The sequence below is a fragment of the Petromyzon marinus genome, chromosome 60, assembly GCF_048934315.1.
Source record: "Petromyzon marinus isolate PM22_M1 ecotype Great Lakes invasive population chromosome 60, UKy_Petmar_22M1.pri1.0, whole genome shotgun sequence".
Classification (NCBI taxonomy): domain Eukaryota; kingdom Metazoa; phylum Chordata; class Hyperoartia; order Petromyzontiformes; family Petromyzontidae; genus Petromyzon; species Petromyzon marinus.
In genome coordinates, this window is record NC_133726.1 from 8,051,365 (window position 1) to 8,166,223 (window position 114,859).

General features: G+C 43.3%; 4 protein-coding genes across 4 annotated transcripts in view; all 4 read right to left on the minus strand.

Annotated features, from left to right (window-relative positions):
- Window positions 1–3,993, minus strand: part of LOC116955503 (intelectin-1-like) — a 26,380-nt gene extending 22,387 nt beyond the window's left edge. Inside the window, exons 1-4 of the mRNA XM_032976633.2 lie at window positions 3,758–3,993; window positions 3,286–3,414; window positions 1,862–2,115; window positions 1–57 (exon numbers count right to left, since the gene is read on the minus strand). The exon at window positions 1–57 is cut by the window's left edge and continues 102 nt beyond it. Coding sequence (XP_032832524.1) covers window positions 1–57; window positions 1,862–2,115; window positions 3,286–3,414; window positions 3,758–3,809 — 492 coding nt within the window. The 5' untranslated portion in view covers window positions 3,810–3,993. The remainder of the gene's footprint in view (window positions 58–1,861; window positions 2,116–3,285; window positions 3,415–3,757) is intronic.
- Window positions 3,994–21,066: 17,073 nt separating this feature from the next.
- LOC142905990 (intelectin-1b-like) lies at window positions 21,067–42,232 on the minus strand. Its single transcript, XM_076053329.1, has 7 exons — window positions 41,884–42,232; window positions 38,002–38,130; window positions 36,514–36,767; window positions 34,544–34,702; window positions 33,835–33,958; window positions 27,417–27,523; window positions 21,067–21,838 (listed from the first exon to the last, which is right to left on the minus strand). The coding sequence occupies exons 1-7, from the start codon at window positions 41,933–41,935 to the stop codon at window positions 21,686–21,688; spliced, it is 978 nt and encodes a 325-aa protein (XP_075909444.1). The 5' UTR covers window positions 41,936–42,232; the 3' UTR covers window positions 21,067–21,685.
- Window positions 42,233–56,310: 14,078 nt separating this feature from the next.
- Window positions 56,311–76,028, minus strand: LOC142905991 (intelectin-1b-like). The gene is made up of 7 exons (XM_076053330.1): window positions 75,693–76,028; window positions 75,220–75,348; window positions 73,701–73,954; window positions 71,736–71,894; window positions 71,027–71,150; window positions 65,094–65,200; window positions 56,311–59,592 (listed from the first exon to the last, which is right to left on the minus strand). The coding sequence occupies exons 1-7, from the start codon at window positions 75,742–75,744 to the stop codon at window positions 59,440–59,442; spliced, it is 978 nt and encodes a 325-aa protein (XP_075909445.1). The 5' UTR covers window positions 75,745–76,028; the 3' UTR covers window positions 56,311–59,439.
- A 13,582-nt stretch (window positions 76,029–89,610) lies between these two features.
- Window positions 89,611–110,859, minus strand: LOC142905992 (intelectin-1b-like). Its single transcript, XM_076053331.1, has 7 exons — window positions 110,574–110,859; window positions 110,102–110,230; window positions 108,656–108,909; window positions 106,695–106,853; window positions 105,986–106,109; window positions 98,990–99,096; window positions 89,611–93,394 (listed from the first exon to the last, which is right to left on the minus strand). The coding sequence occupies exons 1-7, from the start codon at window positions 110,623–110,625 to the stop codon at window positions 93,242–93,244; spliced, it is 978 nt and encodes a 325-aa protein (XP_075909446.1). The 5' UTR covers window positions 110,626–110,859; the 3' UTR covers window positions 89,611–93,241.
- Window positions 110,860–114,859: the final 4,000 nt, after the last annotated feature.

A 114,859-nucleotide genomic window follows, 5' to 3' on the forward strand; every position in this document is an offset into this window, starting at 1 on the left:
GTTAGGAACATGCCACACTGCTATGTCATTTGCCTCCAGATCGTAATATCCCGGGTTCTGAATAAATAAAACACACACGCAGCACAACTACAATAAACAACTTAACAAAGCGGACATGCGTATTTACGAATGAACATTTTCTTCGCCTGTTTCAGCACCTTCACTTAAAATAATCAAGCAATATCATATATATATGTGTCTATGTTGGCATACCTTCAAAGCAATTGTTTTATCTTTTGTATGATTTCCTCCTACATATCATTTGGGAGATCCACAGCGTGATGGATGGACACAAATTTTATGTACGTATAAGCTACCTGCTTCTACATTTGTCTCTGGTTCCTTCCTAAAAGTTGTTGGGTTCAAAGTTTCGCTTCTACAAAGTAATTGCAGCACCACATCTATTACCATCCTTAAGGGAAAGAACACTGATCCGACCTCTAACCCCCAAGAACGGGTTTGCAGGTTTGAGCATTTCTGTCAGGTCTTGGAGGGAAACCCCTTCAACTCAAATAACATCATGGGACAAGGTGGGGTTGACACTGCTAGGGCCACAGTGCCTCAACTATTGGAGGAAGTAGCTGCTCCCCATGAGTCGTTGGGTGTCGTGCCATCTATTAAGGAAGTGCAAAGGATGATCTGGAGCTTGAGACCAGGTAAAGCACCAGGTAGAGATTGCTTCTCAAGCGAACTGCTGAGGGAGGACGGTGATTGTGTGCAGACATACCCTATGTTACATCATTACAACCATCTGGTCCACATGACAGGTTTCGCAGGATTGTAAGGATTCCATGGTGGTGCTCATTTTTAAAAGGGGGACCACACTGATTGCAACTACCAGGGCATCTTCCTCCTCGGTGTGCCGGAAAAGATCCTGGCAAGTATTGTCAAACACCGCCTTGCCAGACATGCTGAGGAGAGGCTTCTCGATAGGAGCAGTCGTGCACAGACACCATTTTCTCCGTCCGTTTGCTACAGCAGAGGTGTATGGAATTTCAACACGACCTACATATCTGTTTTATTGACCTAGTCAAGACCTATGGCACCATCAATAGGCCGGGCTCTTCATGCTTTCTGAGTCCAAGACCCTCTGCTCACAATCATCACGGACCTTTATGATGGTGAGCTGGCCCCTGGTAAAGCTGTGTGACAATGAGTTGGAGCCAATTTCTGTTTCACTTTGGCGTGGGACAGGGATACTCTTTAGCCCCTACACGATTTAACATCTTTTGACCACGTAGCTCAATAAACTTTCGATGGATGTACAACTTGAGTTTCCATCTGGGATAGATAACAGGGGAGGTGGAGTCAAGGGATGGCTCCCTATTGGTCAACTGTGTTACATATGCAGATGATTTACTAAATTCTGCCCACTCTGAGAAGGATTTGAAAACAATCCCTCCTGCTGAACTAAGCGATGGGGCCTTATTATCAGCCCCACAAAAACAAAGCCACCTGCCTGGCAGCAAGGTCTTGGTCAAAATTAGTTAGGCGGCATTATATTTACATTGGTTGCATAACGTTTCATGGAAGCTACCTAGTTTGTCACTCAACACAAAATTTCAGTTCTTGACCGGTCATGCCCTCCCTTCTCTATGCTTGCGAAACATGAACCCCCCCTAATCTAACATCTATGCTGGTTAGAAACATTTAAAACTGGCCTGCAAATGATCCATCCTGGGTTTAACCAGGCTGGATTGTGTGAGTAGCTAACAAATCCTTGAAAGATCTGGACACAGTCCCTATCTGAGCTTCTCCGGTGGGCAAGGATGCGTTGGCTGGGTCAAGTAGCCCGCATGCTCATGCCGCTGCATTTGTACGAATACAAATGGTCGAAGTGCCATTTGAGTAAACGACAAACCTTGTAGTCGTCATCAGTCGCCGACTCGGGCACACCAAATGTGTTGAGGTTGGCCCAGTTTTTATCTCCATCTACGAATGGAACTGCAGAATTGCTGCCCTGCTGACTGGTCCAGCGGTCTCCCGTGGTACACTTGGCCGCGATGTTGTTCTCGTGGACGCTGGCGACCAGGGTCCAGCCTCCTCCGTTGGTGTTCATATCGCAGAACGCCTGGTAGGGCTGCCCGCTCTTCGTTTGCAGTGAGTATAGCCCATCTTTCTTGAGCAAAGGGAACAGATTCAACAAATGAGTTGTGTGGATGTGGACCAAACGTGGGTTTCTACGTGTGCTATATTTCCATTGAAAGAACACGTGTGATACCCAAACCAATTATGTAGGTAAATATATATTTTGGTACAGTGTGCAGTGCTGTGAGGTTGAAAGAGGGGCCAACTGCAGTGGCATGGGTCAATTTAGTTATTCGGAGATGGTGGCTGGGTCACGTGGCATGCATGTGTTTTGTTACTGGGTAAAAGGGGGTGCATCACGTGGTAGGAATCATGGGCATGGTTTGGTGGTACCAAAGCTATGAACAGACCCCACCGACATCCCCTAGCGTGCCCTGCCATCCACCAACATCCCAGATGAGGGATCGGGGATCCAAGGGAGGGCTGAGGAGGTAGGGGACGAGCGGCAGGAAGTGGGAGGACGTGCAAATGACAAATTATTACTATGAATAAACTTTTAGAACTAAATCTTTTTGTATTTTACCAGGAAAGGCCTACTGAGCTATACAAGCAGTCCTCCAATTACGAATGCCCGACGTATGAATACCCATACTTACTAACCAGTTTCCATTAAATATTTAAAAACATTGACTTAAAACGCAAACTCGCAATTGCAAACTAAGCCACGGCACTATTTTGTTCAGAGAAGCCTCGGCAAGATTCGGGCAGTCAAAGAGTCGCAAGGGGGCAGCCAAAGAGTCGCAAGGGGGGTAGCCAAAGAGTCTCAAGGGGGGCAGCCAAAGAGTCTCAAGGGGGGCAGCAAAAGAGTCTCAAGGGGGGCAGCCAAAGAGTCGCAAGGGGGGAAGCCAAAGAGTCGCAAGGGGGCAGCCAAAGTGTCGCAAGGGGTAAGCCAAAGAGCCTCAAGGGGGCAGCCAAAGTGTCGCAAGGGGGCAGCCAAAGTGTCGCAAGGGGGCAGCCAAAGAGTATCAAGGGGGCAGCCAAAGAGTCGCAAAGGGGGAAGCCAAGAGTCTCAAGCGGGCAGCCAAAGAGTCGCAAGGGGGCAGCCAAAGAGTCGCAAGGGGGCAGCCAAAGAGTTGCAGGTTGCCGACCCCTGGGCTAAAATGTGAGAGTCGGATCCCCGATATCGGTGTCAGCTGAATTAGGGGGTAGATCTCATTTAAATTAGAAGACAGCTTTGTGTGAAGCATCTAGCCTCACCTCTCTCTGTTTTTGTCTTCTCTTTGATTTCAAGGCATGAGTGTGGCGGCTCCTCGGACCATTTTTTTGGTGGAATCCCACTGCAATCCTCTGCTGAGAAGCACACTGCTGTCCTCACAACACCGGCACCTGGAAGCACAAGGCATTAGCATCACCCAGATTAAAACCCCACAAGCAAAGCGCAGCATGATTCTTTTGGCGATCCCAACTCGGTGGTTTAACTCTCAGACTTCATTGTTGTTTCATATCTGATTATATTAGGGGTTGAACAAATTGAACTTCATTCAACTTTGTTGTCCTTTCCCCACACCTCTGATTCGCACGGTTGCATACGCACGTTTCAAAATAATTTTAACATTCATGTGCATGTTACTGTGTAACCGGGTAAAAAGAGTCTCAAGGGAGTCAAATTACGTACTTGCAAATTGTATCGATTATATAAATTAGTAAACTTTTATAAAAAGGAACTCACATAAAAGTGTCGTGGAAATGCTCAGAAACAGCGGCAATTTGAAGAGCCCCATGGATAAGCAGCGATACCACGCAACTCTCTCTAACTCTACAGCGATCAGAAGCCTGTAAATACAATAAAAACAAACCGCTGCAGGTAACAAAAGCCCCAACGCAACTTGTGAAGATTTACTGTGAGCACTAGAGTGAGAACAGAATCCGTTATTAGTTTAAGACACCAGCCTTGCAGACTACAGCAGGAGTGGTCAGCTCTGTGAGCGTTGGACAGACACTTATAGTTTAATGCCTGCTTAGAGCAACCAATCAGGGAAGTGTATTGTGGCAGGAAATAGGGGATATGGAAATATTTTCAGGGTCAGCCAAGTTGAATATCCCATGCTAGTCATAACAATGTCCTCATCTACAAATAATAAATTAACATAAAAACACACAAAGCTGACATCTATATTATGCAAATCCACTTTAAAATGATCATTGACTCTTAGAATGCTTATGTTTTAAGTACAGCTTTACCATTATTTAACGGTTGATTACATACATATTTATAATCAATTCAATTTCGTCGAACCCCCAAACAAAACACAAGTGGAATATACGTTGGGAGAATTGACGACAGTGAGAGGAACAAAATGAACTGTTGAGTGGGGATCGAGGGAAGGCACATGATGATGAAGACGCGGGGTGAGGAAAATGGCGAGACAAATCAGATAAATCAGAGACCACCTACTCGGGAAGGAAGGAAATGTGAGACAATCGGCTTGTTTTTGTCCAACAGTGGAAAGTTACAGCTTTTTAATGCGAGTGGAAATTTTAACCCAATATGTTACCGCCTCACTCGGCACAAACGACGCCCGCCTGTAAAGTAGAACTGAAATAAAACCCTGTTAAAATGTTAAGTCTATTCCACTGTTTGTGCCTAACATGAACGTTGTTCCAATGGTAAAATTGTGCACGCATTATTGCAGTAATATTTACAGTGTGATGAGTTAAAAACGCAACTTCATGCTTAGAAATCCCAAAAAACACGTTTTTGCGTTAATCATTAAAAATAGAAACGAATTGGAATTTATTTAACATGTTCAGGTTCAATCTTGATTTGAAGCTTTCGTGACTGCAGGAATCCATACTCTTTGGTTCTTTCGGTAAAGTCACGTAGGTATAAAATAAAATAAATCTCGACGTTTTGGGCGCAACACAAGCGTCCATCATCAGGTGGGAAAGAACGGTCTGCTGCTGAGACAGACTGTTTTTGAAAGGTTTGAAATGGGAGTAGCCCAAGGATCATAAAGAAATGGGCGGGGCTAGTGATGTTAATGTGAGAAAGTAGCATGTAACTGTAAGATAGGAGAGTGGCCTCCTCCATGAAGGCATGGAAGTGGCTATGTTAATGTGAGAGATTAGGATGTTAATGCAAAATCGAAAAGTGGTGCAATTCAAAGGCATGAGTGCAACCCAAAGGGTGCAATCCAAAGGGCATGTGAATATGAGTGCAATCCAAAGGCATTAGAGTGCAATGCAAAGGACATGTGAGCATGAGAGATCTAAGAGAGAGGCATAGAGAGAGAGAAAGACACACACACCGAGAGTCGGAAATAAGAGCTAACATAGGCAGGTAGGATGGAAACATCACAGTCAGTTAAGATTTCGATTTGAAGCTTTCGTGACTGCAGGGATTCATATTCTTGGTTCTTTAGGTAAAGTCACGTAGAAGGGAAATAATAAAAATGAAACGTAATAAAATTCTCACGACTTTTCGGCCACAACGCAAGCAGCCGTCCTCAGGTGAAGAACACAGCTGTCGGAAAGACAGCGTCCTAATGAACACCGCTAAGCTTGGCAGCGTATTTTAAGCTGGGTGGGAGGAGGAGAACGCCTTGACAAAGGAGTTTACATATCAACAGAGGAACTTAGCATGTTGATGATAAATGCAGATATGGGGTTAGTCACTCCTTGTGGAATGTGTAGGCGGGGTCTCAAAGTCATATTTTGTATGTAGGATTAGCAGCAGTAAAGGAAGGGAAATTTTAATAATAAAGAACTGCAACAGCCAACCCACCACGTATCAAGCTAGTGCATTATGTGGAAAACAAAAAATGAGTTTCTAAAGAACTGCAAATACCCTACTACCATACAATAAACCGATGTAAAAAAAGTAAATATAAACTACATCAATATAATCAATGTACTCAGTACACTCTCCAATAAGTTGAGCTATTAACATTAATTAAGTGGGTATACACTACACTATATAATGACTACCATATAGTAAGCCCATAATAAAGGTTTTTGGGTTAGATCGCGTTATTTATAAATGCGTCGTAACCCTCCACCACCCGACATGGCCAATCAGCAAAAAAAGTGTAACGTTGACAAAAGACAAATAGTTCACTACTTTAGCCCACCGGTGTGTTGAAGAGTGAATCCACAACATTTACAGTTTGAATAAGACGCTTCGCTGGTAATTACATCCAGCATCATCGGGTAATTCGCCAGAATGGTAAAGCCCTCACCTGCTCCCGGTCTTAAATAGAGCAGCAGGGTGATGTCATAAATTTAACTCATTCTGGTGCAGTAATTATATAATTGATTGGTAATCAGTCAATGATTATGATTAGTAATGAGTTGTTATGTGTGTTATTGTGAATATATGCTACGATAGTAATCCGTTAATTAGTATGTGTTTCCCATATAAGGAATTGTAATATGTATTATTTAATAATACGCTTCCAAGCCGCACTAAGCCTATAGCTATCAGAGCGATTAAAGTTATTTTAATTCTCTCAGTTTTCATGGATTCTCTAATTAGTCTTTGCCAGTAATAATTAGTTTTACACAACACTTCAATGTTATCAAAATCAATTGAGTGTCCTTGTTGACAAGCATGTTCTGCCACTGCCGACAGTTGTGTTTGAGATAATTTAAAATTTCTTTGGTGTTCTTTTAGTCTTATGCTGATGTTACGTCCCGTCTGTCCAATATAGCATCGTCCACATAAACAATTAATCCGAAATACACCGTCTGTTGATAATTTAGGTAATTCCTCTTTAGTGCAAGATACTAGTTTTTGAATTTTGTGTACTGTACCAAATCTTACTGTAATGTTTTGCTGTTGCAAAACACGGGCTAATTTGTCAGTTACTCCTGAGATATATGGAATTTTAATTGTTTTAACAATCTGATAATGCGATCTAACCCAAAAACCTTTATTATGAATAATATTGGTCGCGAAAGCCTTCGTATATAGTAAACCGATAAAAAAAACTAAAATATAAACTACATCAATATAGATTTGAAGTTTTCGTGACTGCAATGATCCATTACTGTAATTTTTCTGTGCTAGTTACACCTGATGATGGAAGCTTGTGTTGCCTCCAAAACGTCGTGATTTGATTAACTTTATTTTTTATTTTTGCCTACGTGACTTTACCGAAAGAAGCAAAGAGTATACATCAATATAATCAATATCACCAATATAAGCTCTAACATTATGCATTATATTGATATGCCTCCAACTAAACTTTTTTATACATCACACGACTATAGATCGTACTATACACTGCCATAGACAAACTCAAACATTGAATTATACACTGCGTTACAATACACTACCATTTCCCTTGGACTAAATATTGTAATATTACACTATTATTCTACAAACCCTTCTGTATACCATACTGCTGTATATTCACTATACAATTACGATACTATAAATTACCTTAAACATCATATTCAACATTACACTATTATACTATTTGTTATACGATCTACTATACACCATACCATTAACCGTCGCGTGAATGGTACTAAGAGGAAGCAAATACATTTCAATGGGAGAGTGGTAGCAGGAAACTTGCAGCGGAGCAAAGAGAATACAAAAGCTATATAGTCAATGCCAGTGAATGGAATGCGGTCTGAAAGTCACCGTAAACGGGAACAGAATCAATCAAGACCCGAAATAGTTTTTCACGTTCTTCCGATGATTGCTGAGGCAAAATCCATCTTCTCGGTTGAAATTGTCTCTGTCTTTGTATATATGGATGGCCTCATGAACGAATCTCTCATGGTAGCCAGATGGCTTGCAGAGAACCTCCGTCTTGGAGAAGTCAACGTGATGTGAGCCCACTGAATTTTAATAATGGTCTGCCACGGCTGAGGTGTTGGTCCTACCGTGTTTCCCGTCTGCTTTGTGTTCACGGATGCGGTCCGAGAATTGTCGTTTGGTTTCTCCAATGTAACTGCTGCCACAGAGGCAACTTAGTTTGTAGACGTCAGGGTACTGTATGTCTGGAATCACATCTTTTAAGACGGGACCAGATCACGGATTTTATGTACTGTGTTGAATGATCTTGTGTTTATTCAGGATTTTGGAGATGTTTTGTGACCCCTGCAATGTAGGGTAAGGTGATAGTTTTGAATGGCTCCTCAAGAGGATCCTTCTTCATGGTTGGAGTGATGGCTTTGTGGATTGTGTAGTCGGAGTAACCATTAGCCTTGAGAGCTTGGTGTACGTGCTTGAGTTCACTGGCAATGTGTTCCTGGTTGGAGATGCATTGGGTTCTATCGTGTAGAGTCTTGATGAGGGAATTCTTCTGGGATGGATGGTCGTGGGAATCCGATTTTAGGTAAGCATCCGTATGGGTAGCTCTCCTGTAGACAGAGTGGCTCATTGAACCATCAGGTATCTATTTTATTAGGACATAAATAAAAGGTAGCTTGCCATCTTTTTCGACTTCCATGGTAAATCTGATGGCTGGGTGTATGGAATTAATGTGGTCGAGGAATTGATCTAAAGCAGGCTGGCCATGTGGCCAAATGACAAAAGTGTCATCCACGTACCTCTTCCATAAGGTCGGGCGTAGAGTGGCAGTCTGGATGGCGTCAGTCTCAAATTTCTCCATGAAAACGTTGGCTGCAACCGGAGATAGGGGGGAGCCCATTGAGGTGCCCTCAGTTTGTTTGTAGAAAGTTCAATTCCAGGTGAAGTATGTATTGGTTAAGCAGTGTCTCACCATGGGGGGTACCCCCATGGTGTCAGGTACAGGCACTTTGGTGAATAAGGAAACCACATCAAAACTGTCAAGCAGGTCGTCTGGGGACAGGGAAATACCCTTGATTTTCGATACCAGGTGAGTAGAGTATAGTAACGCAGAGGTGGTTTTTCCAGTGAAAGGCTGCAGGATTTCAGACAATAAACGAGCCAGTTTGTAGGTTGGGGAGGTGATAGTAGAGACGATGGGACGAATGGGTGTATCCTCTTTATGCATCTTTGGTAAACCATATAATCTTGGTGGCCTGGCTGCAGAAGGTTTAAACGAGAGCTGTTTGGTTTGATCAATTAATGTGGTTGAATCAGAAATGATTTTGTTGGTTTTTATGATGAGGCTGTTGGTGGGGTATAGCTGCCATCGTTGAGTAGTTCTGGAATTTTGTTGTTATATTCTATATTATCCATGATGACAGTGGCATTGCTCTTGCTGGCTGAGAGGATGACAATGTCATCCCTCTTTTTTTAATTTAGATAATTCAAAACGCTCATATTTGCTAATGTTGCTAGCTTAGATGCCAGTTAAGATGCCAGCTAGCAACATTAGCAATAATATATAGTCAGTTAAGACTGTACCTGGTTAATAACGTCCTTCCAATGATTACTCAGTTTGTACCCATCCTCTTGGTTGAAGTTGTGTCTGTGTTTATATATCTGGATGGCTTCATGAACAAATCTCTGAAGGTAGCCAGTAGGTTTGCAGAGTACCTCAGTCTTGAAAAATAAATTTCCTGTGAGCCCAGAGCATTAAATCAATAATCGGCAACGGCAGAGGTATTGTTCCTACCGTGTTTCAAATCTGCCTTGTGTTCAGGAACACGGTCCGAGACATGTCGTGTTGTTTCCCCAATGTCACTGCTTTCTTTAGTAGTTACATTGGGGAAACGAAAGTGGCTATGTTAATGTGAGACATGTCGTTTCGTTTCCCCAATGTAACGACTCAAAGCAGTTACATGTTAATTTCTCACATTAATATCACTATCCCCACCCATTTCTTTATGACCCTTGGGCTACTCCCATTTCAAACCTTTTAAAACAGTCTGTCTCAGCAGCAGACCATGCTTTCCCACCTAATGACGGACACTTGTGTTGCGCCCAAAACGTCGTGATTTATTTTATTTTATACCTACGTGACTAAACCGAAAGAACCAAAGAGTATGTTCAGGTTGTTTAAAAACCCACTAAAAAATAGATTTTTAAAAATCTTCGCCATTACAGTATTGTACATTTTAAGTAGACATCCCCAGCGAGCACCAGCGATGATGTTTACGCCAAGTCGTGAGGGCTCAATACAATATCACAGAGAAGTAAGTTCACCAGGGTTGGCCTTCGGGGGGAATGGCGCCCGTGCGAACTTTGCATTGGTTACCTCCAATTCCACTCGTGTTATGTTCTGTGAGAGAGGGAATTGGAGCATGCCTGTGCATGTTTGGAAATGTGATAAGAATTCCAGATTTGAAACTTTCGTGACTGCAAGGATTCATACTCTTTGGTTTTTTCGGTAAAGTCACGTAGGTAAAATAAAATAAATGAAAACAACTAAATTATATCACGACGTTTCGGAGGCAACACAAGCTTCCGTCTTCAGGTGGAACAGTCACAGCAAAATAACTGTATCAAGTGAAGAGCTCTGAGATACTCGAGATTATATACAGGTTAAGGGGGGGGAGGAGCCAGGAAGGGACGTGGGTGGGGGGGGAGGGCTAAGTTAAGGGGGGGGGGAGGAGCCAGGAAGGGGCGTGGGTGGGGGAGAGGGCTAAGTTAAGGGGGGGGGAGGAGCCAGGAAGGGACGTGGGTGGGGAGGGGGAGGGGCTAAGTTAAGCCGCCTTTTGTTATACTGCAGGGGGTTCGGGGGAAGCGATGGCGCGCTGAAAGCAAGCGAGTACAACCCACTGGAAGAAATGGAAATGGCTGTACAATTATAAGGCAGCTAAAGTTTGACTTGGTTGATGTCATCTTTACAATTGTTGCTCAATTTAAAGTACATTTCCTTCCTGGGCCAGGCCACCTACTACGGACGCTTTTGTAGGAAAAGTTTAGAGAGGTCGCCCCCCCCTATGGCCACTGACCCTTACGCGTCTAAAAAAACCTGAGTTTTCAACGAACAACAGAATGCCGGTCTGCCTCCAGAGGGGTTCAAAAGCTGAATGACTAAAGCACCGATCTTGGCCCACCCGGACTTCAACCGGGAGTTCTCCCTCGACACAGGGAGCCAAGAGCGGGTCATCACCTAAGCCAGGCACACCTCAAGGGGGCAATGCTGAACTACTCCATGACCCGATGAGAGTTAGTCACCATCGGGTTTGGCTGCCGACAGTTGCGGTCGTACATCGATGGTAGGACACGTCACATATGAAACTGATCGTCAAGTGCTGTGGCTCTTATTCTGCTTCAACGAGCCCAGGGAGAGGCATTGCCTAGCTGGGAAGTGGGCTTGGACTAAACCAGAAGTGGGAAGACATGCACATTGGCGTTTACATGGCGCGAGGTGACTACGCATTTAATAAAGGAGGCATGGCTTTTATTTTTCGGTTTTGTTGCATTATATCGTCCCCCCCCCCCATGCTACACACAATCGTTGCCTCCGCAGTGGCGAGGTGACGGACCCAACCTTCCCCTATGGGTCCCCCTGAATGAAAACGTGATAACCCTGGTTCGATGTGCATTTTGTTCCTCTTGTATACCTGGCACCGCACATGTCCGAACCACTTCACAAGGATGGATGCATGTCAGTGGTTGCTAGGAGTGACATCATCACTCCCGCTACCACCAGCCAATCAGCTGCCAGAAATAAGACCCCAATGTAACGTGGCTGCCGTTGTTGCATCAAGTTCCCGAGCAACGCCCTGGCTGTGGTTGAGGTATTCTGTACGTTCTAGCTATTTATGTTTTTTTTTAAGTCACGCGTGATTTGCGTTTGCATTTATTCGCGTGAGTGCGTGAATGTAATTGTTCAATTGTGTAATTTTGCGTAGGAATTCTGTGCCTGTGTTTTTGTGCGAGTGTAGTTTCGTTTGTTTGGGTGTGTCTATCTCGTGCCATGTCGGCCTTAATAGGTGCTGGCACAATAACATCATTGAAATCAAGTTTGATAACATATTTTCCTTGGGAATGCTTATTTTTTATCTGTATTTAATGGACAATGGCTTTTTGAGGTTTTGAGATTTTATTGAGTTTACTTTTATCGTAAAATCACGATGGAATGCTCTGCACAAAGAACGGTACTTGTTCGAAAATTATCCATAAAAGGTATGGAGACACATTGAGGCCTGGGTAAATACTCGGAAGACGAGTTGGCTTTATTGTTTAAACGGACTACAAGTCCACAGAAGGCACTCGCAGCAAGACAGCCGGGCATGCAAAACTGCGATATTTAATGTAAAAATTGATTATCATGAAGAAATTAATTAGCCTAAAGTTGAAAATAATACCGCACAATAACAGAAACATGTATATCTATTTATTGACACCAACCTCATGGCTGAGTGTGTGTGAGTTGGTGTGTCCGTGCGATTTCCCAGTGCGCAAATTTCGGCTACTAAAAACGCCGAGGCCTGCATAGCTCTGAGGCGACGCCTGAGGGCTCCACTTCCATCCCACCCGTGCGCCAGCACCATGATACGAATTGACACCAACGATGCATAGTGTTCACTAATTAAGGGTGAGCCTTGCGCTCACAACGCACACATCCAGGTTGTGACTTTGAATGTCAATCACTTGCGATTCGTGCAAATTGTACGCACGTGATATTTAAACAAAACATAAAAAAATACTTTCCCAGGTAAGGCCCCACTGAGATTATACAGATTTTTTTTCAGAAGCGACCTGCCCACAAATGATAGCTCATAGAAATGGCTTATCATGTGGAACATTTATAACAACCAAATGTTTCTAAATGTAGTGGGAAAACCCAGAGCACCTGGCGAAAAAGCCACATCACCATGGGGAGAACATGCAAGGTCCAAATATACAGTAGGCATCAGGATCGGGACCGAACTTACGACCTCCTGTATACCAGGCGAGGTAGTAAACATCTCGCCACTGTGGCTAATTTGACAAACAGTGTGGAGACGACTTCAACGCATTTGTCCTGGGAAGATTTTCTTTAGTAAGGAGCCCGTTGCTCAAACTCGGACAGTCAGAGACCCCCACTGCAACAGCTCCGAGTCTCCGACGCATCTCCCTTTTATACGGTCCGAGGCCACGCCCCCTTTCCCGCACCTTCTCGCTGCTATTAGACCGCTCGCTCTACCAGCAGACTCCACTGTCCTCTTCCATCCCCTAGCCACGCTCCTATTCTCGATCATTCCCGTAGCCAACAGTCCAATCGTACTGCAGGCTGACTCCCCTGTCATTACCTCTCGTGGCCACTAGTCCATTTGTACTGCAGGCTGACTCCCCTGTCATTACCTCCCTTGGCCACTAGTCCATTCACACCGTAGGTTGACTCTCTTGTCATTACAAAAGTACAAACAAGGTTGAACAAAGAAGAAATGCAAACGAAACAAAAAGTAATCAATTATTGAATCGAATTTTGACCCCGAGTCGTGAAAATTCATAAAATCGCTGAGAGAAGGACGATGGTGAGGTGTTGAATGCAGGAGCCGTGTGATAGACCACCCCCCCCCCCCCAAAAAAAATAAACCCACCACGACCCCTCTCCTCCATCTCCCCTCACGATGGTGGGGAGGAGGCCACGATGGCGTGGAGGAGGCCACGATGGCGTGGAGGAGGCCGTGATGGCATGGAGGAGGCCGTGATGGCGTGGAGGAGGCCACAATGGCGGGAAGGAGGCCACGATGGCGTGGAGGAGGCCACGATGGCAGGGAGGAGGCCACGATGGCGTGGAGGAGGCTCACTCATCTTACACTGACTCACTCACACATCATACACTGACTCACTCATAATACGCTGACTCACTCACACATTATACACTCACTCACACTACCACTGACTCACACATCATACACTGACTCACTTATCATACGTTGACTCACACATCATACACTTACTACCATTGACTCACTCACACATCATACACGGGGAGTGTCATGCTGACAGATATGCCTGCAAGTTTGTTCGTACATGTTATGTATATCGGTTATTGTTAAATTTGAATCAAAGTTCCAATGATTACTGTTGTTACATTGTATTTTATAGCTTTATTTTGGTGATTTCTAAAACATATGGTTAAGCCATGTTTCTTGCAGAAGTGCGAAGTTGGCCTGATAACTTTAATCTAAATTGTCTGATGGTTGTTATTGTTTGACTTGCATCACACTGGGATTTTTGCACACAGTTTTGAAATACGGTGGGTTTTTTTCTGGAAGATTTGCTGGTTTATCCAGGATGTCTATGTTGTGTGTCGTCGCTTTAAGATGTTCTCTGTTCATATTTTGTTTGTTGCGGTTGCACCCGACTCAAGAGCCGCATGGCTCACAGGGCTATACCTAATGAATGAAACTTGAAACTTGACTCATGATATGCCTCCTGGCTTTTGCGAGGTTTCAAAAGACCAAGTGGATCCGACCGCAACGCCTCACTCACTTGATACGGTTTCATTTCCCTAGGGGCGCCCTTACATGGTGATGATGTCAATCAGGCCCAAGTGCCATCACTAGTGTGTGCCATGATATCATTTTTTTATCATACAATACGAGAACAAATGTTACGTGACAGTTATCGCGATATCAATTTGCCGTCATTTTGTCATTGTATTCAGATGTTTAGTTTATTGTTTTTGCTCTTCGCTGCTCCAATCATTACAACCTTATAATCTATATTGCTTATAACGCACAGCACACTACGAATAATTATGTATGTTGAACTTCTTTCGCACCATACGTAGCCAACCGCTCTAATCAGAGGTGCAGAGGAAAGACAAGAAAGTAAACACAAAGAGCAGTTCTAATGAAATTAGTTTTCAATTTAGTATCGTGGTGTAGTGTATAGTAGTGTATTGTAGTATAGTATATTTTGTAATAATAGTGTAGTGTGTCATAGTGTAGTGTATAGTATTGTAGTGTGTACTGTAGTCTATAGTGTACTTTGTAGTGTATACTGTAGTGTATAGTGTCATGTATGTTAAACGTCTTTCAACTGAGAAGATGGATTCAAATTGAGCAATCATTGGAAGGATGTTATTAACCAGGTAAAATCTTAATGGCGTTATATTTTATTTTCATATCCGCATCTCCATTTTCTTCAGCCTTCTACCCCCCAGGCCCGCTCATTGCCCAGCTCCGGCATTGTGTCGCTCTAGCAGCGTCAATTGCTCAGTCGGCAGATCGCCACTCCCCCCCACCTTCTCCATCTCTCCTCCCTGGCTCGTCCCCCCCTCTCACCTTATATAATCTCTTGTCACAAGCAGCTCTTTTGCCCACTACAGCAATTTGTTTCTTGCTGTGGCTGTCCCACCTGATGACGGACGCTTGTGTTGCTTCCGAAACGTCGTGATTTAATTTATTTTTTTATTTTATTTTATACCTACGTGACTTTACCGAAAAAAACAAAGATTATACTACGCTACTATACACTCCACTACTATACACTCCACATTGGGCTGTATGGAGGCCTGTCGTTAAGTGATTAGTCATTAACAGGGGTGGTCGTTGAGGGGTATTTCCTCAGTGGATTACCCCTCGTTCATCCCAAGACCCCCTAATCTCTCCCCATTCTAACCACTACCGTTACTGTTCTTCCTTCATATTATCTCTCCATGGCGACCACTCATTCCCCGTCCATCCAATAGATTCATCGTCATTTGCTCTCGTGTAAAAAAGATTTGACCTAATTCACGCGTCACCGGTCCGCCCATCGCTTCCTCTCGTCTTATTATATCCACCTCGTCTTCACCATTACGTTCATACATACCGTTGTTGATGCTCCGTAGATGCGCCTTACTCAAGGCGCTATGTAAATTACGACAAGACGAGATGGCTGTTACTCTGTCTTCATTCGTGACAATCTGCCAACGTCCCTTCTATTGAAATGTTCTGCCTAGGCTCATTAAACGTCGCAACCACCCGACACGGCCACCTAGTAAGGTTTGTCACGTCAACAAAACGTGTCCAATTAGTTACTAGTTGAGCAGTCACCGGTTGTGTGTTGGGAGAGTAAACCCACCACAACATTTACATATCGAGTACCGTGACGTCTCGCCGGTAATTACAACAACAACAACCAGCATCATCAGGTGATGGCCACAGAGTCGCGGATAAATCCTCCTCCTGTTTCGGTCTTCAGTGGAGCGGTAAAATGTGATGTCGTCACCTGTGAGCCAATCAGGTGCGAGGACCAGAGGCATGGGGGGGGGGGGGGGGGGTGTTAATGTGTTCATATACCTTACAATGGGCATCTGTTATTGGGTTGGGTTATTTACACGGTTATTAGATAAAGGCGCAGCATTGCTATTTCTTTGTCACGCCACTGCTAAGCGGAAGGGCCTCCACCACAGGGAGCTCTCTATAGAGCCGCTATAGGGGGTTCTTGGCCTACTCTTCCACGCGGGCCAGATGTATTAAATGCAGGTGAGAGTACCCGCACTTTAGCCCCCCACCACATGGAACCCAGTCGATCGACTAACTGCGGTGTGCCCATTTCATACCCCTTGGGTGGATGGAGGCACCGGAGGATTCAAGAAACTCGCTTCACCTGAGATCAAATCGGCGACCTCTGGGTCAGTCGCAAGTCCGGCGCGGTAACCGATTCGACCGCGGCAGCGTTCCATGCAGTTAGTGAAGGTGCCATTGCGTAACCAGGCATCAAAAGTGCGTGAATTCAATGCATTTTGTTATTGTCAAGCATCTACTCTTTTGTTAATGCACCACTCTACGTTGTATGGTTTCGACATAGTTGCAACAGTGATTTGTAATAAGAAGTGGCGAGCGGGTGACTTTGATGTCAGCGTGGAGCTGGCTCGATCTGAGATCTGGAGTTCACATACAGGCTGGTGGCATGTACTTGAGGTTAAACCAGGTTCTCAAGGGCAGGGAGTTTATGGTCTCAGTCTATCTGCACACAAAAACAAACAAATCGCATTCACTTTAACTATTCTCTTAATTTGGCTAAACTCCAGCTAGCAAATTAAATGTCAGTGTTACTGTCACGCACCGAGCATCACATGGTACTCTTGAGTGACTGCACAGGAGGGATAGAGCTGCCCCCTACTGAGTGAAACAGAGGTCACTTTCAGGGATCTCAGAGGTGGCTCTGTGATATATGCTTCCACGAGCCATTCTTTAACACGCAACATATACGAATGGGCACTTCCTATCGTGAAAATATACCGACGACAACTTTGAAAATCGGTGATTAGCATTGTAATCTCTCTATGACATGGTACTTTAAGAAGACTTTAGCGGTAGCTGGCTGTGCATTCCATGTTACTAACACCACAACCCTCAAATCTATGTTTGTTGAACTTCTTTTGCACCGTACGTAGCCAACCGTGGTAATCAGAGGGGTGCGGTGGAATGCCAACAAAACTGAACACAAAAATCCGTTCCAAATAAATGAGTTTTCAATGTAGATTTCAATGAACATATGCAATTATTGGTTTCAACCGGAGGTTAGAAAGTGTTGAAAATGTCGTTCCGACGGCAATAAAAGTCAGTACACGTACATAAATTGGCATACGTTTTATTAGCACGGGTTGTATTTTGTATAAGAGTAGAAATGATCAGCAAATAGCTAAAGCCACAAACTCCACGCAATCAAAAGGAGATGAATTGTCTAAAAATGCAGCATCGTTAATTAGTTGTTCGCTTATGAAGCCGCCTATTAATATCGCCTGGCACAAATAAAAGCGCGTTGTTTATATATCCCTCGAATTAAGAGATTCAGACATTCCACGTTGGGATCCAACGTCGGTTGATGTTGGCCCAACGTTGAATGTCCACAGTTATACTCCTAGGTAGATTGTTGACTTGCATTAGGCAAAGGGTGAACATTTATTAAAAAAAGAAATGGTTTCACATTTCCACACAGCTCTCTAATTGACATGATAATTACTCTACGCCAGCGGACCCACCTCTCTCTCTGCACCCCCCCCCCCCCCTCTCTCTCTATTTAAGGCCTCGACACAGGCGTTGGGTCTCTGTGTGTCTATGTTGTGTGTCTCTTTCTGTGTGTCTCTGTGTTGTCTCTCTCTGCTTGTGTGTCTGTCTGTGTGTCTCCGTGTCTGTGTTTTGTCTCTCTATAAGTTCACTAGGTTTGTTCTATACCTGATGACGATTGCTTGTGTTGCAATCGAACCGGCGTATTCTATTATTTAATTTATTTTCTTTCTACGTGACTTTACCAAAAGAACCAAAGAGTAAGTCCTGCAGTCACGAAAGCTTCAAATCAAGTTTGGTTTCACATATTTCCTCATCTCGCTCGCTGAGAGACATTTAACAGGGAGCATGTGTAGTGTTGTAAGGACGTGCAGACTTCTTTCGGAGGCACACTCTGTTTATTGTATTATTTCCTTATACAACGCTTAACACACACAGAGGGATATTCGGTCCCCTCACCCGATACCCTAGGGAGGTACAGCCTCCGGACCTGGCGGGACTCACACGTCTACCGCTAACCTCCTTGATACCTAAGGAGGTACAACCTCCGGACTTGGCGGGACTCACACGTCTACCGCTATCCTAGTCCTCCGGCTAGGACCTAGGGGAGGCTATCTGACCCACCGCTGGCCCGGTGGGTCCTGACCACTGGGTATGCCGAGCCTTAGCCCTTAGAAGGGCTGAAAGGCTGGTCCAGGGTCCTAGCTAGGCTTCAGCCCAGTCTTCTGTCTTCGTGCAGGGAGAGAACTTCTCGAGGTCCGTTGGGTCACCCGTCTTATACCCCTTCGTGGCCAGGTAGAACCAATCATACATTCCCACGTGGAACCGTCTGATTGGTTCGCACCAAACCCTGGCCACGATCCGTTTCACCTCGACTGACCCCAACCGTTGTACCCAGAGGTAATGCTGCACTGCCCTGGTGGCAACGCAGGTTACGCAACAGCGCATAGTTAACACCTCTACACATGCTAGACACGGTGGGGTTTTCCCATGACCGTACCGTGTCAACCCACGCGGTTTTACCCCAAATTCTTTTGATCAGGAAAATTGAGTTTTCAGGTCCATACGGCGTATAGTCGCTTCAAAACGGGCGAAAAAATCCATTTTTTTTTACTTTGTGTTTCTCCCTTGTGATGGGACTTTGTAGGATGAACTTTGAGAATTATAAGGGCACGGGGTGACCAAAAAGGTCTGAATTGGTCTGTAATAAGCTGGGCGCTGATAAAGGGTTGACAGGTATGCATTACGCAGTTTGGCAGAATACGGTGCAGGTTTAGCTAAAGGGGGTTTTCAATCTTCCACGTGGATTGTTGAGCTGATTAAAAGCAAAGTGCGGATGAGGATTCAACAGTTAAGGGGACGTATCTCCCTCTTCTGACAGAAAGCGGTAACTGTTTTTTTTTCTATCATTGAACAAAAAATTTTCATCAAGTTTTGTCTGTCTTCAAAGCAAAAATAAACGTGGATTTTCGATGAACTTTGAAGTGAGGAAGCACGTGGCCATTAACAGAAACGGTGCTGGATTTCGATTGGCTAACTAACCACGAGGTCAATTGCCAAGGCTTGTCAGGCCTATTTACCTGGAGAGGATTAGTTCGACTCTTTTGAGGCAGAGTAGCACCTCCTCAATCTAACCACAGGAGGACGTCTGCTGCCTCTCTCTGTCGGCAAGTGGCTCTTCATTGCAAGGCCCACGCGGGGCCAACCGGTGGCCCCTGGTGGCCTTTAGTGCGGCCCCTGACGTGCGGCCCCCACCACAGTACAAGAATGTGAACCCCCCCTTCCCCATCATCATGATCGTGCTGCTGTCAAACCCCCCAATGGTTTCAAATGTGTGGCGGCACCCTTACACTGACGATGTCTTATCAGCGAAAGTGATACCCCCCCACCACCCTCCTGAAAATTCGTCAAGAGCAGTGACCTTAAGGGATTCACAGATACTGGGCTAAGGCCAGGAATAAGTTGACCAATGCTGTACGGGGCATACTATTGAGGCATTCAAATATGTAGACATGGCAAATTAATTAAAGAAATAGTGCAGCATGTATAATGTAACGAATATATCAGTTGGACTGTAACGTGAGATAAAAGTGTTACTTGAGATTTAAGGGTATTGTAGGAATATGCAAGGATCTCTGCTCTTAAGTACAACATGTGAATATAGAGTAGAACAAGTGAATGTAGAGTAATTGTAGGATTAATTTGTTTTTGTTTATAATAGCGCCCTCCTTTCACGTCACATCTCATCTCAACACATTCGACAGGGCAGCCCCAGTAGCAGCTGGCCCTGTTGGCACAAGCTGACCCGGTACCTGGCCTGCAAACGGGCATTAGTCTGCCAGTTTGGGGCCGATTGCTTACGTTTAATCCCAATGGAGTAAGTTGCAGATTAGTTTCATGATAAGAAAATGTGGATCTTAAAACTGGCACCCAATGGCCTAGTCTTGTGAATGATGATGTAAGGGGATCTGGAACGTCCACTCCAAAGCTGATGGCGCATATGATGATTCTTATAATTATCTCACCCTCAGTATTAATCAGGGGTGGCCGCTGCATTCGAACCGTGGACATCTGAATGAGGTGGAGAGCGTGCTACCGCTAAGCCATATCACCCCCCCCCCCCCCCCGAATGACAAGGGGAGAGAGAGCATTGACGTAACCTTGTCATCACAGCTGGATCGTGTGGGCAACATTTCATTACCTGGGCACTGGGCCCAGGTAATGAAATGGGGCACCCTGTCCAGTTCCTCCCCTCTTCATGACCTGCCGCCTGAGCGATCCTCTCCTGTGTGGGCCCTGGTGCAGTTGCACTTCCTGCAGAATCGATGGCTACACCACTGACCCCCTTCGCCCCCTTTGTGGGCCAAATTTGGGATTTGTTTTTTATTTTTGTGGGAGATCTGAAACCGCTGAAAGTAGTGTTCTTAAAATGAACCTTATGGCGGTACCCCGGGGTACCATAGCACCCCGGCTCTCGCATAATGTCCGTGAAGCAGTCACTTTTAGCATGTTGATGGTCGGCGATGCGGCAATCGACTCATCTCGACGAGCTGACACGATGCACTATTCAAAGTAAAAAATTTCGATAAGGATTTTTTATGCTGATGTTTAGCGTTTCGACATTGCGGAGAAGCATTGATTTCGGATTGATTGGTACCCCAGTCGCGGAGTGAAGTGCACCCTGGAAAAAAATAGTGTCCCAGAAATAAAATATTCAATTGCCTCGGCTATTTATTATTATTTGGTAATTCTTTAAAACACAAAGTGAAAAGTGAACAACAAGTGAAAATGCCAGACTCGGCAATAATGACTATGGGTCTGGGTTGGGGTGGATACAAATTGTTAGAAGAGAGGACAATCTACTCATCCTGACCATAACTGGATGACCAATCCGGAGTATAAGGGATGGGGTATACGTTCTTTATGGACGATCGAATAGGACTTTAAATCATCTCTGGCAGACCACACATTAACATAAACCTTAGCATTTTATAATAATGACTGAAAAATTAATGTGCGTGTCGATAGAGCAAAATGAGGCCCTTACATTGAGGAAAGTAACTGGGCACTCTAAATATACGAAACATATCTGTAAAAAGAAAATATTTCATTCTCATGCGCCGATTAGTGCAGCAAAGATGCTGTCAGTAATGGATACATATTGTTTGGGTCTTCCGACTGTGGGCCGTATGAAATTGAGTCGTAAGCAACATTCGGCCCGCCAGTCAGTGAGGTCCCCTGCTCCTACCCTAGCACTAACCTTATGTCTGTCAATTTTTTGTAAATAAATTCACTTTAGTTGCTCACGGGGCGCTTTTCAGGTGGCAGATTAACGGTAGTAGATGAGGATGGCGGATTCCAGCAGCTTCTTTGATGCGCTCCATTCCACACCTGTCCCATAGCCGTTCCAGTCGAAGGCACCAAAGTCACCGCATTCCTTCGGGGATTCCTGAGGCACGTAACCGCCTCCGCCTACACAGAACTGTACACATAGATATTGGCATTTCCTTGAGTGGGCATGTGCTCGGGCATCACATGAGCGAGAGAGGAGAAAGGCTGATGTGGTTCAGGATGTGGAGCTGACTGGACTTGCCGATGACTGGTACCGGCGGAATCAAGACCGGCCCCTGTGTGTGGAGGAGGCCCATGAGGGACGCTACTGGGCAGTTGGAAACAAGTCGCTTTCCAACAACAATGAAAGCAAAATAGAGGTTTTTGGGTTAGATCGCATATATATAAATGTGTCGTTAAGACCCGCCACCACCCAACACAGCCGATTAGTAAGATTCGTCACGTAAACAGAACGTGCCAATTCGTTACTCGTACAGCACACCGGTGTGTTGGAGAGCCAAGCTACAACATTTACAAATTGAGTACGACGTTTCGCCAGTAATTTCAACTAGCTTCATCAGGCGACAGCCAGATTTGTGGAGATGTCCACCTGTTTCGTTCCTTATACAGAGGCGTAGATGTGGTGACCACGCAGTTGCGCTCTTGCACAATGTGTGGGGGGAGGGGGGTATACTGAGGCAACGTACATTATGCATGTGTTCTAGATTTGAAGCTTTCGTGACTGCAAGGATCCATACGCTTTGGTTCTATTCGGTAAAGTCACGTAGGTAAAAAAACAAAAAAAACAAAAAATCACGACGTTTCGGCCACAACACAAGCGGCCTTCATCAGGTGAAGGGACCAGCCTGTCTCGAAGACTGCGCTGGAGTGAAACAGAGCCAAGCTCAGACTGCGACCTTTAAGCTGTGTGAGAGGGATTAAGGTGCCTCGACAAAGAGATTAGCATTTGATTGGCGGACTTAGCATGATGAAAGGTGTAGCACGCGGCAGTGCACCTTTAAGCTGTGTGAGAGGGATTAAGGTGCCTTGACAAAGGAATTAGCGTAAAAATTAGCATTTGATTGGCGGACTAATCATGATGAAAGGTGTAGCACAGTGATCGGCACGGGCAGTGCACCAGCCTGTGCTGCGAAAGTTTGGGGTACCACTACTTGAAAAAATATACTGTACCAATGATAATTAGTTTAATGTTTAGTTCGATTTAGAACATCTTTCCAATGGTTGCTTAATTTGAAACCATCTTCTCGGTTGAAATTGTGTCTGTGTTTGTAGATCTGAATTGCCTCGTGAACAAATCTCTGAAAAAACCTGTGGGTTTGCAAAGAACCTTGGTATCGGAGAAAATTATATCGTGATCACCCACAGCGTTGTAACAGTGATCAGCCACGGCAGAAGAATTCGTTCTGCCGTGTTTCAAATCTGATTTGTGCTCGCAAATTCGGTCAAAGACATGTCGCTTCGTCTCCCCAAAATAGCAATCACCGCAGGTACAACTCAATCAAATGCTATTTTTTACGCTAATTCCTTTGTCAAGGCACCTTAATCCCTCTCACACAGCTTAAAGGTGCACTGCCGCGTTCTACACCTTTCATCATGCTAAGTCCGCCAATCAAATGCTAATCTCTTTGTCGAGGCACCTTAATCCCTCTCACACAGCTTAAAGGTCGCAGTCTGAGCTTGGCTCTGTTTCACTCCAGCGCAGTCTTCGAGACAGGCTGGTCCCTTCACCTGATGAAGGCCGCTTGTGTTGTGGCCGAAACGTCGTGATTTTTTTTTTTACCTACGTGACTTTACCGAATAGAACCAACGAGTATGGATCCTTACAGTCACGAAGGCTTCAAATCTAGAATTGATAGCCTCTACGGGGAGGGTTTTCACCTATCTGTTAGAGCTTTTAACAGACAACGGGACAAGAAGTCACAGCTCATCGAGATGCTGACCTTCCTCAAAAGATGCCGCGACCACAAGGTAATGCCCATCGCCTTAACACTCACTTCTGCTGCTGTGTCCTCACCGAACTCTAAACAGATTCTGTTTAAGGCCAGCCTCGCTTTAATCTCAGAGAGGATAAGACTACTCCGTTTTGAACTCAATACTTTAGACAGGGCTCTCCTACAAGCTCATTTAACGTTAACACAAAAAATGTCTCCTTCTGATTGGAACCACGTAGACAACATGACTGCTTCATCTGCCGATTCACTTTCAATCAAATGCAAAGCTAACCTAATTGCTAAATTCAACCACCTATCAAAGAAAAACCCGGTTCCACAGATCACAAAACTAGACGCTAACAAAATTGTTATCAATCAGAGTAGCACCCCGATTTCGGACAATCTTAAAACAGTATTGGCTAAAGGACTAAATTTCGCTGTCACCCCAAAACATATACCGATAGATGATATCATTTCTCAGGTCGATGTAGCCCTCAAAGATATAGGACACATCCAAGCAGAGGTCGCGAGAGCTGAAATAGCTACTATTCTTAAGAATGCTAAGAAACCCGTTAGCAACATCAGCAAAGATGAACGCTCTGAACTCACGAAATTAAAAGAGAGACATGATATAGTCATCCTCTCAGCCGACAAGGGCAATGCCACTATAATTATGGATAAAAACTCATACAACAATAAAATTCAGGACCTTCTCAATTATGGTAGTTACTCAAAAATTAAAAATGACTCTACTAGTAGCCTAACTATGAAAACCAACAAGATCATCACAAGTTCGACCTCCCTAATTGAACCAACTAAACGTCCCTCCCTAAAACCTTCTGCTGCAAGACCCCCTAGATTCTATGGTCTTCCAAAGATTCATAAAGAAGTCACTCCACTACGACCCATCGTATCCACGATCAACTCCCCTACCTATAAGCTAGCACGTTTTCTGTCGGATACCTTGCTACCTTTCACTGGCAAGACCTCCTCAGCAGTACTTAACTCAGCCCAATTGGTTTCTATGGTCAAAGACGTTGTACTGTCCCCTGACGATATCCTTGTCAGCTTCGATGTGGTCTCCTTGTTCACCAAGGTCCCGGTACCTGATACCATTGATATAATTGAAGATTTGGTACAACATGGACTAAACCCCGAGGTACCTACGCTGGTCAGGCACTGTCTCACCAACACTTACTTCACTTGGAATGGTTCCTTCTACAAGCAAAATGAGGGTACTCCCATGGGTCCCCCCTTGTCACCAGTGATAGCCAATGTTTTCATGGAGAAATTTGAATCGGACACCATCCAGACTTCCATCCTCAGACCTTCCATGTGGAAGAGATATGTGGATGACACTTTCGTCATTTGGCCACATGGCCTCCCAGCTCTGAACCTTTTCCTACACCACATCAATTCCAGACATCCCGCCATCAAATTCACCATGGAAGTGGAGAAAAATGGCAAGCTACCATTCTTTGATGTTCTGTTTGAGAGGAGACCTGAAGGCTCATTGGGGCATTCTGTCTACAGGAAACCCACCCACACAGATTCCTACTTGAAGCCTGATTCCCACCACCACCCAGCCCAACAGAATTCTCTCATCAAAACTTTATACCATAGGGCTCATTGCATTTCGGACCAACACCACCTGACCAGTGAATTAAAACATGTACACCTGGCCCTCAAAAGGAATGGATACTCTGACCGTACCATCCGCCAAGCTGTTTCTCCCTCCATACAGAAACAACCACTTGATACTCCGGTCAAAACCATCACACTACCATATATAGCAGGCGTTATGAAAAATATCTCCAAAATTCTAAACAAACACAAGATCCAGGTCCGGTTCAATACAGTACATAAAATTCGTGATCTGATCCCATCCGTGAAGGATGTCATTCCTGACTTACAGTACCCCGGGGTTTACAAATTGAGTTGTACCTGCGGTGATTGCTATATCGGGGAAACGAAGCGACATGTCTCTGACCGAATTCGCGAGCACAAATCAGATTTGAAACACGGCAGAACGAATTCTTCTGCCGTGGCTGATCACTGTTACAACGCTGTGGGTGATCACGATATACTTTTCTCCGATACCAAGGTTCTTTGCAAACCCACAGGTTTTTATCAGAGATTTGTTCACGAGGCAATTCGGATCTACAAACACAGACACAATTTAAACCGAAAAGATGGTTTCAAATTAAGCAACCATTGGAAAGATGTTCTAAATCGAACTAAACATCAAACTCATTTTCATTGGTACAGTATATTTTTTCAAGTAGTGGTACCCCAAACTTTCGCAGCACAGGCTGGTGCACTGCCGGTGCCGATCACTGTGCTACACCTTTCATCATGATAAGTCCACCAATCAAATGCTAATTTTTACGCTAATTCCTTTGTCAAGGCACCTTAATCCCTCTCACACGGCTTAAAGGTGCACTGCCGCGAGCTACACCTTTCATCATGCTAAGTCTGCCAATCAAATGCTATTTTTTATATGCTAATTCCTTTGTCGAGGCACCTTAATCCCTCTCACACAGCTTAAAGGTCGCAGTCTGAGCTTGGCTCTGTTTCACTCCAGCGCAGTCTTCGAGACAGGCTGGTCCCTTCACCTGATGAAGGCCGCTTGTGTTGTGGCCGAAACGTCGTGAATTTTTTTTTTACCTACGTGACTTTACCGAATAGAACCAAAGAGTATTATGCGTGTGCATTATGCGAGCCCTTTGAACTTGTCCTTCCTATCTATTGTGTTTACTAAAATAGCCCTACCAACGGTAATCACTATTGAAGTACGTTGCCCTTCGTAGGCATGCATTTAAATAATTTATTATTTGATGATTCGCTTCCACGCAGCACTAAGACGGTAGCTATCCAAACGGTTAAATTTATTTTGATTTGAAGGCGTGATGCGAAAGAGAAACGAGCAAAGCATCGGTGGGGAGCACAGGTGGTAAATATTATCAGCCGTCTATCTCGGTCAATTACCCATAATACCTGTGTCTGACTCCTCGCCAGGAAACCTTCAATGCTTAAAAGTGCATTATATTCTGGCACAAGCGCGACGATGACGTCACATCACGTCCCATGCAGACTCGATTCCTTGCAAAAGGTATATATTTGCTGTTTCAACATCTTGAAACGTAATAAAGTATTAAAGCTTTCGTGACTGCATAAAATTACTCATTGTTTTTTTTCGGTAAAGTCACGTATGTAGAAATACAATAAAATTATATTAAAACAAAAACAATCACGACGTTTCGATCACAACGCAAGCAATCTTCATCAGGTGTCAAGAACAAATCACGGAGGTAAATACAACGGTTGAACACGAAATTTAACACTCTTCTGAAATTCGTGGTCCGCCAGGAAGTGTCTAACTGTGTTGTTGGCCTGACTGGAAGTGCTTCACAAAATGTTTTTTCAGGTTTGTTGAATTCTTGTCTCTCATCTTTTTGTTGTATTTACCTCCGTGATTTGTTCTTGACACCTGATGAAGATCGCTTGCGTTGTGATCGAAACGTCGTGATTGTTTTTTTGTTTTTTGTTTTATATAATTTTACTGTATTTCTACAGACGTGACTTTACCGAAAAAAACAATGAGTAATCTTGAAACGTGTTTTATTTGCCAGAAAGAGTTAAAGCTATTATTATTTTTGTTATACTTTGTTACTAGCAAAAGGTCCCATGATATAGTGTATACTGTATTTGTATGCACTGGTCTGTGCTGCCATCAGTGTAGCAGCGTGCTCGACAGCAAGTATTTGAAGTACTCACATGTTCAGTGTCACAGTTGGAGACGACCTTCAACCCAGAGCAGATGGCAAATGGGGCTCTCTCGTTGTTAAACACTCTGAATTGTACAAACCCTGATGTCGTTCCGCCTGTGGAAATTTGTCTCATTTATTGCATGCATTTATAACGGTCAACTTCATTTCTCATTAACAATGAAGCTTCTGCATTTCTGGAATGCTTAAATGGTCCACACGGCACCGCTCACTTTTCCACAGCTTTAGGATAATGATTGTTACAAAAAACCTCGCTTTTTTCAAGAGTGGGGTGACTGCAGCCATCGTTAAAAAAAGTGTTGGGCACCGTGCCAGTCTCAAGAGAATTGTTGAAGAGGCCAACAACGAAGGGCCCTCAATGCAGAAAAGGTTATCCTACAATCGTCCACAAGGGGTGGGGGGATCAAATTGGGCAACAGGTAGATCGGGGAATCACAGCGATCAGAGAGGTCAGTTGCAAAGTTGCAATTCGCGGGGAACTTCACCAACAAAGTGCCTTCAATCCAGGAGGTTGGGCAGATGAAATGGATTGAGAATTGGTTGGTATAGGCGGAGTTTGACTTCTATATTTGTGGGTAGGAGGGGGGGAACAGGGGTTTGCTTTGTCCCTCGCATTAGGAATCACGGGTGCATAAAATACCTTTATTTTTTTATCGTAATTGTAAACTACTCAAAATAAATTAATAAAGGTGTTCAGTTTAGGAGCTTGTGTACAAGATATTTGGAACGGATAGTGAATTCATAAAATATTTTTAAGTTAGATCGCGTAAGTATAACTTTGTCGTAACCCTCCACCACCAGACACAGCCAGTAAGGTTTGTCACGTAAACAACGCGTCATTTAGTTACTACTACAGACCACCGGTGTGTTGGAGGGTAAATCCACAATATTTACAATTTGAGTAGAACAACGTTTCGCTGATAGTTACATTCAGCATCATCGGTCGATTTGCTAGAATAGTGAAGCAATCCACCTGCTTCCGGTCTTAAATAGTGCAGCAGGACGACGTCATCACTGAACCCATCAGGTGCAGAGATCAGAGAGGGAGGAGGGGGTATTGTAATTATATAATAGATTAGTCATCTGAATGTAGATTTCCATCATCACCCGCTAATAAATCCTCTCTCATCAAGACACTCATACATCGGGCCAAAACAGTGTCAGATGGTGAAAGTCTGAGAAGAGAGATTAATCATGTTAAAGAAGCGCTACAATTAAATGGCTACAATTATGCTCAAATTAACAGAGCATTGAATGCCAAACCAAGATCGAACAGCAATACTGCTGAAAGCGATCAAAATTAAATTACCATATTGCAGGAGTAACCGACAAATTAGCTGGAGTTTTGGAAAAACTAAAAATCTGAGTAATATTTGGCATGGTACACAACATTCTAAAACTATTATATTGTACTAGAGATGAATTGCCTATTTCTTGGGTCTTTCGGTACAGTCACGTAGACATGTTCAAAGAAAATAACAAAAATAACAAAAAACTATGACGTTTCGATCGCAACACAAAAATCGTCATCAGGACAAAAAAGATTTTTTTTCATATAAAAAATTATCAGGAGAAAAAACACTTTTTTCTCGTGATGACGATTGTTTGTGTTGCGATCGAAACGTCGTAGTTTTTGTTATTTTCTTTGAACCTATCTACATCACTTTACCGAAAGACCCAAGAATATTAATTCCTGCAGTCACGAAAGTTTTAAGTCAAGATGAATTGCCTACGTTATCAACAATCCGCAAAGCTGTCTCCTCAGCCATGCAGAGACAACTTTCTGAGGATACAACCAAAACCATCACTTTACCGTACATAGCACGGGTTCATAATAAAGGTTTTGGGTTAGATCGCGTTATTTATAAATGTGTCGTAACCCTCACCACCCGACATGGCCAATCAGCAAAAAAGTGTCACGTTGACAAAAGACAAATAGTTCACTACTTTAGCTCACCGGTGCGTTGAAGAGTGAATCCACAACATTTACAGTTTTAGTAGTACGACGTTTCACTAGTAATTACATCCAGCATCATCGGGCAATTCGCCAGAATGGTAAAGCTCTTACTTGCTCACGGTCTTAAATAGAGCAGCAGGGTGACGTCATCATTTAACTCGTTCAGGTGCAGTGATTTGAGGCGGGGGGGGGGGATATTACAATTATATAATCGATTGGAAATCAGTCAATGGTTATTATTAGTAATGAGTTGTAGATTAGTAATTAGTTGTAATGTGTGTTATTGTGATTATATGCTACGTTAGTAATCCGTTAATTCGTATGTTTCCCGTATAAGGAATTGTAATATGCATTCTCTTTGGTTTTATTTGGTAAAGTCACGTAGATAAAATAAAACAAAATAAAAGAAAATAATTAAATCACGACGTTTTGGAGGCAACACAAGCTTCCGTCTTCAGGTGGAAAAGTCAACGCAGAATGTCTGTGTTAGGAGCACAGTTCAGAGACGACCTTGGATTATATACAGGTTAAGGGAGGGGGAGGAGTCAGTAAGGGGGCGTGGGTGGGTGGGAGGGCTGGGCTAAGCAGCTTTTTGATAGAATGCTGCGGGTAACACCCACTTCTCAAAGCTCACATCAAAGGGCTCCCCGATGTGGGCTCACAACATTATTTAATAATACGCTTCCAAGCCGCACTAAGCCTGTAGCTGTCAGAGCGATTAAAGTTATTTCTATTTCTCTCGATTTCAATGGATTCTCTAATTAGTCTTTGCCAGTAATGATTAGTTTTACACAACACTTCAACGTTATTAAAATCAATTGAGTGTCCTTGTTGACAAGCATGTTCTGCCACTGCCGACAGTTGTGGTTGAGATAATTTAATATTTCTTTGGTGTTTTTTTTTATCTTATGCTGATGTTACGCCCCGTCTGTCCCGGGGGTTACCAAAAAGATTTCCAAAATCTTAAACAAACACAAGATCCAGGTTCGTTTCAAAATGGTACACAAAATCCGTGATTTAATCCCATCTGTAAAGGATGTGATTCCTGGTGTCTACAAACTGAGTTGTGGTTGTAGCAGCAGTAACATTGGGGAAACGAAACGACTTGTCTTGGACCGTGTTCGTGAACACAAGGCAGATCTGAAACACGGTAGGACCAATACCTCTGCCATTGCCGATCATTGTTTAAACGTTGTGGGCTCGCATGAAATTTATTTTTCCAAGACGGAGGTACTCTGCAAACCTATCGGCTACCTGCAGAGATTTGTTCATGAAGCCATCCAGATATATAAACACAGACACAAATTCAACCAAGAGGATGGGTACACACTGAGCAATCATTCGAAGGACGCTATTAACCAGGTAAAATCTTAACTGACTGTGATGTTTCCATCCTACCTGCCTATGTCAGCTGATATTTCCGACTCTCTGTTTCTCTCTCTCTCTATGCCTCTCTCTTAAATCTCTCATGCATTGCACTCTCACACCTTTGGATTGCACTCTCATGCTCACATGTCTTTAGGATTGCACTCTCATGCTCACATGTCTTTTGGATTGCACTCTCATGCTCACATGTCTTTTGGATTGCATTCTCATGCTCACATGTCTTTTGGATTGCACTCTCATGCTCACATGTCCTTTGGATCACACTCTCATGCTCACATGTCTTTTGGATTGCACTCTCATGCTCACATGCCCTTTGGATTGCACCCGTTGGGTTGCACTCCCTCGTCGAGAAGGCCGCTCTCCTCCGATCTTACAGTTACATGCTAATTTCTCACATTCACATCACTAGCCCTGGCCACTTTATAACCCTTGGGCTACACCCATTTCAAACCTTTTAAAAGTCTGCCTCAGCAGCAGAACATGCTTTCTCACCTGATGACAGACGCTTGTGTTGCGCCCAAAACATCTTGATTTAGTTTATTTTATACCTACGTGACTTTACCGAAAGATCCAAGAATATGAATCCCTGCAGTCACAAAAGCTTTAAATCAAAATATATTAACGTAGTTTATTTTAGTTTTTTTATCGGTTCACTGTATGGTAGTCAATATATAGTCAGTGTATACCAAGTTACTTAATTTTAATAGCTCAGCTTATTGGAGAGTATATTGAGTACATTGATTATATTGATATAGTCTATACATAGTTTTTTCACATCGGTTTATTGTATGGTAGTAGAGGTAGTTGCAGTTCTTTAGCGTCAATATACTAAATGCCTCTGTTGATATGTAAACTCCTTTGTCAAGGCGCTCTGCTCCTCTCATCCAGCTTAAAATACGCTGCCAAGCTTAGCAGTGTTCATTAGGATGCTGTTTTTCCGACAGCTCTGTTCTTCACCTGAGGACGGCTGCTTGTGTTGTAGCCGAAACGTCGTGATAATTTTATTTTATTATGTTTTATTATTATTTTATTATTTACCTTCTACGTGACTTTACTGAAAGAACCAAGAATATGAATAAGATAATATGGCCTACCAAAAATCATAAAGAAGGTACACCCCTTCTTCCCATCGTCTCCAACATTGGCTCACCCACCTACAAACTGGCCCGATATCTGCCTAAGACCTTGCAGCCATTCACTGGTAAAACCACCTCTTCGGTACTGAACTCGGCTCACCTAGTGTCATCAATTAAAGACATCTCACTGTCCCCAGGTGATTTGCTCGTGAGTTTCGATGTAGTTTCTTTGCTCACCAAAGTTCCTGTGCCCGATACTATTGCAATCATTGAAGATTTGGTCCAACAAAAATTGAATTCTGATGTACCGGTGCTGGTGAGATGCTGCCTCACCAATGCATACTTCACCTGGAATAGAAAATTCTATAAACAAACTGAAGGTACCCCAATTGGTTCTCCCTTATCTCCAGTTGTAGCCAATATTTTCATGGAAAATTTTGAGATGGACGCCATCCAGACATCCACTCTACGCCCGTCCTTGTGGTAGAGGTACGTGGATGACACGATTGTCATCTGGCCACATGGCTGACCGGCTCTGAACCAATTCCTCAACCACATCAATTCCATACACTCAACCATCAAATTCACCATGGAGGTATAAAAGGATGACATGCTACCTTTATCGAATGTCCTAATCAAAAAGAGACCAGATGGCTCAATGAGCCATTCTGTCTGCAGGAAAGTAACCCATACTGACGCCTACCTAAAACCTGTTTCCCACCGCCATCCATCCCAGAATAATTCCCTCATCAAACGCTACACCATAGAGCTCAATGTATCTCCGACCATGAACACCTATCCAGTGAACTCAAACACGTACACCAAGCTCTCAAGGCGAATGGATATCCTGACTACACAATCTGCAAAGCCATCACCCCAACTGTTATGAAGGAGCCATCTGAGGATCCAATCAAAACCATCACCTGGCCATACATAGCAGGGGTAACCAAAATATTTCCCAAATCATGAATAAACACAAGATCCAGGTCCGATTTAACACAGTACATAGAATTCGTGATCTGATCCCATCTGGGAAGGACATGATTCCTGGCATGCAATATCCCCGAGTCTACAAACTAAGCTGTATTTGCGGCAGCCTTTACATTGGGGAGACTAAGCGACATATCTCGGACCGTGTTCGTGAGCATAATGAAGATTTGAAAGACGGTAGGACCAATTCTTCTGCCGTGGCTGATCATTATTTTAATACGGCTGGCTCACACGAAATTTATTTTTCTAAGACAATAGTACTTTGCAAACGTTCTTGAAACCATCCATATATACAGACACAATTTCAACCGAGAGGATTTTTATAAACTCAAAAATAATTGGAAATATGTCATCAACCACTTTGCGTCATGACTTGATTTTTGTTTTCTTGTCAACCTCCGCCGTCAGCAGGGTGGGTGTGTGGAGCGAGGTGCAATGATTGCCTTGCGGCCCTTTGATTGGTGTAGACCCACTGCCGGTATCGTTGTTTTCTCCAACATTAACATTAGCTGCCCCACCCATGCTGCTGACACACTTGGGCTACGCCCATCTCTCAGCCTTTATAAACAGTTTGCCTTTAGAGGCTAACCCCCCTTTTCCTGATGACAACCGCTTGTGTTGCGATCGAAACGTCTTGGTTTTTGTTTTAATTTTTTTATTTTATTTTTATTACTGAAAGAACCAACAATAAGTCTACATTAAAGACTGCCAGTACGCTCACTCTGGTTAATAACCAGGCTACAGTCTACATTATAGACTGCCAGTGCACTCACCGACGTTAAGAACCAGGCTACAGTCTACATTAGTTGTTCTTATTATTTTTATTTCAAATTTATTATTTATTTTTATTCAGTTTCTTTTTTATTATTATTTTTCAATCTACGTGACTTTACCGAAAGAACCAAAGAATATGAATTCCTGCAGACACGAAAGTTTTAAGTCAAAATCTGTCAATCAGACCGCATTGCAGATAAAGTACCAGTATAAGCAATACTTACTCAAACAGTTAGGGCAGCTGAGAGAATTGACGACTGCGTCACTTCCATAGTCATAAACAATGGGGTAGGCAGGCCCATTATTGGTGGGACAGCTTCCGGAATTGTACATTAATGGGAAGAAATTCTGCAAACAAAAGGAGAACCATCAATAAATATTTACCTGAAAACAACAGAACAATGTTACGCCACTTAAAATGTGTTTATTCATGTGTACGCTCCCATTAAGATCACCCATATCATGTATGCGTTTTCCTTTTCGTCAAATCACTGCTAGATTAAGGTCTACCAACACCTTTGTGGGTCATCGGGGTACGTGGCCATACATCAGCACATTGGACAAGTGCAGATTGGTGGAGGTAGGGAGCATACATGTGGAGGCATAGACATACATAGGGACATATATCGCTCCACTGTCCATTGCTATCCACTGTAAAGGCCTGACGGCGCGATAACAACCTGTACCTCCTGGTCAATGGGCATTAATTTCCAACAGAGTTATCTGGGGCTGAGCTCCAGAAATATATCCATTAAATTAAACCTTGCAGGTCAATTATTAAATCACTATGCAAGATCTATCCTGATTAGCTTCTGAGATCTGAAAAGTTTAGGGCCTTCAAGGTGGTTTGGCCAAAAGGCATATAACACACCCGTACAATTTTGATATAAGGTTATCAACCTCATGAGTCACAAGTCAGACAAAGGACTCTACCTTGAAAAAGGAATAAAAGCTTCCTCCAAAGGCAGCCAGAAACTTCGACTCCGTGTGGTAGCGAAAGAGCGATGATGTCTTCCACGCAGGTAAAGGAGTCCCGTTAGGAACATGCCACACTGCTATGTCATTTGCCTCCAGATCGTAATATCCCGGGTTCTGAATAAATAAAACACACAAGCAACACAACTACAATAAACAACTTAACAAAGCGGGCATGCGTATTTACGAATGAACATTTTCTTCGCCTGTTTCAGCACCTTCACTTAAAATAATCAAGCAATATCATATATATATATATATTTGTCTATGTTGGCAGACCTTCAAAGCAATTGTTTTATCTTTTGTATGATTTCCTCCTACATATCATTTGGGAGATCCACAGCGTGATGGATGGACACAAATTTTATGTACGTATAAGCTACCTGCTTCTACATTTGTCTCTGGTTCCTTCCTAAAAGTGGTTGGGTTCAAAGTTTATCTTCTACAAAGTAATTGCAGCGCCACATCTATTACCATCCTTAAGGGAAAGAACACTGATCCGACCTCTAACCCCCAAGAACGGGTTTGCAGGTTTGAGCATTTCTGTCAGGTCTTGGAGGGAAACCCCTTCAACTCAAATAAGATCATGGGACAAGGTGGGGTTGACACTGCTAGGGCCACAGTGCCTCAACTATTGGAGGAAGTAGCTGCTCCCCATGAGTCGTTGGGTGTCGTGCCATCTATTAAGGAAGTGCAAAGGATGATCTGGAGCTTGAGACCAGGTAAAGCACCAGGTAGAGATTGCTTCTCAAGCGAATTGCTGAGGGAGGACGGTGATTGTGTGCAGACATACCCTATGTTACATCATTACAACCATCTGGTCCACATGACAGGTTTCGCAGGATTGTAAGGATTCCATGGTGGTGCTCATTTTTAAAAGGGGGACCACACTGATTGCAACTACCAGGGCATCTTCCTCCTCAGTGTGCCGGAAAAGATCCTGGCAAGTATTGTCAAACACCGCCTTGCCAGACATGCTGAGGAGAGGCTTCTCGATAGGAGCAGTCGTGCACAGACACCATTTTCTCCGTCCGTTTGCTCAGCAGAGGTGTATGGAATTTCAACACGACCTACATATCTGTTTTATTGACCTAGTCAAGACCTATGGCACCATCAATAGGCCGGGCTCTTCATGCTTTCTGAGTCCAAGACCCTCTGCTCACAATCATCACGGACCTTTATGATGGTGAGCAGGCCCCTGGTAAAGCTGTGTGACAATGAGTTGGAGCCAATTTCTGTTTCACTTTGGCGTGGGACAGGGATACTCTTTAGCCCCTACACTATTTAAGATCTTTTAACCACGTAGCTCAATAAAATTTCGATGGATGTACAACTTGAGTTTCCATCTGGGATAGATAACATGGGAGGTGGAGTCAAGGGATGGCTCCCTATTGGTCAACTGTGTTACATATGCAGATGATTTACTAAATTCTGCCCACTCTGAGAAGGATTTGAAAACAATCCCTCCTGCTGAACTAAGCGATGGGGCCTTATTATCAGCCCCACAAAAACAAAGCCACCTGCCTGGCAGCAAGGTCTTGGTCAAAATTAGTTAGGCGGCATTATATTTACATTGGTTGCATAACGTTTTATGGAAGCTACCTAGTTTGTCACTCAACACAAAATTTCAGTTCTTGACCGGTCATGCCCTCCCTTCTCTATGCTTGCGAAACATGAACCCCCCCCCTAATCTAACATCTATGCTGGTTAGAAACATTCAAAACTGGCCTGCAAATGATCCATCCTGGGTTTAACCAGGCTGGATTGTGTGAGTAGCTAACAAATCCTTGAAAGATCTGGACACAGTCCCTATCTGAGCTTCTCCGGTGGGCAAGGATGCGTTGGCTGTGTCAAGTAGCCCGCATGCTCATGCCGCTGCATTTGTACGAATCCAAATGGTCGAAGTGCCATTTGAGTAAACGATAAACCTTGTAGTCGTCATCAGTCGCCGACTCGGGCACACCAAATGTGTTGAGGTTGGCCCAGTTTTTATCCCCGTCTATGAATGGAACTGCAGAATTGCTGCCCTGCTGACTGGTCCAGCGGTCTCCTGTGGTACACTTGGCCGCGATGTTGTTCTTGTGGACGCTGGCGACCAGAGTCCAGCCTCCTCCGTTGGTGTTCATATCGCAGAACGCCTGGTAGGACTGCCCGCTCTTCGTTTGCAGCGAGTATAGCCCATCTTTGTGAGCAAAGGGAACAGATTCAACAAATGAGTTGTGTGGATGTGGACCAAACGTGGGTTTCTACGTGTGCTATCTTTCCATTGAAAGAACACGTGTGATACCCAAACCAATTATGTAGGTAAATATATATTTTGGTACAGTGTGCAGTGCTGTGAGGTTGAAAGAGGGGCCAACTGCAGTGGCATGGGTCAATTCGTTACTCGGAGATGGTGGCTGGGTCACGTGGCATGCATGTGTTTTGTTACTGGGTAAAAGGGGGTGCATCACGTGGTAGGAATCATGGGCATGGTTTGGTGGTACCAAAGCTATGAACAGACCCCACCGACATCCCCTAGCGTGCCCTGCCATCCACCAACATCCCAGATGAGGGATCGGGGATCCAAGGGAGGGCTGAGGAGGTAGGGGACGAGCGGCAGGAAGTGGGAGGACGTGTAAATGACAAATTATTACTATGAATGAACTTTTAGAACTAAAACTTTTTGTATTTTACCAGGAAAGGCCTACTGAGCTATACAAGCAGTCCTCCAATTACGAATGCCCGACTTATGAATACCCATACTTACTAACCAGTTTCCATTAAATATTTAAAAACATTGACTTAAAACGCAAACTCGCAATTGCAAACTAAGCCACGGCACTATTTTGTTCAGAGAAGCCTCGGCAAGATGCGAGCAGCCAAAGAGTCGCAAGGGGGCAGCCAAAGAGTCGCAAGGGGGTAGCTAAAGAGTCTCAAGGGGGGCAGCCAAAGTGTTGCAAGGGGGGCAGCCAAAGAGTCGCCAGGGGGGAAGCCAAAGAGTCGCAAGGGGGCAGCCAAAGAGTCTCAAGGGGGCAGCCAAAGAGCCTCAAGGGGGCAGCCAAAGAGTCGCAAAGGGGGAAGCCAAAGAGTCTCAAGGGGGCAGCCAAAGAGTCGCAAAGGGGGAAGCCAAAGAGTCTCAAGGGGGCAGCCAAAGAGCCTCAAGGGGGCAGCCAAAGAGTCGCAAGGGGGCAGCCAAAGAGTCGCAAAGGGGGCAGCCAAAGAGTCGCAAGGGGGCAGCCAAAGAGCCTCAAGGGGAAGCCAAAGAGTCGCAAGGGGTGCAGCCAAAGAGCCTCAAGGAGGCAGCCAAAGAGTCGCAGGTTGCCGACCCCTGGGCTAAAATGTCAGAGTCGGATCCCCGATATCGGTGTCAGCTGAATTAGGGGTAGATCTCATTTAAATTAGAAGACAGCGTTGTGTGAAGCATCTAGCCTCACCTCTCTCTGTTTTTGTCTTCTGTTTGATTTCAAGGCATGAGTGTGGCGGCTCCTCGGACCATTTTTTTGGTGGAATCCCACTGCAATCCTCTGCTGAGAAGCACACTGCTGTCCTCACAACAACGGCACCTGTAAGCACAAGGCATTAGCATCACCCAGATTAAAACCCCACAAGCAAAGCGCAGCATGATTCTTTTGGCGATCCCAACTCGGTGGTTTAACTCTCAGACTTCATTGTTGTTTCATATCTGATTATTTTAGGGGTTGAACAAATTGAACTTCATATTCTTAGTTTTTTCGGTAAAGTCACGTTGAAGAGAAACTAAGTTGCCTCTGTGGTAGTAGTTACATTGGAGAAACCAAACGCCATGTCTCGGACCGCATTCGTGAACATAAAGCAGACCTTAAACACGGTAGGACCAACACCTCGGCCGTAGCAGATCATTGTTCTAATTCAGTAGGCTCACATGCCATTGACTTTTCCAAGACGGAGGTTCTTTGTAAGCCATCTGGCTTCCATGAGAGATTCGTTCATGAGGCTATCCACATATACAAGCACAGAGACAATTTCAACCGAGAAGATGGATTCTATCTTAGCAATCATTGGAAAGATTTGATAAACCATTTCAGTTCTTAATTGATTGTTCACGCTTACAGTGGCTTTCAGACAGCATACATTATAAAAAATTTCGTCTCCCCCCTCCTCTTTAAAAAAAAATAGATGGACTAGTCCTGGGCAAACTGCCAAATCGCTGCGCGTGACGCCAACGTTTTTTATAAATAAATAAATGTGCCGTTTAAAAATAAATTTATGCAAACCAACACACCTGATGATGACCGTTTGAGTTATGGTCGAAACGTCGTGAGAATTTTTTTTTGTTTTATATATATTTTGTTATTTTGTTGTTTCTCTTCAACGTGACTTTACCGAAAAAACTAAGAATATGAATTACTGCAGTCACAAAAGCTTTAAATCAAAATTTAATCGCCTCTACGGGGAGGGTTTTCACATAACTTTAAGATCCTTCAACAAACTCCGGGATAAGAAAGCTCAGCTGATCGAGTCTCTCACCTTCCTGAAGAGATGCCGCGACTCTGGGGTAATACCAATCGCATTTACACTGACCTCTGCTGCTGTAACTTCTTCTAATGCGAAACGAATTCTTTTCAAAACTAGCTTAGCTCTTATCTCAGAAAAAATCAGACTTATACGCACAGAACTAGATCAGTTAGACAAGACACTCTACAAATCACACTTATCATTGACGGCAATAATGTCCACATCGGATTGGGAACATGTAGACAATATGACTGCCTCTTCAGCTGCTACTATGTCGACCAAATGTAAGGAAAACCTGATTTCCAAATTTAACCTCCTCTTCAACAAAAGACCGGACCCACACACCAAAAAGTTAGACGTTAATAAAGTCGTAATTAATCGCAGTAACAGTTCTATTTCCGATGGTCTGAAATCCGTTTTAGCTAAAGGTCTAAACTTTGCAGTCACACCTAAACACATACCAGTTAATGATATAATTGCCCAAGTAGACGTTGCTCTCAGGGGCCTGGGTCACATCGCTGCAGACGTAGCAAGATCTGAAATCGCTGCAACCCTCAAAAACGTTAAGATGCCAGCTAGCAACCTCAGCAAAGATGAGCGTTTTGAATTATATAAATTAAAAAAGAGGAATGATATTGTAGTCCTCTCAGCTGACAAAGGCAATGCTACTGTCATCATGGATAAAATAGAATACAACAACAAAATTAAAGAATTACTCGACGATGGTAGTTATACAAAAATAAAAAGAGATCCCACCAACAGCCTCGTCACACAAACCAACAAAATAATTTCTGATTCAACCGCATTAATTGATCAATCTAAACAGTTTTCGTTGAAACCTTCTGCTGCCAGGCCACCAAGATTATACGGCTTACCAAAAATACATAAAGTTGATACACCTCTTCGTCCCATAGTCTCTACTATCAGCTCCCCCACCTACAAACTAGCTCGTTTTTTGTCTGAAATCCTGCGTCCTTTCACGGGAAAGACCACCTCTGCGGTACAAAATTCTACTCACCTGGTATCGACAATCAAGGGTATTTCCCTGTCCCCAGACGACCTGCTTGTCAGTTTTGATGTAGTTTCCTTATTCACCAAGGTTCCTGTACCTGACACCATTGCAATCATTGAAGACTTGGTTTATCAAGGACTAAACACTGAGGTACCCCCCCTGGTGAGACACTGTTTAACCAATACATACTTCACTTGGAATGGAACTTTCTACAAACAAACTGAGGGCACCCCAATGGGCTCCCCCCTCTCTCCAGTTATAGCTAACATTTTCATGGAGAAATTTGAGACTGACGCCATCCAGACTGCCACTCTGCGCCCAACCTTATGGAAGAGGTACGTGGATGACACTTTTGTCATCTGGCCACATGGCCGGCCTGCTCTAGACCAATTCTTCGACCACATCAATTCCATACACCCAGCCATCAGATTTACTATGGACGTCGAAATAGATGGCAAGATACCTTTTTTGGATGTCCTAATTAAAAAGAGACTTGATGGTTCAATGAGCCACTCTGTCTACAGGAAAGCTACCCATACAGATGCTTATCTGAAACCGGATTCCCACCACCATCCATCACAGAAGAATTCTCTCATCAAGACTCTGTATCATAGAGCCCAATGCATATCCGACCAGGAACACATAAGCAGTGAACTCAAGCACGTACACCAAGCTCTTAGGGCTAATGGTTACTCCGACTATACAATCCGCAAAGCTATCACTCAAACCATGAAGAAGAACCCTCTTGAGGAGCCTTTCAAAACCATCACTTTACCCTACATTGCTGGGATCACAAAAAAGATCTCCAAAATCTTGAATAAACACAAGATCCAGGTCCGTTTCAACACATTACATAAAATCCGTGATCTGGTTCCGTCTGTAAAAGATGTGATTCCGGACATACAATACCCTGGTGTCTACAAACTAAGTTGCCTCTGTGGTAGTAGTTACATTGGAGAAACCAAACGCCATGTCTCGGACCGCATTCGTGAACATAAAGCAGACCTTAAACATGGTAGGACCAACACCTCGGCCGTAGCAGATCATTGTTCTAATTCAGTAGGCTCACATGCCATTGACTTTTCCAAGACGGAGGTTCTTTGTAAGCCATCTGGCTTCCATGAGAGATTCGTTCATGAGGCTATCCACATATACAAGCACAGAGACAATTTCAACCGAGAAGATGGATTCTATCTTAGCAATCATTGGAAAGATTTGATAAACCATTTCAGTTCTTAATTGATTGTTCACGCTTACAGTGGCTTTCAGACAGCATACATTATAAAAAAATTCGTCTCCCTCCTCCTCTTTAAAAAAAAAATAGATGGACTAGTCCTGGGCAAACTGCCAAATCGCTGCGCGTGACGCCAACGTTTTTTATAAATAAATAAATGTGCCGTTTAAAAATACATTTATGCAAACCAACACACCTGATGATGACCGTTTGAGTTATGGTCGAAACGTCGTGAGAATTTTTTTTATTATTTTATTTTTTATTTTATTGTTTTATATATATTTTGTTATTTTGTTGTTTCTCTTCAACGTGACTTTACCGAAAAAACTAAGAATATGAATTACTGCAGTCACGAAAGCTTTAAATCAAAATTTAAATTGAACTTCATTCAACTTTGTTGTCCTTTCCCCACACCTCTGATTCGCACGGTTGCATACGCACGTTTCAAAATAATTTTAACATTCATGTGCATGTTACTGTGTAACCGGGTAAAAAGAGTCTCAAGGGAGTCAAATTACGTACTTGCAAATTGTATCGATTATATAAATTAGTAAACTTTTATAAAAAGGAACTCACATAAAAGTGTCGTGGAAATGCTCAGAAACAGCGGCAATTTGAAGAGCCCCATGGATAAGCAGCGATACCACGCAACTCTCTCTAACTCTACAACGATCAGAAGCCTGTAAATACAAGAAAAACAAACCGCTGCAGGTAACAAAAGCCCCAACGCAACTTGTGAAGATTTACTGTGAGCACTAGAGTGAGAACAGAATCGGTTATTAGTTTAAGACACCAGCCTTGCAGACTACAGCAGGAGTGGTCAGCTCTGTGAGCGTTGGACAGACACTTATAGTTTAATGCCTGCTTACAGCAACCAATCAGGGAAGTGTATTGTGGCAGGAAATAGGGGATATGGAAATATTTTCAGGGTCAGCCAAGTTGAATATCCCATGCTAGTCATAACAATGTCCTCATCTACAAATAATAAATTAACATAAAAACACACAAAGCTGACATCTATATTATGCAAATCCACTTTACAATGATCATTGACTCTTAGAATGCTTATGTTTTAAGTACAGCTTTACTATTATTTAACGGTTGTTTACATACATTTTTATAATCAATTAAATTTCGTCGAACCCCCAAACAAAACACAAGTGGAATATACGTTGGGAGAATTGACGACAGTGAGAGGAACAAAATGAACTGTTGAGTGGGGATCGAGGGAAGGCACATGATGATGAAGACGCGGGGTGAGGAAAATGGCGAGACAAATCAGATAAATCAGAGACCACCTACTCGGGAAGGAAGGAAATGTGAGACAATCGGCTTGTTTTTGTCCAACAGTGGAAAGTTACAGCTTTTGAATGCGAGTGGAAATTTTAACCCAATATGTTACCGCCTCACTCGGCACAAACGACGCCCGCCTGTAAAGTAGAAGTGAAATAAAACCCTGTTAAAATGTTAAGTCTATTCCACTGTTTGTGCCTAACATGAACGTTGTTCCAATGGTAAAATTGTGCACGCATTATTGCAGTAATATTTACAGTGCGATGAGTTAAAAACGCAACTTCATGCTTAGAAATCCCAAAAAACACGTTTTTGCGTTAATCATTAAAAATAGAAACGAATTGGAATTTATTTAACATGTTCAGGTTCAATCTTGATTTGAAGCTTTCGTGACTGCAGGAATCCATACTCTTTGGTTATTTCGGTAAAGTCATGTAGGTATAAAATAAAAAAAATCACGACGTTTTGGGCGCAACACAAGCGTCCATCATCAGGTGAGAAAGAACGGTCTGCTGCTAAGACAGACTGTTTTTAAAAGGTTTGAAATGGGAGTAGCCCAAGGGTCATAAAGAAATGGGCGGGGCTAGTGATGTGAATGTGAGAAAGTAGCATGTAACTGTAAGATAGGAGAGTGGCCTCCTCCACGAAGGCATGGAAGTGGCTATGTTAATGTGAGAGATTAGGATGTTAATGCAAAATCGAAAAGTGGTGCAATTCAAAGGCATGAGTGCAACCCAAAGGGTGCAATCCAAAGGGCATGTGAATATGAGTGCAATCCAAAGGCATTAGAGTGCAATGCAAAGGACATGTGAGCATGAGAGATCTAAGAGAGAGGCATAGAGAGAGAGAAAGACACACACACCGAGAGTCGGAAATAAGAGCTAACATAGGCAGGTGGGATGGAAACATCACAGTCAGTTAAGATTTCGATTTGAAGCTTTTGTGACTGCAGGGATTCATATTCTTGGTTCTTTAGGTAAAGTCACGTAGAAGGGAAATAATACAAATGAAACTTAATAAAATTCTCACGACTTTTCGGCCACAACGCAAGCAGCCGTCCTCAGGTGAAGAACACAGCTGTCGGAAAGACAGCGTCCTAATGAACGCCGCTAAGCTTGGCAGCGTATTTTAGGCTGGGTGGGAGGAGGAGAACGCCTTGACAAAGGAGTTTACGTATCAACAGAGGAACTTAGCATGTTGATGATAAATGCATATATGGGGTTAGTCACTCCTTGTGGAATGTGTAGGCGGGGTCTCAAAGTCATATTTTGTATGTAGGATTAGCAGCAGTAAAGGAAGGGAAATTTTAATAATAAAGAACTGCAGCAGCCAACCCACCGCGTATCAAGCTAGTGCATTATGTGGAAAACAAAAAATGAGTTTCTAAAGAACTGCAAATACCCTACTACCATACAATAAACCGATGTGAAAAAAGTAAATATAAACTACATCAATATAATCAATGTACTCAGTATACTCTCCAATAAGTTGAGCTATTAACATTAATTAAGTGGGTATACACTACACTATATAATGACTACCATATAGTAAGCCCATAATAAAGGTTTTTGGGTTAGATCGCGTTATTTATAAATGCGTCGTAACTCTCCACCACCCGACATGGCCAATCAGCAAAAAAAGTGTAACGTTGACAAAAGACAAATAGTTCACTACTTTAGCCCACCGGTGTGTTGAAGAGTGAATCCACAACATTTACAGTTTGAATAAGACGCTTCGCTGGTAATTACATCCAGCATCATCGGGTAATTCGCCAGAATGGTAAAGCCCTCACCTGCTCCCGGTCTTAAATAGAGCAGCAGGGTGATGTCATAAATTTAACTCATTCTGGTGCAGTAATTATATAATTGATTGGTAATCAGTCAATGATTATGATTAGTAATGAGTTGTTATGTGTGTTATTGTGAATATATGCTACGATAGTAATCCGTTAATTAGTATGTGTTTCCCATATAAGGAATTGTAATATGTATTATTTAATAATACGCTTCCAAGCCGCACTAAGCCTATAGCTATCAGAGCGATTAAAGTTATTTTTAATTCTCTCAGTTTTCATGGATTCTCTAATTAGTCTTTGCCAGTAATAATTAGTTTTACACAACACTTCAATGTTATCAAAATCAATTGAGTGTCCTTGTTGACAAGCATGTTCTGCCACTGCCGACAGTTGTGTTTGAGATAATTTAATATTTCTTTGGTGTTCTTTTAGTCTTATGCTGATGTTACGTCCCGTCTGTCCAATATAGCATCGTCCACATAAACAATTAATCCGAAATACACCGTCTGTTGATAATTTAGGTAATTCCTCTTTAGTGCAAGATACTAGTTTTTGAATTTTGTGTACTGTACCAAATCTTACTGTAATGTTTTGCTGTTGCAAAACACGGGCTAATTTGTCAGTTACTCCTGAGATATATGGAATTTTAATTGTTTTAACAATCTGATAATGCGATCTAACCCAAAAACCTTTATTATGAATAATATTGGTCGCAAAAGCCTTCGTATATAGTAAACCGATAAAAAAAACTAAAATATAAACTACATCAATATAGATTTGAAGTTTTCGTGACTGCAATGATCCATTACTGTAATTTTTCTGTGCTAGTTACACCTGATGATGAAAGCTTGTGTTGCCTCCAAAACGTCGTGATTTGATTAACTTTATTTTTTATTTTTGCCTACGTGACTTTACCGAAAGAAGCAAAGAGTATACATCAATATAATCAATATCACCAATATAAGCTCTAACATTATGCATTATATTGATATGCCTCCAACTAAACTTTTTTATACATCACACGACTATAGATCGTACTATACACTGCCATAGACAAACTCAAACATTGAATTATACACTGCGTTACAATACACTACCATTTCCCTTGGACTAAATATTGTAATATTACACTATTATTCTACAAACCCTTCTGTATACCATACTGCTGTATATTCACTATACAATTACGATACTATAAATTACCTTAAACATCATATTCAACATTACACTATTATACTATTTGTTATACGATATACTATACACCATACCATTAACCGTCGCGTGAATGGTACTAAGAGGAAGCAAATAAATTTCAATGGGAGAGTGGTAGCAGGAAACTTGCAGCGGAGCAAAGAGAATACAAAAGCTATATAGTCAATGCCAGTGAATGGAATGCGGTCTGAAAGTCACCGTAAACGGGAACAGAATCAATCAAGACCCGAAATAGTTTTTCACGTTCTTCCGATGATTGCTGAGGCAGAATCCATCTTCTCGGTTGAAATTGTCTCTGTCTTTGTATATATGGATGGCCTCATGAACGAATCTCTCATGGTAGCCAGATGGCTTGCAGAGAACCTCCGTCTTGGAGAAGTCAACGTGATGTGAGCCCACTGAATTTTAATAATGGTCTGCCACGGCTGAGGTGTTGGTCCTACCGTGTTTCCCGTCTGCTTTGTGTTCACGGATGCGGTCCGAGAATTGTCGTTTGGTTTCTCCAATGTAACTGCTACCACAGAGGCAACTTAGTTTGTAGACGTCAGGGTACTGTATGTCTGGAATCACATCTTTTAAGACGGGACCAGATCACGGATTTTATGTACTGTGTTGAATGATCTTGTGTTTATTCAGGATTTTGGAGATGTTTTGTGACCCCTGCAATGTAGGGTAAGGTGATAGTTTTGAATGGCTCCTCAAGAGGATCCTTCTTCATGGTTGGAGTGATGGCTTTGTGGATTGTGTAGTCGGAGTAACCATTAGCCTTGAGCGCTTGGTGTACGTGCTTGAGTTCACTGGCAATGTGTTCCTGGTTGGAGATGCATTGGGTTCTATCGTGTAGAGTCTTGATGAGGGAATTCTTCTGGGATGGATGGTCGTGGGAATCCGATTTTAGGTAAGCATCCGTATGGGTAGCTCTCCTGTAGACAGAGTGGCTCATTGAACCATCAGGTATCTATTTTATTAGGACATAAATAAAAGGTAGCTTGCCATCTTTTTCGACTTCCATGGTAAATCTGATGGCTGGGTGTATGGAATTAATGTGGTCGAGGAATTGATCTAAAGCAGGCTGGCCATGTGGCCAAATGACAAAAGTGTCATCCACGTACCTCTTCCATAAGGTCGGGCGTAGAGTGGCAGTCTGGATGGCGTCAGTCTCAAATTTCTCCATGAAAACGTTGGCTGCAACCGGAGATAGGGGGGAGCCCATTGAGGTGCCCTCAGTTTGTTTGTAGAAAGTTCAATTCCAGGTGAAGTATGTATTGGTTAAGCAGTGTCTCACCATGGGGGGTACCCCCATGGTGTCAGGTACAGGCACTTTGGTGAATAAGGAAACCACATCAAAACTGTCAAGCAGGTCGTCTAGGGACAGGGAAATACCCTTGATTTTCGATACCAGGTGAGTAGAGTATAGTAACGCAGAGGTGGTTTTTCCAGTGAAAGGCTGCAGGATTTCAGACAATAAACGAGCCAGTTTGTAGGTTGGGGAGGTGATAGTAGAGACGATGGGACGAAGGGGTGTATCCTCTTTATGCATCTTTGGTAAACCATATAATCTTGGTGACCTGGCTGCAGAAGGTTTAAACGAGAGCTGTTTGGTTTGATCAATTAATGCGGTTGAATCAGAAATGATTTTGTTGGTTTTTATGATGAGGCTGTTGGTGGGGTATAGCTGCCATCGTTGAGTAGTTCTGGAATTTTGTTGTTATATTCTATTTCATCCATGATGACAGTGGCATTGCTCTTGCTGGCTGAGAGGATGACAATGTCATCCCTCTTTTTTTAATTTAGATAATTCAAAACGCTCATATTTGCTAATGTTGCTAGCTTAGATGCCAGTTAAGATGCCAGCTAGCAACATTAGCAATAATATATAGTCAGTTAAGACTGTACCTGGTTAATAACGTCCTTCCAATGATTACTCAGTTTGTACCCATCCTCTTGGTTGAAGTTGTGTCTGTGTTTATATATCTGGATGGCTTCATGAACAAATCTCTGAAGGTAGCCAGTAGGTTTGCAGAGTACCTCAGTCTTGAAAAATACATTTCCTGTGAGCCCAGAGCATTAAATCAATAATCGGCAACGGCAGAGGTATTGTTCCTACCGTGTTTCAAATCTGCCTTGTGTTCAGGAACACGGTCCGAGACATGTCGTGTTGTTTCCCCAATGTCACTGCTTTCTTTAGTAGTTACATTGGGGAAACGAAAGTGGCTATGTTAATGTGAGACGTCGTTTCGTTTCCCCAATGTAACGACTCAAAGCAGTTACATGTTAATTTCTCACATTAATATCACTATCACCGCCCATTTCTTTATGACCCTTGGGCTACTCCCATTTCAAACCTTTTAAAACAGTCTGTCTCAGCAGCAGACCATGCTTTCCCACCTAATGACGGACACTTGTGTTGCGCCCAAAACGTCGTGATTTATTTTATTTTATACCTACGTGACTAAACCGAAAGAACCAAAGAGTATGTTCAGGTTGTTTAAAAACCCACTAAAAAATAGATTTTTTAAAATCTTCGCCATTACAGTATTGTACATTTTAAGTAGACATCCCCAGCGAGCACCAGCGATGATGTTTACGCCAAGTCGTGAGGGCTCAATACAATATCACAGAGAAGTAAGTTCACCAGGGTTGGCCTTCGGGGGGAATGGCGCCCCGTGCGAACTTTGCGTTGGTTACCTCCAATTCCACTCGTGTTATGTTCTGTGAGAGAGGGAATTGGAGCATGCCTGTGCATGTTTGGAAATGTGATAAGAATTCCAGATTTGAAACTTTCGTGACTGCAAGGATTCATACTCTTTGGTTTTTTCGGTAAAGTCACGTAGGTAAAATAAAATAAATGAAAACAACTAAATTATATCACGACGTTTCGGAGGCAACACAAGCTTCCGTCTTCAGGTGGAACAGTCACAGCAAAATAACTGTATCAAGTGAAGAGCTCTGAGATACCCGAGATTATATACAGGTTAAGGGGGGGGAGGAGCCAGGAAGGGACGTGGGTGGGGGGGGAGGGCTAAGTTAAGGGGGGGGGGAGGAGCCAGGAAGGGGCGTGGGTGGGGGAGAGGGCTAAGTTAAGGGGGGGGAGGAGCCAGGAAGGGACGTGGGTGGGGAGGGGGAGGGGCTAAGTTAAGCCGCCTTTTGTTATACTGCAGGGGGTTCGGGGGAAGCGATGGCACGCTGAAAGCAAGCGAGTACAACCCACTGGAAGAAATGGAAATGGCTGTACAATTATAAGGCAGCTAAAGTTTGACTTGGTTGATGTCATCTTTACAATTGTTGCTCAATTTAAAGTACATTTCCTTCCTGGGCCAGGCCACCTACTACGGACGCTTTTGTAGGAAAAGTTTAGAGAGGTCGCCCCCCCCTATGGCCACTGACCCTTACGCGTCTAAAAAAACCTGAGTTTTCAACGAACAACAGAATGCCGGTCTGCCTCCAGAGGGGTTCAAAAGCTGAATGACTAAAGCACCGATCTTGGCCCACCCGGACTTCAACCGGGAGTTCTCCCTCGACACAGGGAGCCAAGAGCGGGTCATCACCTAAGCCAGGCACACCTCAAGGGGGCAATGCTGAACTACTCCATGACCCGATGAGAGTTAGTCACCATCGGGTTTGGCTGCCGACAGTTGCGGTCGTACATCGATGGTAGGACACGTCACATATGAAACTGATCGTCAAGTGCTGTGGCTCTTATTCTGCTTCAACGAGCCCAGGGAGAGGCATTGCCTAGCTGGGAAGTGGGCTTGGACTAAACCAGAAGTGGGAAGACATGCACATTGGCGTTTACATGGCGCGAGGTGACTACGCATTTAATAAAGGAGGCATGGCTTTTATTTTTCGGTTTTGTTGCATTATATCGTCCCCCCCCCATGCTACACACAATCGTTGCCTCCGCAGTGGCGAGGTGACGGACCCAACCTTCCCCTATGGGTCCCCCTGAATGAAAATGTGATAACCCTGGTTCGATGTGCATTTTGTTCCTCTTGTATACCTGGCACCGCACATGTCCGAACCACTTCACAAGGATGGATGCATGTCAGTGGTTGCTAGGAGTGACATCATCACTCCCGCTACCACCAGCCAATCAGCTGCCAGAAATAAGACCCCAATGTAACGTGGCTGCCGTTGTTTCATCAAGTTCCCGAGCAACGCCCTGGCTGTGGTTGAGGTATTCTGTACGTTCTAGCTATTTATGTTTTTTTTTAAGTCACGCGTGATTTGCGTTTGCATTTATTCGCGTGAGTGCGTGTATGTAATTGTTCAATTGTGTAATTTTGCGTAGGAATTCTGTGCCTGTGTTTTTGTGCGAGTGTATTTTCGTTTGTTTGCGTGTGTCTATCTAGTGCCATGTCGGCCTTAATAGGTGCTGGCACAATAACATCATTGAAATCAAGTTTGATAACATATTTTCCTTGGGAATGCTTATTTTTTATCTGTATTTAATGGACAATGGCTTTTTGAGGTTTTGAGATTTTATTGAGTTTACTTTTATCGTAAAATCACGATGGAATGCTCTGCACAAAGAACGGTACTTGTTCGAAAATTATCCATAAACGGTATGGAGACACATTGAGGCCTGGGTAAATACTCGGAAGACAAGTTGGCTTTATTGTTTAAACGGACTACAAGTCCACAGAAGGCACTCGCAGCAAGACAGCCGGGCATGCAAAACTGCGATATTTAATGTAAAAATTGATTATCATGAAGAAATTAATTAGCCTAAAGTTGAAAATAATACCGCACAATAACAGAAACATGTATATCTGTTTATTGACACCAACCTCATGGCTGAGTGTGTGAGTTGGTGTGTCCGTGCGATTTCCCAGTGCGCAAATTTCGGCTACTAAAAACGCCGAGGCCTGCATAGCTCTGAGGCGACGCCTGAGGGCTCTACTTCCATCCCACCCGTGCACCAGCACCATGATACGAATTGACACCAACGATGCATAGTGTTCACTAATTAAGGGTGAGCCTTGCGCTCACAACGCACACATCCAGGTTGTGACTTTGAATGTCAATCACTTGCGATTCGTGCAAATTGTACGCACGTGATATTTAAACAAAACATAAAAAATTACTTTCCCAGGTAAGGCCCCACTGAGATTATACAGATGTTTTTTTCAGAAGCGACCTGCCCACAAATGATAGCTCATAGAAATGGCTTATCATGTGGAACATTTATAACAACCAAATGTTTCTAAATGTAGTGGGAAAACCCAGAGCACCTGGCGAAAAAGCCACATCACCATGGGGAGAACATGCAAGGTCCAAATATACAGTAGGCATCAGGATCGGGACCGAACTTACGACCTCCTGTATACCAGGCGAGGTAGTAAACATCTCGCCACTGTGGCTAATTTGACAAACAGTGTGGAGACGACTTCAACGCATTTGTCCTGGGAAGATTTTCTTTAGTAAGGAGCCCGTTGCTCAAACTCGGACAGTCAGAGACCCCCACTGCAACAGCTCCGAGTCTCCGACGCATCTCCCTTTTATACGGTCCGAGGCCACGCCCCCTTTCCCGCACCTTCTCGCTGCTATTAGACCGCTCGCTCTACCAGCAGACTCCACTGTCCTCTTCCATCCCCTAGCCACGCTCCTATTCTCGATCATTCCCGTAGCCAACAGTCCAATCGTACTGCAGGCTGACTCCCCTGTCATTACCTCTCGTGGCCACTAGTCCATTTGTACTGCAGGCTGACTCCCCTGTCATTACCTCCCTTGGCCACTAGTCCATTCACACCGTACGTTGACTCTCTTGTCATTACAAAAGTACAAACAAGGTTGAACAAAGAAGAAATGCAAACGAAACAAAAAGTAATCAATTATTGAATCGAATTTTGACCCCGAGTCGTGAAAATTCATAAAATCGCTGAGAGAAGGACGATGGTGAGGTGTTGAATGCAGGAGCCGTGTGATAGACCACCCCCCCCCCCCAAAAAAAATAAACCCACCACGACCCCTCTCCTCCATCTCCCCTCACGATGGTGGGGAGGAGGCCACGATGGCGTGGAGGAGGCCACGATGGCGTGGAGGAGGCCGTGATGGCATGGAGGAGGCCGTGATGGCGTGGAGGAGGCCACAATGGCGGGAAGGAGGCCACGATGGCGTGGAGGAGGCCTAGATGGCAGGGAGGAGGCCACGATGGCGTGGAGGAGGCTCACTCATCTTACACTGACTCACTCACACATCATACACTGACTCACTCATAATACGCTGACTCACTCACACATTATACACTCACTCACACTACCACTGACTCACACATCATACACTGACTCACTTATCATACGTTGACTCACACATCATACACTTACTACCATTGACTCACTCACACATCATACACGGGGAGTGTCATGCTGACAGATATGCCTGCAAGTTTGTTCGTACATGTTATATATATATATCGGTTATTGTTAAATTTGAATCAAAGTTCCAATGATTACTGTTGTTACATTGTATTTTATAGCTTTATTTTGGTGATTTCTAAAACATATGGTTAAGCCATGTTTCTTGCAGAAGTGCGAAGTTGGCCTGATAACTTTAATCTAAATTGTCTGATGGTTGTTATTGTTTGACTTGCATCACACTGGGATTTTTGCACACAGTTTTGAAATACGGTGGGTTTTTTTCTGGAAGATTTGCTGGTTTATCCAGGATGTCTATGTTGTGTGTCGTCGCTTTAAGATGTTCTCTGTTCATATTTTGTTTGTTGCGGTTGCACCCGACTCAAGAGCCGCATGGCTCACAGGGCTATACCTAATGAATGAAACTTGAAACTTGACTCATGATATGCCTCCTGGCTTTTGCGAGGTTTCAAAAGACCAAGTGGATCCGACCGCAACGCCTCACTCACTTGATACGGTTTCATTTCCCTAGGGGCGCCCTTACATGGTGATGATGTCAATCAGGCCCAAGTGCCATCACTAGTGTGTGCCATGATATCATTTTTTTATCATACAATACGAGAACAAATGTTACGTGACAGTTATCGCGATATCAATTTGCCATCATTTTGTCATTGTATTCAGATGTTTAGTTTATTGTTTTTGCTCTTCGCTGCTCCAATCATTACAACCTTATAATCTATATTGCTTATAACGCACAGCACACTACGAATAATTATGTATGTTGAACTTCTTTCGCACCATACGTAGCCAACCGCTCTAATCAGAGGTGCAGAGGAAAGACAAGAAAGTAAACACAAAGAGCAGTTCTAATGAAATTAGTTTTCAATTTAGTATCGTGGTGTAGTGTATAGTAGTGTATTGTAGTATAGTATATTTTGTAATAATAGTGTAGTGTGTCATAGTGTAGTGTATAGTATTGTAGTGTGTACTGTAGTCTATAGTGTACTTTGTAGTGTATACTGTAGTGTATAGTGTCATGTATGTTAAACGTCTTTCAACTGAGAAGATGGATTCAAATTGAGCAATCATTGGAAGGATGTTATTAACCAGGTAAAATCTTAATGGCGTTATATTTTATTTTCATATCCGCATCTCCATTTTCTTCAGCCTTCTACCCCCCAGGCTCGCTCATTGCCCAGCTCCGGCATTGTGTCGCTCTAGCAGCGTCAATTGCTCAGTCGGCAGATCGCCACTCCCCCCCACCTTCTCCATCTCTCCTCCCTGGCTCCTCCCCCCCTCTTACCTTATATAATCTCTTGTCACAAGCAGCTCTTTTGCCCACTACAGCAATTTGTTTCTTGCTGTGGCTGTACCACCTGATGACGGACGCTTGTGTTGCTTCCGAAACGTCGTGATCTAATTTATTTTTTTATTTTATTTTATACCTACGTGACTTTACCGAAAAAAACAAAGATTATACTATGCTACTATACACTCCACTACTATACACTCCACATTGGGCTGTATGGAGGCCTGTCGTTAAGTGATTAGTCGTTAACAGGGGTGGTCGTTGAGGGGTATTTCCTCAGTGGATTACCCCTCGTTCATCCCAAGACCCCCTAATCTCTCCCCATTCTAACCACTACAATTACTGTTCTTCCTTCATATTATCTCTCCATGGCGACCACTCATTCCCCGTCCATCCAATGGATTCATCGTCATTTGCTCTCGTGTAAAAAAGATTTGACCTAATTCACGCGTCACCGGTCCGCCCATCGCTTCCTCTCGTCTTATTATATCCACCTCGTCTTCACCATTACGTTCAAACATACCGTTGTTGATGCTCCGTAGATGCGCCTTACTCAAGGCGCTATGTAAATTACGACAAGACGAGATGGCTGTTACTCTGTCTTCATTCGTGACAATCTGCCAACGTCCCTTCTATTGAAATGTTCTGCCTAGGCTCATTAAACGTCGCAACCACCCGACACGGCCACCTAGTAAGGTTTGTCACGTCAACAAAACGTGTCCAATTAGTTACTAGTTGAGCAGTCACCGGTTGTGTGTTGGGAGAGTAAACCCACCACAACATTTACATATCGAGTACCGTGACGTCTCGCCGGTAATTACAACAACAACAACAACCAGCATCATCAGGCGATGGCCACAGAGTCGCGGATAAATCCTCCTCCTGTTTCGGTCTTCAGTGGAGCGGTAAAATGTGATGTCGTCACCTGTGAGCCAATCAGGTGTGAGGACCAGAGGCATGGGGGGGGGGGGGGGGGGTGTTAATGTGTTCATATACCTTACAATGGGCATCTGTTATTGGGTTGGGTTATTTACACGGTTATTAGATAAAGGCGCAGCATTGCTATTTCTTTGTCACGCCACTGCTAAGCGGAAGGGCCTCCACCACAGGGAGCTCTCTATAGAGCCGCTATAGGGGGTTCTTGGCCTACTCTTCCACGCGGGCCAGATGTATTAAATGCAGGTGAGAGTACCCGCACTTTAGCCCCCCACCACATGGAACCCAGTCGATCGACTAACTGCGGTGTGCCCATTTCATACCCCTTGGGTGGATGGAGGCACCGGAGGATTCAAGAAACTCGCTTCAACTGAGATCAAATCGGCGACCTCTGGGTCAGTCGCAAGTCCGGCGCGGTAACCGATTCGACCGCGGCAGCGTTCCATGCAGTTAGTGAAGGTGCCATTGCGTAACCAGGCATCAAAAGTGCGTGAATTCAATGCATTTTGTTATTGTCAAGCATCTACTCTTTTGTTAATGCACCACTCTACGTTGTATGGTTTCGACATAGTTGCAACAGTGATTTGTAATAAGAAGTGGCGAGCGGGTGGCTTTGATGTCAGCGTGGAGCTGGCACGATCTGAGATCTGGAGTTCACATACAGGCTGGTGGCATGTACTTGAGGTTAAACCAGGTTCTCAAGGGCAGGGAGTTTATGGTCTCGGTCTATCTGCACACAAAAACAAACAAATCGCATTAACTTTAACTATTCTATTAATTTGGCTAAACTCCAGCTAGCAAATTAAATGTCAGCGTTACTGTCACGCACCGAGCATCACACGGTACTCTTGAGTGACTGCACAGGAGGGATAGAGCTGCCCCCTACTGAGTGAAACAGAGGTCACTTTCAGGGATCTCAGAGGTGGCTCTGTGATATATGCTTCCACGAGCCATTCTTTAACACGCAACATATACGAATGGGCACTTCCTATCGTGAAAATATACCGACGACAACTTTGAAAATCGATGATTAGCATTGTAATCTCTCTATGACATGGTACTTTAAGAAGACTTTAGCGGTAGCTGGCTGTGCATTCCATGTTACTAACACCACAAAAACCTCAAATCTATGTTTGTTGAACTTCTTTTGCACCGTTCGTAGCCAACCGTGGTAATCGGAGGGGTGCGGTGGAATGTCAACAAAACTGAACACAAAAATCCGTTCCAAATAAATGAGTTTTCAATGTAGATTTCAATGAACATATGCAATTATTGGTTTCAACCGGAGGTTAGAAAGTGTTGAAAATGTCGTTCCGACGGCAATAAAAGTCAGTACACGTACATAAATTGGCATGCGTTTTATTAGCACGGGTTGTATTTTGTATAAGAGTAGAAATGATCAGCAAATAGCTAAAGCCACAAACTCCACGCAATCAAAAGGAGATGAATCGTCTAAAAATGGAGCATCGTTTATTAGTTGTTCGCTTATGAAGCCGCCTATTAATATCGCCTGGCACAAATAAAAGCGCGTTGTTTATATATCCCTCGAATTAAGAGATTCAGACATTCCACGTTGGGATCCAACGTCGGTTGATGTTGGCCCAACGTTGAATATCCACAGTTATACTCCTAGGTAGATTGTTGACTTGCATTAGGCAAAGGGTGAACATTTATTAAAAAAAGAAATGGTTTCACATTTCCACACAGCTCTCTAATTGACATGATAATTACTCCACGCCAGCGGACCCACCTCTCTCTCTGCACCCCCCCCCCTCTCTCTATATTTAAGGCCTCGACACAGGCGTTGGGTCTCTGTGTGCCTATGTTGTGTGTCTCTTTCTGTGTGTCTCTGTGTTGTCTCTCTCTGCTTGTGTGTCTGTCTGTGTGTCTCCGTGTCTGTGATTTTGTCTCTCTATAAGTTCACTAGGTTTATATTCTTAGTTTTTTCGGTAAAGTCACGTTGAAGAGAAACAACAAAATAATAAAATATATATAAAACAATAAAAAATTCTCACGACGTTTCGACCATAACTCAAACGGTCATCTTCAGGTGTGTGAATTTTTTTATTGTTTTATATATATTTTATTATTTTGTTGTTTCTCTTCAACGTGACTTTACCGAAAAAACTAAGAATATGAATTACTGCAGTCAGGAAAGCTTTAAATCAAAATTCACTAGGTTTGTTCTATACCTCATGACGATTGCTTGTGTTGCAATCGAAACGGCGTATTCTATTATTTAATTTATTTTCTTTCCACGTGACTTTACCAAAAGAACCAAAGAGTAATTCCTGCAGTCACGAAAGCTTCAAATCAAGTTTGGTTTTACATATTTCCTCATCTCGCTCGCTGAGAGACATTTAACAGGGAGCATGCTAGACACGGTGGGGTTTTCCCATGACCGTACCGTGTCAACACACGCGGTTTTACCCCGAATTCTTTTGATCAGGAAAATTGAGTTTTCAGGTCCATACGGCGTACAGTCGCTTCAAAAACGGGCGAAAAAAATCCAATTTTTTTTACTTTGTGTTTCTCCCTTGTGATGGGACTTTGTAGGATGAACTTTGAGATTTATAAGGGCACGGGGTGACCAATAAGGTCTGAATTGGTCTGTAATAAGCTAGGCGCTGATAAAGGGTTGACAGGTATGCATTACGCAGTTTGGCAGAATACGGTGCAGGTTTAGCTAAAGGGGGTTTTCAATCTTCCACGTGGATTGTTGAGCTGATTAAAAGCAAAGTGCGGATGAGGATTCAACAGTTAAGGGGACGTATCTCCCTCTTCTGACAGAAAGCGGTAACTGTTTTTTTCTATCGGAACAAAAAGATTTCATCAAGTTTTGTCTGTCTTCAAAGCAAAAATAAGCGTGGATTTTCGATGAACTTTGAAGTGAGGAAGCACGTGGCCATTAACAGAAACGGTGCTGGATTTCGATTGGCTAACTAACCACGAGGTCAATTGCCAAGGCTTGTCAGGCCTATTTACCTGGAGAGGATTAGTTCGACTCTTTTGAGGCAGAGTAGCACCTCCTCAATCTAACCACAGGAGGACGTATGCTGCCTCTCTCTGTCGGCAAGTGGCTCTTCATTGCAAGGCCCACGCGGGGCCAACCGGTGGCCCCTGGTGGCCTTTAGTGCGGCCCCTGACGTGCGGCCCCCACCACAGTACAAGAATGTGAACCCCCCCTCCCCATCATCATGATCGTGCTGCTGTCAAACCCCCCAATGGTTTCAAATGTGTGGCGGCACCCTTACACTGACGATGTCTTATCAGCGAAAGTGATACCCCCCCACCACCCTCCTGAAAATTCGTCAAGAGCAGTGACCTTAAGGGATTCACAGATACTGGGCTAAGGCCAGGAATAAGTTGACCAATGCTGTACGGGGCATACTATTGAGGCATTCAAATATGTAGACATGGCAAATTAATTAAAGAAAGAGTGCAGCATGTATAATGTAACGAATATATCAGTTGGACTGTAACGTGAGATAAAAGTGTTACTTGATATATAAGGGTATTGTAGGAATATGCAAGGATCTCTGCTCTTAAGTACAACATGTGAATATAGAGTAGAACAAGTGAATGTAGAGTAATTGTAGGATTAATTTGTTTTTGTTTATAATAGCGCCCTCCTTTCACGTCACATCTCATCTCAACACATTCGACAGGGCAGCCCCAGTAGCAGCTGGCCCTGTTGGCACAAGGTGACCCGGTACCTGGCCTGCAAACGGGCATTAGTCTGCCAGTTTGGGGCCGATTGCTTACGTTTAATCCCAATGGAGTAAGTTGCAGATTAGTTTCATGATAAGAAAATGTGGATCTTAAAACTGGCACCCAATGGCCTAGTCTTGTGAATGATGATGTAAGGGGATCTGGAACGTCCACTCCAAAGCTGATGGCGCATATGATGATTCTTATAATTATTTCACCCTCAGTATTAATCAGGGGTGGCCGCTGCATTCGAACCGTGGACATCTGAATGAGGTGGAGAGCGTGCTACCGCTAGGCCATATCACCCCCCCCCCCGAATGACAAGGGGAGAGAGAGCATTGACGTAACCTTGTCATCGCAGCTGGATCGTGTGGACAACATTTCATTACCTGGGCACTGGGCCCAGGTAATGAAATGGGGCACCCTGTCCAGTTCCTCCCCTCTTCATGACCTGCCGCCTGAGCGATCCTCTCCTGTGTGGGCCCTGGTGCAGTTGCACTTCCTGCAGAATCGATGGCTACACCACTGACCCCCTTCGACCCCTTTGTGGGCCAAATTTGGGATTTGTTTTTTTATTTTTGTGTGAGATCTGAAGCCGCTGAAAGTAGTTTTCTTAAAATGAACCTTATGGCGGTACCCCGGGGTACCATAGCACCCTGGCTCTCGCATAATGTCCGTGAAGCAGTCACTTTTAGCCTGTTGATGGTCGGCGATGCGGCAATCGACTCATCTCGACGAGCTGACACGATGCACTATTCAAAGTAAAAAATTTCGATAAGGATTTTTTATGCTGATGTTTAGCGTTTCGACATTGCGGAGAAGCATTGATTTCGGATTGATTGGTACCCCAGTCGCGGAGTGAAGTGCACCCTGGAAAAAAATAGTGTCTCAGAAATAAAATATTCAATTGCCTCGGCTATTTATTATTATTTGGTAATTCTTTAAAACACAAAGTGAAAGTAAACAACAAGTGAAAATGCCAGACTCGGCAATAATGACTATGGGTCTGGGTTGGGGTGGATACAAATTGTTAGAAGAGAGGACAATCTACTCATCCTGACCATAACTGGATGACCAATCCGGAGTATAAGGGATGGGGTATACGTTCTTTATGGACGATCGAATAGGACTTTAAATCATCTCTGGCAGACCACACATTAACATAAACCTTAGCATTTTATAATAATGACTGAAAAATTAATGTGCGTGTCGATAGAGCAAAATGAGGCCCTTACATTGAGGAAAGTAACTGGGCAATCTAAATATACAAAACATATCTGTAAAAAGAAAATATTTCATTCTCATGCGCCGATTAGTGCAGCAAAGATGCTGTCAGTAATGGATACATATTGTTTGGGTCTTCCGACTGTGGGCCGTATGAAATTGAGTCGTAAGCAGCATTCGGCCCACCAGTCAGGGAGGTCCCCTGCTCCTACCCTAGCACTAACCTTATGTCTGTCAATTTTTTGTAAATAAATTCACTTTAGTTGCTCACGGGGCGCTTTTCAGGTGGCAGATTAACGGTAGTAGATGAGGATGGCGGATTCCAGCAGCTTCTTTGATGCGCTCCATTCCACACCTGTCCCATAGCCGTTCCAGTCGAAGGCACCAAAGTCACCGCATTCCTTCGGGGATTCCTGAGGCACGTAACCGCCACCGCCTACACAGAACTGTACACACAGATATTGGCATTTCCTTGAGTGGGCATGTGCTCGGGCATCACATGAGCGAGAGAGGAGAAAGGCTGATGTGGTTCAGGATGTGGAGCTGACTGGACTTGCCGATGACTGGTACCGGCGGAATCAAGACCGGCCCCTGTGTGTGGAGGAGGCCCATGAGGGACGCTACTGGGCAGTTGGAAACAAGTCGCTTTCCAACAACAATGAAAGCAAAATAGAGGTTTTTGGGTTAGATCGCATATATATAAATGTGTCGTTAAGACCCGCCACCACCCAACACAGCCGACTAGTAAGATTCGTCACGTAAACAGAACGTGCCAATTCGTTACTCGTACAGCACACCGGTGTGTTGGAGAGCCAAGCCACAACATTTACAAATTGAGTACGACGTTTCGCCAGTAATTTCAACTAGCTTCATCAGGCGACAGCCAGATTTGTGGAGATGTCCACCTGTTTCGTTCCTTATACAGAGGCGTAGATGTGGTGACCACACAGTTGCGCTCTTGCACAATGTGTGGGGGGAGGGGGTATACTGAGGCAACGTAAATTATGCATGTGTTCTAGATTTGAAGCTTTCGTGACTGCAAGGATCCATACGCTTTGGTTCTATTCGGTAAAGTCACGTAGGTAAAAAAACAAAAAAAAACAAAATCACGATGTTTCGGCCACAACACAAGCGGCCTTCATCAGGTGAAGAGACCAGCCTGTCTCGAAGACTGCGCTGGAGTGAAACAGAGCCAAGCTCAGACTGCGACCTTTAAGCTGTGTGAGAGGGATTAAGGTGCCTCGACAAAGAGATTAGCATTTGATTGGCGGACTTAGCATGATGAAAGGTGTAGCACGCGGCAGTGCACCTTTAAGCTGTGTGAGAGGGATTAAGGTGCCTTGACAAAGGAATTAGCGTAAAAATTAGCATTTGATTGGCGGACTAATCATGATGAAAGGTGTAGCACAGTGATCGGCACGGGCAGTGCACCAGCCTGTGCTGCGAAAGTTTGGGGTACCACTACTTGAAAAAATATACTGTACCAATGATAATTAGTTTAATGTTTAGTTCGATTTAGAACATCTTTCCAATGGTTGCTTAATTTGAAACCATCTTCTCGGTTGAAATTGTGTCTGTGTTTGTAGATTTGAATTGCCTCGTGAACAAATCTCTGAAAAAACCTGTGGGTTTGCAAAGAACCTTGGTATCGGAGAAAATTATATCGTGATCACCCACAGCGTTGTAACAGTGATCAGCCACGGCAGAAGAATTCGTTCTGCCGTGTTTCAAATCTGATTTGTGCTCGCGAATTCGGTCAAAGACATGTCGCTTCGTCTCCCCAAAATAGCAATCACCGCAGGTACAACTCAATCAAATGCTATTTTTTACGCTAATTCCTTTGTCAAGGCACCTTAATCCCTCTCACACAGCTTAAAGGTGCACTACCGCGTTCTACACCTTTCATCATGCTAAGTCCGCCAATCAAATGCTAATCTCTTTGTCGAGGCACCTTAATCCCTCTCACACAGCTTAAAGGTCGCAGTCTGAGCTTGGCTCTGTTTCACTCCAGCGCAGTCTTCGAGACAGGCTGGTCCCTTCACCTGATGAAGGCCGCTTGTGTTGTGGCCGAAACGTCGTGATTTTTTTTTTTACCTACGTGACTTTACCGAATAGAACCAACGAGTATGGATCCTTACAGTCACGAAGGCTTCAAATCTAGAATTGATAGCCTCTACGGGGAGGGTTTTCACCTATCTGTTAGAGCTTTTAACAGACAACGGGACAAGAAGTCACAGCTCATCGAGATGCTGACCTTCCTCAAAAGATGCCGCGACCACAAGGTAATGCCCATCGCCTTAACACTCACTTCTGCTGCTGTGTCCTCACCGAACTCTAAACAGATTCTGTTTAAGGCCAGCCTCGCTTTAATCTCAGAGAGGATAAGACTACTCCGTTTTGAACTCGATACTTTAGACAGGGCTCTCCTACAAGCTCATTTAACGTTAACACAAAAAATGTCTCCTTCTGATTGGAACCACGTAGACAACATGACTGCTTCATCTGCCGATTCACTTTCAATCAAATGCAAAGCTAACCTAATTGCTAAATTCAACCACCTATCAAAGAAAAACCCGGTTCCACAGATCACAAAACTAGACGCTAACAAAATTGTTATCAATCAGAGTAACACCCCGATTTCGGACAATCTTAAAACAGTATTGGCTAAAGGACTAAATTTCGCTGTCACCCCAAAACATATACCGATAGATGATATCATTTCTCAGGTCGATGTAGCCCTCAAAGATATAGGACACATCCAAGCAGAGGTCGCGAGAGCTGAAATAGCTACTATTCTTAAGAATGCTAAGAAACCCGTTAGCAACATCAGCAAAGATGAACGCTCTGAACTCACGAAATTAAAAGAGAGACATGATATAGTCATCCTCTCAGCCGACAAGGGCAATGCCACTATAATTATGGATAAAAACTCATACAACAATAAAATTCAGGACCTTCTCAATTATGGTAGTTACTCAAAAATTAAAAATGACTCTACTAGTAGCCTAACTATGAAAACCAACAAGATCATCACAAGTTCGACCTCCCTAATTGAACCAACTAAACGTCCCTCCCTAAAACCTTCTGCTGCAAGACCCCCTAGATTCTATGGTCTTCCAAAGATTCATAAAGAAGTCACTCCACTATGACCCATCGTATCCACGATCAACTCCCCTACCTATAAGCTAGCACGTTTTCTGTCGGATACCTTGCTACCTTTCACTGGCAAGACCTCCTCAGCAGTACTTAACTCAGCCCAATTGGTTTCTATGGTCAAAGACGTTGTACTGTCCCCTGACGATATCCTTGTCAGCTTCGATGTGGTCTCCTTGTTCACCAAGGTCCCGGTACCTGATACCATTGATATAATTGAAGATTTGGTACAACATGGACTAAACCCCGAGGTACCTACGCTGGTCAGGCACTGTCTCACCAACACTTACTTCACTTGGAATGGTTCCTTCTACAAGCAAAATGAGGGTACTCCCATGGGTCCCCCCTTGTCACCAGTGATAGCCAATGTTTTCATGGAGAAATTTGAATCGGACACCATCCAGACTTCCATCCTCAGACCTTCCATGTGGAAGAGATATGTGGATGACACTTTCGTCATTTGGCCACATGGCCTCCCAGCTCTGAACCTTTTCCTACACCACATCAATTCCAGACATCCCACCATCAAATTCACCATGGAAGTGGAGAAAAATGGCAAGCTACCATTCTTTGATGTTCTGTTTGAGAGGAGACCTGAAGGCTCATTGGGGCATTCTGTCTACAGGAAACCCACCCACACAGATTCCTACTTGAAGCCTGATTCCCACCACCACCCAGCCCAACAGAATTCTCTCATCAAAACTTTATACCATAGGGCTCATTGCATTTCGGACCAACACCACCTGACCAGTGAATTAAAACATGTACACCTGGCCCTCAAAAGGAATGGATACTCTGACCGTACCATCCGCCAAGCTGTTTCTCCCTCCATACAGAAACAACCACTTGATACTCCGGTCAAAACCATCACACTACCATATATAGCAGGCGTTATGAAAAATATCTCCAAAATTCTAAACAAACACAAGATCCAGGTCCGGTTCAATACAGTACATAAAATTCGTGATCTGATCCCATCCGTGAAGGATGTCATTCCTGACTTACAGTACCCCGGGGTTTACAAATTGAGTTGTACCTGCGGTAGAACGAATTCTTCTGCCGTGGCTGATCACTGTTACAACGCTGTGGGTGATCACGATATACTTTTCTCCGATACCAAGGTTCTTTGCAAACCCACAGGTTTTTATCAGAGATTTGTTCACGAGGCAATTCGGATCTACAAACACAGACACAATTTAAACCGAAAAGATGGTTTCAAATTAAGCAACCATTGGAAAGATGTTCTAAATCGAACTAAACATCAAACTCATTTTCATTGGTACAGTATATTTTTTCAAGTAGTGGTACCCCAAACTTTCGCAGCACAGGCTGGTGCACTGCCGGTGCCGATCACTGTGCTACACCTTTCATCATGATAAGTCCACCAATCAAATGCTAATTTTTACGCTAATTCCTTTGTCAAGGCACCTTAATCCCTCTCACAAGGCTTAAAGGTGCACTGCCGCGAGCTACACCTTTCATCATGCTAAGTCTGCCAATCAAATGCTATTTTTTTATATGCTAATTCCTTTGTCGAGGCACCTTAATCCCTCTCACACAGCTTAAAGGTCGCAGTCTGAGCTTGGCTCTGTTTCACTCCAGCGCAGTCTTCGAGACAGGCTGGTCCCTTCACCTGATGAAGGCCGCTTGTGTTGTGGCCGAAACGTCGTGAATTTTTTTTTTACCTACGTGACTTTACCGAATAGAACCAAAGAGTATTATGCGTGTGCATTATGCGAGCCCTTTGAACTTGTCCTTCCTATCTATTGTGTTTACTAAAATAGCCCTACCAACGGTAATCACTATTGAAGTACGTTGCCCTTCGTAGGCATGCATTTAAATAATTTATTATTTGATGATTCGCTTCCACGCAGCACTAAGACGGTAGCTATCCAAACGGTTAAATTTATTTTGATTTGAAGGCGTGATGCGAAAGAGAAACGAGCAAAGCATCGGTGGGGAGCACAGGTGGTAAATATTATCAGCCGTCTATCTCGGTCAATTACCCATAATACCTGTGTCTGACTCCTCGCCAGGAAACCTTCAATGCTTAAAAGTGCATTATATTCTGGCACAAGCGCGACGATGACGTCACATCACGTCCCATGCAGACTCGATTCCTTGCAAAAGGTATATATTTGCTGTTTCAACATCTTGAAACGTAATAAAGTATTAAAGCTTTCGTGACTGCATAAAATTACTCATTGTTTTTTTTCGGTAAAGTCACGTATGTAGAAATACAATAAAATTATATTAAAACAAAAACAATCACGACGTTTCGATCACAACGCAAGCAATCTTCATCAGGTGTCAAGAACAAATCACGGAGGTAAATACAACGGTTGAACACGAAATTTAACACTCTTCTGAAATTCGTGGTCCGCCAGGAAGTGTCTAACTGTGTTGTTGGCCTGACTGGAAGTGCTTCAAAAAATGTTTTTTCAGGTTTGTTGAATTCTTGTCTCTCATCTTTTGTTGTATTTACCTCCGTGATTTGTTCTTGACACCTGATGAAGATCGCTTGCGTTGTGATCGAAACGTCGTGATTGTTTTTTTGTTTTTTGTTTTATATAATTTTACTGTATTTCTACAGACGTGACTTTACCGAAAAAAACAATGAGTAATCTTGAAACGTGTTTTATTTGCCAGAAAGAGTTAAAGCTATTATTATTTTTGTTATACTTTGTTACTAGCAAAAGGTCCCATGATATAGTGTATACTGTATTTGTATGCACTGGTCTGTGCTGCCATCAGTGTAGCAGCGTGCTCGACAGCAAGTATTTGAAGTACTCACATGTTCAGTGTCACAGTTGGAGACGACCTTCAACCCAGAGCAGATGGCAAATGGGGCTCTCTCGTTGTTAAACACTCTGAATTGTACAAACCCTGATGTCGTTCCGCCTGTGGAAATTTGTCTCATTTATTGCATGCATTTATAACGGTCAACTTCATTTCTCATTAACAATGAAGCTTCTGCATTTCTGGAATGCTTAAATGGTCCACACGGCACCGCTCACTTTTCCACAGCTTTAGGATAATGATTGTTACAAAAAACCTCGCTTTTTTCAAGAGTGGGGTGACTGCAGCCATCGTTAAAAAAAAGTGTTGGGCACCGTGCCAGTCTCAAGAGAATTGTTGAAGAGGCCAACAACGAAGGGCCCTCAATGCAGAAAAGGTTATCCTACAATCGTCCACAAGGGGTGGGGGGGATCAAATTGGGCAACAGGTAGATCGGGGAATCACAGCGATCAGAGAGGTCAGTTGCAAAGTTGCAATTCGCGGGGAACTTCACCAACAAAGTGCCTTCAATCCAGGAGGTTGGGCAGATGAAATGGATTGAGAATTGGTTGGTATAGGCGGAGTTTGACTTCTATATTTGTGGGTAGGAGGGGGGGAACAGGGGTTTGCTTTGTCCCTCGCATTAGGAATCACGGGTGCATAAAATACCTTGATTTTTTATCGTAATTGTAAACTACTCAAAATAAATTAATAAAGGTGTTCAGTTTAGGAGCTTGTGTACAAGATATTTGGAACGGATAGTGAATTCATAAAATATTTTTAAGTTAGATCGCGTAAGTATAACTTTGTCGTAACCCTCCACCACCAGACACAGCCAGTAAGGTTTGTCACGTAAACAACGCGTCATTTAGTTACTACTACAGACCACCGGTGTGTTGGAGGGTAAATCCACAACATTTACAATTTGAGTAGAACAACGTTTCGCTGATAGTTACATTCACCATCATCGGTCGATTTGCTAGAATAGTGAAGCAATCCACCTGCTTCCGGTCTTAAATAGTGCAGCAGGACGACGTCATCACTGAACCCATCAGGTGCAGAGATCAGAGAGGGAGGAGGGGGTATTGTAATTATATAATAGATTAGTCATCTGAATGTAGATTTCCATCATCACCCGCTAATAAATCCTCTCTCATCAAGACATTCATACATCGGGCCAAAACAGTGTCAGATGGTGAAAGTCTGAGAAGAGAGATTAATCATGTTAAAGAAGCGCTACAATTAAATGGCTACAATTATGCTCAAATTAACAGAGCATTGAATGCCAAACCAAGATCGAACAGCAATACTGCTGAAAGCGATCAAAATTAAATTACCATATTGCAGGAGTAACCGACAAATTAGCTGGAGTTTTGGAAAAACTAAAAATCTGAGTAATATTTGGCATGGTACACAACATTCTAAAACTATTATATTGTACTAGAGATGAATTGCCTATTTCTTGGGTCTTTCGGTACAGTCACGTAGACATGTTCAAAGAAAATAACAAAAATAACAAAAAACTATGACGTTTCGATCGCAACACAAAAATCGTCATCAGGACAAAAAAGATTTTTTTTCATATAAAAAATTATCAGGAGAAAAAACACTTTTTTCTCGTGATGACGATTGTTTGTGTTGCGATCGAAACGTCGTAGTTTTTGTTATTTTCTTTGAACCTATCTACGTCACTTTACCGAAAGACCCAAGAATATTAATTCCTGCAGTCACGAAAGTTTTAAGTCAAGATGAATTGCCTACGTTATCAACAATCCGCAAAGCTGTCTATATATGCTACGTTAGTAATCCGTTAATTCGTATGTTTCCCGTATAAGGAATTGTAATATGCATTCTCTTTGGTTTTATTTGGTAAAGTCACGTAGATAAAATAAAACAAAATAAAAGAAAATAATTAAATCACGACGTTTTGGAGGCAACACAAGCTTCCGTCTTCAGGTGGAAAAGTCAACGCAGAATGTCTGTGTTAGGAGCACAGTTCAGAGACGACCTTGGATTATATACAGGTTAAGGGAGGGGGAGGAGTCAGTAAGGGGGCGTGGGTGGGTGGGAGGGCTGGGCTAAGCAGCTTTTTGATAGAATGCTGCGGGTAACACCCACTTCTCAAACCTCACATCAAAGGGCTCCCCGATGTGGGCTCACAACATTATTTAATAATACGCTTCCAAGCCGCACTAAGCCTGTAGCTGTCAGAGCGATTAAAGTTATTTCTATTTCTCTCGATTTCAATGGATTCTCTAATTAGTCTTTGCCAGTAATTATTAGTTTTACACAACACTTCAACGTTATTAAAATCAATTGAGTGTCCTTGTTGACAAGCATGTTCTGCCACTGCCGACAGTTGTGGTTGAGATAATTTAATATTTCTTTGGTGTTTTTTTTTTTATCTTATGCTGATGTTACGCCCTGTCTGTCCCGGGGGTTACCAAAAAGATTTCCAAAATCTTAAACAAACACAAGATCCAGGTTCGTTTCAAAATGGTACACAAAATCCGTGATTTAATCCCATCTGTAAAGGATGTGATTCCTGGTGTCTACAAACTGAGTTGTGGTTGTAGCAGCAGTAACATTGGGGAAACGAAACGACTTGTCTTGGACCGTGTTCGTGAACACAAGGCAGATCTGAAACACGGTAGGACCAATACCTCTGCCATTGCCGATCATTGTTTAAACGTTGTGGGCTCGCATGAAATGTATTTTTCCAAGACGGAGGTACTCTGCAAACCTATCGGCTACCTGCAGAGATTTGTTCATGAAGCCATCCAGATATATAAACACAGACACAAATTCAACCAAGGGGATGGGTACAAACTGAGCAATCATTGGAAGGACGCTATTAACCAGGTAAAATCTTAACGAACTGTGATGTTTCCATCCTACCTGCCTATGTCAGCTGATATTTCCGACTCTCTGTGTGTGTCTCTCTCTCTATGCCTCTCTCTTAGATCTCTCATGCATTGCACTCTCACACCTTTGGATTGAACTCTCATGCTCACATGTCTTTTGGATTGCACTCTCATGCTCACATGTCTTTTAGATTGCACTCTCATGCTCACATGTCTTTTGGATTGCACTCTCATGCTCATGTCTTTTGGATTGCACTCTCATGCTCACATGTCCTTTGGATCACACTCTCATGCTCACGTCTTTTGGATTGCACTCTCATGCTCACATGCCCTTTGGATTGCACCCGTTGGGTTGCACTCCCTCGTCGAGAAGGCCGCTCTCCTCCGATCTTACAGTTACATGCTAATTTCTCACATTCACATCACTAGCCCCGGCCACTTTATAACCCTTGGGCTACACCCATTTCAAACCTTTTAAAAGTCTGCCTCAGCAGCAGAACATGCTTTCTCACCTGATGACAGACGCTTGTGTTGCGCCCAAAACATCTTGATTTATTTTATTTTATACCTTCGTGACTTTACCGAAAGATCCAAGAATATGAATCCCTGCAGTCACAAAAGCTTTAAATCAAAATATATTAACGTAGTTTATTTTAGTTTTTTTATCGGTTCACTGTATGGTAGTCAATATATAGTCAGTGTATACCAAGTTACTTAATTTTAATAGCTCAGCTTATTGGAGAATATATTGAGTACATTGATTATATTGATATAGTCTATATATAGTTTTTTCACATCGGTTTATTGTATGGTAGTAGAGGTAGTTGCAGTTCTTTAGCGTCAATATACTAAATGCCTCTGTTGATATGTAAACTCCTTTGTCAAGGCGCTCTGCTCCTCTCATCCAGCTTAAAATACGCTGCCAAGCTTAGCAGTGTTCATTAGGATGCTGTTTTTCCGACAGCTCTGTTCTTCACCTGAGGACGGCTGTTTGTGTTGTAGCCGAAACGTCGTGATAATTTTATTTTATTATGTTTTATTATTATTTTATTATTTACCTTCTACGTGACTTTACTGAAAGAACCAAGAATATGAATAAGATAATATGGCCTACCAAAAATCATAAAGAAGGTACACCCCTTCTTCCCATCGTCTCCAACATTGGCTCACCCACCTACAAACTGGCCCGATATCTGCCTAAGACCTTGCAGCCATTCACTGGTAAAACCACCTCTTCGGTACTGAACTCGGCTCACCTAGTATCATCAATTAAAGACATCTCACTGTCCCCAGGTGATTTGCTCGTGAGTTTCGATGTAGTTTCTTTGCTCACCAAAGTTCCTGTCCCCGATACTATTGCAATCATTGAAGATTTGGTACAACAAAAATTTAATTCTGATGTACCGGTGCTGGTGAGATGCTGCCTCACCAATGCATACTTCACCTGGAATAGAAAATTCTATAAACAAACTGAAGGTACCCCAATTGGTTCTCCCTTATCTCCAGTTGTAGCCAATATTTTCATGGAAAATTTTGAGATGGACGCCATCCAGACATCCACTCTACGCCCGTCCTTGTGGTAGAGGTACGTGGATGACACGTTTGTCATCTGGCCACATGGCCGACCGGCTCTGAACCAATTCCTCAACCACATCAATTCCATACACTCAACCATCAAATTCACCATGGAGGTATAAAAGGATGGCATGCTACCTTTATCGAATGTCCTAATCAAAAAGAGACCAGATGGCTCAATGAGCCATTCTGTCTGCAGGAAAGTAACCCATACTGACGCCTACCTAAAACCTGTTTCCCACCACCATCCATCCCAGAATAATTCCCTCATCAAAACGCTACACCATAGAGCTCAATGTATCTCCGACCATGAACACCTATCCAGTGAACTCAAACACGTACACCAAGCTCTCAAGGCGAATGGATATCCTGACTACACAATCTGCAAAGCCATCACCCCAACCGTTATGAAGGAGCCATCTGACGATCCAATCAAAACCATCACCTGGCCATACATAGCAGGGGTAACCAAAATATTTCCCAAATCATGAATAAACACAAGATCCAGGTCCGATTTAACACAGTACATAGAATTCGTGATCTGATCCCATCTGGGAAGGACATGATTCCTGGCATGCAATATCCCCGAGTCTACAAACTAAGCTGTATTTGCGGCAGCCTTTACATTGGGGAGACTAAGCGACATATCTCGGACCGTGTTCGTGAGCATAATGAAGATTTGAAAGACGGTAGGACCAATTCTTCTGCCGTGGCTAATCATTATTTTAATACGGCTGGCTCACACGAAATTTATTTTTCTAAGACAATAGTACTTTGCAAACGTTCATGAAACCATCCATATATACAGACACAATTTCAACCGAGAGGATTTTTTTAAACTAAAAAATAATTGGAAATATGTCATCAACCACTTTGGGTCATGACTTGATTTTTTGTTTTCTTGTCAACCTCCGCCGTCAGCAGTGTGGGTGTGTGGAGCGAGGTGCAATGATTGCCTTGCGGCCCTTTGATTGGTGTAGACCCACTGCCGGTATCGTTGCTTTCTCCAACATTAACATTAGCTGCCCCACCCATGCTGCTGACACACTTGGGCTACGCCCATCTCTCAGCCTTTATAAACAGTTTGCCTTTAGAGGCTAACCCCCCTTTTCCTGATGACAACCGCTTGTGTTGCGATCGAAACGTCTTGGTTTTTGTTTAAATTTTTTATTTTATTTTTATTACTGAAAGAACCAACAATAAGTCTACATTAAAGACTGCCAGTACGCTCACTCTGGTTAATAACCAGGCTACAGTCTACATTATAGACTGCCAGTGCACTCACCGACGTTAAGAACCAGGCTACAGTCTACATTAGTTGTTCTTATTATTTTTATTTTAAATTTATTATTTATTTTTATTCAGTTTCTTTTTTATTATTATTTTTCAGTCTACGTGACTTTACCGAAAGAACCAAAGAATATGAATTCCTGCAGACACGAAAGTTTTAAGTCAAAATCTGTTAATCATACCGCATTGCAGATAAAGTACCAGTATAAGCAATACTTACTCAAACAGTTAGGGCAGCTGAGAGAATTGACGACTGCGTCACTTCCATAGTCATAAACAATGGGGTAGGCAGGCCCGTTATTGGTGGGACAGCTTCCGGAATTGTACGTTAAAGGGAAGAAATTCTGCAAACAAAAGGAGAACCATCAATCAATATTTACCTGAAAACACCAGAACAATGTTACGCCACTTAAAATGTGTTTATTCATGTGTACGCTCCCATTAAGATCACCCATATCATGTATGCGTTTTCCTTTTCGTCAAATCACTGCTAGATTAAGTACTATCCACACCTTTGTGGGTCATCGGGGTACGTGGCCATACATCAGCACATTGGACAAGTGCAGATTGGTGGAGGTAGGGAGCATACATGTGGAGGCATAGACATACATAGGGACATATATCGCTCCACTGTCCATTGCTATCCACTATAAAGGCCTGATGGCGCGATAACAACCTGTACCTCCTGGTCAATGGGCATTAATTTCCACCAGAGTTATCTGGGGCTGAGCTCCAGAAATATATCCATTAAATTAAACCTTGCTGGTCAATTATTAAATCACTATGCAAGATCTATCCTGATTAGCTTCTGAGATCTGAAAAGTTTAGGGCCTTCAAGGTGGTTTGGCCAAAAGGCATATAACACCCCAGTACAATTTTGATATAAGGTTATCAACCTCATGTGTCACAAGTCAGACAAAGGACTCTACCTTGAAAAAGGAATAAAAGCTTCCTCCAAAGGCAGCCAGAAACTTCGACTCTGTGTGGTAGCGAAAGAGCGATGATGTCTTCCACGCAGGTAAAGGAGTCCCGTTAGGAACATGCCACACTGCTATGTCATTTGCCTCCAGATCGTAATATCCCGGGTTCTGAATAAATAAAACACACAAGCAACACAACTACAATAAACAACTTAACAAAGCGGACATGCGTATTTACGAATGAACATTTTCTTCGCCTGTTTCAGCACCTTCACTTAAAATAATCAAGCAATATCATATATATATTTGTCTATGTTGGCAGACCTTCAAAGCAATTGTTTTATCTTTTGTATGATTTCCTCCTACATATCATTTGGGAGATCCACAGCGTGATGGATGGACACAAATTTTATGTACGTATAAGCTACCTGCTTCTACATTTGTCTCTGGTTCCTTCCTAAAAGTGGTTGGGTTCAAAGTTTCGCTTCTACAAAGTAATTGCAGCGCCACATCTATTACCATCCTTAAGGGAAAGAACACTGATCCGACCTCTAACCCCCAAGAACGGGTTTGCAGGTTTGAGCATTTCTGTCAGGTCTTGGAGGGAAACCCCTTCAACTCAAATAACATCATGGGACAAGGTGGGGTTGACACTGCTAGGGCCACAGTGCCTCAACTATTGGAGGAAGTAGCTGCTCCCCATGAGTCGTTGGGTGTCGTGCCATCTATTAAGGAAGTGCAAAGGATGATCTGGAGCTTGAGACCAGGTAAAGCACCAGGTAGAGATTGCTTCTCAAGCGAACTGCTGAGGGAGGACGGTGATTGTGTGCAGACATACCCTATGTTACATCATTACAACCATCTGGTCCACATGACAGGTTTCGCAGGATTGTAAGGATTCCATGGTGGTGCTCATTTTTAAAAGGGGGACCACACTGATTGCAACTACCAGGGCATCTTCCTCCTCGGTGTGCCGGAAAAGATCCTAGCAAGTATTGTCAAACACCGCCTTGCCAGACATGCTGAGGAGAGGCTTCTCGATAGGAGCAGTCGTGCACAGACACCATTTTCTCCATCCGTTTGCTACAGCAGAGGTGTATGGAATTTCAACACGACCTACATATCTGTTTTATTGACCTAGTCAAGACCTATGGCACCATCAATAGGCCGGGCTCTTCATGCTTTCTGAGTCCAAGACCCTCTGCTCACAATCATCACGGACCTTTATGATGGTGAGCAGGCCCCTGGTAAAGCTGTGTGACAATGAGTTGGAGCCAATTTCTGTTTCACTTTGGCGTGGGATAGGGATACTCTTTAGCCCCTACACGATTTAACATCTTTTGACCACGTGGCTCAATAAACTTTCGATGGATGTACAACTTGAGTTTCCATCTGGGATAGATAACATGGGAGGTGGAGTCAAGGGATGGCTCCCTATTGGTCAACTGTGTTACATATGCAGATGATTTACTAAATTCTGCCCACTCTGAGAAGGATTTGAAAACAATCCCTCCTGCTGAACTAAGCGATGGGGCCTTATTATCAGCCCCACAAAAACAAAGCCACCTGCCTGGCAGCAAGGGTCTTGGTCGAAATTAGTTAGGCGGCATTATATTTACATTGGTTGCATAACGTTTTATGGAAGCTACCTAGTTTGTCACTCAACACAAAATTTCAGTTCTTGACCGGTCATGCCCTCCCTTCTCTATGCTTGCGAAACATGAACCCCCCCCTAATCTAACATCTATGCTGGTTAGAAACATTTAAAACTGGCCTGCAAATGATCCATCCTGGGTTTAACCAGGCTGGATTGTGTGAGTAGCTAACAAATCCTTGAAAGATCTGGACACAGTCCCTATCTGAGCTTCTCCGGTGGGCAAGGATGCGTTGGCTGGGTCAAGTAGCCCGCATGCTCATGCCGCTGCATTTGTACGAATCCAAATGGTCGAAGTGCCATTTGAGTAAACGACAAACCTTGTAGTCGTCATCAGTCGCCGACTCGGGCACACCAAATGTGTTGAGGTTGGCCCAGTTTTTATCCCCGTCTACAAATGGAACTGCAGAATTGCTGCCCTGCTGACTGGTCCAGCGGTCTCCCGTGGTACACTTGGCCGCGATGTTGTTCTCGTGGACGCTGGCGACCAGGGTCCAGCCTCCTCCGTTGGTGTTCATATCGCAGAACGCCTGGTAGGGCTGCCCGCTCTTCGTTTGCAGCGAGTATAGCCCATCTTTCGTGAGCAAAGGGAACAGATTCAACAAATGAGTTGTGTGGATGTGGACCAAACGTGGGTTTCTACGTGTGCTATCTTTCCATTGAAAGAACACGTGTGATACCCAAACCAATTATGTAGGTAAATATATATTTTGGTACAGTGTGCAGTGCTGTGAGGTTGAAAGAGGGGCCAACTGCAGTGGCATGGGTCAATTTAGTTACTCGACAACTAGATGGTGGCTGGGTCACGTGGCATGCATGTGTTTTGTTACTGGGTTAAAGGGGGTGCATCACGTGGTAGGAATCATGGGCATGGTTTGGTGGTACCACAGCTATGAACAGACCCCACCGACATCCCCTAGCGTGCCCTGCCATCCACCAACATCCCAGATGAGGGATCGGGGATCCAAGGGAGGGCTGAGGAGGTAGGGGACGAGCGGCAGGAAGTGGGAGGACGTGCAAATGACAAATTATTACTATGAATAAACTTTTAGAACTAAAACTTTTTGTATTTTACCAGGAAAGGCCTACTGAGCTATACAAGCAGTCCTCCAATTACGAATGCCCGACTTATGGATACCCATACTTACTAACCAGTTTCCATTAAATATTTAAAAACATTGACTTAAAACGCAAACTCGCAATTGCAAACTAAGCCACGGCACTATTTTGTTCAGAGAAGCCTCGGCAAGATGCGGGCAGCCAAAGAGTCGCAAGGGGGCAGCCAAAGAGTCGCAAGGGGGGTAGCCAAAAAGTCTCAAGGGGGGCAGCCAAAGAGTCTCAAGGGGGACAGCCAAAGAGTCTCAAGGGGGCAGCCAAAGAGTCGCAAGAGGGCAGCTAAAGATTCGCAAGGGGGGAAGCCAAAGAGTCTCAAGGGGGCAGCCAAAGTGTCGCAAGGGGGGAAGCCAAAGAGCCTCAAGGGGGCAGCCAAAGTGTCACAAGGGGGGAAGCCAAAGAGTCGCAAGGGGGCAGCCAAAGAGTCTCAAGGGGGCAGCCAAAGAGTCGCAAAGGGGGAAGCCAAGAGTCTCAAGCGGGCAGCCAAAGAGTCGCAAGGGGGCAGCCAAAGAGTCGCAAAGGGGGCAGCCAAAGAGTCGCAAGGGGGCAGCCAAAGAGCCTCAAGGGGGAAGCCAAAGAGTCGCAAGGTCGCAGCCAAAGAGTCGCAGGTTGCCGACCCCTGGGCTAAAATGTGAGAGTCGGATCCCCGATATCGGTGTCAGCTGAATTAGGGGGTAGATCTCATTTAAATTAGAAGACAGCTTTGTGTGAAGCATCTAGCCTCACCTCTCTCTGTTTTTGTCTTCTCTTTGATTTCAAGGCATGAGTGTGGCGGCGCCTCGGACCATTTTTTTGGTGGAATCCCACTGCAATCCTCTGCTGAGAAGCACACTGCTGTCCTCACAACACCGGCACCTGGAAGCACAAGGCATTAGCATCACCCAGATTAAAACCCCACAAACAAAGAGCAGCATAATTCTTTTGGCGATCCCAACTCGGTGGTTTAACTCTCAGACTTCATTGTTGTTTCATATCTGATTATTTTAGGGGTTGAACAAATTGAACTTCATTTAACTTTGTTGTCCTTTCCCCACACCTCTGATTCGCACGGTTGCATACGCACGTTTCAAAATAATTGTAACATTCATGTGCATGTTACTGTGTAACCGGGTAAAAAGAGTCTCAAGGGAGTCAAATTATGTACTTGCAAATTGTATCGATTATATAAATTTAGTAAACTTTTATAAAAAGGAACTCACATGAAAGTGCCGTGAAAATGCTCAGAAACAGCGGCAATTTGAGGAGCCCCATGGATAAGCAGCGCAACCACGCAACTCTCTCTAACTCTACAACGATCAGAAGCCTGTAAATACAATAAAAACAAACCGCTGCAGGTAACAAAAGCCCCAACGCAACTTGTGAAGATTTACTGTGAGCACTAGAGTGAGAACAGAATCGGTTATTAGTTTAAGACACCAGCCTTGCAGACTACAGCAGGAGTGGTCAGCTCTGTGAGCGTTGGACAGACACTTATAGTTTAATGCCTGCTTACAGCAACCAATCAGGGAAGTGTATTGTGGCAGGAAATAGGGGATATGGAAATATTTTCAGGGTCAGCCAAGTTGAATATCCCATGCTACTCATAACAATGTCCTCATCTACCAATAATAAATTAACATTAAAACACACAAAGCTGACATCTATATTATGCAAATCCACTTTACAATGATCATTGACTCTTAGAATGCGTATGTTTTAAGTACAGCTTTACCATTATTTAACGGTTGATTACATACATATTTATAATCAATTCAATTTCGTCGAACCCCCAAACAAAACACAAGTGGAATATACGTTGGGAGAATTGACGACAGTGAGAGGAACAAAATGAACTGTTGAGTGGGGATCGAGGGAAGGCACATGATGATGAAGACGCGGGGTGAGGAAAATGAAGAGACAAATCAGATAAGTCAGAGACCACCTACTCGGGAAGGAAGGAAATGTGAGACAATCGGCTTGTTTTTGTCCAACAGTGGAAAGTTACAGCTTTTGAATGCGAGTGGAAATTTTAACCCAATATGTTACCGCCTCACTCGGTACAAACGACGCCCGCCTGTACAGTAGAACTGAAATAAAAGCCTGTTAAAATGGTAAGTCTATTCCACTGTTTGTGCCTAACATGAACGTTGTTCCAATGGTAAAATTGTGCACGCATTATTGCAGTAATATTTACAGTGCGATGAGTTAAAAACGCAACTTCATGCTTAGAAACCCCAAAAAACACATTTTTGCGTTAATCATTTAAAATAGAAACGAATTGGAATTTATTTAACATGCTCAGGTTCAATCTTGATTTGAAGCTTTCGTGACTGCAGGAATCCATACTCTTTGGTTCTTTCGGTAAAGTCACGTAGGTTATAAAATAAAATAAATCACGACGTTTTGGGCGCAACACAAGCGTCCATCATCAGGTGAGAAAGAATGGTCTGCTGCTGAGACAGACTGTTTTTAAAAGGTTTGAAATGGGAGTAGCCCAAGGGTCATAAAGAAATGGGCGGGGCTAGTGATGTTAATGTGAGAAAGTAGCATGTAACTGTAAGATAGGAGAGTGACCTCCTCCACGAAGGCATGGAAGTGGCTATGTTAATGTGAGAGATTAGGATGTTAATGCAAAATCGAAAAGTGGTGCAATTCAAAGGCATGAGTGCAACCCAAAGGGTGCAATCCAAAGGGCATGTGAATATGAGTGCAATCCAAAGGCATTAGAGTGCAATGCAAAGGACATGTGAGCATGAGAGATCTAAGAGAGAGGCATAGAGAGAGAGAAAGACACACACACCGAGAGTCGGAAATAAGAGCTAACATAGGCAGGTGGGATGGAAACATCACAGTCAGTTAAGATTTCGATTTGAAGCTTTCGTGACTGCAGGGATTCATATTCTTGGTTCTTTAGGTAAAGTCACGTAGAAGCGAAATAATAAAAATGAAACATAATAAAATTCTCACGACTTTTCGGCCACAACGCAAGCAGCCGTCCTCAGGTGAAGAACACAGCTGTCGGAAAGACAGCGTCCTAATGAACGCCGCTAAGCTTGGCAGCGTATTTTAAGCTGGGTGGGAGGAGGAGAACGCCTTGACAAAGGAGTTTACATATCAACAGAGGAACTTAGCATGTTGATGATAAATGCAGATATGGGGTTAGTCACTTCTTGTGGAATGTGTAGGCGGGGTCTCAAAGTCATATTTTGTATGTAGGATTAGCAGCAGTAAAGGAAGGGAAATTTTAATAATAAAGAACTGCAGCAGCCAACCCACCGCGTATCAAGCTAGTGCATTATGTGGAAAACAAAAAATGAGTTTCTAAAGAACTGCAAATACCCTACTACCATACAATAAACCGATGTGAAAAAAGTAAATATAAACTACATCAATATAATCAATGTACTCAGTACACTCTCGAATAAGTTGAGCTATTAACATTAATTAAGTGGGTATACACTACACTATATAATGACTACCATATAGTAAGCCCATAATAAAGGTTTTTGTGTTAGATCGCGTTATTTATAAATGCGTCGTAACCCTCCACCACCCGACATGGCCAATCAGCAAAAAAAGTGTAACGTTGACAAAAGACAAATAGTTCACTACTTTAGCCCACCGGTGTGTTGAAGAGTGAATCCACAACATTTACAGTTTGAATACGACGTTTCGCTGGTAATTACATCCAGCATCATCGGGTAATTCGCCAGAATGGTAAAGCCCTCACCTGCTCCCGGTCTTAAATAGAGCAGCAGGGTGATGTCATCATTTAACTCATTCTGGTGCAGTAATTATATAATTGATTGGTAATCAGTCAATGATTATGATTAGTAATGAGTTGTTGTGTGTTATTGTGAATATATGCTACGATAGTAATCCGTTAATTAGTATGTGTTTCCCAAATAAGGAATTGTAATATGTATTATTTAATAATAAGCTTCCAAGCCGCACTATGCCTATAGCTATCAGAGCGATTAAAGTTATTTTTATTTCTCTCAGTTTTCATGGATTCTCTAATTAGTCTTTGCCAGTAATAATTAGTTTTACACAACACTTCAATGTTATCAAAATCAATTGAGTGTCCTTGTTGACAAGCATGTTCTGCCACTGCCGACAGTTGTGTTTGAGATCATTTAATATTTCTTTGGTGTTCTTTTAGTCTTATGCTGATGTTACGTCCCGTCTGTCCAATATAGCATCTGCCACATAAACAATTAATCCTAAATACACCGTCTGTTGATAATTTAGGTAATTCGTCTTTAGTGCAAGATACTAGTTTTTGAATTTTGTGTACTGTACCAAATCTTACTGTAATGTTTTGCTGTTGCAAAACACGGGCTAATTTGTCAGTTACTCCTGAGATATATGGAATTTTAATTGTTTTAACAATCTGATAATGCGATCTAACCCAAAAACCTTTATTATGAATAATATTGGTCGCGAAAGCCTTCGTATATAGTAAACCGATAAAAAAAAACTAAAATATAAACTACATCAATATAGATTTGAAGTTTTCGTGACTGCAATGATCCATTACTGTAATTTTTCTGTGCTAGTTACACCTGATGATGGAAGCTTGTGTTGCCTCCAAAACGTCGTGATTTGATTAACTTTATTTTTTATTTTTGCCTACGTGACTTTACCGAAAGAAGCAAAGAGTATACATCAATATAATCAATATCACCAATATAAGCTCTAACATTATGCATTATATTGATATGCCTCCAACTAAACTTTTTTATACATCACACGACTATAGATCGTACTATACACTGCCATAGACAAACTCAAACATTGAATTATACACTGCGTTACAATACACTACCATTTCCCTTGGACTAAATATTGTAATATTACACTATTATTCTACAAACCCTTCTGTATACCATACTGCTGTATATTCACTATACAATTACGATACTATAAATTACCTTAAACATCATATTCAACATTACACTATTATACTATTTGTTATACGATCTACTATACACCATACCATTAACCGTCGCGTGAATGGTACTAAGAGGAAGCAAATAAATTTCAATGGGAGAGTGGTAGCAGGAAACTTGCAGCGGAGCAAAGAGAATACAAAAGCTATATAGTCAATGCCAGTGAATGGAATGCGGTCTGAAACTCACCGTAAAAGGGAACAGAATCAATCAAGACCCAAAATAGTTTATCACGTTCTTCCGATGATTGCTGAGGCAGAATCCATCTTCTCGGTTGAAATTGTCTCTGTTTGTATATATGGATGGCCTCATGAACGAATCTCTCATGGTAGCCGGATGGCTTGCAGAGAACCTCCGTCTTGGAGAAGTCAACGTGATGTGAGCCCACTGAATTTTAATAATGGTCTGCCACGGCTGAGGTGTTGGTCCTACCGTGTTTCCCGTCTGCTTTGTGTTCACGGATGCGGTCCGAGAATTGTCGTTTGGTTTCTCCAATGTAACTGCTACCACAGAGGCAACTTAGTTTGTAGACGTCAGGGTACTGTATGTCTGGAATCACATCTTTTAAGACGGGACCAGATCACGGATTTTATGTACTGTGTTGAATGATCTTGTGTTTATTTAGGATTTTGGAGATGTTTTGTGACCCCTGCAATGTAGGGTAAGGTGATAGTTTTGAATGGCTCCTCAAGAGGATCCTTCTTCATGGTTGGAGTGATGGCTTTGTGGATTGTGTAGTCGGAGTAACCATTAGCCTTGAGAGCTTGGTGTACGTGCTTGAGTTCACTGGAAATGTGTTCCTGGTTGGAGATGCATTGGGTTCTATCGTGTAGAGTCTTGATGAGGGAATTCTTCTGGGATGGATGGTCGTGGGAATCCGATTTTAGGTAAGCATCCGTATGGGTAGCTCTCCTGTAGACAGAGTGGCTCATTGAACCATCAGGTATCTATTTTATTAGGACATAAATAAAAGGTAGCTTGCCATCTTTTTCGACTTCCATGGTAAATCTGATGGCTGGGTGTATGGAATTAATGTGGTCGAGGAATTGATCTAAAGCAGGCTGGCCATGTGGCCAAATGACAAAAGTGTCATCCACGTACCTCTTCCATAAGGTCGGGCGTAGAGTGGCAGTCTGGATGGCGTCAGTCTCAAATTTCTCCATGAAAACGTTGGCTGCAACCGGAGATAGGGGGGGGCCCATTGAGGTGCCCTCAGTTTGTTTGTAGAAAGTTCAATTCCAGGTGAAGTATGTATTGGTTAAGCAGTGTCTCACCATGGGGGGTACCCCCATGGTGTCAGGTACAGGAACTTTGGTGAATAAGGAAACCACATCAAAACTGTCAAGCAGGTCGTCTGGGGACAGGGAAATACCCTTGATTTTCGATACCAGGTGAGTAGAGTATAGTAACGCAGAGGTGGTTTTTCCAGTGAAAGGCTGCAGGATTTCAGACAATAAACGAGCCAGTTTGTAGGTTGGGGAGGTGATAGTAGAGACGATGGGACGAAGGGGTGTATCCTCTTTATGCATCTTTGGTAAACCATATAATTTTGGTGGCCTGGCTGCAGAAGGTTTAAACGAGAGCTGTTTGGTTTGATCAATTAATGCGGTTGAATCAGAAATGATTTTGTTGGTTTTTATGATGAGGCTGTTGGTGGGGTATAGCTGCCATCGTTGAATAGTTCTGGAATTTTGTTGTTATATTCTATTTTATCCATGATGACAGTGGCATTGCCCTTGCTGGCTGAGAGGATGACAATGTCATCCCTCTTTTTTTAATTTAGATAATTCAAAACGCTCATATTTGCTAATGTTGCTAGCTTAGATGCCAGTTAAGATGCCAGCTAGCAACATTAGCAATAATATATAGTCAGTTAAGACTGTACCTGGTTAATAACGTCCTTCCAATGATTACTCAGTTTGTACCCATCCTCTTGGTTGAAGTTGTGTCTGTGTTTATATATCTGGATGGCTTCATGAACAAATCTCTGAAGGTAGCCAGTAGGTTTGCAGAGTACCTCAGTCTTGAAAAATAAATTTCCTGTGAGCCCAGAGCATTAAATCAATAATCGGCAACGGCAGAGGTATTGTTCCTACCGTGTTTCAAATCTGCCTTGTGTTCAGGAACACGGTCCGAGACATGTCGTGTTGTTTCCCCAATGTCACTGCTTTCTTTAGTAGTTACATTGGGGAAACGAAAGTGGCTATGTTAATGTGAGACATGTCGTTTCGTTTCCCCAATGTAACGACTCAAAGCAGTTACATGTTAATTTCTCACATTAATATCACTATCCCCGCCCATTTCTTTATGACCCTTGGGCTACTCCCATTTCAAACCTTTTAAAACAGTCTGTCTCAGCAGCAGACCATGCTTTCCCACCTAATGACGGACACTTGTGTTGCGCCCAAAACGTCGTGATTTATTTTATTTTATACCTACGTGACTAAACCGAAAGAACCAAAGAGTATGTTCAGGTTGTTTAAAAACCCACTAAAAAATAGATTTTAAAAAATCTTCGCCATTACAGTATTGTACATTTTAAGTAGACATCCCCAGCGAGCACCAGCGATGATGTTTACGCCAAGTCGTGAGGGCTCAATACAATATCACAGAGAAGTAAGTTCACCAGGGTTGGCCTTCGGGGGGAATGGCGCCCCGTGCGAACTTTGCATTGGTTACCTCCAATTCCACTCGTGTTATGTTCTGTGAGAGAGGGAATTGGAGCATGCCTGTGCATGTTTGGAAATGTGATAAGAATTCCAGATTTGAAACTTTCGTGACTGCAAGGATTCATACTCTTTGGTTTTTTCGGTAAAGTCACGTAGGTAAAATAAAATAAATGAAAACAACTAAATTATATCACGACGTTTCGGAGGCACCACAAGCTTCCGTCTTCAGGTGGAACAGTCACAGCAAAATAACTGTATCAAGTGAAGAGCTCTGAGATACCCGAGATTATATACAGGTTAAGGGGGGGGAGGAGCCAGGAAGGGACGTGGGTGGGGGGGGAGGGCTAAGTTAAGGGGGGGGGGGAGGAGCCAGGAAGGGGCGTGGGTGGGGGAGAGGGCTAAGTTAAGGGGGGGGGAGGAGCCAGGAAGGGACGTGGGTGGGGAGGGGGAGGGGCTAAGTTAAGCCGCCTTTTGTTATACTGCAGGGGGTTCGGGGGAAGCGACGGCGCGCTGAAAGCAAGCGAGTACAACCCACTGGAAGAAATGGAAATGGCTGTACAATTATAAGGCAGCTAAAGTTTGACTTGGTTGATGTCATCTTTACAATTGTTGCTCAATTTAAAGTACATTTCCTTCCTGGGCCAGGCCACCTACTACGGACGCTTTTGTAGGAAAAGTTTAGAGAGGTCGCCCCCCCCTATGGCCACTGACCCTTACGCGTTTAAAAAAACCTGAGTTTTCAACGAACACCAGAATGCCGGTCTGCCTCCAGAGGGGTTCAAAAGCTGAATGACTAAAGCACCGATCTTGGCCCACCCGGACTTCAACCGGGAGTTCTCCCTCGACACAGGGAGCCAAGAGCGGGTCATCACCTAAGCCAGGCACACCTCAAGGGGGCAATGCTGAACTACTCCATGACCCGATGAGAGTTAGTCACCATCGGGTTTGGCTGCCGACAGTTGCGGTCGTACATCGATGGTAGGACACGTCACATATGAAACTGATCGTCAAATGCTGTGGCTCTTATTCTGCTTCAACGAGCCCAGGGAGAGGCATTGCCTAGCTGGGGAGTGGGCTTGGACTAAACCAGAAGTGGGAAGACATGCACATTGGCGTTTACATGGCACGAGGTGACTACGCATTTAATAAAGGAGGCATGGCTTTTATTTTTCGGTTTTGTTGCATTATATCCTCCCCCCCCCCATGCTACACACAATCGTTGCCTCCGCAGTGGCGAGGTGACGGACCCAACCTTCCCCTATGGGTCCCCCTGAATGAAAACGTGATAACCCTGGTTCGATGTGCATTTTGTTCCTCTTGTATACCTGGCACCACACATGTCCGAACCACTTCACAAGGATGGATGCATGTCAGTGGTTGCTAGGAGTGACATCATCACTCCCGCTACCACCAGCCAATCAGCTGCCAGAAATAAGACCCCAATGTAACGTGGCTGCCGTTGTTGCATCAAGTTCCCGAGCAACGCCCTGGCTGTGGTTGAGGTATTCTGTACGTTCTAGCTATTTATGTTTTTTTTTAAGTCACGCGTGATTTGCGTTTGCATTTATTCGCGTGAGTGCGTGTATGTAATTGTTCAATTGTGTAATTTTGCGTAGGAATTCTGTGCCTGTGTTTTTGTGCGAGTGCATTTTCGTTTATTTGGGTGTGTCTATCTCGTGCCATGTCGGCCTTAATAGGTGCTGGCACAATAACATCATTGAAATCAAGTTTGATAACATATTTTCCTTGGGAATGCTTATTTTTTATCTGTATTTAATGGACAATGGCTTTTTGAGGTTTTGAGATTTTATTGAGTTTACTTTTATCGTAAAATCACAATGGAATGCTCTGCACAAAGAACGGTACTTGTTCGAAAATTATCCATAAAAGGTATGGAGACACATTGAGGCCTGGGTAAATACTCGGAAGACGAGTTGGCTTTATTGTTTAAACGGACTACAAGTCCACAGAAGGCACTCGCAGCAAGACAGCCGGGCATGCAAAACTGCGATATTTAATGTAAAAATTGATTATCATGAAGAAATTAATTAGCCTAAAGTTGAAAATAATACCGCACAATAACAGAAACATGTATATCTATTTATTGACACCAACCTCATGGCTGAGTGTGTGTGAGTTGGTGTGTCCGTGCGATTTCCCAGTGCGCAAATTTCGGCTACTAAAAACGCCGAGGCCTGCATAGCTCTGAGGCGACGCCTGAGGGCTCTACTTCCATCCCACCCGTGCACCAGCACCATGATACGAATTGACACCAACGATGCATAGTGTTCACTAATTAAGGGTGAGCCTTGCGCTCACAACGCACACATCCATGTTGTGACTTTGAATGTCAATCACTTGCGATTCGTGCAAATTGTACGCACGTGATATTTAAACAAAACATAAAAAAATTACTTTCCCAGGTAAGGCCCCACTGAGATTATACAGATTTTTTTTCAGAAGCGACCTGCCCACAAATGATAGCTCATAGAAATGGCTTATCATGTGGAACATTTATAACAACCAAATGTTTCTAAATGTAGTGGGAAAACCCAGAGTACCTGGCGAAAAAGCCACATCACCATGGGGAGAACATGCAAGGTCCAAATATACAGTAGGCATCAGGATCGGGACCGAACTTACGACCTCCTGTATACCAGGCGAGGTAGTAAACATCTCGCCACTGTGGCTAATTTGACAAACAGTGTGGAGACGACTTCAACGCATTTGTCCTGAGAAGATTTTCTTTAGTAAGGAGCCCGTTGCTCAAACTGGGACAGTCAGAGACCCCCACTGCAACAGCTCCGAGTCTCCGACACATCTCCCTTTTATACGGTCCAAGGCCACGCCCCCTTTCCCGCACCTTCTCGCTGCTATTAGACCGCTCGCTCTACCAGCAGACTCCACTGTCCTCTTCCATCCCCTAGCCACGCTCCTATTCTCGATCATTCCCGTAGCCAACAGTCCAATCGTACTGCAGGCTGACTCCCCTGTCATTACCTCTCGTGGCCACTAGTCCATTTGTACTGCAGGCTGACTCCCCTGTCATTACCTCCCTTGGCCACTAGTCCATTCACACCGTAGGTTGACTCTCTTGTCATTACAAAAGTACAAACAAGGTTGAACAAAGAAGAAATGCAAACGAAACAAAAAGTAATCAATTATTGAATCGAATTTTGACCCCGAGTCGTGAAAATTCATAAAATCGCTGAGAGAAGGACGATGGTGAGGTGTTGAATGCAGGAGCCGTGTAATAGACCACCCCCCCCCAAAAAAAAATAAACCCACCACGACCCCTCTCCTCCATCTCCCCTCACGATGGTGGGGAGGAGGCCACGATGGCGTGGAGGAGGCCACGATGGCGTGGAGGAGGCCGTGATGGCGTGGAGGAGGCCACAATGGCGGGAAGGAGGCCACGATGGCGTGGAGGAGGCCACGATGGCAGGGAGGAGGCCACGATAGCGTGGAGGAGGCCACGATGGCGGGGAGGAGGCCACGATGGCAGGGAGGAGGCCACGATGGCGTGGAGGAGGCCGTGATGGCGTGGGGGAGGCCGCGATAGCGTGGAGGATGCCGCGATGGCGTGGAGGAGGCCACAATGGCGGGAAGGAGGCCACGATGGCGTGGAGGAGGCCACGATGGCAGGGAGGAGGCCACGATGGCGTGGAGGAGGCCACGATGGCGGGGAGGAGGCCACAATGGCAGGGAGGAGGCCGCGATGGCGTGGAGGAGGCCACGATGGCGGGAAGGAGGCCGCGATGGCAGGAAGGAGGCCACGATAGCGTGGAGGATGCCGTGATACACTCACTCATCTTACACTGACTCACTCACACATCATACACTGACTCACTCATAATATGCTGACTCACTCACACATTATACACTCACTCACACTACCACTGACTCACACATCATACACTGACTCACTTATCATACGTTGACTCACACATCATACACTTACTACCATTGACTCACTCACACATCATACACGGGGAGTGTCATGCTGACAGATATGCCTGCAAGTTTGTTCGTACATGTTATGTATATCGGTTATTGTTAAATTTGAATCAAAGTTCCAATGATTACTGTTGTTACATTGTATTTTATAGCTTTATTTTGGTGATTTCTAAAACATATGGTTAAGCCATGTTTCTTGCGGAAGTGCGAAGTTGGCCTGATAACTTGAATCTAAATTGACTTATGGTTGTTATTGTTTGACTTGCATCACACTGGGATTTTTGCACACAGTTTTGAAATACGGTGTTTTTTTTCTGGAAGATTTGCTGGTTTATCCAGGATGTCTATGTTGTGTGTCGTCGCTTTAAGATGTTCTCTGTTCATATTTTGTTTGTTGCGGTTGCACCCGACTCAAGAGCCGCATGGCTCACATGGCTATACCTAATGAATGAAACTTGAAACTTGACTCATGATATGCCTCCTGGCTTTTGCGAGGTTTCAAAAGACCAAGTGGATCCGACCGCAACGCCTCACTCACTTGATACGGTTTCATTTCCCTAGGGGAGCCCTTACATGGTGATGATGTCAATCAGGCCCAAGTGCCATCACTAGTGTGTGCCATAATATCATTTTTTTATCATACAATACGAGAACAAATGTTACGTGACAGTTATCGCGATATCAATTTGCCGTCATTTTGTCATTGTATTCAGATGTTTAGTTTATTGTTTTTGCTCTTCGCTGCTCCAATCATCACAACCTTATAATCTATATTGCTTATAACGCACAGCACACTACGAATAATTATGTATGTTGAACTTCTTTCGCACTGTACGTAGCCAACCGCTCTAATCAGAGGTGCAGGGGAAAGACAAGAAGGTAAACACAAAGAGCAGTTCTAAAGAAATTAGTTTTCAATTTAGTATCGTGGTGTAGTGTATAGTAGTGTATTGTAGTATAGTATATTTTGTAATTATAGTGTAGTGTATAGTAGTGTGGTGTGTATTGTAGTCTATAGTGTACTATGTAGTGTAGTGTATATTGTAATGTATAGTGTCATGTATGTTAAACGTCTTTCAACCAAGAAGATGGATTCAAATTGAGCAATCATTGGAAGGATGTTATTAACCAGGTAAAATCTTAATGGCGTTATATTTTATATTCATATCCGCATCTCCATTTTCTTCAGCCTCCTACCCCCCAGGTCCGCTCATTGCCCAGCTCCGGCATTGTGTCGCTCTAGCAGCGTCAATTGCTCAGTCGGCAGATCGCCACTCCCCCCCACCTTCTCCATCTCTCCTCCCTGGCTCCTCCCCCCCTCTTACCTTATATAATCTCTTGACACAAGCAGCTCTTTTGCCCATTACAGCAATTTGTTTCTTGTTGTGGCTGTCCCACCTGATGACGGACGCTTGTGTTGCTTCCGAAACGTCGTGATTTAATTTATTTTTTATTTTATTTTATACCTACGTGACTTTACCGAAAGAACCAAAGATTATACTACACTACTATACACTCCACTACTATACACTCCACATTGGGCTGTATGGAGGCCTGTCGTTAAGTGATTAGTCGTTAACAGGGGTGGTCGTTGAGGGGTATTTCCTCAGTGGATTACCCCTCGTTCATCCCAAGACCCCCTAATCTCTCCCCATTCTAACCACTACCGTTACTGTTCTTCCTTCATATTATCTTTCCATGGCGACCACTCATTCCCCGTCCATCCAATGGATTCATCGTCATTTGCTCTCGTGTAAAAAAGATTTGACTTAATTCACGCGTCACCGGTCCGCCCATCACTTCCTCTCGTCTTATTGTATTCACCTCGTCTTCACCATTACGTTCAAACATACCGTTGTTGATGCTCCGTAGATGCGCCTTACTCAAGGCGCTATGTAAATTACGACAAGACGAGATGGCTGTTACTCTGTCTTCATTCGTGACAATCTGCCAACGTCCCTTCTATTGAAATGTTCTGCCTAGGCTCATTAAACGTCGCAACCACCCGACACGGCCACCTAGTAAGGTTTGTCACGTCAACAAAACGTGTCCAATTAGTTACTAGTTGAGCAGTCACCGGTTGTGTGTTGGGAGAGTAAACCCACCACAACATTTACATATCGAGTACCGTGACGTCTCGCCGGTAATTACAACAACAACAACAACCAGCATCATCAGGTGATGGCCACAGAGTCGCGGATAAATCCTCCTCCTGTTTCGGTCTTCAGTGGAGCGGTAAAATGTGATGTCGTCACCTGTGAGCCAATCAGGTGCGAGGACCAGAGGCATGGGGGGGGGTTAATGTGTTCATATAACTTACAATGGGCATCTGTTATTGGGTTTGGTTATTTACACGCCACTGCTAAGCGGAAGGGCCTCCACCACAGGGAGCTCTCTATAGAGCCGCTATAGGGGGTTCTTGGCCTACTCTTCCACGTGGGCCAGACGTATTAAATGCAGGTGAGAGTACCCGCACTTTACCCCCACCACATGGAACCCGGTCGATCGACTAACTGTGGTGTGCCCATTTCATACCCCTTGGGTGGATGGAGGCACCGGAGGATTCAAGAAACTCGCTTCAACTGAGATCAAATCGGCGACCTCTGGGTCAGTCGCAAGTCCGGCGCGGTAACCGATTCGACCGCGGCAGCGTTCCATGCAGTTAGTGAAGGTGCCATTGCGTAACCAGGCATCAAAAGTGCGTGAATTCAATGCCTTTTGTTATCGTCAAGCGTCTACTCTTTTGTTAATGGCACCACTCTACGGTGTATGGTTTCGACATAGTTGCAACAGTGATTTGTAATAAGAAGTGGCGAGTAGGTGGCTTTGATGTCGGCGTGGAGCTGGCACGATCTGAGATCTGGAGTTCACATACAGGCTGGTGGCATGTACTTGAGGTTAAACCAGGTTCTCAAGGGCAGGGAGTTTATGGTTTCTGTCTATCTGCACACTAAAACAAACAAATCGCATTAACTTTAACTATTCTCTTAATTTGGCTAAACTCCAGCTAGCAAATTAAATATCAGCGTTACTGTCACGCACCGAGCATCACACGGTACTCTTGAGTGACTGCACAGGAGGGATAGAGCTGCCCCCTACTGAGTGAAACAGAGGTCACTTTCAGGGATCTCAGAGGTGGCTCAGTGATATATGCTTCCACGAGCCATTCTTTCTTTAACACGCAACATATACGAATGGGCACTTCCTATCGTGAAAATATACCGACGACAACTTTGAAAATCGATGATTAGCATTGTAATCTCTCTATGACATGGTACTTTAAGAAGACTTTAGCGGTAGCTGGCTGTGGATTCCATGTTACTAACACCACAAAACCTCAAATCTATGTTTGTTGAACTTCTTTTGCACCGTACGTAGCCAACCGTGGTAATCGGAGGGGTGCGGTGGAATGCCAACAAAATTGAACGCAAAAAATCCGTTCCAAATAAATGAGTTTTCAATGTAGATTTCAATGAACATATGCAATTATTGGTTTCAACCGGAGGTTAGAAAGTGTTGAAAATGTCGTTCCGACGGCAATAAATGTCAGTACACGTACATAAATTGGCATGCGTTTTATTAGCACGGGTTGTATTTTGTATAAGAGTAGAAATGATCAGCAAATAGCTAAAGCCACAAACTCCACGCAATCAAAAGGAGATGAATCGTCTAAAAATGGAGCATCGTTTATTAGTTGTTCGCTTATGAAGCCGCCTATTAATATCGCCTGGCACAAATAAAAGCGCGTTGTTTATATATCCCTCGAATTAAGAGATTCAGACATTCCACGTTGGGATCCAACGTCGGTTGATGTTGGCCCAACGTTGAATATCCAAAGTTATACTCCTAGGTAGATTGTTGACTTGCATTAGGCAAAGGGTGAACATTTATTAAAAAAAGAAATGGTTTCACATTTCCACACAGCTCTCTAATTGACATGATAATTACTCCACGCCAGCGGACCCACCTCTCTCTCTGCACCCCCCCTCTCTCTATATTTAAGGCCTCGACACAGGCGTTGGGTCTCTGTGTGTCTATGTTGTGTGTCTCTTTCTGTGTGTCTCTGTGTTGTCTCTCTCTGCTTGTGTGTCTGTCTGTGTGTCTCCGTGTCTGTGTTTTGTCTCTCTATAAGTTCACTAGGTTTGTTCTACACCTGATGACGATTGCTTGTGTTGCAATCGAAACGGCGTATTCTATTATTTAATTTATTTTCTTTCCACATGACTTTACCAAAAGAACCAAAGAGTAATTCCTGCAGTCACGAAAGCTTCAAATCAAGTTTGGTGTCACATATTTCCTCATCTCGCTCGCTGAGAGACATTTAACAGGGAGCATGCTAGACACAGTGGGGTTTTCCCATGACCGTACCGTGTCAACACACGCGGTTTTACCCCGAATTCTTTTGATCAGGAAAATTGAGTTTTCAGGTCCACACGGCGTACAGTCGTTTCAAAAACGGGCGAAAAAAATCCAAATGTTTTTACTTTGTGTTTCTCCCTTGTGATGGGACTTTGTAGGATGAGCTTTAAGATTTATAAGGGCACGGGGTGACCAATAAGGTCTGAATTGGTCTGTAATAAGCTAGGCGCTGATAAAGGGTTGACAGGTATGCATTACGCAGTTTGGCAGAATACGGTGCAGGTTTAGCTAAAGGGGGTTTTCAATCTTCCACGTGGATTGTTGAGCTGATTAAAAGCAAAGTGCGGATGAGGATTCAACAGTTAAGGGGACGTATCTCCCTCTTCTGACAGAAAGCGGTAACTGTTTTTTTTCTATCATTGAACAAAATTTTTTCATCAAGTTTTGTCTGTCTTCAAAGCAAAAATAAGCGTGGATTTTCGATTAACTTTGAAGTGAGGAAGCACGTGGCCATTAACAGAAACGGTGCTGGATTTCGATTGGCTAACTAACCACGAGGTCAATTGCCAAGGCTTGTCAGGCCTATTTACCTGGAGAGGATTAGTTCGACTCTTTTGAGGCAGAGTAGCATCTCCTCAATCTAACCACAGGAGGACGTCTGCTGCCTCTCTCTTTCGGCAAGTGGCTCTTCATTGCAAGGCCCACGCGGGGCCAACCGGTGGCCCCTGGTGGCCTTTAGTGCGGCCCCTGACGTGCGGCCCCCACCACAGTACAAGAATGTGAACCCCCCCTTCCCCATCATCATGATCGTGCTGCTGTCAAACCCCCCAATGGTTTCAAATGTGTGGCGGCACCCTTACACTGACGATGTCTTATCAGCGAAAGTGATACCCCCCCACCACCCTCCTGAAAATTCGTCAAGAGCAGTGACCTTAAGGGATTCACAGATACTGGGCTAAGGCCTGGAATAAGTTGACCAATGCTGTACGGGGCATACTATTGAGGCATTCAAATATGTAGACATGGCAAATTAATTAAAGAAATAGTGCAGCATGTATAATGTAACGAATATATCAGTTGGACTGTAACGTGAGATAAAAGTGTTACTTGAGATATAAGGGTATTGTAGGAATATGCAAGGATCTCTGCTCTTAAGTACAACATGTGAATATAGAGTAGAACAAGTGAATGTAGAGTAATTGTAGGATTAATTTGTTTTTGTTTATAATAGCGCCCTCCTTTCACGTCACATCTCATCTCAACACATTCGACAGGGCAGCCCCAGTAGCAGCTGGCCCTGTTGACACAAGGTGACCCGGTACCTGGCCTGCAAACGGGCATTAGTCTGCCAGTTTGGGGCCGATTGCTTACGTTTAATCCCAATGGAGTAAGTTGCAGATTAGTTTCATGATAAGAAAATGTGGATCTTAAAACTGGCACCCAATGGCCTAGTCTTGTGAATGATGATGTAAGGGGATCTGGAACGTCCACTCCAAAGCTGATGGCGCATATGATGATTCTTATAATTATCTCACCCTCAGTATTAATCAGGGGTGGCCGCTGCATTCGAACCGTGGACATCTGAATGAGGTGGAGAGCGTGCTACCGCTAGGCCATATCACCCCCCCCCGAATGACAAGGGGAGAGAGAGCATTGACGTAACCTTGTCATCGCAGCTGGATCGTGTGGGCAACATTTCATTACCTGTGCACTGGGCCCAGGTAATGAAATGGGGCACCCTGTCCAGTTCCTCCCCTCTTCATGACCTGCCGCCTGAGCGATCCTCTCCTGTGTGGGCCCTGGTGCAGTTGCACTTCCTGCAGAATCGATGGCTACGCCACTGACCCCCTTCGCCCCCTTTGTGGGCCAAATTTGGGATTTGTTTTTTATTTTTGTGGGAGATCTGAAACCGCTGAAAGTAGTGTTCTTAAAATGAACCTTATGGCGGTACCCCGGGGTACCATAGCACCCCGGCTCTCGCATAATGTCCGTGAAGCAGTCACTTTTAGCCTGTTGATGGTCGGCGATGCGGCAATCGACTCATCTCGACGAGCTGACACGATGCACTATTGAAAGTAAAAAATTTCGATAAGGATTTTTTATGCTGATGTTTAGCGTTTCGACGTTGCGGAGAAGCATTGATTTCGGATTGATTGGTACCCCAGTCGCGGAGTGAAGTGCACCCTGGAAAAAAATAGTGTCCCAGAAATAAAATATTCAATTGCCTCGGCTATTTATTATTATTTGGTAATTCTTTAAAACACAAAGTGAAAAGTGAACAACAAGTGAAAATGCCAGACTCGGCAATAATGACTATGGGTCTGGGTTGGGGTGGATACAAATTGTTAGAAGAGAGGACAATCTACTCATCCTGACCATAACTGGATGACCAATCCGGAGTATAAGGGATGGGGTATACGTTCTTTATGGACGATCGAATAGGACTTTAAATCATCTCTGGCAGACCACACATTAACATAAACCTTAGCATTTTCTAATAATGACTGAAAAATTAATGTGCGTGTCGATAGAGCAAAATGAGGCCCTTACATTGAGGAAAGTAACTGGGCACTCTAAATATACGAAACATATCTGTAAAAAGAAAATATTTCATTCTCATGCGCCGATTAGTGCAGCAAAGATGCTGTCAGTAATGGATACATATTGTTTGGGTCTTCCGACTGTGGGCCGTATGAAATTGAGTCGTAAGCAACATTCGGCCCGCCAGTCAGGGAGGTCCCCTGCTCCTACCCTAGCACTAACCTTATGTTTGTCAATATTTTGTAAATAAATTCACTTTAGTTGCTCACGGGGCGCTTTTCAGGTGGCAGATTAACGGTAGTAGATGAGGATGGCGGATTCCAGCAGCTTCTTTGATGCGCTCCATTCCACACCTGTCCCATAGCCGCTCCAGTCGAAGGCACCAAAGTCACCGCATTCCTTCGGGGATTCCTGAGGCACGTAACCGCCACCGCCTACACAGAACTGTACACACAGATATTGGCATTTCCTTGAGTGGGCATGTGCTCGGGCATCACATGAGCGAGAGAGGAGAAAGGCTGATGTGGTTCAGGATGTGGAGCTGACTGGACTTGCCGATGACTGGTACCGGCGGAATCAAGACCGGCCCCTGTGTGTGGAGGAGGCCCATGAGGGACGCTACTGGGCAGTTGGAAACAAGTCGCTTTCCAACAACAATGAAAGCAAAATAGAGGTTTTTGGGTTAGATCGCATATATATAAATGTGTCGTTAAGACCCGCCACCACCCAACACAGCCGATTAGTAAGATTCGTCACGTAAACAGAACGTGCCAATTCGTTACTCGTACAGCACACCGGTGTGTTGGAGAGCCAAGCTACAACATTTACAAATTGAGTACGACGTTTCGCCAGTAATTTCAACTAGCTTCATCAGGCGACAGCCAGATTTGTGGAGATGTCCGCCTGTTTCGTTCCTTATACAGAGGCGTAGATGTGGTGACCACGCAGTTGCGCTCTTGCACAATGTGTGGGGGGAGGGGGTATGCTGAGGCAACGTAAATTATGCATGTGTTCTAGATTTGAAGCTTTGGTGACTGCAAGGATCCATACGCTTTGGTTCTATTCGGTAAAGTGACGTAGGTAAAAAAACAAAAAAAACAAAAAATCACGACGTTTCGGCCACAACACAAGCGGCCTTCATCAGGTGAAGGGACCAGCCTGTCTCGAAGACTGCGCTGGAGTGAAACAGAGCCAAGCTCAGACTGCGACCTTTAAGCTGTGTGAGAGGGATTAAGGTGCCTCGACAAAGGAATTAGCATAAAAAAATAGCATTTGATTGGCGGACTTAGCATGATGAAAGGTGTAGCACGCGGCAGTGCACCTTTAAGCTGTGTGAGAGGGATTAAGGTGCCTTGACAAAGGAATTAGCGTAAAAATTAGCATTTGATTGGCGGACTAATCATGATGAAAGGTGTAGCACAGTGATCGGCACGGGCAGTGCACCAGCCTGTGCTGCGAAAGTTTGGGGTACCACTACTTGAAAAAATATACTGTACCAATGAAAATTAGTTTAATGTTTAGTTCGATTTAGAACATCTTTCCAATGGTTGCTTAATTTGAAACCATCTTCTCGGTTGAAATTGTGTCTGTGTTTGTAGATCTGAATTGCCTCGTGAACAAATCTCTGAAAAAACCTGTGGGTTTGCAAAGAACCTTGGTATCGGAGAAAATTATATCGTGATCACCCACAGCGTTGTAACAGTGATCAGCCACGGCAGAATAATTCGTTCTGCCGTGTTTCAAATCTGATTTGTGCTCGCGAATTCGGTCAAAGACATGTCGCTTCGTCTCCCCAAAATAGCAATCACCGCAGGTACAACTCAATCAAATGCTATTTTTTACGCTAATTCCTTTGTCAAGGCACCTTAATCCCTCTCACACAGCTTAAAGGTGCACTGCCGCATTCTACACCTTTCATCATGCTAAGTCCGCCAATCAAATGCTAATCTCTTTGTCGAGGCACCTTAATCCCTCTCACACAGCTTAAAGGTCGCAGTCTGAGCTTGGCTCTGTTTCACTCCAGCGCAGTCTTCGAGACAGGCTGGTCCCTTCACCTGATGAAGGCCGCTTGTGTTGTGGCCGAAACGTCGTGATTTTTTTTTTTTACCTACGTGACTTTACCGAATAGAACCAACGAGTATGGATCCTTACAGTCACGAAGGCTTCAAATCTAGAATTGATAGCCTCTACGGGGAGAGTTTTCACCTATCTGTTAGAGCTTTTAACAGACAACGGGACAAGAAGTCACAGCTCTTCGAGATGCTGACCTTCCTCAAAAGATGCCGCGACCACAAGGTAATGCCCATCGCCTTAACACTCACTTCTGCTGCTGTGTCCTCACCGAACTCTAAACAGATTCTGTTTAAGGCCAGCCTCGCTTTAATATCAGAGAGGATAAGACTACTCCGTTTTGAACTCGATACTTTAGACAGGGCTCTCCTACAAGCTCATTTAACGTTAACACAAAAAATGTCTCCTTCTGATTGGAACCACGTAGACAACATGACTGCTTCATCTGCCGATTCACTTTCAATCAAATGCAAAGCTAACCTAATTGCTAAATTCAACCACCTATCAAAGAAAAACCCGGTTCCACAGATCACAAAACTAGACGCTAACAAAATTGTTATCAATCAGAGTAGCACCCCGATTTCGGACAATCTTAAAACAGTATTGGCTAAAGGACTAAATTTCGCTGTCACCCCAAAACATATACCGATAGATGATATCATTTCTCAGGTCGATGTAGCCCTCAAAGATATAGGACACATCCAAGCAGAGGTCGCGAGAGCTGAAATAGCTACTATTCTTAAGAATGCTAAGAAACCCGTTAGCAACATCAGCAAAGATGAACGCTCTGAACTCACGAAATTAAAAGAGAGACATGATATAGTCATCCTCTCAGCCGACAAGGGCAATGCCACTATAATTATGGATAAAAACTCATACAACAATAAAATTCAGGACCTTCTCAATTATGGTAGTTACTAAAAAATTAAAAATGACTCTACTAGTAGCCTAACTATGAAAACCAACAAGATCATCACAAGTTCGACCTCCCTAATTGAACCAACTAAACGTCCCTCCCTAAAACCTTCTGCTGCAAGACCCCCTAGATTCTATGGTCTTCCAAAGATTCATAAAGAAGTCACTCCACTACGACCCATCGTATCCACGATCAACTCCCCTACCTATAAGCTAGCACGTTTTCTGTGGGATACCTTGCTACCTTTCACTGGCAAGACCTCCTCAGCAGTACTTAACTCAGCCCAATTGGTTTCTATGGTCAAAGACGTTGTACTGTCCCCTGACGATATCCTTGTCAGCTTCGATGTGGTCTCCTTGTTCACCAAGGTCCCGGTACCTGATACCATTGATATAATTGAAGATTTGGTACAACATGGACTAAACCCCGAGGTACCTACGCTGGTCAGGCACTGTCTCACCAACACTTACTTCACTTGGAATGGTTCCTTCTACAAGCAAAATGAGGGTACTCCCATGGGTCCCCCCTTGTCACCAGTGATAGCCAATGTTTTCATGGAGAAATTTGAATCGGACACCATCCAGACTTCCATCCTCAGACCTTCCATGTGGAAGAGATATGTGGATGACACTTTCGTCATTTGGCCACATGGCCTCCCAGCTCTGAACCTTTTCTTACACCACATCAATTCCAGACATCCCGCCATCAAATTCACCATGGAAGTGGAGAAAAATGGCAAGCTACCATTCTTTGATGTTCTGTTTGAGAGGAGACCTGAAGGCTCATTGGGGCATTCTGTCTACAGGAAACCCACCCACACAGATTCCTACTTGAAGCCTGATTCCCACCACCACCCAGCCCAACAGAATTCTCTCATCAAAACTTTATACCATAGGGCTCATTGCATTTCGGACCAACACCACCTGACCAGTGAATTAAAACATGTACACCTGGCCCTCAAAAGGAATGGATACTCTGACCGTACCATCCGCCAAGCTGTTTTTCCCTCCATACAGAAACAACCACTTGATACTCCGGTCAAAACCATCACACTACCATATATAGCAGGCGTTATGAAAAATATCTCCAAAATTCTAAACAAACACAAGAGCCAGGTCCGGTTCAATACAGTACATAAAATTCGTGATCTGATCCCATCCGTGAAGGATGTCATTCCTGACTTACAGTACCCCGGGGTTTACAAATTGAGTTGTACCTGCGGTGATTGCTATATCGGGGAAACGAAGCGACATGTCTCTGACCGAATTCGCGAGCACAAATCAGATTTGAAACACGGCAGAACGAATTCTTCTGCCGTGGCTGATCACTGTTACAACGCTGTGGGTGATCACGATATAATTTTCTCCGATACCAAGGTTCTTTGCAAACCCACAGGTTTTTATCAGAGATTTGTTCACGAGGCAATTCGGATCTACAAACACAGACACAATTTAAACCGAAAAGATGGTTTCAAATTAAGCAACCATTGGAAAGATGTTCTAAATCGAACTAAACATCAAACTCATTTTCATTGGTACAGTATATTTTTTCAAGTAGTGGTACCCCAAACTTTCGCAGCACAGGCTGGTGCACTGCCGGTGCCGATCACTGTGCTACACCTTTCATCATGATAAGGCCACCAATCAAATGCTAATTTTTACGCTAATTCCTTTGTCAAGGCACCTTAATCCCTCTCACACGGCTTAAAGGTGCACTGCCGCGAGCTACACCTTTCATCATGCTAAGTCCGCCAATCAAATGCTATTTTTTTATATGCTAATTCCTTTGTCGAGGCACCTTAATCCCTCTCACACAGCTTAAAGGTCGCAGTCTGAGCTTGGCTCTGTTTCACTCCAGCGCAGTCTTCGAGACAGGCTGGTCCCTTCACCTGATGAAGGCCGCTTGTGTTGTGGCCGAAACGTCGTGAATTTTTTTTTTACCTACGTGACTTTACCGAATAGAACCAAAGAGTATTATGCGTGTGCATTATGCGAGCCCTTTGAACTTGTCCTTCCTGTCTATTGTGTTTATTAAAATAGCCCTACCAACGGTAATCACTATTGAAGTACGTTGCCCTTCGTAGGCATGCATTTAAATAATTTATTATTTGATGATTCGCTTCCACGCAGCACTAAGACGGTAGCTATCCAAACGGTTAAAGTTATTTTGATTTGAAGGCGTGATGCGAAAGAGAAACGAGCAAAGCATCGGTGGGGAGCACAGGTGGTAAATATTATCAGCCGTCTATCTCGGTCAATTACCCATAATACCTGTGTCTGACTCCTCGCCAGGAAACCTTCAATGCTTAAAAGTGCATTATATTCTGGCACAAGCGCGACGATGACGTCACATCACGTCCCATGCAGACTCGATTCCTTGCAAAAGGTATATATTTGCTGTTTCAACATCTTGAAACGTAATAAAGTATTAAAGCTTTCGTGACTGCATAAAATTACTTATTGTTTTTTTTCGGTAAAGTCACGTATGTAGAAATACAATAAAATTATATTAAAACAAAAAACAATCACGAAGTTTCGATCACAACGCAAGCGATCTTCATCAGGTGTCAAGAACATATCACGGAGGTAAATACAACAGTTGAACACGAAATTTAACACTCTTCTGAAATTCGTGGTCCGCCAGGAAGTGTCTAACTGTGTTGTTGGCCTGACTGGATGTGCTTCACATAATGTTTTTTCAGGTTTGCTGAATTCTCGTCTCTCATCTTTTTGCTGTATTTACCTCCGTGATTTGTTCTTGACACCTGATGAAGATCGCTTGCGTTGTGATCGAAACGTCGTGATTGTTTTTTTTGTTTTTTTTGTTTTAATATAATTTTATTGTATTTCTACATACGTGACTTTACCGAAAAAAACAATGAGTAATCTTGAAACGTGTTTTATTTGCCATAAAGGGTTAAAGCTATTATTATTTTTATACATTGTTACTAGCAAAAAGGTTCCATGATATAGTGTATACTGTATTTGTATGCACTGGTCTGTGCTGCCATCAGTGTAGCAGCGTGCTCGACAGCAAGTATTTGAAGTACTCACATGTTCAGTGTCACAGTTGGAGACGACCTTCAACCCAGAGCAGATGGCAAATGGGGCTCTCTCGTTGTTAAACACTCTGAATTGCACAAACCCTGATGTCGTTCCGCCTGTGGAAATTTGTCTCATTTATTGCATGCATTTATAACGGTCAACTTCACTTCTCATTAACAATGAAGCTTCTGCATTTCTGGAATGCTTAAATGGTCCACACGGCACCGCTCACTTTTCCACAGCTTTAGGATAATGATTGTTACAAAAAATCTCGCTTTTTTCAAGAGTGGGGTGACTGCAGCCATCGTTAAAAAAAGTGTTGGGCACCGTGCCAGTCTCAAGAGAATTGTTGAAGAGGCCAACAACGAAGGGCCCTCAATGCAGAAAAGGTTATCCTACAATCGTCCACAAGGGGTGGGGGGAGGGTGTCAAATTGGGCAACATAGATCGAGGAATCACAGCGATCAGAGAGGTCAGTTGCAAAGTTCCGATTCGCGGGGAACTTCACCAACAAAGTGCCCTCAATCCAGGAGGTTGGGCAGATGAGATGGATTGAGAATTGGTTGGTATAGGCGGAATTTGACTTCTATATTTGTGGGTAGGAGGGGGGGAATAGGGGTTTGCTTTGTCCCTCGCATTAGGAATCACGGATGCATAAAATACCTTTATTTTTTATCGTAATTGTAAACTACTAAAAATAAATTAATTAAGGTGTTCAGTTTAGGAGCTTGTGTACAAGATATTTGGAACAGATAGTGAATTCATAGAAGATGTTTAGGTTAGATCGCGTAAGTATAACTTTGAAACCTTTGGAAACCTCATTTGACAGTAACAATATATGATTATAGGTTTTTATCTCTTTCATCTGGCAACAAAACTAACACCTTTTTTACAAGGAGCCATGTTTACATTGACCATAATACCTGCAGTCGGAACGCAAACAAAAGACAACAACTCTGATAATGTATGCACTGTCCTTGAAATTGATTGGTCCACACCCAAGACAGCTTTCTTTAGAGCCTCGTCTCACAAGGTGTCAGTTTTGTTGCCAGATAAAATGGTAAAAAACAATTATCATATTTTGTCACTGGCAAATGAGGTTTCCAATGGTGTAAATGCTTAACCCGAGCTCTCATAATCTGATGGTGCATTGTCTTTGAGTTGTGCGCCTTTTGGCGTCTTCTGGTCCAACACCATGTGAGACGAGGCTCTAAAGAAAGCTGTCTTCGGTGTGGACCAATCAATTTCAAGGACAGTGCAAACATTATCAGAGCTGTTGTTTTTTGTTTGCGTTCCGACCGCAGGTATTGTGGTCAATGTAAACATGGCTCCTTGTAAAAAAGGTGTCAGGTTTGTTGCCAGATGAAAGGGTAAAACACCAATTATCAAGTATAACTTTGTCATAACCCTCCACCACCAGACACAGCCAGTAAGGTTTGTCACGTAAACAACGCGTCATTTAGTTACTACTACAGACCACCGGTGTGTTGGAGGGTAAATCCACAACATTTACAATTTGAGTAGAACAACGTTTCGCTGATAGTTACATCCAGCATCATCGGTCTATTTGCCTGAATAGTGAAGCAATCCACCTGCTTCCGGTCTTAAATAGTGCAGCAGGACGACGTCATCACTGAACCCATGAGGTGCAGAGATCAGAGGGGGAGGAGTCGGTATTGTAACTATATAATAGATTAGTCATCTGAATTTAGATTTCCATTATCACCCGCACATAAATCCTCTCTCATCAAGACACTCATACATCGGGCCAAAACAGAGTCAGATGGTGAAAGTCTGAGAAGAGAGATTAATCATGTTAAAGAAGCGCTACAATTAAATGGCTACAATTATGCTCAAATTAACAGAGCATTGAATGCCAAACCAAGATCGAACAGCAATACTGCTGAAAGCGATCAAAATTAAATTACCATATTGCAGGAGTAACCGACAAATTAGCTGGAGTTTTGGAAAAACTAAAAATCTGAGTAAGATTTGGCATGGTACACAACATTCTAAAACTATTATATTGTACTAGAGATGAATTGCCTATTTCTTGGGTCTTTCGTTACAGTCACGTAGACATGTTCAAAGAAAATAACAAAAATAACAAAAAAAACTATGACGTTTCGATCGCAACACAAGGAATCGTCATCAGGACAAAAAAAAAATTTCATATAAAAAATTATCAGGAGAAAAAATACTTTTTTCTCGTGATGACGATTGTTTGTGTTGCGATCGAAACGTCGTAGTTTTTGTTATTTTCTTTGAACCTATCTACGTCACTTTACTGAAAGACCCAAGAATATTAATTCCTGCAGTTACGAAAGTTTTAAGTCAAGATGAATTGCCTACGTTATCAACAATCCGCAAAGCTGTCTCCTCAGCCATGCAGAGACAACTTTCTGAGGATACAACCAAAACCATCACTTTACCGTACATAGCACGGGTTCATAATAAAGGTTTTGGGTTAGATCGCGTTATTTATAAATGTGTCGTAACCCTCACTACCCGACATGGCCAATCAGCAAAAAAGTGTCACGTTGACAAAAGACAAATAGTTCACTACTTTAGCTCACCGGTGCGTTGAAGAGTGAATCCACAACATTTACAGTTTTAGTAGTACGACGTTTCACTAGTAATTACATCCAGCATCATCGGGCAATTCGCCAGAATGGTAAAGCTCTTACTTGCTCACGGTCTTAAATAGAGCAGCAGGGTGACGTCATCATTTAACTCGTTCAGGTGCAGTGATTTGAGGCAGGGGGGGGGGGATATTACAATTATATAATCGATTGGAAATCAGTCAATGGTTATTATTAGTAATGAGTTGTAGATTAGTAATTAGTTGTAATGTGTGTTATTGTGATTATATGCTACGTTAGTAATCCGTTAATTCGTATGTTTCCCGTATAAGGAATTGTAATATGCATTCTCTTTGGTTTTATTTGGTAAAGTCACGTAGATAAAATAAAACAAAATAAAAGAAAATAATTAAATCATGACGTTTTGGAGGCAACACAAGCTTCCGTCTTCAGGTGGAAAAGTCAACGCAGAATGTCTGTGTTAGGAGCACAGTTCAGAGACGACCTTGGATTATATACAGGTTAAGGGAGGGGGAGGAGTCAGTAAGGGGGCGTGGGTGGGTGGGAGGGCTGGGCTAAGCAGCTTTTTGATAGAATGCTGCGGGTAACACCCACTTCTCAAAGCTCACATCAAAGGGCTCCCCGATGTGGGCTCACAACATTATTTAATAATACGCTTCCAAGCCGCACTAAGCCTGTAGCTGTCAGAGCGATTAAAGTTATTTCTCTCGATTTCAATGGATTCTCTAATTAGTCTTTGCCAGTAATAATTAGTTTTACACAACACTTCAACGTTATTAAAATCAATTGAGTGTCCTTGTTGACAAGCATGTTCTGCCACTGCCGACAGTTGTGGTTGAGATAATTTAATATTTCTTTGGTGTTCTTTTAATCTTATGCTGATGTCACGTCCCGTCTGTCCCGGGGGTTACCAAAAAGATTTCCAAAATCTTAAACAAACACAAGATCGTTTCAAAACGGTACACAAAATTTAATCCCATCTGTAAATGATGTGATTCCTGGTGTCTACAAACTGAATTGTGGTTGTGGCAGCAGTTACATTGGGGAAACGAAACGACATGCCTTGGACCGTGTTCGTGAACACAAGGCAGATCTGAAACACGGTGGGACCAATACCTCTGCCATTGCCGATCATTGTTTTAACTCTGTGGGCTCGCATAAAATGTATTTTTACAAGACGGAGGTACTCTGCAAACCTATCGGCTACCTTCAGAGATTTGTTCATGAAGCCATCCAGATATATAAACACAGAAATAAATTCAACAAAGGGGATGGGTACAAACTGAGCAATCATTGGAAGGACGCTATTAACCAGGTAAAATCTTAATGAACTGTGATGTTTCCATCCTACCTGCCTATGTCAGCTGTTATTTCCGACTCTCTGTGTGTGTCTCTCTCTCTATGCCTCTCTCTTAGATCTCTCATGCATTGCACTCTCACACCTTTGGATTGAACTCTCATGCTCACATGTCTTTTGGATTGCACTCTCATGCTCACATGTCTTTTAGATTGCACTCTCATGCTCACATGTCTTTTGGATTGCACTCTCATGCTCATGTCTTTTGGATTGCACTCTCATGCTCACATGTCCTTTGGATCACACTTTCATGCTCACGTCTTTTGGATTGCACTCTCATGCTCACATGCCCTTTGGATTGCACCCGTTGGGTTGCACTCCCTCGTCGAGAAGGCCGCTCTCCTCCAATCTTACAGTTACATGCTAATTTCTCACATTCACATCACTAGCCCCGGCCACTTTATAACCCTTGGGCTACACCCATTTCAAACCTTTTAAAAGTCTGCCTCAGCAGCAGAACATGCTTTCTCACCTGATGACAGACGCTTGTGTTGCGCCCAAAACATCTTGATTTATTTTATTTTATACCTACGTGACTTTACCGAAAGATCCAAGAATATGAATCCCTGCAGTCACAAAAGCTTTAAATCAAAATATATTAACGTAGTTTATTTTAGTTTTTTTATCGGTTCACTGTATGGTAGTCAATATATAGTCAGTGTATACCAAGTTACTTAATTTTAATAGCTCAGCTTATTGGAGAGTATATTGAGTACATTGATTATATTGATATAGTCTATATATAGTTTTTTCACATCGGTTTATTGTATGGTAGTAGAGGTAGTTGCAGTTCTTTAGCGTCAATATACTAAATGCCTATGTTGATATGTAAACTCCTTTGTCAAGGCGCTCTGCTCCTCTCATCCAGCTTAAAATACGCTGCCAAGCTTAGCAGTGTTCATTAGGATGCTGTTTTTCCGACAGCTCTGTTCTTCACCTGAGGACGGCTGTTTGTGTTATAGCCGAAACGTCGTGATAATTTTATTTTATTATGTTTTATTATTATTTTATTATTTACCTTCTACGTGACTTTACTGAAATAACCAAGAATATGAATAAGATAATATGGCCTACCAAAAATCATAAAGAAGGTACACCCCTTCTTCCCATCGTCTCCAACATTGGCTCACCCACCTACAAACTGGCCCGATATCTGCCTAAGACCTTGCAGCCATTCACTGGTAAAACCACCTCTTCGGTACTGAACTCGGCTCACCTAGTATCATCAATTAAAGACATCTCACTGTCCCCAGGTGATTTGCTCGTGAGTTTCGATGTAGTTTCTTTGCTCACCAAAGTTCCTGTGCCCGATACTATTGCAATCATTGAAGATTTGGTCCAACAAAAATTGAATTCTGATGTACCGGTGCTGGTGAGATGCTGCCTCACCAATGCATACTTCACCTGGAATAGAAAATTCTATAAACAAACTGAAGGTACCCCAATTGGTTCTCCCTTATCTCCAGTTGTAGCCAATATTTTCATGGAAAATTTTGAGATGGACGCCATCCAGACATCCACTCTACGCCCGTCCTTGTGGTAGAGGTACGTGGATGACACGTTTGTCATCTGGCCACATGGCCGACCGGCTCTGAACCAATTCCTCAACCACATCAATTCCATACACTCAACCATCAAATTCACCATGGAGGTATAAAAGGATGGCATGCTACCTTTATCGAATGTCCTAATCAAAAAGAGACCAGATGGCTCAATGAGCCATTCTGTCTGCAGGAAAGTAACCCATACTGACGCCTACCTAAAACCTGTTTCCCACCGCCATCCATCCCAGAATAATTCCCTCATCAAAACGCTACACCATAGAGCTCAATGTATCTCCGACCATGAACACCTATCCAGTGAACTCAAACACGTACACCAAGCTCTCAAGGCGAATGGATATCCTGACTACACAATCTGCAAAGCCATCACCCCAACCGTTATGAAGGAGCCATCTGACGATCCAATCAAAACCATCACCTGGCCATACATAGCAGGGGTAACCAAAATATTTCCCAAATCATGAATAAACACAAGATCCAGGTCCGATTTAACACAGTACATAGAATTCGTGATCTGATCCCATCTGGGAAGGACATGATTCCTGGCATGCAATATCCCCGAGTCTACAAACTAAGCTGTATTTGCGGCAGCCTTTACATTGGGGAGACTAAGCGATATATCTCGGACCGTGTTCGTGAGCATAATGAAGATTTGAAAGACGGTAGGACCAATTCTTCTGCCGTGGCTGATCATTATTTTAATACGGCTGGCTCACACGAAATTTATTTTTCTAAGACAATAGTACTTTGCAAACGTTCATGAAACCATCCATATATACAGACACAATTTCAACCGAGAGGATTTTTATAAACCCAAAAATAATTGGAAATATGTCATCAACCACTTTGGGTCATGACTTGATTTTTTGTTTTCTTGTCAACCTCCGCCGTCAGCAGGGTGGGTGTGTGGAGCGAGGTGCAATGATTGCCTTGCGGCCCTTTGATTGGTGTAGACCCACTGCCGGTATCGTTGTTTTCTCCAACATTAACATTAGCTGCCCCACCCATGCTGCTGACACACTTGGGCTACGCCCATCTCTCAGCCTTTATAAACAGTTTGCCTTTAGAGGCTAACCCCCCTTTTCCTGATGACAACCGCTTGTGTTGCGATCGAAACGTCTTGGTTTTTGTTTTAATTTTTTATTTTATTTTTATTACTGAAAGAACCAACAATAAGTCTACATTAAAGACTGCCAGTACGCTCACTCTGGTTAATAACCAGGCTACAGTCTACATTATAGACTGCCAGTGCACTCACCGACGTTAAGAACCAGGCTACAGTCTACATTAGTTGTTCTTATTATTTTTATTTCAAATTTATTATTTATTTTTATCAGTTTCTTTTTTATTATTATTTTTCAATCTATGTCACTTTACCGAAAGAACCAAAGAATATGAATTCCTGCAGACACGAAAGTTTTAAGTCAAAAATCTGTTAATCATACCGCATTGCAGATAAAGTACCAGTATAAGCAATACTTACTCAAACAGTTAGGGCAGCTGAGAGAATTGACGACTGCGTCACTTCCATAGTCATAAACAATGGGGTAGGCAGGCCCGTTATTGGTGGGACAGCTTCCGGAATTGTACGTTAATGGGAAGAAATTCTGCAAACAAAAGGAGAACCATCAATCAATATTTACCTGAAAACAACAGAACAATGTTACGCCACTTAAAATGTGTTTATTCATGTGTACGCTCCCATTAAGATCACCCATATCATGTATGCGTTTTCCTTTTCGTCAAATCATTGCTAGATTAAGGTCTACCAACACCTTTGTGGGTCATCGGGGTACGTGGCCATACATCAGCACATTGGACAAGTGCAGATTGGTGGAGGTAGGGAGCATACATGTGGAGGCATAGACATACATAGGGACATATATCGCTCCACTGTCCATTGCTATCCACTGTAAAGGCCTGACGGCGCGATAACAACCTGTACCTCCTGGTCAATGGGCATTAATTTCCACCAGAGTTATCTGGGGCTGAGCTCCAGAAATATATCCATTAAATTAAACCTTGCAGGTCAATTATTAAATCACTATGCAAGATCTATCCTGATTAGCTTCTGAGATCTGAAAAGTTTAGGGCCTTCAAGGTGGTTTGGCCAAAAGGCATATAACACCCCAGTACAATTTTGATATAAGGTTATCAACCTCATGAGTCACAAGTCAGACAAAGGACTCTACCTTGAAAAAGGAATAAAAGCTTCCTCCAAAGGCAGCCAGAAACTTCGACTCCGTGTGGTAGCGAAAGAGCGATGATGTCTTCCACGCAGGTAAAGGAGTCCCGTTAGGAACATGCCACACTGCTATGTCATTTGCCTCCAGATCGTAATATCCCGGGTTCTGAATAAATAAAACACACACGCAGCACAACTACAATAAACAACTTAACAAAGCGGACATGCGTATTTACGAATGAACATTTTCTTCGCCTGTTTCAGCACCTTCACTTAAAATAATCAAGCAATATCATATATATGTGTCTATGTTAGCAGACCTTCAAAGCAATTGTTTTATCTTTTGTATTATTTCCTCCTACATATCATTTGGGAGATCCACAGCGTGATGGATGGACACAAATTTTATGTACGTTTAAGCTACCTGCTTCTACATTTATCTCTGGTTCCTTCCTAAAAGTTGTTGGGTTCAAAGTTTCGCTTCTACAAAGTAATTGCAGCACCACATCTATTACCATCCTTAAGGGAAAGAACACTGATCCGACCTCTAACCCCCAAGAACGGGTTTGCAGGTTTGAGCATTTCTGTCAGGTCTTGGAGGGAAACCCCTTCAACTCAAATAACATCATGGGACAAGGTGGGGTTGACACTGCTAGGGCCACAGTGCCTCAACTATTGGAGGAAGTAGCTGCTCCCCATGAGTCGTTGGGTGTCGTGCCATCTATTAAGGAAGTGCAAAGGATGATCTGGAGCTTGAGACCAGGTAAAGCACCAGGTAGAGATTGCTTCTCAAGCGAACTGCTGAGGGAGGACGGTGATTGTGTGCAGACATACCCTATGTTACATCATTACAACCATCTGGTCCACATGACAGGTTTCGCAGGATTGTAAGGATTCCATGGTGGTGCTCATTTTTAAAAGGGGGACCACACTGATTGCAACTACCAGGGCATCTTCCTCCTCGGTGTGCCGGAAAAGATCCTGGCAAGTATTGTCAAACACCGCCTTGCCAGACATGCTGAGGAGAGGCTTCTCGATAGGAGCAGTCGTGCACAGACACCATTTTCTCTGTCCGTTTGCTACAGCAGAGGTGTATGGAATTTCAACACGACCTACATATCTGTTTTATTGACCTAGTCAAGACCTATGGCACCATCAATAGGCCGGGCTCTTCATGCTTTCTGAGTCCAAGACCCTCTGCTCACAATCATCACGGACCTTTATGATGGTGAGCAGGCCCCTGGTAAAGCTGTGTGACAATGAGTTGGAGCCAATTTCTGTTTCACTTTGGCGTGGGACAGGGATACTCTTTAGCCCCTACACGATTTAACATCTTTTGACCACGTAGCTCAATAAACTTTCGATGGATGTACAACTTGAGTTTCCATCTGGGATAGATAACATGGGAGGTGGAGTCAAGGGATGGCTCCCTATTGGTCAACTGTGTTACATATGCAGATGATTTACTAAATTCTGCCCACTCTGAGAAGGATTTGAAAACAATCCCTCCTGCTGAACTAAGCGATGGGGCCTTATTATCAGCCCCACAAAAACAAAGCCACCTGCCTGGCAGCAAGGTCTTGGTCAAAATTAGTTAGGCGGCATTATATTTACATTGGTTGCATAACGTTTCATGGAAGCTACCTAGTTTGTCACTCAACACAAAATTTCAGTTCTTGACCGGTCATGCCCTTCCTTCTCTATGCTTGCGAAACATGAACCCCCCCTAATCTAACATCTATGCTGGTTAGAAACATTTAAAACTGGCCTGCAAATGATCCATCCTGGGTTTAACCAGGCTGGATTGTGTGAGTAGCTAACAAATCCTTGAAAGATCTGGACACAGTCCCTATCTGAGCTTCTCCGGTGGGCAAGGATGCGTTGGCTGTGTCAAGTAGCCCGCATGCTCATGCCGCTGCATTTGTACGAATCCAAATGGTCGAAGTGCCATTTGAGTAAACGACAAACCTTGTAGTCGTCATCAGTCGCCGACTCGGGCACACCAAATGTGTTGAGGTTGGCCCAGTTTTTATCCCCGTCTATGAATGGAACTGCAGAATTGCTGCCCTGCTGACTGGTCCAGCGGTCTCCCGTGGTACACTTGGCCGCGATGTTGTTCTCGTGGACGCTGGCGACCAGGGTCCAGCCTCCTCCGTTGGTGTTCATATCGCAGAACGCCTGGTAGGACTGCCCGCTCTTCGTTTGCAGCGAGTATAGCCCATCTTTCGTGAGCAAAGGTAACAGATTCAACAAATGAGTTGTGTGGATGTAGACCAAACGTGGGTTTCTCAGTGTGCTATCTTTCCATTGAAAGAACACGTGTGATACCCAAACCAATTATGTAGGTAAATATATATTTTGGTACAGTGTGCAGTGCTGTGAGGTTGAAAGAGGGGGCAACTGCAGTGGCATGGGTCAATTAGTTACTCGGAGATGGTGGCTGGGTCACGTGGCATGCATGTGTTTTGTTACTGGGTTAAAGGGGGTGCATCACGTGGTAGGAATCATGGGCATGGTTTGGTGGTACCACAGCTATGAACAGACCCCACCGACATCCCCTAGCGTGCCCTGCCATCCACCAACATCCCAGATGAGGGATCGGGGATCCAAGGGAGGGCTGAGGAAGTAGGGGACGAGCGGCAGGAAGTGGGAGGACGTGCAAATGACAAATTATTACTATGAATAAACTTTTAGAACTAAAACTTTTTGTATTTTACCAGGAGAGGCCTACTGAGCTATACAAGCAGTCCTCCAATTACGAATTCCCGACTTATGAATACCCATACTTACTAACCAGTTTCCATTAAATATTTAAAAACATTGACTTAAAACGCAAACTCGCAATTGCAAACTAAGCCACGGCACTATTTTGTTCAGAGAAGCCTCGGCAAGATGCGGGCAGCCAAAGAGTCGCAAGGGGGCAGCCAAAGAGTCGCAAGGGGGGCAGCCAAAGAGTCGCAAGGGGGTAGCTAAAGAGTCTCAAGGGGGGCAGCCAAAGTGTCGCAAGAGGGGCAGCCAAAGAGTCACCAGGGGGGAAGCCAAAGAGTCGCAAGGGGGCAGCCAAAGAGTCTCAAGGGGGCAGCCAAAGAGTCGCAAAGGGTGGAAGCGAAAGAGTCTCAAGGGGGCAGCTAAAGAGCCTCAAGGGGGCAGCCAAAGAGTCGCAAGGGGGCAGCCAAAGAGTCGCAAAGGGGGCAGCCAAAGAGTCGCAAGGGGGCAGCCAAAGAGCCTCAAGGGGAAGCCAAAGAGTCGCAAGGGGTGCAGCCAAAGAGCCTCAAGGGGGCAGCCAAAGAGTCGCAGGTTGCCGACCCCTGGGCTAAAATGTCAGAGTCGGATCCCCGATATCGGTGTCAGCTGAATTAGGGGTAGATCTCATTTAAATTAGAAGACAGCGTTGTGTGAAGCATCTAGCCTCACCTCTCTCTGTTTTTGTCTTCTGTTTGATTTCAAGGCATGAGTGTGGCGGCTCCTCGGACCATTTTTTTGGTGGAATCCCACTGCAATCCTCTGCTGAGAAGCACACTGCTGTCCTCACAACAACGGCACCTGTAAGCACAAGGCATTAGCATCACCCAGATTAAAACCCCACAAGCAAAGCGCAGCATGATTCTTTTGGCGATCCCAACTCGGTGGTTTAACTCTCAGACTTCATTGTTGTTTCATATCTGATTATTTTAGGGGTTGAACAAATTGAACTTCATTCAACTTTGTTGTCCTTTCCCCACACCTCTGATTCGCACGGTTGCATACGCACGTTTCAAAATAATTTTAACATTCATGTGCATGTTACTGTGTAACCGGGTAAAAAGAGTCTCAAGGGAGTCAAATTTCGTACTTGCAAATTGTATCGATTATATAAATTAGTAAACTTTTATAAAAAGGAACTCACATAAAAGTGTCGTGGAAATGCTCAGAAACAGCGGCAATTTGAAGAGCCCCATGGATAAGCAGCGATACCACGCAACTCTCTCTAACTCTACAGCGATCAGAAGCCTGTAAATACAATAAAAACAAACCGCTGCAGGTAACAAAAGCCCCAACGCAACTTGTGAAGATTTACTGTGAGCACTAGAGTGAGAACAGAATCGGTTATTAGTTTAAGACACCAGCCTTGCAGACTACAGCAGGAGTGGTCAGCTCTGTGAGCGTTGGACAGACACTTATAGTTTAATGCCTGCTTACAGCAACCAATCAGGGAAGTGTATTGTGGCAGGAAATAAGGGATATGGAAATATTTTCAGGGTCAGCCAAGTTGAATATCCCATGCTACTCATAACAATGTCCTCATCTACAAATAATAAATTAACATAAAAACACACAAAGCTGACATCTATATTATGCAAATCCACTTTACAATGATCATTCACTCTTAGAATGCTTATGTTTTAAGTACAGCTTTACCATTATTTAACGGTTGATTACATACATATTTATAATCAATTAAATTTCGTCGAACCCCCAAACAAAACACAAGTGGAATATACGTTGGGAGAATTGACGACAGTGAGAGGAACAAAATGAACTGTTGTGTGGGGATCGAGGGAAGGCACATGATGATAAAGACGCGGGGTGAGGAAAATGGCGAGACAAATCAGATAAATCAGAGATCACCTACTCGGGAAGGAAGGAAATGTGAGACAATCGGCTTGTTTTTGTCCAACAGTGGAAAGTTACAGCTTTTGAATGCGAGTGGAAATTTTAACCCAATATGTTACCGCCTCACTCGGCACAAACGACGCCCGCCTGTAAAGTAGAACTGAAATAAAACCCTGTTAAAATGGTAAGTCTATTCCACTGTTTGTGCCTAACATGAACGTTGTTCCAATGGTAAAATTGTGCACGCATTATTGCAGTAATATTTACAGTGCGATGAGTTAAAAACGCAACTTCATGCTTAGAAACCCCAAAAAACACATTTTTGCGTTAATCATTTAAAATAGAAACGAATTGGAATTTATTTAACATGCTCAGGTTCAATCTTGATTTGAAGCTTTCGTGACTGCAGGAATCCATACTCTTTGGTTCTTTCGGTAAAGTCACGTAGGTATAAAATAAATTAAATCACGACGTTTTTTGGCGCAACACAAGCGTCCATCATCAGGTGAGAAAGAACGGTCTGCTGCTGAGACAGACTGTTTTTAAAAGGTTTGAAATGGGAGTAGCCCAAGGGTCATAAAGAAATGGGCGGGGCTAGTGATGTTAATGTGAGAAAGTAGCATGTAACTGTAAGATAGGAGAGTGGCCTCCTCCACGAAGGCATGGAAGTGGCTATGTTAATGTGAGAGATTAGGATGTTAATGCAAAATCGAAAAGTGGTGCAATTCAAAGGCATGAGTGCAACCCAAAGGGTGCAATCCAAAGGGCATGTGAATATGAGTGCAATCCAAAGGCATTAGAGTGCAATGCAAAGGACATGTGAGCATGAGAGATCTAAGAGAGAGGCATAGAGAGAGAGAAAGACACACACACCGAGAGTCGGAAATAAGAGCTAACATAGGCAGGTGGGATGGAAACATCACAGTCAGTTAAGATTTCGATTTGAAGCTTTCGTGACTGCAGGGATTCATATTCTTGGTTCTTTAGGTAAAGTCACGTAGAAGGGAAATAATAAAAATGAAACATAATAAAATTCTCACGACTTTTCGGCCACAACGCAAGCAGCCGTCCTCAGGTGAAGAACACAGCTGTCAGAAAGACAGCGTCCTAATGAACACCGCTAAGCTTGGCAGCGTATTGTAAGCTGGGTGGGAGGAGGAGAACGCCTTGACAAAGGAGTTTACATATCAACAGAGGAACTTAGCATGTTGATGATAAATGCAGATATGGGGTTAGTCACTCCTTGTGGAATGTGTAGGCGGGGTCTCAAAGTCATATTTTGTATGTAGGATTAGCAGTAGTAAAGGAAGGGAAATTTTAATAATAAAGAACTGCAGCAGCCAACCCACCACGTATCAAGCTAGTGCATTATGTGGAAAACAAAAAATGAGTTTCTAAAGAACTGCAAATACCCTACTACCATACAATAAACCGATGTGAAAAAAGTAAATATAAACTACATCAATATAATCAATGTACTCAGTATACTCTCCAATAAGTTGAGCTATTAACATTAATTAAGTGGGTATACACTACACTATATAATGACTACCATATAGTAAGCCCATAATAAAGGTTTTTGGGTTAGATCGCGTTATTTATGAATGTGTCGTAACCCTCCACCACCCGACAAGGCCAATCAGCAAAAAAAGTGTAACGTTGACAAAAGACAAATAGTTCACTACTTTAGCCCACCGGTGTGTTGAAGAGTGAATCCACAACATTTACAGTTTGAATACGACGTTTCGCTGGTAATTACATCCAGCATCATCGGGTAATTCGCCAGAATGGTAAAGCCCTCACCTGCTCCCGGTCTTAAATAGAGCAGCAGGGTGATGTCATCATTTAACTCATTCTGGTGCAGTAATTATATAATTGATTGGTAATCAGTCAATGATTATGATTAGTAATGAGTTGTTATGTGTGTTATTGTGAATATATGCTACGTTAGTAATCCGTTAATTAGTATATGTTTCCCATATAAGGAATTGTAATATGTATTATTTAATAATACGCTTCCAAGCCGCACTAAGCCTATAGCTATCAGAGCGATTAAAGTTATTTTTATTTCTCTCAGTTTTCATGGATTCTCTAATTAGTCTTTGCCAGTAATAATTAGTTTTACACAACACTTCAACGTTATCAAAATCAATTGAGTGTCCTTGTTGACAAGCATGTTCTGCCACTGCCGACAGTTGTGTTTGAGATAATTTAATATTTCTTTGGTGTTCTTTTAGTCTTTTGCTGATGTTATGTCCCGTCTGTTCAATATAGCATCTGCCACATAAACAATTAATCCGAAATACACCGTCTGTTGATGATTTAGGTAATTCGTCTTTAGTGCAAGACACTAGTTTTTTAATTTTGTGTACTGTACCAAATCTTACTGTAATGTTTTGCTGTTGCAAAACACGGGCTAATTTGTCAGTTACTCCTGAGATATATGGAATTTTAATTGTTTTAACAATCTGATAATGCGATCTAACCCAAAAACCTTTATTATGATTAATATTGGTCGCGAAAGCCTTCGTATATAGTAAACCGATAAAAAAAACTAAAATATAAACTACATCAATATAGATTTGAAGTTTTCGTGACTGCAATTATCCATTACTGTAATTTTTCTGTGCTAGTTACACCTGATGATTGAGGCTTGTGTTGCCTCCAAAACGTCGTGATTTGATTGACTTTATTTTTTATTTTTGCCTACGTGACTTTACCGAAAGAAGCAAAGAGTATACATCAATATAATCAATATCACCAATATAAGCTCTAACATTATGCATTATATTGATATGCCTCCAACTAAACTTTTTTATACATCACACGACTATAGATCGTACTATACACTGCCATAGACAAACTCAAACATTGAATTATACACTGCGTTACAATACACTACCATTTCCCTTGGACTAAATATTGTAATATTACACTATTATTCTAAAAACCCTTCTGTATACCATACTGCTGTATATTCACTATACAATTACGATACTATATATTACCTTAAACATCATATTAAACATTACACTATTATACTATTTGTTATACGATCTACTACACACCATACCATTAACCGTCGCGTGAATGGTACTAAGAGGAAGCAAATAAATGTCAATGGGAGAGTGGTAGCAGGAAACTTGCAGCGGAGCAAAGAGAATACAAAAGCTATATAGTCAATGCCAGTGAATGGAATGCGGTCTGAAAGTCACCGTAAAAGGGAACACAATCAATCAAGACCCGAAATAGTTTATCACGTTCTTCCGATGATTGCTGAGGCAGAATCCATCTTCTCGGTTGAAATTGTCTCTGTGTTTGTATATGTGGATGGCCTCATGAACGAATCTCTCATGGTAGCCGGATGGCTTGCAGAGAACCTCCGTCTTGGAGAAGTCAACGTGATGTGAGCCCACTGAATTTTAATAATGGTCTGCCACGGCTGAGATGTTGGTCCTACCGTGTTTCCCGTCTGCTTTGTGTTCACGGATGCGGTCCGAGACTTGTCGTTTGGTTTCTCCAATGTAACTGTTACCACAGAGGCAACTTAGTTTGTAGACGTCAGGGTACTGTATGTCT

Excerpts from the sequence above, each read along its gene's own strand:
- LOC142905990 (XM_076053329.1), bottom strand. The coding sequence starts at position 41,935 with ATGGGGCTCTTCAAATTGCCGCTGTTTCTGAGCATTTCCACGACACTT. Across the intron at positions 34,703-36,513 it reads CGACTGATGACGACTACAAG|AACCCGGGATATTACGATCT; the intron begins GTTTATCGTTTA and ends TTATTTATTCAG. Across the intron at positions 27,524-33,834 it reads CAGCTGCCCTAACTGTTTGA|GCGGAACGACATCAGGGTTT; the intron begins GTAAGTATTGCT and ends AAATTTCCACAG.
- LOC142905991 (XM_076053330.1), bottom strand. The coding sequence starts at position 75,744 with ATGGGGCTCCTCAAATTGCCGCTGTTTCTGAGCATTTTCACGGCACTT. Across the intron at positions 71,151-71,735 it reads GCTTTTATTCCTTTTTCAAG|AATTTCTTCCCTTTAACGTA; the intron begins GTAGAGTCCTTT and ends TTTTGTTTGCAG. Across the intron at positions 65,201-71,026 it reads CAGCTGCCCTAACTGTTTGA|GCGGAACGACATCAGGGTTT; the intron begins GTAAGTATTGCT and ends AAATTTCCACAG.
- LOC142905992 (XM_076053331.1), bottom strand. The coding sequence starts at position 110,625 with ATGGGGCTCTTCAAATTGCCGCTGTTTCTGAGCATTTCCACGACACTT. Across the intron at positions 110,231-110,573 it reads CATTTCCACGACACTTTTAT|GTGCCGTTGTTGTGAGGACA; the intron begins GTGAGTTCCTTT and ends TTGTGCTTACAG. Across the intron at positions 108,910-110,101 it reads GAAGACAAAAACAGAGAGAG|ATGGGCTATACTCGCTGCAA; the intron begins GTGAGGCTAGAT and ends TGCTCACGAAAG.